The following is a 144,179-nucleotide window of genomic DNA, read 5'->3' as shown; positions in this document are numbered from 1 at the left end:
CAAGTGAAGAGCCGAGCCAGTGTATTGATGAGTACTGAGGGCAAGTTCTTCAGGTGTTCAGTGCTGACCTTGTCTGGGCCGGGTGCTGTTTGTTTCTTTACCGACGAAATGGCGTGTTGGATTTCAGAAGGGAGAAAGTTGGGAACGACATATCCATCCTGTGGAATTTGGTATAATATAAAATTGATATAATATAAATTTGTTGGTACAAATATTTAGAATCACCTATAGTTGTATTATTTACAATTATACAAGATGGAGTTAGAGTTACGTAGGGATCTTACTGGGATCCGTTGTGGTGGGAAATGGGTACTGGTGGAGGGATGGGTATTTGATCATTGTATAATTGAAACCCAAGCACAAAATTTTTAAGTCTACAACTGTACCTCATGGTGTCTCACTAATAAAAATTTAAAAAAAAAGAATTTATGTAGAACTTGATACCATGCCTAAAACTGCATGAGTAGTTTAGACTTTAAATGGAAAACTAAGCACTCAAGTTCACATAATTTATCACTTTCCTCCAGATTTGGGTATATCTAGAATTCCACAAGAAAAGATTAGGTGCCATATTTCAGCACTAAAACAATCTTAGATCCTTTATCTTTTAGATGTTCAGTATCACTGACAAAGATAACTTCCCAAATCAGACGCTTATACCTTTAGTATACTAAGAAAAGCAAGTTGATAAGCACTGAGTTAAGAACAAGCTTGGATCCTGAGAGATAGTAGGTGAATATGGGTGTTGCATACAGCTTATAATAGTTTTATCCCCAGCACTCATATCCTCCTCCAAGCCTTACTATAAGTGACCCATAGCACAGAACCAAGAGTAAGTTCTGTATACCCTGGGTATAGCCCTGAAACTGACCCTTAAAAAAATAATTATCACAGTTTTGAGCTCAAAATTATGCAGATTTTCTACAAAATGTGCTCTTTTTTTTAAAAAAAAGGAATAAAATAATTTTAAGATGGAAAAGATCTTAACTCACACTTAGAGAGTTCAAAAATGAAGTTAGAGTAGGTGAAGCTTTAGAGAATCAGGTATTTTATTCAGAGGAAAGTTCTCTAATGTTGATAATTATTATGACTTTAAACCTTTTAAATGACGATTTTAAGCCTGGCAAGCTACCCATGACACATTCGATATGCCAAACACAGTAACAACAAGTCTCACAATGATGGAGACGTTACTGGGCCTGCTCTGGCAAATCAAAGAACAATGGCAAGAGAGTGCTACAGTGCTACCTTCATATATTGAAAAATTGGGTCAAAGGTATTCTATGAAGTGGCAGTTTATGATGTTCCCATTCAGTGTCATTACACTGTAGCAATGTAGCACTGTCCTCCCGTTGTTCAATTTGCTCGAGCAGGCAAGAGTAACGTCTCACAACAAATTGTGATATATGTTGTTACTGTTTTTGGCATATCACATACTTCACGGGGAGCTTGCCAGGCTTTGCCGTGTGGGAGAGATACTCTCAGTAGCTTGCTGGACTTTCTGAGAGGGGCAGAGGAATCAAACTCGGATTGGCTGCATGCAAGGCATATGCCCTACCCACTGTGCTATTACCCCAGCCCATTGCATGAAACAAAAATAAATCTTTTAACTTTTTTATTTTTAGATAGTAAGAGATAATAACATTTAACTTTATTAAAATAAATCATCTTGTAGAAGATTGTATAGTTTATTCACAGAGTTGGCTTACTCCCCTATTAAATAATGTATATCCTGATATAGTGGACCTATCATTTCCTCTGTTTGGAAAGACTTAAAATTTCCCCCAAAAATCTGTAGTCTGATAGGGAATCTATTAGTCTAAAAGTACTATAGAATAACACAGCCCGATAGTACAGTTCTATAGGATGACACTGCTTTGTCCTTTTAGCCTTGCCACAGAGAGCTTAGGTTTATTGGGCTACTTCCATCACAGTGTTCCCATTCCTCTGTGTTTATTTGTAGACTCTTTATTTGTGCTCTGTTAACTTGTAAATATTGTTTTTCTCTTCTCCTTAAGTCCTTCTCATAGCTAATTCAGAGCAATGTCCTTTTTTTGTATAGATACAGGAAGACAGTTAATGCTATGCTTTTGTAACAGGGTTAATTGACCCTGAATTATATTTACCACTGAGCATCTGTTCTCTCGGCTTACACCTCAGTTTCCTTTACTTCCTAGCACCCCCAAAACAGGATCCTGACAAGGGACTGGATGGGCCAGGGTAAGCTGTGAGCTACCCTGGCATAGAAATGGGCCTGGCCAAAGTCGCCATAATACATAACTATAAGTTAAGAGCATGGTCATGGACAACTTCTGTCATTCTTCAAAATGTAATAACTAGATTTGGACCCTGATGGGGTTAGAAATGATTAATGATTAATCTGGCCTGACCATTGTAGTCTGAATCTGTGGCAAGATGTACCCACAAGGTCCTACAAGCCTCAATGTATCTCTTACTGTGACCATACAAAATAAGTAATATTAGGAAGTAGAATTAAGTTGTTAATTAAGATGTCAATTAAGTTATTGGACTAAGGAAAGGAGAAAAACACCTTAAATTATAATTTGCTCCTGAGCAAAGGAAGGGCTTTCTTATGTTGATTTTGCTACTTGAAGGGGTATGGTGTCTATCCCCAATGTGGGAAAATTGGGGAGAGAGGAGAGAGAGACCAGGGCAGCAGGATGAAGTGGAGAGACTAGCAAGGTGGACAGAGGGAGAAGAATGTAGGGGAAGGTTTGTGGAGGGAACGAGAGACCAGGCTGTGAGGGGGAGCATGGAGAAATGAGCGGGAGAGACAGGAAGAGACAGAAATGAAGGGCAGAGTGAAACTAGAATGGGGGGCTTAGTGAGACTGGAACAGGCACTTGGGGAGAATAGAATAAACCACAAATGATCACTAATAAACCAGCTTGGCTCTTGTTTCCTCCTTTGTCTGCCCATGGCATTCGCCAACTGAGCAGGATATTGGCCCAAGACCACCGAACCCAGGCAGTGAGAGAGAACCGGGGGGCTTTCCCAAGCCACCCAGGAGTTTGCACATAGATTTGTGGTAGAGTCTTTTCCTTCTATTTGTCAACCCCAGATTGTAGCACTGAAAAATAAAATAGAAGAAGAAAGAGGAGGAGAAGGAGAAGGAGGAGGAAAAGAAGAACATGACAGAAAATGTTACAGAGCTCTTTTAGTCAGGAGCATCTGCAAAGAAACATAGGAAAATAGATAAAAGTAAACAACCTGGACTCAGGAAACCTGTACAATAACTCTATCTTCACTGCATTTGATTATATCTGCATTTGAGGATCAGTAGCTAATTCATGGAAAGTGCTTAGAGCAGTGTCTCTTATGTTGTAAGTGCTCAACAAAGTACTTCCAATGGGGGTTGAGAAAGAAAAATTCTCACCAGTAGTTTTTAACTTGAAAAACCAAGACTCTCTTTCCTCTCTGGCTAGAATGTGCAAGATTTCTCAAGTATTATCCAAATTCAAGTGCCGTAAGTTTATCATGAAATAATACTGGACTAAAATATTTCTAACTATGCTACAGTTCTGAGGAGTTGGATCTCTGAACTGTGTGATAGTAAAAATTATATTCAACAAATTATTAATAATAATAACTGATGATCTGGATGCCCCCACACATATATTTTGTTTCAGAAGTAGGTAAAATAGGTCTACCAAATGAATTGTAATTTGTTTTTTTTTAAATTTCTCCTTTCCAATTATTGAAAAGTCATGTACCTTTATAATACTCATAAGTGAAGTGACAGAACTTCAAATCCTAATGTCAACCTTACTTTACTGCTTAAAGCTATTATCTTGTAAAGATTCTCAATGTGTTTTTCACATGATTGTATTTCTAAATATTGCTGTCAATTCCAAACATTTTATGAAACTCAAAATTTTTTAACTGCCTTCAAACTAGTAGTCCCTTCTAAACAATCTGAACAATCATTCTTTTATATATTATTACATACTTATATAGTTTTACTTAAAATACAGTTCTTCGTTTTGATTTGTAAGAACAAAATTTGAATGATATTATGCTCTCTTCTTCTTGTTGAAAACTGCAGTTTCTCTTTAACTAATCTATAATTTTCTGGACCAAGACAGTTCAACAGAATTTTCTTTGAAGACATGGTAGTCATTATTTAAGTGTGACTTCTAAGCATTTGAAATGTAGCAACTACAACTAAAAAGGTTTTATTTTTCAAGAGGCATTATATTACAATGTGTAGTTAGTATACTAGAAACCATAACTCAAGACTAAGATTCTCACTTCAAAGTGTTTGATCTATTCTCAACAGTTAATAACCACTGATCTTTTCCCACTTGCATCTTTGAAATCTCCTCTTACTGGCCATAAACAATTCCTGCTACAGGTGATGTCAGCTATAATGCTGCTGCATTCCTAATATTTCATTTGTTTCTGTATTCCTTATATATCAATATAACTATTTCCATGATCCATTTTGAACTACTCTTCAATTTGTTAGTTCCTTTCTTTTCATTCCCACCTTCCTAATGTCAGTTTTCTTTGTTTTTTTTCCGGGCTGCTAGGACAGTTTTTCAATAGTTTTCTACTTATAAATCAGTTTAGAGGGAAATGAACACTTGCCTTGCATGCTGTTGGCCAGGTTTGATCCCGTATGTATGGTCCTCCAACCACCGCCAAGAGTAATTCCTGAGTGCAGCTGAGTGCAGAGCTGAAAGTAACCCCTGAGCATCTCAGGTTGTGACAAACGCCCTCCCCATCAAAAAAATTAGGTCCCTTGATGGAAATCTTTAAACGCTTCCGTGTAGATTGAGCAAAATCCAACTTAAAAAAAAATCCAAACTGATATTTGTGACTATTTTCTTCCTTTGTGTTCCTATTGTATGACTTGCAGATCTCCATTATCATAAACAATTTGTTTATTACATTTCACAGCTCTATTTTTTGCACTATGTTGAAATTGCCTAAAGAACAGACAGTGAGAAAATATATCAGCATGCTGCTAGTTACAAAGCAGGCTTTCAATCCTACTACAAGAAACAAGTATGTCGTTAATTTTAAGAAATTAATAGATCACGACTTAAACTCACTTTAATGTTTAATCCACTACATCTTTGCAGATAAGTGGAAAACCATATAGAAACAATATCTAAAATTGTAGTGCATATGAATAATAAAATATTGCATAATTGAGATGTCATATTTAATTCATAATTCATCTTAAAGCATACCATACAATTATTGTTATTATTTTGTCTTATTTGGGGGGTGTACCCATCAGTGTTCAGAGCTCATTTCTGGTGGAGAAGGGGGCACATGTTTGGTGCCAGAGATTTAAAATGGAGTCCACTGCATACAAAATCAAAATTTACATTTTGTTCTATTCTTCCAGCCTCCATAATATTATTTTTATAAAATATTTCTTAGTATCACTAACCTTATAACAGTATCAATGTACTTGTGAAAAATCTAAACGGATAGTTACAATGTAGATGAACTTGTCTTTAAGAGATGTATTCTGCATTAGTATTATATCACACTCTATCAGGTAACTGATTCTAAAGAGTAAGTGGCAACAGAAATTGCTGAACTGGAGCTTCTGAAACTGAGAACGATTTCTTCACCATTGGATAAAGAAAAGAACAGGAGAGAAAATATTTTAATACAAAAATAGTAGATATTTTGGGGAGGAACTTAATAAGAAGCTAATATAAATGTAAAAACAAACAATTTGAATCTGTTTTTGAAAATATTTTGGAAGCACAAAAGTTATAAAATATCCCAGTATATACTTAGATAAATAATTATACCCCTTTTGAAGAGGGTGGAGGAATCGAACCTGGCTTGGCCAGGTTGGCCGCGTGCAAGGCAAACGCCCTACCACTGTGCTATCGCCTCGGTAGGGCGTTTTCCTTACAAGCGGCCAACATGGCCGACCCGAGTTCGATTCCTCGCCCCTCTCGGAGAGCCTGGCAAGCTATCGAGAGTATTCGATATGCCAAACACAGTAACAACAAAGTCTCCAATGGAGACGTTACTGGGCCCGCTCGAGCAAATCGATGATCAACGGGAGGGCCTTTACTTTACTTTACTTACTTACCCCTTTTGAAATGATACATATCTGAAAAAATAAATATAATGTAGATAAAGTGATTGATAAATTTATATTTTTTGGACCACACCTGTCAGTGCTGAAGGCTTTCATCTTGATCTAAACTCAGGGATCATTCCTGGTGGGGGTCAGGGGACAAGACGGGGAGGTCAGAAATCTAACCTGGATTGGCTGCATGCACCATGGCCACTCTACCTGCTGTACAATCCCTCTGGATTGATAAAATAATTTGTTCGTTACTAAAGAAAATATTTTTCTAATTATCCAATATTTCTAAGACAAGAAAATAATAAATATCATATAATAAATATGTTTTTAGTATATTGCAGTGCTCATAAATATACATTTTTGGTAACTGAATAATTTTTTCCCTCCTAATAATACACATAAACATAGCTATAATTTAACAAATTCTTTACTATGCAAAAATTTTTGTTTGTTTTTTTTAAGCCATACCCAGCAGTGCTGAACTCCTATCTCTGAACTCAGGGATAAACCTGGTAGCCTTGAGGTAACCATATGAAATGCTGGGGATTGAACCTTGTATGGCCACATGCAAGGCAACTGTCTTACTCGCTGTACTATCGCTATAACCCCTTGTCTCAAAATTTATAATATAATCAAGAAAAAACATTCATAAAACAGTAATGTATTTAATAGGACATGATGCACACAAAACTAGTAAAAATGTTTTATGTATCACATATATATATGTACAAATACATATATGTATACATATAAATAACAAATCACTTGATCACTTGATCACTTGACATCCCATTACTCATCGATTTGCTCGAGCGGGCACCACTAATGTCTCCATTTGTCCCTGTCATGTGCTAGTGTAGCCCAAAGGCATCTGCTTGCTCCAGGAACATGAAGAACCTCAAACCATTCACTCAGGGTCTTTTTTTAAAATTTCTTTATTGAATCACCATGAGAACAGTTACAAAGCTTTCAGGTTTAAATCTTGGTCATAAAATGATCAAACACCCATCCCTTCACCAGTGTATATTATCTACCACCAAGAACCCAACATACACCCCATTCCACCCTCCCCATGGCTGTGAGGCAAATGATTTCCACTTAACTCTCTCTCTACTTTGATTACATTCATTATTTCAAGAAAAAATGCACCATTATTATTTGGAATTTTTGCCCAAAAATCAAACCTGCTGAAAGGCATCATGAAATCATTTGTTTTCTATTGCTGGTTATGAAGACCATATGACGTCGTGTGACCACGATTTTGGATTTCTGATATTTGACTAATTAAGTCTGGAGGTATTTCTGCCAAAAGCCACATAGTTCTGAGATTGGTTTGTGTGCCTCTGGGTTCATGGCCGTGCTGGAGAGCTGCTCGTGAGGTCAACTCGTGGTCTCGGTGTGGTGGGAAAGACGTGCTGGTTCCGTGCCCCATCCCATGAGGCCGCAGTTGCCCCATTACTTATGGCTCATACCTCGCTGTCCAATAAGCTTGGAGGCAGCAGCCACCGTGCCGCCAAGGAGAGTGGGTAAGTGGAAGAGACAGACACCCTTTCCCTTCCCGGGGGGCACTGCATTGTAGCTTAATTCGTGGTCCATTCACATTTCTGCCAAAAGTTGCTGGGTTCCGAATTAGGTCCATGTGCCTCTGAGGCCATGGCCACGCAGGAGAGCCGCTTGTGGGGAGCAACTTGTGGTCTTGGTGGGGCAGGAAGGATGTGTCATTTAGGTTCTTGAAGAAGAAGTCTGACCATCTCGTAGGTGGGTGGCCATGCGATCTTTTGATGTCTTGTGGAATCCAGTTGGTAATGGCTCTAGTCCAGCACTCATCTCCAAATCATATTACGTGTTTAGCCCATCTGATTTTCGATGCCTTGGCAAAGAAGACAGTGTCCCTGATTCTCGATCATCAATGGAGGTCAGAACTCCAGATTCCCTTCTCTCATTTGAGTGAAGCGAGATACTTCAAGCATAGCTCTTTCCATTCCTCTTTGGGAGAACCGAATAGCATTTTGTCCTGTTTTCGTAGGGCCCAGGTACCTAAGGTGTAATGTTATTGCAGGGAGAATGGTGGAGTCAAAGACATGTGCCCGGAGCTGGAAGTTCTTCATCCTCTTAGCTATTTTTTTTAATGCTCTTGAAGGCGTTAGATGCTTTTCTCTTCCTCCTGAGCAGTTCAAGTTCCAGGTCGATCGTCATATTGAGGAAATAAATATATCTAGATCATGTTTGTCATTGGCTAGTGTGCATTTATTTGAATTTAATTCATCTTTTTATTACTTTGAAATATATTTTCTGAACAGATGTGAATTTATCAAGAATACACTTATTTTGATACTAGGAGAAGCTGAAGAAGTAGCACAATTTTGCCTATATCGTTTCCTCCAAAGAAATTGCACAAGATTTAAAATTTCATCAAATACAAAGAAGAAGAACACATTTCTTAGGGACCTTCAAACTTCAAATTAAGATATATATCAAAAAAGGATTTGAGAGCGTATTGTAAGTTTTTCACTTTGCTGCCTCTACATTTTAAGGTATAGGTGCCTCCGCTTTCCCTTCTTCAGAGACATGAAAGAAGGAAAAGAAACTATTACAGTTGAAGAGAAAAGAAAGAATTCAAACGTTATCATTCATTTCCCTCCTCTATACTGTCTTCTCCTGGTCTATCCTTTGCTCCTTCCACTTATAGTAAATACATTTTACACCACAACAGTGTGGAGAACTAAGGCAAACCCTAATGTTATAAACTTGTATAATTTCCAGGTAGAGGGAAGTATACAAGTTATATATTGCCGTTTAATACAATTTATTAATGGAAGTACTGAGTTGATTTTAACCAGTGGCTCTGGGAATGGGAGGTCGGAGGATGGGGGGGCAGGGTGGGCAGAGGGGGATGTGAGCAGTTTTACAGATGTAATCTGATTATTTTCCACTTGGCTTTGAATTCAGTCAAAATAGAGTTTGTTTTGGGTAATCTAATAGAATGATATTCAAACCCTTTTGTTCTTAAAAAAAATGTTCTTAAACATTACAGGGGGTAATTCACTTACTTTACATGCTGCTAATCATATACCTGGCATCTTATATGGTTTCCTCAAGCACTGCAAGGAGTGATCTCTGAGCATAAGCAGGAATAAGAACTGCTACATGTACAACCAAAACCAATTAAACAGAGCAAAATAAATTTTAAAAAGTGACTCAGTTCTCGTCTCAACTCTAGGTAGAGAGTCAAAGTAACATGTTATTTATTTATTTTTCTGTCTTGATGAAGTCCAGTTGTAGATATCTAGGGCCACAGGAAATCTTTTTATGACCTCACGAAATTTTCTAATCCTTCCGAAACAAGCCTCTACAAAAGGCTGCAGCAAGATGACAGCTGGAGTTGTCTGTGAGATGATGAGTACAGAACTCAGCTTAGTCAACACGGACTTTACACCGTTTGAGATAATGCATGAGTATTGTTTGAGCTTACTGTGACATAAGTGATTTGTTGCACAGCAGAGAAAATTATTACACCATTGAATTCATTGTATATAAATCATTTAAATAAGGTTTGTAAACCATGATAACGTTTTCACTGTATAAATACCTTAAAGGCAATTTCCATGTATTTAGTGCATTGCAAATCTCCAGTTATGATGTAGTTTGCGTCTGGGTCTTTTTGTATGTGTGTTGTTTTCTTTATTTTTTTTATTTGAGACTGTTGTTCATTGATGTTCAGTGGGTTCAAATGACTCCAGAAAAGAGTCTCCTTATTTTCAAGTCTATCCCTTGCTCCTTTGCCTAGAACCAAAGTTCTTTTATCGATCATTATAAGAGATTTTTAATACCACAGGGTCTGATGTAAATGCATCTGAAGATAAAATTTAAAATGGTTTCTTTAAATTTGTCTCTGTTTTTATTTTATGTATTTCTGTGTTAGCGCCATTGTGCATTTTGGAAAGTTCTAACTAGATTGCAAGGTAATAAGTTCATAGTTGCGGAATGTTACTGATCTAAATGTTTTGGGAACAAAAAAGACAAATAATATTTTGAGTCTAGTTTATCAGACAATGATGCTTGTGTTTAAGCTGGTAGTATGCCTTTGCAGAAACCTGAATTTCTAAGAATAGTGCATAACTAGGGCACTGCTCAAAATATAGTACAGTCAAAATATTCCATTAGTTATCTCAAGTGGAATCACTATTTCTAATGATAAGAAGAGATCAGTTGAGATGACCTAAATAAATTCTCCGAGAAAAGGTCTGTGCCTTAACTGCGCTACTGTGATGAATGGCTCTTGCTTTATTCCAACATAGTGCTCTCTTTTAAGAGTGGAAAAGAGGCACTTTAGAATTATGTAGATAAAAAATTGGATGCAGTTTGTTGTTCATCACTTTTGAAAGTTGGAATGTAACTATTCAAGTCACATACCTCTTAAAAAATAAAATAGGGATAATGGGTGTCTTATGAAAGACCAATATATCCACAAACCATTTGTTATTCTTCCTGGGGACATCTGCTAAGAAGAAAAGGAAACAAATTGAGGTGGAGGCATTACTAACCATACACCAGGTGAAACAGATTTGTTCTTAGATTACCTTAGCAAATTGTGTCAGGACAAAATAATGACCAAACTGGGTATATATCTGCTGTTTTCCAAACTTTTAATTACAAGTAACATTGCACAATTAAAACTACTTAAATCACGTAAAGCTCAATATAAATACAAGGAGTTATTATTATCAAATTAGACACAGCATACTGCTCTCTTTCCCCAGGTTTACAATTATACAGATGACTTATGTTTTTGCTTATGGTAACTTCCTAGAGGATATTATAAGTATTGTATACCTATTCTCCCCCACAAAACTGGTTTCATTAAAATCCTACATTCATAAAAGTATCATTTATATATCCCGATAGCTGCTTGTTTATTTTATAATATGTAGCTAATATCTCCACTTAGAAATCATAGAAAATTGGGGCATTGAAAACTTAATTTTTTAGAAAAAAAAGACAAAGCTTCCAATTTAAGGTTATGATTCAGGAGGAACTAAATAAATGAAACTAGTAATTCCCTCAAAATGAGTCTAATAGTCGCAAGATGAAAGTGTATTAGCAAGAATAGGTAATGAAAAATTTTAAGTATAGAAGCCTATTTGATTTTTACAAAAGTGATTTAATTGTGGGAGCTATTCAAATTTGTGATTACATCCATTTTGCAATCTCAAAACAATAAAGAGAAAATTATTTTCTTTCCATAATTAGAATAAATAAGCATTACATGTGAATATGTGATACATACTGACAATAACCATATATATACAAATATATTTCCAAGTATAAACTAGGTTGCTTAGTCCTTCTGTCCTAATAATGCATGATATCAGATTATCCCCATTAATTTTAATATTTTAATCTACTAAAAAAGATAACTAAATATTTTTTTTAAACATGACCCAAGACATTTTTAACTAGCTTCATCTGTCTCTTCATACATCTTCTGTAACCTTTGTGCAATTGACCTATTGATTCCATCATTTATATTGAGTAGAACAAATTTTAATGTCTTTTTCCATGCTCAGCATTCTATCTTCCTTTGGATCAAGACCTTCACCTTTTAACCTTTATTTCTATTTCATTCCATAAAATCAGACAGGCACTATTTAGATCTTTTTGCATTTTATCCCTTCCCACTTATACTCCCCATGCTACATTCAAGTCTCATACACTGTGTCTTTGTTTATTTTTCAAGTTTAATTTTGCCTCTTTTGATCTCAATTCTTCAATTACTTTCCTTCCAATATCCAAGGTTTTCCTGAAGCTCTTTTATTCTTACAGAATAGTAAAGATCATATTGTAATCTCTTATATTTAAACATAAATTGTGTAAAGTATACAATATATAAAATATATAATTTAAAATATATAATTTAAAGTGATTTTGAATAGGTTCCATATATATCCGCTTTAACAAAATTCAAATAGTATAATTATGTAAACTAAAGCTACTTGCCCATCTATAAGCTTCTCAGATCTGATGGTATTTCCCCATCCAGTGACATAAGCTATTCAGTAAACCCTCAACTTTAATGGTTTACATATGCTTCAACCTATAAACAAACCTTCTGCTGACATGATGGAGAGATTTTACATGGACCAAATACTTTCTGTGTCTTCTTAAAAGATCGGAAGAATATTACCAAGAGAAGGAATGTAATCTATGCTTACAGAACTGGGTTATCTTACTGTATGACAATGTCTTTTTATATTTCTCAAAATTTGTCTTAAATTTCAGATAGTAACTAGTGATTCTAAAATGTAATTCAATCCCTACATGTAGCTATCTTTTGAGAATCACATATAGTATACAATGGAAAATTATAGTATATAGTGTAGTACAATTCCAATCTATGATTGAGAGTGATTGTGAATATAGTCCCACCCAATATATAATTAAGAGAGACTGTGGAGTCAGATCTCACATTAGAAGACATGATTCCCACTAAAATAGAAATTCAAATGATTACTGTCTAAAATATAAATAGCGCTGTAGCGCTGTAGCGCTGTCCTCCTGTTCTTAGATTTGCTCAAGCAGGCACCAGTGATGTCTCTACTGTGAGACTTGTTGTCACTGTCCTTGGCATATAGAATATGCCACAGAGAGCTTTCCAGGCTTTGCTGTGCGGGTGAGATACTTTCAGTAGCTTGCTGGGCTCTCTGAGAGGGGCGGAGGAATCAAACCCAGGCAAATGCCCTACCTGCGGTGCTATTGCTCCAGCCCAAAATATAAGTATATATCAAAAAAGATCAATAATAATGCCAGAACTTAATACTTAGAATACAATATTTATCACGTTGTTCTATGACTGTAAATTTCTTAAATTCAATATTTAGTAAGCACTGGACATTGGAATCTTGGAAAATTGCCCAAAAAGACTTCAGCCTAATATTTTGTTTAATTATAGTCCTCTATTTTTTAAAGTCTATTCTCCTATTTCCCCCCTAGAAATATGTTAAGTTAAACAATCATTTGAAACTTCCAAATGTGTAAACCTGATATACCACTACCATTTTCTATATTTCACAGTGAAATTTAGGGTTATTTTTTAAAGGGAAAATGGATACCAATATTACCTACCTAAAAGTCATACACACACTAAATAAAAACTATTTACATATGGGTATGCCAAAGAAGAGAAACTCTTACTCACATAACAGTTGTTATGTAAACACTAAGTAAAGATTACTTACCCATCTGTTGACATGACTATATTTGTAAGATTTGCTGACTGTCATTAAAAATCATAGAAATCACTAATCAATCCAAGTCTTTAGAAGAGTGAATTTTCAAGTGAAAAAAGAGGAACTTGCATATATTCAAACTTTAATGGTTTTGTGTTGAAGAAAATGTAAATGACCTTTACATAACGTTTGTCTGAACTGTGCTGATTGATCCTCCCATAGATAGATATTTTCCAGTAAACGCAGTTGGTATTCCATAACCACAATTAATTAAATCCTGATGTTAGTTGGTTGAATCAGAAGATGTACAATCTAGCAAAGTCAAAGTTGGGAAAAGAAACTTGAGAGTCTGAGTATTTGAGTTTGGAATGGGAAAAAGTGTTCAAAATCTAAGCCATGTACATACCAAAAGATAAATGTTACAAAGTTTAGCAGGAGTCAAAATTGAGGGAAAGAGGGGGACTGTGCATCAAAGGATTAAAATAATGGAGAATTGGTACGGCATTTTTCAGATACCAACTAGCACTAAAAGGCCATCTAACTTAAGTCATAATTTATGAATTTTTAATATATTTCCCAGACCAGAAAATGTAAAAAATGTGAAATGAAAATATTCTCACACATGTACAATAAAACACCTCTTTAAAATGGATGGTCTAATGGAGAGTATCATGCTAAGTGAAATGAGTTAGAAAGAGATGGACAGACATAGAAGGACTGCACTCACTTATTTGTGGAGTATAAAACAGACACCTAAGGACAGTAGATACATGAGACAGATAGATTGCTCCATAGCTGGAAGCCTTCCTCATGAGCAAAGGAGAGAAGGCAGCTGATATAGAGAAGGAATCACTAAGAAAAAGATGGCTGAAGAAATCATTCGGGATGGGAGATGTATGCAGAAAGTAAATAAAGGACCAAACATGATAACCTCTCAGGGTCTGTATTACGAACCATAATGCCCAAAAGTCGAGAGAGAGAGAGAGAGAGAGAGAGAGAGAGAGAGAGAGAGAGAGAGAGGAGTATGAGGAATATTGTCTGCCATGGAAATAAGGGGAGGGTGGGAAAGGGGGATATACCGGGGAGATTGGTGGTGGGGAATGTGCACTGGTGGAGAGATGGGTGTGTGATCATTGTGTGATTGTAACCCAAACATGAAATCTTGTAATTATCTCACTGTGATTCAATAAAAAAAAAGTATGGTCTAGATTTGTGTTGAAGACAGCACTGTAAAATGGGTATTAAAATATATTGAGATAGATCAAAGATAAATATTGGTATAGCACTGTGAAAAAATTGAAATGAACCATAGTGCTGGGATTTGGGCATTTTGGTGATGGACATGGTGAGGTAATATTTTATACCCAACACATATAAACAGTTATAAACAGTTATAAACAACACATATAAACATTTGGGGGAGCTAGGGAGATAATAAAATGGACAAGGCTATTTTTCTTATATGTGGCCAACTCAGATTAGATCTCCAGAATTCCAAATGATTGCCCCGATCACAGGCAAGAGTGATCCCTGAGAACAGAGCCAGGAATAAACTCTGAGAACCACTGGGTGTGGAATGAAGAGCAAGAGCAAACGAAGAGTTACAGTCTTAGAAAATAATACTAACCTATAAATTTAGTTATATTTAATTATATATGTTTTTTATAATTAAACACATATTTAACTTATAAATATAAATTAAGACAAGCAAAAATAAAAAATAAAATGTTTTTATCGTTTAAAAATCCCCCAAAACAGACCAATAAAATATATACTGAAATATTGTTCTGTATAGGATAATTAGAAATAAAAATACAAAAATATACTGAAAAGGCAAGAGGATTATTCAAAAAAAAAATCAGAAGACTATTCAAAAGTGACCAGGAACTAACTATTAATGTAGTTTGAAAGTATAAATTAAAGTCCTTATTTTTAAATAGCTAATCCGCAAAAAGAATAAAGCTTCTATTTGCTGTGGTTAAATTGGCTTCCTGGTCATGAGTTCTCACCTCAGAAACAAACACACTTGACTTCAAAATAAAACTAGGAACAGAATGGTAATTCTGTAGAGAAAGAGAATTTAAAACTGTGTGTGAGTTGAACAGCTTATGAGTAAAGGTGCATTTATCTGCCCAAATCTCAGTGTTGTGTTAAATCCCTAACATTCAGCACTGGGGATCTCTGGAGACTGTTGTAGACTTTAATCAAAAGAACATTTTGCAGTTTGGTTTAAAAGGTCAAACTTGCTAACTTATCCTTATGCAATGGTAGTTTAGTAATGGTCTAGTGACTTGGCTGCTAGATTGTCATGACCCAGATCATTTTATAGTAATAAGAAATTGATGTGAAGACTTTCAGCCTTACTCAACCATTAAAAAGAGCATTAGCTGTGCTTTTGTATCAAAAAGAGCACAGCTACACACAGAAAGAAAGTCTGAGAAGTTGCAAATAAAACAAAGTCAATAACATGAAAGTTTTTGCCTTTGCAAAAACAATTGAATATAGCACAACATACATACATCAGTTTTATTGAAACAAAAAAAAAAACATGACTATAATTCTCAGTATCTGTTTGGCTACAGTGAGCTTTAGTCCTAAATATTTCCTCCAAAATGGACAATAAAGAAAAGTGGTGTCTCATGTAATCTCTGCATTTCTAGAAAGAGAGTAACTTGAGGTTTCCATCAAAAAGAATGAAGAACATGATGCCAATTATGCAGATAATATGAGTTTTAGTACAACAAAAATAGGAAAAATTAACTGTAAATTTCAAAAACAATGATTCTTCAAAAAATTGAGGTTTAAAAGAAGAAGTCATGGATCATTTTGAATAATACTGTACACTGGAAGATAATAATCATAACATCTGAGTTAGGTATATGGCTCAAGATGGCCTAATTTTTGTTATCCAAAATTTCCAAATTTTGTTGGAAAATGTGAGTACCTCAGTCAGCACAAGAGCTGTTACACAATCCAGATTTTGCACATACTCACATATGTATAATATATATATATATACACACATTTATAGTACACATACATATACATATATATGATTTTTTTTGGATCAATACTGGTAGTCATGGTTGAATCTTGGTCTCTTAGTTAAAGGTCACACCTGCATTATTTGGAGGACCAAAGTACAATGCCTGTGATCAATTGGGGTCTACTGCTTTCGAGGCAAGTGCCATGGTCCTGCCTTATCTCTCCTGTGTAAAAGCAAAGAATTTATAGGAACTGTGCAGATTTTATTTGCTTTTTATAAATACTTCCTTTTATAAATACATAGAAGAAAAATGGACATAGTCATCAGAAAAATTTACTGTGGTGACCTTAAGATGTAGCCCAAGTACTTCCATGTGTGTCTCCATGAAGCAAAACTTAATTCCCGTGTGGTTAAGTGCAGGATAGTTTTAGTGATTCATTCCTAGATAATACAGTGATAAAAAGCAATAGAGGGCTATTTCTGAATTGGATTCTGAAAAGAGAGCAGCTTCACGTCTGTCATCTTTCTGTCATCATTTCTCTGCCTCTCTCTTGCTGCCTTCCATTGTTTTCTCCTCTCTTCCCTTTCTACCCCCACATTTGTTCTCTCTCTTTTTTTTTTATTTCCCTCTCATTTTGAATCTCTTGCTCCAGAGAAGGTTTGCAGCCTTGTTATGAGTCTGCTTTGAGATCTAGTGGAGAATCCTCATGACAAGGAATTGAGGCCTGTCAGAATTTCTCTGACAAAGGAAGTAGGTCCTTGCTCAGTCAAGTCATGAAATGATTGAAACTTAGGTTAATAGCTTACAGCAAGCCCAGAAGAAAATGGGAAAGAGTTTCCCAACAAAGTTGCTTTTGAATTCCTGATTTAAGGAAACTCGAGATCATAAGCGTTTGCTGTCTAAAATCATAGTTTTGAGGGACACAATTAAGCAGGAGAAGGTAACTTATACTAAATGCAGTTAGGTAAAAACATAATGAAATTATATATAAATATTTTTATAATTTCCACAGCTGGAGCGATAGCACAAAGGTAGGATATTTGCCTTGCGCAAAGCCAGCCCAGCCGAGCCAGGTTCGATTCCTCCGCCCCTCTCAGAGAGCCCAGCAAGCTACTGAGAGTATCTCACCCTCATGGCAAAGCCTGGCAAGCTACCCATGACATATTCAATATACCAAATACAGTAACAACAAGTCTCAAAATGGACACGTTACTAGGCCTGCTTGAGCAAATTGGATAAACAACGGGAGGACAGTGATAATTTCCACAGACTATACCTTTAGAAATGAAGGAAAAACATAGTCAGGAAAATGCTCAACTATTTCTATTTTCCGTATATCCAGGAATGTACCACATTTTTATCAAGACAATTTAGAGAGAGATTTGTTGTTTCTTTCTATTTTAGTCACAGTGATTGAAAATACTGTGAATCAGTGTTTTATATATATACAATGTCCATTTTCCCTCCATCTGTGACTCAGTGTCCCATTGTCAAACACTCCTCCACCTCCATCTTCCCACTATGGTAAACTCAATCCTGTAAACAAATTTAGAGATTCTGTTCCTTTAGAATATTTGGTATTACCCTCCTTTGCTTCTTTCTTTCCCACATAGGAGAAAGACCATTCTGTATCTGTCCCTTAGAGAGAGCTTTAGACTTTAAATGGACATTTCAAATAACTGACTGTAGAAAGATAATCAACTTTTAAGTGTAAGAAAAATTATGAGAGTGTGATTAAACAATGTGGATAGTTTGCTTTGGTTTTATTGTTTTTATATTTTTCTTTTGATTGTATTTATTGAATTACTCTCATCGCTAGAAGTCCAATGTGCTATCCATTGCGCCACAGAGCCACCTTATCTTATTATCTCATTCTTATTTTGGACTACCTGGCAGGCTACCGAATGTATCCTGCCCAGACGGCAGAGTCTGGCAAACTCCCCATGGCGTACTCAATATGCCAAATACCAGTAACAATGATGGGTCTCATTCTCCTAACCCTGAAAGAGCCTTGAATATGGCACTTTTTAAAATCTCAGGGCTAGGGCGAAGGAGACGTTACTTGTGTCTGGGCGAGGCAATTGACGAACAACAGGATGATTGTGATCATGATATTTATTGAAAATGACAAGCAGAGTTAAAGAATTTGAATACCCTCCAAAATAGAAAATAATACATAGCTTTTCAATTATGTTAAGGTGTGCTGTGCTGTTGTTATATCACAGTAACTACTGCAGATACTGTTGTCCAGATAGGTTTTTTTTACTGTTTATTTCACATAATCTTACAACAATGAAAGATTCATATGGTGGATCAATTACCTATTGCAATATCCAGTGTAAAATAATTCAATTTGATTAATATATTGTCATGAAGTAATCTGGTCTACTCACCAATCTGCCAAGAAACACTATGAGACAAAAGATTCCTTCCTTCCTTCCTTCCTTCCTTCCTTCCTTCCTTCCTTCCTTCCTTCCTTCCTTTCTCCCTTCCTTGTTTTCTTCCTTCCCTTCCTTCCTCCCTTCCTTCCTTGTTTCCTTCCCTAAAAGAGACAAGAAAATAAGAAAAAATGAATCCTGCAAAGTAGTAATAGTAGTAGTAGTAGTATAGCAGTAGTAGTAGTAGTAGTAGTAGGAGGAGGAGGAGGAGGAGGAGGAGAGAGAGAGACAGAGAGAGAGAGAGAGAGAGAGACAGAGAGAGAGAGAGCAGGAGTCTATGTACAAATCAACTACTTGACATAGAAATGATTTCTATGATTTCTTTCTCTTCACCAGCCCTACATGAAATTCCTCAAAGATTCCAAACCTCTGTACTATCTCCCTGGCCGCTTAAGCTCAGTTTTATAAAATAAAATCTTCAGTTCCAATGGCCTGCTATCTGTTCTTCCCTTACTATATTTATTTATATCACACATATGACTGATCTTTTTCAAAATGAATTTATTAATATGGTGGCACCTCTCTTCCTCTCTCCCTCCCTCTCTCTTTCCCTCTCTTCCTTCCTTCCTTCCTTCCTTCCTTCCTTCCTTCCTTCCTTCCTTCCTTCCTTCCTCTCTTCCTTCCTTCCTTCCTTCCTCTCTTCCTTCCTTCCTTCCTTCCTTCCTTCCTTCCTTCCTTCCTTCCTTCCTTCCTTCCTTCCTTCCTTCTTTCCTCTCTTCCTTCCTTCCTTCCTTCCTTCCTTCCTTCCTTCCTTCCTTCCTTCTTTCCTTTCTTTCTTCCTTCTTTCCTGCCTTCCTTCCTTCCTTTCTTATCTTACCCCTTTCTTTCAAGAAGGAAATATAACTATTTCATAATGAAAATTATTCTCACATAATTTAGGAATGCAGATCATCATTTAATCTCTATGACAAAAATAGATACATATGAATGAATGGAAATAGAAATCCTTCAACAGGTATTAAGAAGTAATTATGATTACGTGGGCTGGAGAGATAGCACAGTGGGTATGGTGTTTGCCTTGCATACGGCCCATGCAGCTGACCCGAGTTCGGTTCCTCCACCCCTCTCGGAAAGCCCAGCAAGCTACTGAGAGTATCTTACCCTCATGGCAGAACTTGGCAAGCTTCCTCTGACATATTCGATATGCCAAACAAAGTAACAACAAGTCTCACGATGGAGATGTTACTGGGCCCCCTCGAGCAATTCAATGAACAACGGGAGGACAGTGCTATAGTGCTATGATTACTTACAAAATAAGTAATTAACTATAAATCATAATTACTTTATAAAATAAGCAAGTTTGAGAGAAAATAGACCCATTTATAATGTTCTTATATATCTGAGTTTCAAGCATATATTAATTATCTCAATACCTCATGTTTTATTCAATCCATCTAGCCTATTTTTTATTACCAAAAATTTTAATTATTTTAATTCTTTCTGCCATAACAGTTTTCTCACGTACCTTAGAATACCTGAGTAAACTGGTCTCTAGAGCAATCTCATTTCATAATTAAAATGCTTCTATCAGATTAAAGTTACTATATTTTTTTTAGAAGAGCCTACATTCAATGAATAGACTAATGTGCATAGCCAAGTGACTGAACAGTGATTTTACAAGATTCTCAAACAGAATAGAGAGAAAGTGCAGATTCTTGAATATGAAAATGTAGCTTCATTTGTTACTCAGCTGTTAGGTAACATGATGGTTTCATGTAAGTCATTGCACAAAGGACTGGACATTACGCTTTTCCCTGAAGTGTTGTATTCATTCTTAACAGAAGAAAAAAGGATTATGCAAATATGGAATTATCTGTCAATATTAGAAACCATTGCTTTCCATCACTATGTAACTGATCTCTTCTTTTTTTATTTTGAAGACTATTGAAAGATTTAAGTACATTAAATCCAACATTCTCCTATCAGGTTAACACTTCCCTTTATAAAGTCATATATAGATAATTACTTTCATATATTAACAAGCAATTTTCAATTTTTTCACAATATGCACTTTAGAAGGGATTCATACTTATAAAACGTTGATAAAATTTGATTATATCATTTTAATAAAATGTTTTGATTATATATTTACCTTTGCTTTTATCTTAATAATTGTCATTATCAGATTTTGTTTAGATACATGATTTAGCTTAAGATATATAATATATATACTTATATACATATGTAAGCATGTATCATATATATTTGATATATTTTTCTGTTTTAATACTGGTTTAATATATACAATTTATTTTAAGATGAATTGTGGGTTTATATAGAAGAATTTTATCCTCCCCATTATGATTAAATTATAAGCAATACAATTTAAAAGTTGCTTACACTAACAGTAGTTAACAATATTAACAAACAATAATTATGTCAGATAATAAATCATACTAAAAGAAGCACAGGTCAATTACGTCTGTTATTTTTAAATATACAATAAATTCATATATTATATGACTGAATTATTTTTTATTTTTCAAACAAATTGTCTAAACTCAGATTGTGATAATAACCTCAGTTATCTGTTAAGTTAAAACACACAACATACACACACACACACATACAAAACTTACATTTCTGTTTCCAAAATACATATTTTAAATTAATTAAGGCAAAAACAAGTAAAAGCAGTTACCTGGCAGGGTACAATCAAAACAGCTGGCTGACTGATTACATTTTTTTCAATTGTAGTTAGCTATTGTATATGTATAGCTTCAAAATTAAAATGCTAAAAGAATTTGAAACAGATGCAAATGGTTTTATTGAGAAACCAACTTTAATTTCATGCTTTTTTGTTACACTGTTTTGGAAGTACTTTGAAGAAACGTGGATTATAAAATAAAATGTTCTTTTCTGTCTGTTGTTTTAGCTATGTGGATATTGCATGTAATAAAATTTAAATAAGCATAAAAGTCATTGCTATGTTCTGATTTATTAGAAAATTACTTTCTTGCATAATTGTCCTCCACAAACTGCATCTCTGATTTTATAGTATGAAACAACCAACAAATTATATCCCAATTGAAAAAAAAATCCACCTTTACATCAGAAAATAGCTTAGACTTCTGAACCAAATGTTTACTGCTTTAATAGTTTTAAATTAAAACATTTTATTGATATCAATTCAAGAAAGAATACAGATTTATCATTCATGGTCACTCTCAGCAAACTTTAACATCTTTGTTAGTTTTCCTTGCAATCTTTGAAGTGATAGATATAGGCTGTATTTATCCTGAAGCATCTGTCTGTGGATAAGTATTTTATAAGAAGTTTTGGAGAATCAGAAGTAAATCTCAAGTAGATACTGTACCAAAAGTACCAGCATAAGGATGCTTTCTCCTCAAAGCCCTCCTGCAGGGGAGAGAAGCTTACTGTGACCTCCTAGAGGAAAATAGTGTTTTGGCCTGAGGCACTTCTTTCATCTGAACAGCACCATACTAAAGATAAATTCTCCATCTGTCTCTTGGGAAATAATTGACCATTATTCCACTAGTTTTTGCTGTTGATATAAAGAACCCACTATCGCTCCTAAAACTGAAGTCTATTTTCTTAAACAGAAAAATAGTATCAACTATTCACAATGATGCAAAGCTTTTCTCAGAGCACAGATTCTAGAATTATAGGCAACAGCTTAGTTTGGGTGTCTGGAATACTAAACTACAGAGCTCTATCGGTTTGCTTACTCTAACAAACCTGTCCTAAGCCTAAGGCATTCCCACCCCAAGGTCACTGCACAGATGAAGCATCATTTAATTAAACATCAAATATTGATAAAAATATTTGATACCTAATAAATGTTTGTGTGACAATTTGCCTTGGATAGTATTAATAATGATAATTATTATTATTTGGGGCAGCTCCATTTTGTTAACAAAATCCTATGACTTTCTCCACCCTCTGGTAATTAAGCAAACCTGCCAATGTAGCTGGCATCTTTGTTTGTGGTTCTTGTTTTGGGTCATATCCATCAGTGCTCATGCAGACCATGAGCTGCTAAAAATGGAACCTGTAACCATGAGTACTTGGGAATTAATCTGGGCCTCTTCATTGCAGAACCTGTTGAACCATCTCTTAAATTCTGATTTCTTTAGCTTCTCACATTTTACTTCCCAAATAAGTGCTTACATTGTTGCATTGTTTCCTTACTATTTGAATAATTGCCTTTCTTTGCTCTTTGGAACTATAAAATGGAAAAAAAACTATCTAGTATCAAATTGAATGCATACCATGTTTGCCATAATTGTTGTGGGAAAAAAACAAAACAAACAAAAAAACACACCACTTTACAATGCTGCTGCTCAATAGTTGCTACTTAACCATTTCAGAAAAACAACCAGCAAAAAATGATTAGAGAATAAAAATCCAAATCTTATAAGTGTGTAAGTATTCCTTTGGTCATTAGACCCAAGTACATGGATTATTCCTACGCAACTCCTTTGGGTAATTTGCATAAGTATTCAGACCTTCCTAAATTGAGAAGCAGAAATTGGTTGATTGGTTCTTCATAGCAACATTCATTTGAACTGATTACATCATGATAAGATATAGACAGAGATAAGTTATAGACAGACACTCTTTCTAGGAAAACTGTATTTTATGCCTAATGCTTTCTAATATGACTAAAATACCAATTTGGATGCAACAATATTGACCATATTCTTTTGTGGATAGATGTGAAGTTACCTCTGGAAGACTTCATATGCTTCTTATATTCCTCAAATATAAACAGGAATTTTCTCCAGTATTAAAATGTAGAAACACTCCTAGTATTTGTGAAAATATTTGCTTTGAATTTTAATCATGTTTCCTTGTCTTTTGGATTGGGGACACATCTGGAATATTCAGGGTTTAATTCCAGCACAGTACCCTGTGCCACTCCTGATGTGCCACTCCTCCTGAAGTTCTGGAACCCAAACCTGGGACTCTCTCATGCAAAGCATGTGCTCCAGCCCACTGAGCTATCTTCCTAGTCCACATATTAATATTTCCAAAAGTGAATTCTGGAACTCATGAAGAATGAATTTATTAGGTATCAATTTTATTCTAAAGAATTTTCATTATTGATTTAATTCATAGCATAAAAACTGTCTACGGCAGCACTATTCCTGATCAATAACCGTGTGCTATTATAAACATGTAAAGAGTAAGTAAGAGTAAAGGCCCTCCCGTTGATCAACGATTTGCTCGAGCGGGCCCAGTAACGTCTCCATTGGAGACTTTGTTGTTACTATGTCTGGCATATCGAATACTCTCGGTAGCTTGCCGGGCTCTCTGAGAGGAGCCGAGGAATCGAACTCGGGTCGGCCATGTTGGCTGAGTGCAAGGCAAACGCCCTACCGCTGTGCTATCGTATTATAAACATGTACACAAATAAAATCTAAATCAAACAATATATTTGTTTTTCTGTCTTCGTTATTGGTTAGCTCTATTTTACAAATGGAAATATGCATCATTGGCACATAAAATGTAATATGAAAAATCAAAATCGTGATTGAAAATTCTATATATGTTCAGCCATATATGCATATATCTGTATATCAATATTCACAGAGGTGTCAGAAATTTATCCACTATAACTTATCTTAGTTTGGTGAAAGCTATGCTTACTTTATCCCTATGCTATATATCTTTTTTTTATGTAGGAGTATTGCTACTTACTCAGCCACTGACTAGCTGATTGAATTGGGCATGAACTCCACATTACTTTATTTTTTATCATTTTTTAGAATTTTATTTATTGAATCACCATGAGAGCAGTCACAAAGCTTTCAGGTTTAAGTCTTGGTCATACAATGAAACACCTGTAACTTCATGAGTATCCATTCTCCACCCCCAAAAACCCAAGCATACCTTCATTCCACAACCTCCCCCTACCTGTGGGGCAGATGATTTCTACATTACTCTTTCTCTACTTTGATTACATTCAATATTTTGACATCAGACCCACTATTATTATTTGGAATTTTACCCCAAGACTCAGATCTGCTGAAAAGGGAACAGTAGACAATTTGTTTTCTATTGCTGGTTAAGAATAACATATGATGTTGCATGGCTGAAGTAGTAGCCGCGCAATTTTGAAATTCCAAAATTTTAACACTTAAATCTGGAGGGATTTCTGCCAAAATCTGCTGGGTTCCGAGATTTGCTCCTGAGTCTTTGGGATCATACTATTAAGCAGCTTGATCAGGAACCAGAAAGGTCGTTCATGGGCAGTGACTCAAGGTCTCAGGATGGGGGGGGGGGGGGGGAAGGCAGTCTCCACCCCCATCCCATGAGGCCCTGTGTGTCTCATCACCAAGGGCCCAAACTTGACTGTCCAGTGGCCTCTGAAGGATGGTGGCCACTGAGCCACCTAGGGGGAGCAGGAGGAGGGACAACACCTTTTCCCCCCTGGGGTAGCCCGAGGACAGTAACCTACTGTGGGTCTGGACGCATTTCTGCCAAAAGGCGTTGGGTTCTGAGATTCGTTTCTGAGTCTATGGGATCATGGTCGTTAAGCAGCTTGATCAGGAGCCAGAGAGGCCATTTGTGGGCGGCAATTTCTCACTCGGATGGGGAAGAAAAGGGCAGATCAACCCCATATTGTGAGATCCGCGTGTCTTGTCACTGCAGGCCCAAACCTCATTGTCCAGTGGCCTCTGGTGGATGGCAGCCACCAAGTCACCAAGGGGGAGCAGGCGGAGGGACAGCACCCTTTCTCCCCTGGGCTGGCCCAGCGACAGTAACCTATTGCGCGGTCCAAATGCATTTCTTCCAAAACCCTCTGGGTTTCAAGATTTGTTTCTCAGTCTCTGGGATCATGGCCATTAAGCAGTTCTATCAGGAACCAGAGAGGCCATGCCTCCAATTATCTAGCTGAGCCGGAGGTGGTTTGTGTGTATGTCTCCCACATATCTAACTTTTGGACATTTACTTTCTCGGTTAACTTTGCCCCAAGTTTTTGAGATCTGGCCAAAGGCACAGCAGCAATTTTGGGGTATCTAGAAGGCTCCATCAGGCTGCTGATGCATTCACCTCACAGGTACAGATTGACCTGCTGGCGGCACCATATCCCCTGTTATATATCTTTAAATGATTAACTTGGTACATTTAAAAAGATATTGTGATAATGGATGGAATAAAATTATCCTTACATGGGAAATTTAGAAATTTAGAAGATTCATTCTTGTCTTTGATGTTTTGAAAAGTGTAATGTACTTCTGAGTACATAATTGGAAAAACAGAAATATAAATGACATAAAATTAAGTTTATGAAAGAGGCGGTTGTATAAAACCTAAAATGACTCTGTGATGATTCATTTGACAATATGCAATTCTATCCCAAGAATAAAGCGTAGTAAGGGCAAGGAGTTTGGAATTGGTAACTGCAAGGGATAAGGTGAACAAGGAACAGTCCTGAACACATTATGTTGCATAATATATCCTCACATTGATATTTAAATAGTTTTAAGGGAAAGCCACTCTATTACATCCTTGGGTGTGCAGGAAGGACAATTGTCTTCGTTATTTTCAAGGTATCTTTCCACTTAGTAATATTGAAATTTTAATTCTCAAGAACAAAAAGATATGAAAAATTCTTCAAAGAACTGTTTACTGTCCTCCTTTTATACACACACACATACACACACACAATCACTTACACAAAACACGACACCAGGATCCCAAACTCTATTTTAAAATTTTCTATTTTAGGGGCTGGAACAATAGTACAGCAGGTACAGCATTTGCTGCCTTGCACTTGGTTGATCCGAGTTCGATTCCCAGCATCCCATATGGTCCCCCAAGCACCATGAGGAGTGATTCCTGAGTACATGAGCCAGGAGTGACCCCTGTGCATCACCAGGTGTGACCTAAAAAGAAAAAAAAAACTTCAATTTTATTATTTCTGTGAATTAATAAGCAATGAACATTGGTCACATAATGACACATAACTTTCATTATGCATGTAAAATGAAATTTAGAAAAGTATTATGTATTCTCTCATAATCTTTAATGGAATTGGACTGATAGAGTAGTTATAGTATAAAAGAATAAATAATTACAGAAATCTTGTATGCAGCAAGCAAATGGGGTATAGAAAAAAGATAATGCACATTTTTTATTGTTTTTCAAGTTATGTATAATTTTATTTTCTCTAAATTTGCAGTCTCTGATTAGTCTATTTATTTCTAGATGGCATAATTATGCTTCCAAATTTCTAAGATTCTGCTGTTATGGTTTAACTCGTTTTATTTATATCGGAACAGCTGACTTTAACAGCTGTTTTTTCCTGAAATAGTTTTCAGTCAATAATTTTCCATTTCTATCATTTCAGATTATCTCATTTACTATGGTAGAATAATTCAATGGGACATTTTAGGATTTCTACTTGAAATAAACATTTGATATTCTACTTGCAAGTTGATTATGCACTATTCTTTTGAAACTTTCTAATGGAAAAAACATGTATAATATAATCACTATTATCAGCTATTGATTAATAATAACTAGATCCCATTATCTTCCAGAAAGAAGCTTGATATCAACTTTTCATCATTGATGCTCTAGAAGAGAATGCAGCTGAGCCAACACCTGGAGGAAGACAAATGTCTGATGATCTCACTCATATGTGGTAAATAAAACAGCAGTAACAAAGAAAAGAAATAGGAAACGTTAAATAGAACAAAACTATTAGAGTTTGATAACTGAAATGTAGTTAATATGGTTGGAGAGTAGAAGGAAAGATTTTTATGGACAGTGATGTAAGACTATCATTACTTAGGTGGGTGTGATATCATCACACCCCTAAATCTCACATACACACATAAATTTAAATATTTACAAAACTTGCATGTACTTTTTTTATGGCCTTTTGGTTCACACCCAGCAATGCTCAGGGGTTACTCCTGGCTCTGTACTTAGAAATTATCCTGAAGGTGCTCAGAGGACTATAAATAGGATGCCAAGGATTGAACCCTGGTGGGCCACAAGCAGGGCAAACGCCCTGCCCACTGTGCTATCACTCTCGCCCCACTTATATACTTGTGAACCAATGTTACCTCAATAAAAAATAAATAAAGGAAAAATCTATCTCAGTCCAAAAAAAAAAGAGAAAAAGAGAAAAGGAGTAAGAAGAAGAGAAGAATTTGTTGAATCTGACGCTAGCTCTTGTTCACACTAATTTATAACAATATATATTTATTCATAACATACTAGGTCTTATTCATACCAAATTATAACAATTAAATGAGCAGACTTGCTATTCTATTACTTTTTATTTTTTTTACTTGTACTCAGCTAAATATTTCTTGGTTACGAGTTTGTTCATGTCTTCTGCTAGTGCCAAATATTGCCAGAAATTTACTCTTGTAAAAATACACCTGGAAGAGACATTTATAATATAATTGACTGTTCCCTACATTGAAAAGGGTATGCACATAATGAAAAATGACTCCACTTACAAAGATATGAAAATTTGAAAATTGATCTAGTTTGTAGGACCTATAACAGATATATGTTAACAAATATTGTGTATAATAGGTTTCTTCTTCCTGTTGCTGCCATAATTACAACAAGCCTTATTTAAATTAACACCACCTTATTATTTTATAATTGGCATGGATAACAAGTATGGTATGGATCTCACTGCACTATAATCGACTTATCGGCAGAGCTGTGTTATGTTCTTTTTACAAGATCTAGAGAAACTTCATTGCTGGGTTCATATATGCAGACAGAATTGTTTCCTGGGGTGGCAGTGAGAGAGGAGGAAGTTAGGGCCACACCCAGTGGTGCTTAAAAACTACTCTGACTTAGCCCAGGGATTTTACCTGGTGGTGCTGAGGAGCTATGTGGTCCTAGACAAGAAACCAAGACTGACTCATGGAAAGCAAGTCCCTTAACCCTAATAATATTTTTTCAACCAAAAAACTAGGATTTACTGTAGTCAAAGAACTTAGGTACCCATTTTCAGCTGTCAGCTAGAATCCATACTTAAAATGCTTTCTCCTATTCATCGACAAAGGTGCTACAGCGTAGAACCAAGGGCAGGAAAGCACGTGATTCTCTTATCCCTCTGAACTTATTTAATCATATCTTCCTGTGACTAGCATGTTTCATAGTAAACAACTCTCATGACAACTGTTGTTTACCTTTAAAGATTCCTAAGACTAGACGAGGCTCATACATGATTATGTCTTTATCTTAATCTCTGACCTTGGTCATGTTGGCAATGTTGCCTTAAAATGCCCAAGTAAAATATTCATGAGTTCAGAATTAATATCTGAAATTTTCGGTGGATAATATTTTATGAAACCCCAGAAGGTGTCAGTGACATAGATAAATGTTATATGTGTGCACAGGTGGCTTCCATGCAGTATGACTAATTGCAATTTTGGTTTGTTATTCAATATTCTTTGAGATCAGTAACATGTTTATAATTGCCATCAGACTGAATTAAGTAATTTCTAGCTTCTCTTTTTCAACTATGGCTAGCATGCTAAAAAATTCAACCAGATATGTGTTTTAGACCCAGCAACTAAAAGACAAAATAGAAGGTAGAGATCAATGACAAGGAGATAGGGCTGGGAGACCGTGGCTAAAGGAAGGACATACTTTAGTGGCAGATATGGTGTTGGAATGTTGTATACATAAAATCCTGTCATTAACAGTATTCTGTATCACAGTAACTAAGATAACATTTGAAGAACAAGATTATGCTACAAGAGTCAACAGCAAGTAAAATTAAGCATTTACTTTAATATAGTCACACATATATTGACTTTTATAATTTACCCAATTTGTAGAAACTATATTTGAGGCTTTTACTATAGCATGAACACACATGTAATATCAGAAATCAATAGACTTAAAAATAACTTTATGAGGGTCCAGAGAGATAGTATAGTGATTAATAATAACATACACTGCATCCAAGACAAGCACTGGATGCAGTGCATGCAGTGGACCTGGGTTTGATCTCTTGCGTCTCATTTGGTTCTGTGAGCACCATCAGGTGTGATCCTTGAGTACAAAGCCAAGGGTAATCCCTGAGTTCTGCCAGGTGTGGACAGAAAACAAATACTTTAGTAGCAGAAAAGAAAGAAAAAAACCGAACATATACTAATTGCTCTCCCCCAAGAGTAAAATTTCAGGAACATTTTAGGTAATTAATTTTAAGAAAAGGGGGGTGACTGAAAAAAATAAGCTGACAACTGCTAAATGACCTGCATAATCCCTGAATAATGTCAAAATCGAGCATATATATTCCCCTAGATTGGCAAACCTCTAATAAGATGAGTATACAGCCTTCTTTCTTAAGACTTGGATACTATGTATCTGCATTATCATTGGCTTTATTTCTTTTTATGGGATTACAGTACACAATATAAATTAGAATAATATATGAAAGCATATGAAAACTTTCATATACCTGCATTTCCACACACTTATATAAAAGAAATAAATTTCACTTCAACTATTTTCAGCATTTCTACTAGTCACTCTGTACACCAGAGGCTGAGAATATTTTTATTGCCATATTGACATATAATTTGCATTCAGAACAACGGCAAGTATTGGAGATTTGCTCAACTGTCAAAGCAACTGAAAACGAATCTCCTCAAATCTAAAACCTCCTCAAATCTAAAATTACTATTTGTGGATCATCTGCTTTCTTTGACATAAGGAATACATTTTAATAAAAGCATTTCCCTGTTAGATAGAATTACCAAGATAGTTACTTATAATATCACACATTACCTTCCAAGGCATATACTCTTTAATAAACATATTTTTCTATGAATTCCTTTTTATTTTTCCCAAGCATAAGATATTATTATAAAAATATCCATGAGCATTGCTGGGTGTGACCCAAAAAGGCAAAAAAAATAAAAAATAAATAAAAATAAATAAAAATAATACAAAAATTACGTTTCCTAAACTACTACCTTTAATTTTCTGTTTATTTTTGTTTTGATGTTGTTGTTGTTTGTTTTGTTTTGGGGCAGTGCCTGGCAGTTCTTGGAGCTTATGCCTCACTTTGCACTCAGGAATTACTCCTAATGGTACTCAGAGACCACATGGGATGCCAGAATCAAACTCAGAAGAACTGTGTGCAAGGCTAATACATCCCACCCTCATACTATACCTTCTGTACTATCACTCCAGGCCCTACTGCCTTCAATCTTTGTAATGACCTCATTGAATTTTAAAACTCAGGTGTGCTTTAGTGATATCTAAATTACTTGTGAAAATTATTAAATTACCCAGATGTTTTTATTTTGAAATTTAGTCTTATTGAATATTTAAAATTCAAGTATATTTAATAATGCCCCATATTATATAATATAAGAAATTTTTCTGAATTCAAAGAATTAGGAATTGACCCATCAAAATGCACACACTTTCTTCTTCTTCTTCTTACATATATATGTATATAATAGATATATAAGTATTATTTGAAAACTTCACTGCATGTGTTTGAAAATAAGAACAAAAGAGAATAAAAATATATGGAATGTAATAGTGTTATCTTTATCTTCACTTACTTATTCTGTGAGTCCAGGAATTTTTTTTAAACACAAAGTTATTCCAGAATAGCAAAGATGTATTCAATAGTAGCTAAAAGAGTTTCTTTCCTTGATATTTCTTTACTATGCAGGTTCTTTATAGTGCTAAGTGAGAAAAGGAGGAACAGTCCTGTGTATTACTAAAATACAGAGAAGGATTACACTAATTGATGATGGATCACCTGATATTCCTAACTGCAAACATAAATGACAAACCAGCTCAGTGACATCAACTAAACCAGTCATAGTTTAGAACTGCATTCTTTAAACACTGCTCTGAAGTTGAGGGTAGAAAGATGGAAAGACTACTGGTCTACCACATTACTCATAACTGCAGATCAACGGGCCAATATGCAAAACAAATGCCTGTTGATAGGTGTAACAAAATTGAAGAGTGTCGGTTTAGAATAAAGTGGGGATTCTGTGTAGAACAGTGAAAGTTTAAAGAAAAAGGTGTTGATCTAAGAAAACATAAAAGGGATTTTAGGAACCCATTTAAAGAAGGCTCTGTGTATACTGAAGAAACCCAGGAATGTAAAGAAAAGCAGTGTTTGAACTATGTCCTGGCCTCTGAGTGGTCAAGATCAACTATGAATTATAATGGGTGCTTTTTGCTAATGGCCTATCTGCATCCGTGTGCCCTGCCAAATGCCATGAGCATAATGGAAAGGTTATGTTTTTGTGCACTATGGCCCAGAGCTGTTGAACTGTGGTGCAATAATCATCAGCCTCACTTGAAAGCTTGCCATCAAATTGAGCCAAGCACACTACACCACTATATCCAATTGCTAATGGAGGGGTGCCAGACAGCATGAGTCGATCCAGAAAACACTGTTATGGTTTCCCAAGTATGTACTCAAGAGAATAGAGCGATATGGATCACTGCATGGTATATGATTTTATGCTAAATGTATCAATGAGAAATAAGAATAATATGTGAAATGTCCATACTTACAGAAATCTAAAATTAATGATCACTCTGTCTTTTCTTGTTAGTAAAACAGTTGTTAAGTAAAACAATTTTAAGAGAAGATTCCTTGAGAGTTAGTTTTACAAGCTTCCACTATTCTTTTTATAGCTAAATCACTGTGCATTACTGTCATGTCAGTTGTCACCTTGCAAAAGCTAAGCTAGGTTGGAGAAATAGTACCTAGATTGGAGAAATTCTAGATATTCAAAAAATCTTCATGACTATTCATTGGAGATAATTTCTGAACTTTTAGAATACCAGGGGCTGGAGTGATAGTTCAACTGAAGGGCACTTGCCTTGCAGAGCCAATCCGGGTTTAATTGTTAATACAACAAATAGACCTTGAGACTTCCAGGAATGATTCTTAAGCACATAGCCTGGAGCACCACCAGGTATGGTTCCAAGTCCTAAAAATTAAAAATTTATTAAATAAAATAAAATAAAGTATTTTTTTGTTTTAGATATTTTGAACAGAATTGAAGACTATATGCTGACTATGTTAGTGGTTAATGAATTATTTATTTTCATTTTATTTTAGTTTTACTTTATTTTTAATTTGTGGCCACATTTGACAGTTCTCTGAATTTACTCTTAAATTACCCTGATGGTGTTCAGGGCGTCATATGTAGTCAGAATTTAACTGGGCCCAGCCACATGCATGGCAAGTGCTTGCCCCATTATCATCTCTCTGCACACTGAATAAATTTTCAAACCCTTTCAGTTTTGTTCATGGTATAAAAATTTGATCTCCGGGTTGGGGTGAAATTATGTTCCTGAGTATGAGAGTCTGAAGTCAGTCTTGAGGGATCCCATACTTAAGTGACTGGTATTAAATTTTTCCTTGAAATCTAAATTCAGGTAAGCTTTCATAAAAGAATACAAGAGTTGATGTTTATGGACACCTGAAATCTTGCAACTCATGTTTCTTGAACTCCACTAAGCACTTAATTTTTCTTTCCTGATTTTAGGGCCGGAGCGATACCACAGCGGGTAGGGCGTTTGCCTTGCACGCAGCCAATATGGCCGACCCGAGTTCTATTCCTCTGCCCCTCTCAGAGAGCCCGGCAAGCTACCGAGAGTATCTCGTCCACACGGCAGAGCCTGGCAAGCTACCCGTGACATATTCAGTATGCTAAACACAGTAACAACAAGGCTCATGAAGGAGATGTTACTGGACCTGCTCGAGCAAATCGATGAACAATGGGAGGACCGTAACTGTGACCGTGACTGACCATGATTTTAGTTATAATTATTCACTTAATATACTGTAACTATTAATTTGATAGTTTTTTAAAACCCTCCCAGAAAACCATGCACTCTGACAGGACTCCTCCGGAAATTGACATAAATCTTTTCAGAATGAGACTGAGTGTATAAAATCAAGACCCTTCAAGAACAACTCATGGAGGAAGTCATAATGGTTGAAAGAGTCACTGAACTCTGAATCACCTGCATTTGAGTAGCCTCCATCTGCAAAATATGCTCCCTGATTTCTGAGACCATCCTGGCTTAGAAAAGGTAATGAGTTTTCTAGACTGGAGTGTGTTGTAGAAATCTGCAACCAAGTGTTTAAGCAGGAGTTCCACTCCCCTCTTCCACTATCCCGGAGGACTATTGTCTACTCCTCATTATTATAGTAATCTTCAAGTTCTCAGTTTCTCTTGCCTTGGGGCATGTTATCATCTGATTCTATTTCTTCATATCTTGTATATGAGAGAGAGATCATCTGTATCTGGACTTATCCTTCTGACTGGATTTACTCTAAAACTAGATCCATGTGGCAGGCCTCTACTAGATTATGAAAGGTATGTTTATGCCTACCTTGTTAAGGGTCTTTATACATTTTCAATAACGAATCGACATCTAATTTATATCAAATGTCCTATTTCTGATGATTTATTTAATATCCATAGAGATTTTTATTACAGGCTTTTATATACCAATAAATGCACTTTAGCAATATCTACAACATAATATTTCTTGATATAAAGTCAGTATTATTTTTCTTAGTATGAAGCACTTTATTTTTTATAGTCTTATTTCGATTTTTCTCTTTAAACTTTCATGATTCTCTTCACTCTAAATTTTCATTCATGGGTTGTACATTTCATATAAACTCTAAAATGCATTAGCTCATAATTATCCACAATATTAGTTATTTAAATTTACATGCTTCTAAAATTGTTTTGTTTCTGAAAAAACAATAGTATTTTATTAACTATCACTGATTTATAATTGTCGGAAATGGTCTCTCTGATGATGATAGGTCTGGTGTTGGAAGTTGAGGTCTTCAAAATAAATTGTGGTTAGCAGTATCATAAATCCCAGTAATTCAATAAAAAAGATTTAGAGAATATAATAATTAAAATAAAACAAAGGGATATTTTTCATTTGAAGCTTAGCTTTAGTACTATTCTTTTAATTGTTTCTGTAAAGGGATTGAGTACAGGGACAGAAAGGCTTACATTAGAAAGTAATAAAATCTAAGTTCATAATCTAACTCTTGCTAATTGTAAAGTCTAACTGCAATGCTGTCTAGGGTCAGTAATTGTCAGATCTCTGTTCAGCAGTTACTAATAATTGTAATGGCATGCATACATTAATAGAAACATATGGCTTTTAAACATACTTCTTCATTTATTGTTACTGAGATCACTTCCAGACCAATTTATAGAAGACTATTCTAGAGGGCAATAAACAATCAATAATGTCAAAAGTTCAATCCTCCTAACTTACAAATACCTGTTTCAAAAAAGACTTTCTTACTGCATGGGATGCAGCATATTATTACAAAATGGAACATATACTTAGATCCATTATCTCTTCATTTTAAAATAGAATTTAAAATTGCTGATAACTGGAAATGAATAATAATGTAACTTTACTTTAAATCATTTAGATTACAAATGCCCTGTTGAATTGTAATAAATTATTTTAAAAGCAGTAGTCTGAAATGTATTTTGGTAAACATGTTTACATAAATGGTGCTTTGATCAATTTTTAAGTTGTACTTTTTTATTCAACATTATTTAAGGAACAGAATAGGCTATATATCACATGAGTAGCATTTGGGTCTTTTACCAATTTCAGAGTGTTTTTTCTATTTCATACACTCCTTCACTCATTGCTTTCTCAATTATGGGCTAGGAGATTGCTTCCTATTCTTTATCAGTAGATAATATTATAATATACTATATTATTCATACATTTTTCACCACTAGGCAATGTTGAAATAAAAATTTGTTCTCTTGACTTATGTGGGTCTTGTCAGAAGACTCATTTCAGCTACTTCAGTGATAACAATAAGAAACTACAAAAGGAAAAAGAAATAAAATTCAAGTGAGAAGAACGGAAATAATAAGGATCTTGGTCAAAATCAGTAAACTATAAAATAGTGTAATAAATGAAACCAAGAACTGTTTCTTTTCGAACAGAACTGAAATTAACAAGTCTCTTGCCAGGAGAAAAAGAGAAGACAAAAAATAGATGTAGCAGGAATGAAAGACAATTCAGAAATGCCTTCTTCCAGGAGAAATTGAACTCCAGTGAATATCCTTATCCCAAGAAACATTTCTGGTTTCAATTATTTTGCTCGTAGAGTCAAGATAAAATTTAAGGAAAAGAGAGTGATTTCTAAAATCTCTTAGAAGAAAATGAGACAATGGGAATGTTCTCAAGTTGTTCTATTAGGATAGAACTATCTTAATATCCAAATAGGACAATGTTACTAAGGAAAAACAGGACAGATAATTATCGCTCAAGAACCACATGCAAAAATTCTAAACAAAAATTTAGTAAATTGTATCTATTAAAATTTTATCACGTATAAGTATCATTTATCACTGTGCTTTTATCAGTGTGATTTTGCTCGTGAATTAAAGTAGTTTCCTGTTTAAAACAATTTATTATATTTCATCAAAATAATAAAGTAAAATAATAAAATTAAAAATACCCAGATTTTAGGGAGATTTTATGATATTACAGTGGGATAAGTCTTTTGGCTTGTACTTGCCATCATCTTCCATCCCTAGCACAGTTTATGGTTACCTTTTCTGAAGTTATCCTGAGCAGAGACACTTCAGAGTCAGGAATAAGTACTGAGAAAGGGCAGAAACAATAGTACAATGGTAGGACAACTGCTTTGCATGCTGCAGACCTGGATTCCAGCCCTCTGATACTGTATATGATCTTAGAGCCACATGAAGAGTGATTCTTGAGTGCAGAGTCAGGAGTAAGCCCTAGATGTGGTTCAAAATTCTACCTACTTGTCTATCTATCTATCTATCTATCTATCTATCTATCTATCTGTCTGTCTGCCTGTCGATCTATCTATATATATACCTATCTATTTAACATCTACCTATCTATCTATGAATATATATATTCAGAATAAAAAGAAAAATACAATTGTCTTTATTTGCAAATAGCATAGACATTAGTCTATCAAATATGATCATTACTTTTTTAAAAAACTCACTAGAATTAGTAAATAAGTAGTATAGACAGTCATGATGTTGTAGGACAAAATAGCATGCACAACTTAATTCCATATTTTGTTTGTTTTTAGGCCATACCCAGCAATACTCAGAGGTTATTACTGGCCATGCTCAGGATCATTTGGGATTCCAGAGACAGAATGTAGGTAGGAAATGTGCAAAGCAAGCACCCTACTTGCTGTACTATCTTTCTGGCCCTTAATTACTTTTTATAGTCTAGCAATATCTATAGTTGGAATTTCAGACTAAAATATTCTTTACCAAAGCATCAACATACTCAACACTGAATGTTTTGAATGTGGTAGGAACCACAATGTGAAAAATGAGTGCATAAATAACAAAAACTTTTGGTGTGATTAATTCAGGATATTAATAAATGGAAAACAGTTAATATCCCTGAATCTATCATGTAAGTAATCTCTATTACAAACTTTACCTTGAATACAAAAAATCTATGTGTTGACTATTAACCCTTCTAACCAGGAACAAAAATTTGCATTCCCTGTACCCAGCTTAGAACTGTGAACTGCCTTGCGTGAAATGTAAAGTGTGTAGGAGTTTATATCAGTAAAAGAATACATTTTAAAAAGATTATTGATTTTCTCGTAAAATAAGAGCAAACTTTATAAGTTAGAACTTAGGGAAATGAGCACACAAAGAGATGTAAGTGATCTAAATATAATGAAGGAAACAGCATCCTTGCCGAAGAAGGGATTTTGTGACTGCTTTCATTTCTGCCTGAGTGTCTTAGCTCTGCATTCTCTTTAATGTTACATGTGAGTTTAGATAGTTTAACTGTGCTTTTCAAGTATACCTATTCCTAAAAATGTGTTGAATATTCCTTCTGTAACTTCTCCCATTACTTCTGCATTTTCAGATATAGAAGATAGGAGATAACCATAAAATCAATAGCTAAATAAAAGACTCCAAATATAAACACTCTGAATCTTAAATGTGGGTAATAAAAATGCTAGCTCTAGAGTTGACCTTGCACATTAAGTAGAATTTAAACTTCATTTTCACTGAAAGCATCAAATGGGTAACTTTGTTCTTACAGAAAGTTTACAATTCTCTTTTGAAATGCAAATCTAATGCTTAGGTACTCACAGAGGCTATGATTTAAGATGTATAGAACAAGGAGATACATGTTTCATAAATCCTAAAATAAAATGGTAATCAGTGAATCAGCAACCTTAATCTCTTGCATATTTCAAAAGCTGAGCAAACATTTTCTGGTAAAAGAAATCAATAGAAAAGGACAATACAATGTAAGAAAGAGAAACCAATGTGATTAAAGAACATATGTGAGTCCTAACTCTATTGTGCCATTAGGTAGCTTTGAATATTTCAGTTCAGCAGGACAGTAAATAAAAGACATATATTTACTGGTGCATGCAATTATAAAATGTCAAAAAGTCAGTATATTCATTAAAGCAGTCTCCATGCACTGAATTTAACCCACTTTAAAACCATTATTCATTTATTTTATATATGCATTTTAAATATATATGAGGTTTCTTTTACTGCCTAATCTAAGAGATTTGAAAATTAATGTACACCTTTAGAAAGATATAAAAGACCTTCCAGGTTCTAGGAAACTGATTATAATTTCATCTTGATTTATCTTGTTACTCTTGAGAAAGCTGATCAGCCAAAAGAAATCAATATGTTTAGAAAGATATAAGATATTAGCAAATTTGCCATACAAGAAGGTGAGACCAATGTGTGGAAGAACCAATTCATCTCGCTAATTCCTGCTGTATAAAGGGAGATTAAATAAGTCTTTATTTGAAAGAAATTTATGATACTTATTAGATATCATTCATAGTCTATGTAGCACAGTGACAGCACATATTAGAACCTCTTACATATATAAATAAAAAATAAACTAATAGTATTTATATCTAAGTTAAAATCATAATTTAAAAATACCTGAATTAATGAAATAATGATCTAAATAAGGAGTCTTTGATCTATAGTTTCTAATAGTCTTATAATAAATGGTTAAATATCTTAACTGAGAGTATTGATTTCTATAATTTACTAGTAGTATTAATTGTTTCAATAGATCTTTTAGGGTAGTCCTTGGGATGATTACATTTATTTTGAATTTTAACCGTTAGATAAAGATGTTAAAAATAAACTATTAAGTACTGTCTGTCTTAATTTCTAATACCAATTTTAATAAATAATTACATAATATATAGTATACACAACAAATAAGTGTATCATTTACAAGCTTAATTTTAACTGATTAGTGTATTTTCCATACTACTTTTATTTGGAATATTAAAAATTAATGTTGCTATTTTTGACAATGAAGTAGTTTCTTATCCTCAATGGTCAGTGATACCCAAGCAAAATTTTAGAAAGATTTGATGATTATGATAATTCAATAGTAATAATTGTTAAAATTAAACACTTCATTTACTAGGCATGGTACTAAGTAATTTATTTAACATTCTTCTAAATCATATATATCAGTAGGCATCTGTAATTTTTCCTCATCTGACATGATATTTAGAGAGGTTAGATAATATACTCAAAGGAGAAAAGACCAGCTTCACAGCAGTGGCAAGTGCAGAAATGAAGAACTGAAGTTTCTCGGGAGAGATCATTACATGGAATTTGAAAACAAACTTGAGTTCAGTAAAAGAACTTCTAGAACATGCTGTTTTTACCATCTATTATGGCACAAAGGTAGTTCAGCTCAGAGATTAGGGATCATGAGAAGCATCCTGTCTTTCTCCAATTGTATCAAATAGCTTGCATAGATCAAGCAGATGGCAAAAGGTTAATGTGATTAGATGAACCAGATGGATGATGATGAACTTGAAGTAGTTTGAGAATTAGGGCGATATGGATTTAAGTACAGACACCAAAGTATCCCCAGAGAACTTGAAGGGCAGCTGTAGCAAAATAAAAAAGGCAGGGGTGGAAATCTGTGAGAAAGAGAGAATATATAAGAATATTAGATATTCTTAAATCTGTGAGAAAAAGAAAATCTTTAATAAAATTATCTTATTGAAAGTTAAGATGAATAAGGAAACTGCCAGTCAAAAATTTATTAGAATTTATTAAAAGGTTTTAAAAGTAATATAACATACTAATAAATCTCATAAAAATGGTGAGATTTTTTATACAAACCACAACACCCAATAGGAGAGAGATAACAAAAGGGAATGCCCTGCCACAAAGACACGGTGGGATGGGGGGTGTGGAGGGATACTGGGATCTGTGGTGGTGGGAAATGGTCAGTGGTGGAGGGATGGGTATTCAAAATAAATAAATAAATTTTTTAAAAAATGGTGAGATTTTGAAGGAGTAAATTTATATTTATAATTAAAGAAAAACATTTTTAAGGCTTATAAGAGAATGTCTCTGTGGTTACCTCTACCATCTGTAGCACTGTAGCACTGTCCTCCCGTTGTTCATCAATTTGCTGAAGCCGGTACCAGCAACAACTCACAACAAATTGTGAGACTTGTTGTTACTGTTTTTGGCATACTGAATACATCACGGGGAGCTTGCCAGCCTTTGCCATGTGGGCGAGTTACTCTCGGTAGCTTGCCAGGCTCTCTGAGACGTGTTGAGGAATCAAACCCAGGTTGTCCATGTTGACCGCATGCAAGGCAAATGCCTCACCTGTTATCCTATTGATCCGGCCCTATCTACCATCTAATTAAAAATAATATTTTAATTATTAAAGTCAATGCAATTTTTAAAAATATGGGAAAACATGTAAGAGCAATTTATTGATAATATTAAAGATAAAACTTAATCAACTATGAGAGATCTTAAAATTACTATGAAGTTACTATAAATCTAGTGCTTATGTAAGTAATCTTATTATAGCCATATCGTTGCTATAATTCTAACCAAATTACTATAAATTTGCAACTAATCTTTAATTACTATAAAATTACTTCTTAAAATTACTATAAAGAATTTTGAAGTTTTTCAACTTTCAATGTGGTAAAATAAACTTTCTCGAAGAAGAAATTCATATGGCAAAAAAGCACATGAGAAAATGCTCTACATCATTAATCATCAGGGAGATGCAGATCAAAACCACAATGAGATACCATCTCACACCTGAGAGAGGGGCCCACATCCAAAAGAACAAAAGCAACAGATGCTGGCGTGGATGTGGCGAGAAAGGGACACTCCTTCACTGTTGGTGGGAATGTCCACTGGCTCAGCCCTTCTGGAAAACAGTATGGACGATTCTCAAAAAATTAGAAATTGAGCTCCCATTTGACCCAGCAATACCACTCTTGGGAATATATCCCAGAGAGGCAAAAATGTATAGTCGAAGTGACATCTGCACTTGTTTGTTCATTGCAGCACTCTTTACAATAGCCAGAAACTGGAAGAAACCTGAATGCCCAAGAACAGATGACTGGTTAAAGAAACTTTGGTACATCTACACAATGGAGTACTATGTAGCTGTTAGAAAAGATGAAATCATGAAATTTATATACAAGTGGTACTATGTGGAAAGTATCATGCTGAGCGAAATGAGTCAGAAAGAGAAGGATAACCATAAAAAGATCACATTCATCTAGGCGACATAATGTAACAAAATAGGAGATTAATACCCTAGAATAGCCAAGATCAGGATCAGGAGGATTACTCCATGGCTTAGAGGCCAGCCGGGCATTCTAGGGGAAAGGGCAGCTCAGATAGAGAAGGGAGCACTAAATAAAGGGTGTTTGGAGGATCCTCCCAGGAGGGCAGATGCATGTTGAAAGTAGACTATGGGCCGAACATGATTGCCACTCAATGCCTCTTTTGCAGACCACAACACCCAAAAGGAGAAAGAAAACAAAAGGAAATGCCCTGCCACAGAGGCGGGGGGGGTGGGGGTGGGAGGGATACTGGGATCCGTGGTGGTGGAAAATGGGCACTGGTGGAGGGATGGGTATTTTATTATTGTATAATCAAAACCCAAGCACAAAAATGTGTAGTCTACAACTGTACCTCATGGTGTTTCACTAATAAAAATATAAAAAAATTAAAAAAATAAAAAGTATGGCCACTAAAATCTAATAAATTATTTTTTGAGTTTATGACTAATTTACAACTATGAGAAAAACAAAATTAAGAGAAAATGTAATATTTGAAAGAGGTAAAAAACTTTTATGTCTCAGTAATATTAAGTGGCACATTAGGTAAAATCGTATAACAAGAAAACTCTAGGCAACAAATTTGGTATATTTTTTAGAGAAATTTTAGATAAGGGAAAAAAATTCTGACTATTGCCTTTTATTTAGAGGTCTCATTCCATCTGATATTCCAAATTCAGAGATTTAATTATCTTATGATGGTTGTATACCAGGCTCTCTGACCTTGAATGAATATTATGTCTTGACAGTTTAAGAAGACAAAATCATTTTGTATAGAATGTACACATAAGGATGTTTATAAGTCTCACTCTGTCAAAAAATAAATTTTAAGCCCACCCTAATCATTAGTGCTTTCTAAAAATCCTATATATTTTGGAACCATCCATACTTGGGTACACAAAGATGGATGAAGGAGGGAAGTCAGAGAGAAAGGGTCAATATCTGCTGATAAACACCTGGAAATAGCAGATCTCTTTATTATATGAACCTTCTTTTTCAATATGGAACTTATATTCAATAGAAATTAGAAGCAGCCCCCCAAAATTCTTTAAAATAGATAAATTCTAAAGCTTATATTCATATGAAGAAAAGCATTATGGAAATATACTTTATTCAGGTACAATTGTGATTAGAAAGTACAAAAGAAAAATATATCTGTCTTTACATCGGCATAGACTTCTGTCATAATAAATTGATTTTTAAATGAATTTTAATGTTTTATTTACATGCTAGTAGGAATAGTTTTTGTTGCAAATGTTTTGTACATTATAATGAATGAAAATTACATAAATCACAAAATATTTGTATAGTTTACTATATTTAATATAAGTATTATAATTAAATTAATAAATAGGTGTATTTACAACTGGAAGGATAGTACATTTTGTAAGACTCTTATATTATGTTAACCTGGTTCATTCTCTGGCTCTTCATACAGTTCCAATAATCAAAAAAACCTGCATGAGTTATTCCCGAGCACAAAACCAGAAATAAACTCTGAGCACCACTGAGTGTCTCCAAAATTAGCCAAACAAATCAAAGATGTGTATTTTTTAGTTTTTTCTCTTGATAGCAAATGTGAAAAAATAAGTTATATAAAATTATAAAAATAAATTAATCATAATTAAATGATTTATACAAACAAAAGTTTCTTAATTTTTAATAAACATCATAAGAAAAATACTAGTTCTCTGATATGTGTTAAAAAATGTATTAGTTTTTCTACTGCTATCTGGGAGATTTTAAGAAAGTGTGTTTCAAAAAATAGCAAAATAGACCTTTTTAAAGATAGAAATTTTAATATCAAGAACATGGATATGGACATGAATGGAAAAAGATATCCAGATAATTAACAATTATTTTATCAGAATAAAAAAAATTGCAAACAGATTAGAGAATGATATTTTTGAGAAAGAAGAAGGAGTATAGCTGAATTTGGAAGGGAGATGAAGTTTAAGTTTAAGAAAGTTAACAAAAGAAGTAAAAGATTATTTTTATTTTATCATAATTTAGTATTTAATTTACCTTTGCATCCTGTTCTGGACACTAGCACTGTCTAGCACTGTCCTCCCATTGTTCATCTATTTGCTCGAGCGGGTACCAGTAATGTCTCCATTGTGAGATTTGTTGCTACTGTGTTTGGCATATTGAATATGTCACGGGAAGCTTGTCAGGCTCTGCCGTGTGGGCGGAATACTCTCAGTAGCTTGTTGGGCCAGGCTTTCCAAGAGTGACGGAGGTATTGAACTCGGGTCAGCCACGAGGAGGTAAACGCCCTACCTGCTGTGCTATTGCTCCAGCCCAATTTACCTTTAAATTCATTTAAAAAGAGTTCACTGTATTAGTTTGTTAAGCTTGCAAAGAATAAGGATGACTAGAAGCATCATCTCCTGAACCCAAATAATATAATACTGCAATTCTCCATTGAAGAAATAAATTTTCAGGACAGTAAATTTATGGGCAACAAGTTGCTTACACTTTTCTTTACAGCCTAGAAGGGTTTTTTGTTTTGTTTTTTTATTGTTTTTATTAGTGAAACACCATGAGGTACAGTTATAGACTTATAAATTTTTGTTCTTGGGTTTAAGTTATACAATGATCAAGTACCCATCCCTCCACCAGTGCCCATCATCCACCACCACGAGTCCCAGCATCCCCCCACTCCCCATCCCCCCGTCCCACCCTGCCTCTGTGGCAGGGCATTCCCCCTTGTTCTCTCTCTCTTCTTTTGGGTACTGTGTTTTGCAACAGAGGCATTGAGTGGCAATCATGTTTGGTCTATAGACTACTTTTAGCGTGCTTCTTCCACCCTGGGAGGGTCCTCACAACACCCTTTATTTGGTGCTCTCTTCTCTATCTGAGCTTCCTTTTCACCTAGCACGTGTGGCTGGCCTTCAAGTCATGGAGCAAAATTCCTGGTACTAATCTCAGCCATTCCTGGGTGTTCGTCTCCCTTTTTGTTGCTTTATGTTACCCAGATGAATGCAATCTTTCTGTGTCTATCCTGCTCTTTTTGACTCATTTCACTTAACATGATACTTTCCATGTAGTACCACTTGTATGTAAATTTCATAACTGCATCTTTTCTAACAGCTACATAGTACTCCATTGTGTAAATGTACCAAAGTTTCTTTAACCAGTCATCTGTTCTTGGGCACTCAGGTTTTTTTCCAGATTCTGGCTATTGTACAGATTGCTGCAATGAACAAACAATTGCAGATATCACTTCGACTATACATTTTTTGCCTCTCTGGGATAGTTTCCCAGGAGTGCTATAGCTGGGTCAAATAGGAGATCAAATTCTAATTTTTTGAGAATCGTCCATACTGTTTTCCAAAAGGGTTGGACCAGCCGGCATTCCCACCAGCAGTGAAGGAGGGTCTCTTTCTCGCCACATCCGAGCCAGCATTGGTTGCTTTTGTTCTTGTGGATGTGGGCCAGTCTCTGTGGTGTGAAATTATATCTCATTGTTGTTTTGATCTGCATCTCTCTGATGATTAGTGATGTAGAGCATTTTCTCATGTGCCTTTTTGCCATTCGGATTTCTTCTTTGCGGAAGTTTCTGTTCATTTCCTCGCCCCATTTTTTGATGGGGTTGGGTGATTTCTTCTTGTGGAGTTCAACTAGTACCTTGTATATCCTTGATATCAACCCCTTGTCAGATGTGTATTTGGTGAATATTCTTTCCCATTCTGTAGGCTGTCTTTGTATTTTGGTCACTGTTTCTTTTGAGGTGCAGAAGCTTCTTAATTTAAGATAGTCCCATTTGTCTATCTCTGTTATCACTTGCTCGGCCAGTGGCGTGACATCTTTGAAGATACCATTAGCTTCAATATCATGGAGAGTTTTGCCAACTTTGTCTTCAGTAAACATTATGGATTCCGATCTGATGTTGAGGTCATAAATCCATTTCGATCTTACTTTTGTGCATGGCGTTAGGCAGAGTTCTGAGCCCACTTTTTTGCATGTAGCCGCCCAGTTTTGCCAGCACAGTTTATTAAAGAGACTTTCCCTGCTCCATTTCACTTTTCTTGCCCCCTTATCAAAATTAGATGATTATATGTTTGGGAGGAAATGTCGGTATATTCAACTCTGTTCCATTGGTCTGCAGCTCTGCCTTTGTTCCAGTACCATGCTGTTTTAATTATTACTGCCTTGTAGCAGAGTTTGAAGTTAGGGAGGTTGATTTCCCCCATTTTCTTTTTCCCAAGAATTGCTTTAGCTATTCGTGGGGGCTTATTGTCTAGAAGTTTTAATCTTCAGTTTCCAACCGAAAGAAAAAGTCAATTATAAATGCATAAGAGCAAAAATACTGTCCTCTATTTCATATTGTTTATAGCTGCAAGTCACTGGAACCTGCTGTCACACTAAGACAATATTAAGAAGTAGTAGTCAAAATGCTTTTAATTAATAATTTTCAGTCCTTTAATAAATATCTATAGATTAATTATATTAAAATCACTTCAAAATAATGGTATGTGCAAAAGTAGCATGTACTGTAAAAATTAAACATTTCTGAGATAAAAAAGTTAAATTTGCATGAAAACTGTGTTTTCTTTTATAATATATTGTGAAAAGTATTAAATAAATGCTTATTTAAATTTATCAAATCCTTGGCATATGCTATTAATAAACACAGAGGTACAGTAACAGAGGATCTAGCCAAAGAAGAAAGTGAAGCTGAATTTTCATTGATGTTCTGTCATAGAAAGTTTAGCCCACTAGTAACAGAGTATATAACAAAAGATTAAAGTGATGCTGAGTCTCCATTGATATATTTTCTGTCATAGGAAGTTTGGGCCATTGTTTTGCCAATACCTCATGTGGGAAAATAAATACCTCCTAGACAAATAAAATTTTTCTGTAGGCCAAGGTAATTTAGTGTCTGCTCTGGCAGATGACATATGCAATTTTTCATCCTCTCTGAGACCACCTGAACAGCTGTCCATGTGTCCTTAAATCGTTATTAAAATACCTCTTTGGAAGTGTTTACCTGAAGGCTATAGAAAAAAGTGGGATATCTTCTCAATTCCAAAGAAATTCAATTTAATAAAGTTGATTTTAAGCTCTAGTATGCCTCAACTCTATTTTCTTCATGGTTGTTGCAAATGGAAGGAATGAATGTCTCTGCTGGAAGTCAGATCTGTGGTGTCAAAAGTCAGTATTGGGATTCCTGTCATTACAACTGTGAGAAGAAATCTTGGGTTATCTGCACAGTCAGACTATAAAAGCAATAATACAGAGATTCTCTAGGAAGGGAAAATGAGATCAAAGGGCAAATGGATTCTTAATATTCTAATGAAGGTACTTTCTGTTCCTTTATGATGCTAGATACTATGCTTTTCTTCCTACCTGGGATAGTTCTCATTAGAAATTGGAGTAGATGATGAGCTTACCTCTTCAGGTCTGTTCTAACAACATTCACTTCATGAGACCAATTTTTTTACCTTGCTCCTCTGCCTGCACCCTTATTGCTTCTTATCACTTTTTTTTAATTTCCATGAAATATTTATCTCCTAGTAATAAGATAGATGATTCAATTGCACTTTTTTGGGTTTCTGTCCCTGTATGTATTGATGTGCATACATAAGGGCAGATGTGCACTAAAAATCTGTGTGATGAATGAGTAGCACTGTCCTCCCATTGTTCATCGATTTGCTTGAGTAGGCCCCAGTAACGTCTCCATTTTAAGACTTGTTACTGTGTTTGGCATATAGAATGTGTCTCGGGTAGCTTACAAGGCTTTGCTGTGTGGGCAGGACACTCTCGGTAGCTGGATGAGCTCTCCGAGAGGTGCAGAGGAATCGAACCCAGGTCAGCACACAATAAAATATAGCACTGTAGCACTGTCCTCCTGTTGTTCATTGATTTGCTCAAGCAGGCACCAGTAACATCTTCATTGTGAGACTTGTTGCTACTGTTTTTGGCATATAGAATATGCCATGGGGAACTTGCCAGGCTCTGCCATGTGGGCAAGATACTCTCAGTAGCTTACCAGGCTCTCTGTTAGAGGTGGAGGAATCACACCCAGGTTGGCTATGTGCAAGGCAAACATCCTACCTGCTGTGCTACCGCTCCAGCCCACAATAAAAAATATACACGTAAAATACATATGTAAAATAAAAACTTCTTTACATTTACACTATGTTTACATTTTATGTAATATAGTTTATAAAGGCTAGCACAGAAGTTTGAAAATGAAATAACTAGAATGATCAGTTGTAGCAGAATCCAAGGAAGGAGATATATATTTTAAAACATGGTTATTCTGTGAACTGTCAAATTACAAATCACTTAATCACTTAATCACTTAACTTCCCGTTAGTCGTCGATTTGCTCGAGCGGGCGCCAGTAACGTCTCCATTTGTCCCTGTCGCGTGCTAGTGTAGCCCAATGGCATCTGTTCGCTCCGGGAACATGAAGGGCCTCAGACCGATCGTTCATGATCTTGACGAAGAAATCTGACCATCTGGTAGGTGGGCGGCCACGTGATCTTTTGACATCCCGTGGAATCCAGTCAGTAACAGCTCTGGTCCAACGGTCATCTTTAAATCTCATTACGTGACCAGCCCATCTGATTTTCGACACCTTGGCAAATGAGACAGCGTCCCTGATCCTTGATCGTCGACGGATGTCAGAACTCCGGATTCTTTCTCTCATTTGAGTGAAACGTGATATTCCAAGCATAGCTCTTTCTATTCTTCTTTGGGAGACCTGAATGGCGTTCTCATCTTGTTTGCGTAGGGCCCAGGTCTCTGAGGCATATGTTAATGCAGGAAGAACAGTGGAATCAAAGAGATGTGCTCGGAGCCGGAGGTTCTTCATCCTCTTAGCTATTTCTTCGACGTTCTTGAAGGCGTTCCAAGCTGCTCTCTTCCTCCTGCACAGCTCGGGTGCCAGGTCATTTGTCATGTTGACCTCTCGACCTAGGTACACATAGCTGTTGCATTCGGAGATGGTCGTTCCATTGAGAGCGAATGGGGCGTCAGGAACAAGGCTGTTTCTCATAAACATTGTCTTCGTAAGATTCAGCTGTAGTCCTACCTTTCCACACTCATGGTCAAAGTCGGCCAGCATTTGTGCCGCTTGGCTGATGTTTGGTGTTATTAAAACAATGTCATCAGCAAAGCGGAGGTGGTGTAGCTGCCAACCATCTATCTTCACTCCCATTCCTTCCCATTCCAGTCGTCGCATGATGTTCTCGAGGGTGGCACTGAAGAGTTTCGGTGAAATGGTATCACCCTGCCGCACCCCTCTCTTGACATCAACAATCACTTCTTTGTAGAATGGTGAGATCCTGGTAGTGAATCCGCAATACAGCTCACGGAGGATCCTGATGTATTGGGCTTGAATGCCCTGATTGGCTAGGGCTTCAATGACCGCTTCCGTCTCTTTTTTTTTTTCGATATGCCAAAACCAGTAACTACTGGTCAAATTACAAATGTTGAAAAATATTAAAAAAATTGTCAGCTTTTACCTTGCTTCTTTCATTTTCATAGTTTTACATCTGCCTGTAACATAATTATATACATGCATATATGTACTATGTCACATGCATGTATTATCTTCTGTGTACAAGTGTTTCCTTCGTAATCCTCTGTATTATGTAAAAGCTCTAAAATATTATGTTAACCAAATATTGCTTTTATTATTAGAAAAAAATTCAAGAGTTATTTTTCCATAGGGGTTAAAAAAATGACATTAAAAAAAGTAGGGGTCAGTAAAAAAAATGCCAATACAAACCACACTAAGAGGGCAGGGGAGGAGTGAGAGAAGAGAGAGAGAGAGGGGTAAGGGAGGGAGAAAAGGAAAGAGGGAAGACAATGAATAGAAGTAAAGGAATGCATTATTAATAATTCAGTAGATTCTTAATGAGTATTAAATATGTACCAGATTCTATTGATAGTACTAGAGGTAGATACTTTGTGCTTCCTTTCATGCAGAAATCTTTTCAAGGAAGAGATAAAGCTAATGTATAATTTATTATGAAGGTAGTCAATAAAGATGAAGCCCTTCGAATGAGTATGAGACCAAATATCATAGCATCTGAACATTCCAAGTTCAGCTAAAAAATTCATCTAAAATTCAGTTCTGACTGGGCAGTGACAGGGCCTAAGAGGCTTAAGTAAAGCTTATTGTTTTCAAAAATTGTTTGAATAACCTTGTCTGTTCACCTAATATGATTTTCTCACTCTATTTCTCATTTTTTTTAAGTTCAAATTGTGACCATATTCTTTCGTGACCTCATATTCTTCCCAATTAAAGGGGCATCATTTTATTGAGTGAGATAGTTAAATGTATTTATGAATTACTATTAAAATGAGGAAAATTGACTTTACAATTACTAATTCAATATACAAGTAGAGGAAAGATAAGATTAGAATTAAAGCATCAGTTATGTTTCTACAATAAATTTATCAATAATTATTGATCAACCAAACTCTGTCAAATGTAACATAAAAATAGTTGTAAAATTTATCTGACATGAAAGGTCTTCACTCCTTTCCTCATAAGAATAAAATTCAGATATTCCCTGAACAGCAACAAGAAACAGGGGTAAGGAACAAAAATATGCTGTTGACTATATTTTTCCTCCTAGGCACTTTGTGCCTCATTATAGCCCTTACTTCCCAGGAAGGAAGGCCAGAAAAGCGACAATTATCTGCATCGTAGGGACAACCACTGGTAAACCTCCTGGATTGCCTTTGCTTATGATCAGGAGAAGGTCAAACACGGAGAGAGAGTGAGTTCTCAGGGCCAGTTCCTCTTTGACAATTCTCTCACTCGATATATTTTTTTTTACAAATATCAAACTAGCTTCCCTAACAAAATGCAGAAGAAAATATCTAAGTGTACAATTATGCAGCTAATATGCTAGCTGGAACTTTTCTCTGTAGGTTGTGGGGAAAAAAAAGAAGATTCTCATGTTTATGTCAGTATTTTATAACATTAAAGAATGAGAGAACAAAATGTGCAATCCTGCTATTTTTGATATTTGGGTCAGCTCAAAGCCAAAAGGATACAGAATTTTTTTCTCTCATTTTTTTGAAAACTCTCTCTAGCATTTTTATTTTTATAGCGAGGCAAAGTAAGGGGGGGTGGTCAAAGCTATCATTTCTGTTGAGAACATGCAGAAGTCTGTTGAATCCAGTAATTGGTTCTTTAAACTACTTCTTCTAGTCAGACATCCAATATTCTTCATAATAACAGATTAATCTTGATAAATCACCAAACATTTATTTAATTCTCAAAATCATAATTTTTAAAGGCACAATTCTATAGAATAACTATAGCTCTAATAATCTCATAATCTTTTAACAGCTGTTCTTTCATTTTTAAGCTTTTCTCTGCTCTATAATGAAGACGGGGAGGAATCAGTAAGTAAATGTGATTCCTTATATGCCACATGGGCATTTCCTTATTTCATTGAAACTCTGATGGGCTCAATTACTATATTTTATCTTACAAATAAATAATGACATATACCTTTGCAGCTAACACTCAAGCCAATGGTTACTCTGCCTCAGTTTGGCACTTTCTGTGGATCTGACTCTGGTTTGTGATTCCCTCCAGCTGCCTGTGAAGCAGCTGTGCCTTTCTCTTTCCACTGAGCAATTTCCAGGGACCCATATTTAAAGGAGAGTGAAATGCTGTCTCTAATTAGAACAGCAATCTGTTCTGCAGCACTTTTCACACTCTATTTACATTCCCTACTTTGTTTTTCCAACAGCTCCACCCTTCTTTTTCTCTAATTTTGATTTTAAACTTATTGAACTGCTGGCTAACAATCACATTCCAAACTACGATCCTTTTAGTACTTCTTTGAAATACAGATAATCATTTGCATTCTATTTAGGATCAAGTTTGAGTTATTTTTCCAAATCTGAAGAGTAAAGGAGGGGTGCTTTTGGAGTATTACTGAGTATAGTTATTGCCCGTGACTTCTGTATCTTCTGCCATCCTGCTGCCTTTGGAAGCTAAGGAGGTGAAGTTGAATGAAGAAAAACTCCAGTCAACTCTGTGAGGCCCTCTTGTGTGTTTCTCAAATCTTCCATGCGATGACTTTTTCAAAGACAACGAAAACACAAAATTAAAGTTAACACACAGCTACTTTATTTTTCATGTGTGGAAAATAAAGCTTTACAAACGTATATGTGCTTAATTTCTGAAAGACAACATAGTGATATAATTTCTTCTCTTTAATTTGGGGGGGGGGTGTATGTGTGTTTGAGCCACACCTACAGCTAATAAGGTATTGTCTCTGGCTGTAGGCTCCAGAGTGACTCCTGGAAGTATTCAGTAGACCCTAGTCATGATAGGAGTAAATCGGGGTCAGTCACCATCTGGTGGGACATTGAAGGACACAACTGCAGGAATGGGGTGTTGTGGTGGGCAACTAGAGGTGAGGATGGAGCTCATGAGACTTGGCCTGAATGGAGCCAGACATTAGCTGCCCCTCCCCCATAGCTTCCCCTTCTGATTCCTGGCAGTGGCCACTCCCACCTCTGGCAACCAGTTGTAACATCCAATCACCTGGGTGGTGCCAGGGGACAACTGAGCAAACAGCAAACAAACAGTGCCCCAAGCAAGAAGGAATGGCAAATGCAACATTCTACTAAGTCTTTGTGCAAGTGTGAGCTGGATAACCCCAGGAAAAGTTTGTTCACTCTATCTTGAGATATATAAACCTGACCCTGCTTGCAGTAAAATGAGTCTTCTCCATAAAGAGGCTCCTGGCATCTATGTCTTTTCTTGAAGTTCCACATACTCACTCTCCCTCATAGGGCTGTGCTCCTCCACTACCATGAGCAACTGGCTGAGTGAGGTTAGCTGCAACAATGGCTCCGGGGCTGGTCCTGTGACCCCAGCGTGTCAGAGTGACAACCATCAAACTGGCCACATGCAAAACGAGTGCCTTCCATACTGCCAATATCTCTGTGCCAATATACTGAAACAATTTTTGATTATTTTCAGTGGTGTGTGAACCTGGCTCTTAATTTAATGAGATACCTTATTATAGGACAGAGAAAAAAAACATATAAGTACTCTCTGAACACGATATTAAACAACTTTAGTTTCATATTAAAAGTCTGATGCAGTTAACATTTTATGCTAATACCATTTTCATGAATGCTCCAAATATAATGCTTTATCATCTCTCATTGTTTTGTTGTCAACCAGATTTTTATTTTAAAGAAATTAAGTGAATAATAGTTCTTAAATTATTGTCCTTTATATATTTTAGTATTAAATAATAAAAGAAATCAAATATGTTTTGCTTTCTAAGTATTCAGCTCAATTACCTTATCACTCTAATTTTTCTGATGTTTATTGGAAAACATTCATTTTCTACAAGCAAGTCAACGTATTTGGTCAATTTAAAAGAACCATGCCTTCAGTGACAAATTTCTTATTGGGTATGTAAAAGAAGAACAGTTTAATATTTCTTAGAGTATTTTGTAGAGATTGTATTGCTTATTGAAGTTTTATATTTTGTTCTAAAACAGTATTTACCTAGAGATAATCTTCACTGTAAAACCTCTTAAGTTTTAAATATTAATTTTTAACCTTACTCCCTGCCTCAAATTTAGAATTTGAGTAACTCTAAATCATATTTGAATTTTACAGTTTTGGGTGCCATAGTCATGTTAATTTAGACTAAAAAGCGTTAAGAATAAACACAGTCAATAAATTCAACTTTGTATTTACAAACCTATTTAGATTACTTTTTGTTTCTGCTTTTGTTTTCTTTGAAGCCACACCTGGCAAAGCTCAGGGCTTACTCCTGGATCTGCACTCTGGGATCACTCCTGGTAGTCTCAGAGGACAATATGTGGTACAGGGGATAGAACCTGTGTATGCTGCATGAAAACAAATAGTCATCCACTGCACTGTCTCTGTACCCACCTCTACCCCATCAATATATTCTCAAACCAGAAGAAAAAGCACTGGATCCCTTTACTATTATAGTTAATCACTGAAGAAGCATAGAAACATTCAATGGCCAATAAGAAAGAATTTATTGTCATCCTGAAAATATAGAAATATCTTCAATTAAAATTAGTTTATGTGGGGCTGGAGAGATAATACAGCAGATAAGGCATTTGCCTTGCCCACAGCTGTCTCATGTTCAATCCCAAGCACTCTTTGGGCCCCCAAATCTTGCAGGAGTCCCCCCCTGAGTGAAAGTCAGTAGTGATCTCTGATTGTAACAATAAAAAGTAGACTAGGGTCATTTGGTCTATACTTTTATATTACACAAGAGCTAGATTTTCTATCAAATGGTGTGCTTTTACCATACTCTTCTCCACAAATTTATGCTAAATAGATATGCAAAATACCTGTGAATGTTCTGGTATTGGACAGTGATGCTAATTATTTTCTTCCACACATAGAATCCAATTGAAATATAGAGAATAACAAGTTCAAAATCATGAGGATTTAACTCCTTTCTGTTTCCGCTCAATAAAAGGAATAGAATAAAGATAGAGTGCATGGCCATTCTATCCCTTGTTTGTATGTGTCTAAGCAATAAATTTTTTATATCAGGCACATACATGGCTCATTGTATATGAAACAATAGTCAGACTTGTCTCCCATAAACAGAAAGTCATAAAAATTCATCATATATAAATATTTTCCTGTTTATTCCTCCAAGAATATGAACAAAATTAAAATGTGAGCTGTTTATTAGGTATACTAATTTATATTCTTCAACAGAGTTTATTTAGTTATAATTCTTATCTGTCCTATGTTTATTAAAGTAAACATGAAGGTCTTATAATAGACACTTATGTTAAATATAGTTTCATTCTTCTTCCTATTAGTAAACAAGTGGATCCCTTGATTTTTTTTTATATGAAGCAGAAAAGCGTCACATCAACCTCTGTCTTTTACAAGATGTCTTTGGGTAGAAATAAATAAATCACATTAAGGAGGAATATTTCTTGTCATGGCACTTGTCTTCTGACAGTTATTCGGTGATGCATAGCTGAAAAGGGCTCTGTGCTTATGGTGAAAAATAATTCTCAGCACTTGACAAGGAAGAATGCATTCTCGGCAAGCCTAGGGCAGAAGTCTGCTGAGATAAACAGAAGAAAGATAGTTAGTGAACAAATTCATCAAGGCCAATATCATGTATTTCTCTTCCTGGCCTGATGGCTGATGTTAGACTCTTCCTGAGAGCAACAAAACTGTTTAAAACCTGTGTTGAAAAGTGAAGCACTTGTAAGTCAATGGGAGCACATTTTAACTCCACAAGAGATCCTGACAAATAGCAATAAACAGCCATCTGCCAGGAACACAGTTTGAGTTTTTGTTACACAATAGGTTCCATCCCGAGCGTCCAATCACATGCCTGTCAGTACTTCTCACATGTGACATCAGAATCATGGAATTTTAAACTACTAGAATTCAAAAAATTCTAAACCATATCCTGAGTTATGTTTTTCTATGCTATTAGTATTACTTGGTGATCAATTGAGGCCTGTCACTGTCACTGTCTTCCCGTTGTTCATCAATTTGCTCTAGCAGGCCCAGTAACGTCTCCCTTGTGACAATTGATACTTTATGTAGATACTTTGCAAAAGTTCTTTATATGTATTAGAGAATAGCTTTTTGATTTGAAATATCTTTGCTATCAACCTCTTATCAGACAGGTAGCACTGTAGCAACTGTCCTCCTATTGTTCATTCATTTGCTCGAGTGAGCAGCAGTAACATCTCACAACAAATTATGAGACTTGTTGTTACTGTGTTTGGCATATCGAATATATCACAGGTAGCTTGCCAGGCTTTGCTGTGTGGGCGAGATATTCTCGTTCGCTTGCTGGGCTCTCTGAGAGGGGCAGAGGAATCAAACTCAGGTCAGCCATGTTGGCCACTTGCAAGGCAAATGCCCTACCCACTGTGTGCTATCACTCCAACATGAATTGAGGCCATACTCATATTTTATTTGAGTCTCATGAGTGGATATTAATCAAATAGTGAGTGGTTCAAAGTCAATCAGTCACCTTGGAAAAGTGTTCAAAATTAAATTGAGTCTTCAAAATCAGATTGCGCTGGGGCTGAAGCAACACTACAACAGGTACGACATTTGCCTTGCACATAGCTGACCTGGGGTTGCTCCCCTGCACACCATATTGTCCCTGGAGCACTGCCAGGTGTGGCCAAAAATATAACTGAAAACAAACAAAATAAAAACTTACTGCTCTTTTTAAAAAGTGTTTTTTATTCATATTTTTAATTGTTTTAAGTAAAAGTAATAATCAAGTAAGAAAAGTTCTTTGAATTTATGCCATTTTGAAGGCTAGGTTGACACCAATTTAAAAAAAAAAAACAAAATAAAACAAAAAAAGTTTTCTTGGACCCACTGCTGAACAAAGAACAATAGTTTCAGTTTGAGTATTTGAGTCTTCTACAATTTTTGTGCTTAAAAAAATTTTGGACCAAATTTTCTTGCTAAAAATGTGAAGAAATCTTTGAGTTGTAAGTGCAAGGTTAGGAAAATGATCTGTAGCACTGTAATCAGAGTGATGGGTCCCTGGCACATATGGAGAAGGAGAACATGATGGTGGCCTCATTAGCACCGAGCACCAGGACTGCAGCTGAATGGCCAAGTGTGAAGGTGAACCGGGTGTGGAGAAGGTCTGGACACGTGAAAATGGACCTGTTTTGCTTCACAGCAGACTCTTTCCTGGATGTAATTAAAACTTGATCTTTTCCAGCTGTAGTGGCACAGATTTTTTTTAAGATAAACTCAATCTATAATTAGAAATCTCATTAATCATTGCCCAAATTATTTGTTGAATATAAAGTGGAACTGGAAATTATTCCTGCTGTGAAAAAGTTGGTGAATATATTAAAAGCCATGGCTACAATGGATGCTAATGGCAAAGAGACCTTTGTATTACTGTTTATAGTTTTTCAATTTTCACACCTCCCTCACTAAGAAAGCAACTGAATATTCAAGTATTCTTTCATATTTTTTTTTCTTAAATCACATTCAGCACTTTATTTTTGGAAGTAAAACAGATTTTATTTGGAGGTTTTTTGAAGATATGGAGGGAGAGAGAGAGAGGAGAGAGAGAGAGGGAAAAAGAGAGAGAAACACACTCAAGAGAGAACACAGGCTTCTCCAAAGGCAGAGAGAGTCCCTACACACATTCCAGCATTAGATATGAAAGTGTGAAAGTACACATCTTAAGAGGGGAGATGCAGTTGATGCATGTGCTCAGGCACCACATGTACTTGGCCAGACGGGCACAAGCAGCACATGGGCTAGGGCAGAATATTTATGCCACATTCAATATTTTTTAACCTTTCCTTGTTGCATCATAAGAACATTGGATGTCTTGATTCCAGTGGTAAGAAAAAGCATTTTATTTATTTTCTTAATTTTATTTATCTATTTATTTATTTTTATTATTTTATTTTTCTTTTTGGCTCATATCTGGCAATTCTAAGGGGTTACTCCTAGCTTTGAACTCTAAAATTTTTGCTGTCAGTACTCAAGGGACCATATAGGATGCCAATGACCGAACCCAGGTTGGCTATATGCAAGGTAAACACTGTACCCACTATGCTTGTGCTCCAGCCCCAAGGAAAAACGTTTTAAATGGAAAATTAAATTCAGAATTTCTTTTGTTTAATCAGTAACATAAGATAATTACACAGAAAGTTCATTCATATTTATTGACTCCCAAGATGACATACTTGAGTACCAGATGTATAAGAGGTCAAATCTGCTGAAGAAGTATAAAACCAGTTGATGTGTGAAGTATGTGAGAAGAAATACAAGAATTTAGAAATGCGTGCAAGAAAAATGTGTTAATATATCACTCCCTAAAATTACATTTTTAGTTAGGATATTTTGCCCATTATTTTCCACCTACAAAATTACATAACAGGAATACTCAGTATGCTAACATATAATAGGAAGATCTCCATAGGTGACAAAATGTACTTTCAATTTTTTTTTGTATTAAAGAAACCTGTGGATGGGAAATATTAAAATATATAAATATTTAATAATGATAGCTCTTATGATTTTATTTTTGTTTGTTTGTTTAGAGAATTGCATCAAGGGTCCAGAGAGATAGAAAAGAGTCAAGAGTTTCTCTTGCACATAGCTGACACTGATTTGATTCAAGTACCACATGCCATCCCTTGATTATACCAGGAGTGATTCTTGATTACAGAGATAAAAGTAAGTCCTGAGCACACTCTTTGTGCCTCCCTCCTCACAAGAACAAAAATAGCAATAAAGTAGAAATAGTAATACATCAATAAAGAGTTAAATTATTTCTGAAACATGAAAATATGAAAGTTTTTTCTTTTGCAATTATTTTGCTTTGAGAATGAAAACTTAATATATTTTAGGACCTTTAAAAGTATCAATCAAGCAATTAGTTAGCACATATTAAAATATATACATATATAATTTTTCCATGGGGGCCACTTTGGGCCATATCTGGCAGTCTCGGGGCCCTGAGATCAGTGACCTCTCCTTGAGAACTTGGGGGACCTTGTGAGGTACTGGGGGTTGATCCCAGGTCAACTACATGCAAGGTAAGAGCCTTATCTTAGTACTATGAATAGATCCTAATTTCTTGAATTACTGTGCCTCTGTTCCAAGGGTAACAATTCACATGTCAACTCTTGGACATCAAAATCCTATAAAGCAACTTGTTGATCTTGCCTTTCATGCATTTAATAATCGAGGTGAAACTAAGAAGCTGGGAGTTTAGACAGAGAAGATAAGTTTAAGTGACAAATTCTGTACAACATAATAGCAGTTGCTGTCAATAAAATCTGTAAGAGTGAGAATCCTAGAGGCAGACTGTTAGAGTCATTGCAGACAGAGTTGGGGAATGAAGAAAAACAAGGCAGAAGAGAAGGAACTTCCAGATCTGTGACCAGTATCTGGTTCCCCTTTTCCCAGTATCAATAAAGACCCCTAGAAGAGACATCACCACAACCTGTTGGAACTAAAGTCCACTTCTGCACTACAGGCCAGACTGTATGACTGACAATGCACAAGGTCACCTCTTGCTTTCTGATGCTGTCTGGTCATCCCAAAAGCTGAATCTCATGTTGACGTGGCAAGGAAAAATATTATTTATTTTCCCTGATAGGGGGACAATCAATTCTGTCCATAGTCAAGCTCTAGAATATCTCTCAAGACTTATCTCTGTAAATTCATGAAATTATGGGGATAGAAGCTAAATCCAAAAAAGAAAACAAATTCAAAAATTGCACTGCCATTATCAAACTTACTTTTACCCTCTCTTTCCTGGTTACACTGAAATTCCCAGCACTTTTACTAGGTAGAGATACAGTGAGCATCTTTGGAATTACTTTCTAAGTTTTCCCATCATAGTGGAAAAAAATATGTCTTTATGGGCATTCTGCCACTAATTCTCCCTCAGAAGTTTGAGATCTCCCTCTTGAGATTAAAGACACTATAAATCTGTAATATGGGACCAGGGAATACCTAGAATTTCTTTAAAAGCTGCTCCAGTAAGAATTAACTTTAAAAAAATATATAGTATGTCCCCAATGGTAACAATAGCCCATTAAGCCTGAACAAGAAAAGAAATACAGCCCCTAAGAGAGAAATTTCTAAAACAGTGGCTACTAGTGTCTTTCTGGTCACATTGAAATACTCCTGTCATTCCACGAAAAAAGCCAAACCATGAATGCAGGCTAGTGCAGAAGTTCCAAGCAGTTAATGAAGCAGCTGTTCACCCTCTCCTAAGACATAGTACATGTAACACTTCCGGGCTCATGGTACTGGATCTACTTCTTCTGATCAACTACTGCCTATGTGAATTATATCTTTTTTTGTGGGGGGGTCACACCCGGCGATGCACAGCAGTTACTCCTGGCTCATGCACTCAGGAATTACTCCTGGCAGTGCTCAGGGGACCATCTGGGATAATGAATGGTAACCAAACCTGGGTAGTCCGTGTGCAAGGCAAATGCCCTAGCCCTTGTGCTATCGCTCCAGCCCTGTGAATGAGATCTTACCAAGTCCTCCTAAATATTCTATTACAGCACTGCTACAAAACTTAGCAGAATTTTTGGTACATTTTACCAGATTAAAGTCAATTCTACACCTATCATCCAGTGATAAAGTGCTAAAAGAAAATGAGCCAACATATTCTTGTGAATGCTTGTGAATGCTAAACTCTTTTTTAAGGAAAAATAAAATTAAGCTTCTTTTAAAAGTTAGTGATATGTCTTTTATCCTGACATTGGTAAGAAAAAGGACACTGGCAGTGAGCCCACAATTATGCAGACAAAAATATTCCCACTGAATACTAGACATGTGGATTATGATCTTCTTAAATGTTCAGGATCGTCACGGTGGCATCACAGGTCTAAGGAATGAATTGGCTACCTCTATAAAATATGGAAACATAAAGGAAGTCATTTACAATTTCCTTTCCATGTTTATAGAAATGTATTAATTCATTATTTGGGAGAGAGTTAAAAATGGTCAGAATTATTCCTTTCTGACCTTGTTATTCTAGTAATAGCTATAACACTGCTATTTTAGTATCGTATTTTAATTATCTCTTATTATTCTAGGATGACTGTTTGATCAATCTGTAAACCACCATCTCCGTCTGAGGGAAGAAAAAACCTTTTATTTTTCTAGAGTATGAATATTGTCCCTTTTCAAATAATTCTTCTATGTCTGTCTGCTATTTTTCTTTCAGACTGTGATGACTTCAGAAGACAAACAAACCATTGCTATGGGTCCCATTACAAAAATCAATGAATACTCCATTTCCTTACAAAGGGTGTCTTTGTTTCTCACCTTTTCTAGATGCATTTGCTTTCTGTCACTGTTTTTTATTCTTTCATTTTTTTCCTTCTTGAGAATTTCTTTTCTGCAAAAGCAAACATGGCTGGTGGAGGTTGAGGTCAACCTTCAGAATGACCTTCAACCATATAACTCCTAAAGTCTTAAGCAGATGAAATAACTTGTTGGCGAATGAAGTGAGTAGGAAGGTAGGTAAGTAAGGTCCAGAAGTGCCAGGACCACTAGAACCACCACATAAGCACTTTAGGAGACCTTAAAGGCTACACCTGATAGAGCAAAGCTCTCATGTCTGGTGCTGGGGTTTTAACTTGGGTTTTCAGGACTCCTGGCTGCTAAACCATCTCCACTCTTGGTATACAAATATAGAAGTAGCATAAACTTCCTGGGATCTCAGCTCATTTTTAAAACAAGTTTTCCTGAGTCAAATTCATTAGAAATTTAATGTTTGCACAGCTTTTTGTGAGCTTAATTATTTTTCTGCACATGGATATTAAGAGCTGATTGAATAACCTCAATACATATTTGTTTTTCTAATACACCATTTTCATCATCAAGGTTTTTATGTAGATCTGGTCTCTATTAGCCACGACAACAGGGACAGCACAAGAAAGGCAATACAAACAAACAAACAACAAACAAAGAAACAAACAAACAGAGCTAAATCAGGATGGATCTTTGTAAGACATAACGTTTGTTATTTAGTCATTCATTTCTTTTTTATTCTCTGGCTTTTGCTTCTGCAGCGGACTGTTTAATTCCATACAGAGTTTTTAGCAGATACATATGAACTGTGTCAGTATTTTGAGCTGTCCCCATGTCCAAATTCTGATCTCTGTGTTAGTTTTGCCTCACTGCCTCAGCAGCCCAGAGGAGGTGTGTTGTGCTTTGTACCTGGTGGATTTTTAGTAGCAGTTTTTGGCTAAATGCTTCCTTTAATTGATCCTTTTGAAAATTATCAATTTTATGGCAATGGTGGTGGACAAAGGTGAATTAGTATGCCTTTATCATTGATCTGACCAAAGCATTCAAGTTTTTTGATGATCTTCTATTGTTAATACAGCTGAAGGCAATTAAATTTAGAAACAAGACAAGTTGTTAACATTGAACAGTTTGCAAGTCTCACATAGAAGTCTCTGAGTTTCATTGTAAAGTGTCAGATCTTTTCAATTAATTTTCTTTCAATTCGAAATTAGATCAGTATTTTAATTTGCATTTTCTCTATTTCACAAATCTATCTATTCTCCTAACTTTTAAAGTTCTCTGTCATTCTGTAGTTAAAACTGGAGAATCAAATGTAAAATGATGTGAATCTTAAATTTTTTGGCAGACTTTATAGTAATGCACGACCTTCTTGTTGCTTGATCACTGGAAACTTGACAAGGCTAAATAAGAATCAATTACAATGACAAAAATTGCTTACAAATATTAATTATTGCATTTAGTTATGTACAGTTTAAATTTGAAAAACTATTTCACTTGAACATGTTTTTGTTGGTTTAACATTTGAGAATATATAGTTCCAAGCAGCTGAATTTCTCTTCTATATTATATATCCAAGAGAAATGTGACATGAAACAAGAAAAAATTATTAGCCCATATTTTTTCCTGACTTTAGTTCAATATCCCCCATTTGCTTTCAATTGTAATCTACAAGCCTCCTTCTTATAACGAAATAGAATTTTCTGAGATTTGTAATAACCTAATATTCTTTGGATAGTATTTCAAGGTACTCAAAAAAAAGAAATATTGTTCCACAACGTTTCTCTCATAACCATAATTCCAATAGAGTTTTTGACAAATCAGAATTATACACTTTTATTAACTGCACAAATTTCTTAACTCTATTAAAATATAATATATCAATATCAAAATATTCTTTAAAACAAAATTTATTTTGAATGCTGTCCCCAGCACTTATAGTTAAGTATTATTTTATAAAGTAGAGATATAACTAATGCATTAAAATATATTCAACATATAAAAATGCATTATTTTATTAAATTAAGTTTAAAAAATTATTCAATGGCTTTTGTAGGAGAATGTATTCTCTTTATTCAATTTTCTTTATCTTGTGTCTACCCAAAGCATTCTTTCCAATTTTTTTTTTTACAAAAATATCTTTCTTTATTAAGAAGAGAAATTAGTTTCCTAATGACAGGGTGCATTTTTTTTTAATTAGTGAAACACCATTAGGTATAGTTGTAGATTTACAAACTTCCATGCTTAGGTTTCAGTTATACAATGATCAAATACCCATCCCTCCACCAGTGCCCATTCTCCACCACCAATGATTCCAGTAGCCCTCCTGCCCTCCCACCCCATCCCCCCTACCCCAGCCTGTCTTTATGGCAGTGCATTCTCTTTTGCTCTCTCTTTCTTTTAGGGTGTTGTGGTTTGCAATAGAAGTATTGAGTGGCCATCATGTTTGATCTATAGTCTACTTTCAGCACACATCTTGCATCCCAAGCAAATCCTCCAAACATCCTTTACTTGGTGTTCCCTTCTCTACCTGAGCTGCCTTTTTCCCCAGCATGTGCTGCCAGCTTCCAAGCCATGGAACAGACCTCCTGGTACTTATCTCAACTATTCTTGGGTGTTCGTCTCCCATTCTGTTACTTTACATTCCCAAGATGTGTGCAGTCTTTCTATGTCTGGCCCTCTCTTTCTGGCTCATTTTACTTAGCATTATACACCTTTATTATTTGGAATTTCCCCCTAACAATCAGACCTGCTGAAAAGGCATCATGAAATAATTTGTTTTCTATTGCTGGTTATGAAGAGCATATGATGTCTGATATTATTGGATTTCTGATATTTTACTAATTATGTCTGGAGGGATTTCTGCCAAAAGCTGCATAGTTCCAAGATTGGTTTGTGTGCCTCTGGGATCATAGCCATGCCAGAGAGCTGCTCATGGGGGCAACTTTTGGTCTCGGCATGGCAGGAAGGATGTGCTGGTTCTGTGCCCCATCCCATGAGGCCACAGTTGCCCCGTCACCGCTGGTTCATACCTAGCTGTCCAATAGGCTCTGAGGTGGCGTCCACCGTGCTTCCGCGGGGGGGTGGGGGGGGAGGAAGAAGAAGGGACAGGCACCCTTTTGTTCCTGGGGAGGGCATGGTGCCATAGCTTATCGCATAGTCCATTCACATTTCTGCCAAAATCTCCTGGGTTCCAGATTAGGTCCGTGTGCCTATGGGGCCATGGTCGTGCCAAAGAGCCGCTCATGAAGGGCAACTTGTGGTCTCTGCGGGGTGGGAAGGCTCTTTCCAATTCTTTATGAGAAAAAAAAATATCTATTCTTCTAGCAATTGATGTCATAGTGGCCTCACTGAGTTAATACAAGCGATAAATATGTAAGAAATTGTGTTTCTTGGGGCTGGATAGATAGTACAACAGGTATAGCATTTGTCTTTGTATGGTTCTCTGAGCACCCCCAGGAATGATCCTAAAGTTAGAGCCAAGAGTAAGCCCCAAACACCTCTGGGTTAGACTAAAAAGAAACAAAAAAATAACAAGAAAAAAAGAGATTTTGTCATTTGTCTAAGGGACTTAAGAAGTATTAAGGAGATTTTGGCCTATTAGTTAAAACACATAAAATAGTATAAATTTTTTAAAAAAAATCTTTGGTTTTTTTATGACAAAATTAAGTCAGTAAATGTTAAGTTTACTATGCTAAAAAGAAGCAACTTTTGAGGTACCACACCCAGTGTTTATCAGGGCATAATTCTGGTTCTGTGCTCAGGACCACTCCTACCAGGGCTAAGAGGATCATATGGAGTCCTGGGGTGCAAATCCAGGTCAGCCACATGCAAGACAAGCACCCTACCCACTGTCCTATCACTCAGTATTTTTCATAATTGTTTAATTTTAATATATTGCTTAATTTTATAAATACAATATAAAGATAAACAAAACAAAATTTATAATCTCATCAGCCAAAGTAATCAGTAATTGCTCTGATTATATAGACTCCTCTGATTATGTATACTCAGATGTTATATTTGATTTTAGTAACCAGAATTGCATGCTACATTCTGATTTATAACATAATATTTAAATGTCTTGATGACATATTTTAAAAGTAAAATATATTTTGTTACTGTGGAGTCTTTAATGTCATTACATATATATTTACTTAGCACAGCATCTACTAAGAAAATTAAAATAGTTTTCTATGTACATAAATATTTTAATTATAAACAATTGAATATACCACCAAATAGTATTAAAGCCAAAGCTAGTTAGATGCGGAGTAGGGCGTTTGCCTTGCATGCGGCTGACCCAGATGACCCAGGTTCGATTTCCAGCATCCCATATGTTCCCCCAAGCATCGCCAGGAGTGATTCCTGAGTGCAAAGCCAGGAGTAACCCCTGAGCATCGCTGGGTGTGACCCAAAAAAAGCAAACAAACAAACAAGCAAACAAAAAACCAAAACTAGTGAGATGCTTGATGTTTATTAACAAATTTCCTACAGCAAATGTAGTATAAAATTATTATGTCTTTAGAAATTTATTCAATGTCTTGTGTTATACACATTTTATAATATATCTTAAAAGCATTCTCAAATTTTACATGCAATGTTACATGCAGATATATCTCTATCTCATCATCAAAATTAGACCAGTATTGATTAAGTGCTCTTTGGATTGATATCAACATTTGTTTAGAATCAATGTTTTTTCTTGCTTTACGGAATCATTAACAAAACTTTTTAAAAAAATCATAGAATCAAAATAAAAATTATGAAACCATTACATAATTTGAATAATTTATTAATAACATATTTTAGTATTGTTCTTACTTAAATAATTCTTTAAGATAAGATAAAACAAACACATTGTTAAGCAGGTAGTCAATGATATAGGTCTTTTTAATAAAGTTTAGTGACCACAAAATACAGATTGTCATACAGTAGATATTTAAATTTTTCCATAATTTTCCTATAAGCTTGAAAGTGATCTCACACAGTGTATCTGATACTGCTAGAGTCTTCGCACCTCTCTTAAAAATGTGAAAAAATATGAGATTCTTCTCAGCATTACCAGCTCATCGTATATGTTTCCAGGACCATCTGGCCTGTTGGTCTATATAAGAGCAATTTCCCAGCAAAAGAACTGTTGAAGCAGATGGATGAATATACAAAGAGTGAAAAAGTAAAGTTGATAGGCTTAAAACATTATTTCTAGAATTTGTAAATTAGAAGAAAAAATTCATTATTATCTAGAATTTAACTGTTTTTGTGGAAGTTTGATGATTTTGTTAGTTTATTTGCTTCTTAACATGGAAGAAGCAACATTATATATATATATATATATATATACATATATATGTGATAAAGATGCACAGAGAAAAACACTTGATGTCTCTAAATAGAGATTTTATAGAGTAAAACACTTTCAGAAATTGTATCAAAGGATGGAGACAATGTACAAGTAGTACAGTGAACTTTATATGAGAAAGATGCAACAATTTCACTTAAACTGAAAGGAAAAAACAAAGACTAGACTATCAATACCTGGTGGAGATGTTAAGGGAATTCATCACTGATATTCTTGCTTGCTTCTCTATACAAGGAGGCAAGATTATCTTGTCAAGGAATATTTGAGAATTGAGAAGTGTATAAAGTTCAATCAACTCATATAATGAATAAAAAAATGAAACTGACTGGGGATATGGTTTCAAACTGTGTTCATAACCCAAACTGAAAGCATTACAGGAGTTTAAAAGAAAACAAACAAGCCAAGCACAGCAATTGTAAAGATGTTTGAGAACTATTGGGAAGCATTTGAGAGTTATTAAAATGACAGGGAAATACTTAATAAATGTCTATTTGAGGTAATTCAAAGAGGGTGATGGTTTTAAAACTGGAAAAGACTTCATGTAATAAACTTTATGAGTTGTAAAAATACACCTAGAAAGGAAATAAACAAAAAAAAATGAGAAAATTAATGCATTTGATAAAAATACTCTAGAAGTAGGATGTTAAATGATGCAGAGAAAGGAGAGATAATAAAAATGAAAATGGTAGAATTATAGTAAGATAAAAAAAATTGTTGAGTCTTGACCGATAGGAATATCATTAGAGTTCTGGGTAATGTAATTTAATGCAGAAGAACTGTATAAGCCTTGTAGATTAGTTGCTGTAGTGCTTGGCTGGAGTTGATAATGTGTCATAGACCCCTTAACTTCCTGTTTAAGACACATAGATGTAAAATAAAACATTTGTCATAAGCAGCCCAATTTTAGTGTGTTGCTCTAACAGTCCTAGGAAATAAATACAGATCTCAAGTTTATGAATTTGAGTACCTATAAAAACTAAAGGCAGAAATAGCCATCCCTTTTCCACTTCAGAAACAGACAATACACTTCTTACTCTGCCCATTGAATGGATCAAATCATCCTGCCATAAAGGAGCCCTATTCTGTAGTTTTTGAATCTAGCCAGCGCTAAAGTTTGCCTTCTCTTCCTATTTCTTAAATTCACTCACTTCCAACCTCTTAGGAGTTGTTTATTTCCCTCATCCCAATACAGCCAGTAAAAGGCATAATGGTAAATTTTCTGCAATAGAATTATTAGTGTCAAAATTATAATCAAAGGTTTATTAGGTGATTATTTAGAAATATATGTACATAAACATATGAATTATTTTTTTCTTTTGATAGAATGCATTGCTTAGCTCTTCCTCTTTCGGTGAAAACTGGCTTCTTTCACTTAGAATGATACTCTGGGGCAATGATGTGCAGGAGTTATTCTTTTTTCTTCATTCAGAGATCACTCCTGGAAGTACTCAGAAATCATATGTAGTGCTGGGGATTAAATCAGGATCAGCTACATACAATACCTGTCTCTCCACACCCTAAATCACTTAATCACTTAATCCCCGTTATTCATGGATTTACTTGAGCAGGTGCCAGTAACGTCTCCATTCATCCCGGTTGCTTGCTAGCGTAGCCCAATGGTATCTTTTCTTTCTAGGAACATGCAGAGCCTCAAACCGATCATTCGGGGTCTTGACGAAGAAGTCTGAACATCTTGTAGGTGGGCGTCCACGTGATCTTTTGATGTCCCGTGGAATCCAATCAGTAATGGCTCTAGTCCAGCGGTTGTTTGTAAACCTCATTACGTGTCCAGCCCATCTGATTTTTGATGTCTTGGCAAATGAGACAGCGTCCCTGATTCTTGAGCGTTGATGAAGATCAGAACTCTGGATTCTATCTCTCATTTGAGTGAATCGTGATATTCCAAGCATAGCTCTTTTGATTCCTCTTTGAGAGACCCGAATAGCGTTCTCATCCTGTTTTTATAAATACACCCTAAATACCATAATAATTTTATATTTATTCATAGCTTTCAATGCATTATAGATTCATTCCTTGTTATTGTTGAATAGTGTTCCATCAGTTAATGCATTTCATTATGCATTAACTTTTGAAGGACATTTGATTTTTTCTAATATTTAATAATAATGAATAAGGCTAACATAAATTCTCATACTGAGTTAATGATTAGGATGAACATAATTTGTTTTTGCTTGTTTACCAGGGATAAATGCCTATAATTGGGGTAATAGAGTCCTATAGAAAAACACTCTATGACCATAATGCAACAAATGTTTTTATAAATATTTGATAGTGAATAGCTTTCCAGAGTGGCTGTACTAACATTTATTACAATCAAAGGTGCAAATATTCTAATTATATTTTATTTTCATCAATGTTTTATTATTCATGCTTATTTTAATTTGAATATAAAGGTAACTTCATAAGAATTTTAATGCGTATTCAACTGAATATTCTTTAGAGGTTCAACTGCAACCAAACCGTAGTAGTAATATCATTCAATCAGTACAATTGAATGGCTTTCAACCATCAATACTGTCACCCTCACTCTGTTAATCTTATTCTGAGGTACAATTCTAAGTATTTGTGTAAATTTAGTTTTCTATTCCCTTGGTTTATTTTTCAATAATCCACATATGAGTTGATGATCCATCATTTGTTTGTGTGGTTTTACTTATTTTTTCCACTTGCTTTGACATTATTTTTGCTATTTTTAAAAATGAATCACAGTGTCCAAGAGGTTTACTTCAAGACTTGGAAGCCAGCCTCAAATGCTGGGGGAAAAGGCAGCTCAGACAGAGAAGGGAACACCAAGTAAATGGTGTTTAGAGGACCTGCTTAGGTTACGTTGGGAGATGAGTGCCAAATGTAGACTATAGATCAAACACAATGGCCACTCAGTGTCTCTATTGCAAACTACAACACCCAAAAGGAAAGAGATAACAAAAGGGAATGCCCTGCCACAGAGAAGCGGGATGGGGAGGGGAGGTTGGGGGGATGGTGGGAGTGATACTGGGATCATTGGTGGTAGAAAATGGGCACTGGTAGAGGGATGGGTACTTGGTCACTGTATGACTGAAAAGCAAACATGAAAGATTTTAAGTTTGTAACTGTACCTCAAGGTGATTAACTAATTTTAAAAAATGAATCACAGTGAAATACATGGTTACAAAATTGTTCATGATTGGGTTTCAGTCATATGGAGTGTTCCAACACCTGTCCTTTCACCCGCATATGATTTTCACCACCCGCGTCCCCAGTTTCTGTTTTCCATCTTCCTCTTCTTCCTCCCCCTCCCCCTCCCCTTCCCCCTCTCCCTACCTCTCCCCTTCTCCCTCTCCTTCACCTTCTCCTTCTCCTTCTCCTTCTCCTTCTCCTACTCCTCCTTCTTCTTCTTCTTCTTCTCCTTTTTCTTCCTCTTCCTCTTCCTCTTCCTCTTCTTCTTCCTCTTCTTCTTCTTCTTCTTCTTCTTCTTCTTCTTCTTCTTCTTCTTCTTCTTCTTCTTCTTCTTCTTCTTCTTCTCCTCCTCCTCTTCTTTCTTCTCCTTTTTATCCTCCTCCTCCTCTTCTTCCTTCTCCTCCTCCTTCTTCTTCCTTCCACAAATACTCTCTCTTCCCTTTTGGGCCTATGGCTTATAATACAAATACAGAAAGGTTATCAGTAATATCTTTTATAAACACTCAGTTCCTGTCGCAAATGATTATTTCCACTTATTATTGTCATACTGTTACTTTCTTATCCTAAATGCCCTTTGACATCTCCTTCCACCCCAATCCCCGTTTCCCCAATCCAGACACTCTTGTGGCGAGCTTCCAACAATTAACTAGTCATCTTGTCCCCCTTTTTAACTGGATTTAGATATTAATATTATAATAGATATATGTATTTATGGATGCATACATATACATATATATTTATCCTACAAATGAATATAGCCATTCTAAATCTGTGATTATCGAACATTTTTAAAATCTTTTCTCTAGCTTACTTAGTACAATATTCTCTAGTTTTATTCACATTGTTGCAAAACCTTTCTTATCACTGATTATTATTCCATGTATCTTTATTCACTTGTCTGTGGTCACTTGAGTTATTTCCCTATCTTGGCTATTTGTATTTCCACAAAATAACATGCAATTTGTTATGAAACAGCCAGCTGTTATGTCTCCTCTCAACCTCGTTTTATCATGGAATAGAATACTGTTTAGATATTGATAAATATCCTAAAAATTCAGTCTTTTCTCTGAAGGAATTAGCCATAGATTTATAATCGTATTTTTAAAGATTATCTCATTTTATGAGAAAAAAAAACTCTAAATGAGAGCTTTCTTAAATAAAAAAAAAGTTTGTCAACACAGCCATTTTTGTTCAACATGTATTCCTAGAACCAGAAAATCAGGGTGACTATTTTGCTTCCAGATGTTTATTTCCAATTATTTGACAATGTCAAAGCAATTTGATACTAACAGAATAAGGCTTTGTGTTTCTCATCAATCTGGAACAGCAAATTATTATATTGTTTATTATCAAAAATACTAAATTAAAACCTATGTTATTTCAAGATGAGCTTATGAAATCTTTTTTAACTGGTACTAATTTATATGACAAAAATGAATGACACCTTTCACAGCTCTTTCATTATTATGTAAAAACAGCCTATAAATGCATGCAAAAAGGCATTTTTAAGGTGAGGGGAGAAAATGGGATACAGCAGAATACCTACACAGTTATGAGCTGAAAGAATTACTTGACGGCAACACATGCCAGTGCAAAATTCTTTTCATCTGAAAAGAAAATCCTGAATTCCTGAAATTTTCATAATTTATTAGTTCGCCTGGGTTGGAGTGATAGCACAGCAAGTAGGGCGTTTGCCTTGCATGTAGGCGACCCAGGTTCGATTCCTCTGACCCTCTCGGAGAGTCCGGCAAGCTACCAAGAGTATCTCGCCCGCACGGCAGAGCCTGGCAAGCTACCTGTGATGTACTCGATATGCCAAACACAGTAACAATTCTCACAATGTAGACGTTACTGGGCCCGCTCGAGCCAATCGATGAACAACGGGAGGACCGTGACCGTGACTGACCCCTGATGTATTCAATATGCCAAAAACAGTAATAACAAGTCTCAAAATTTGTTGTGAGACATTACTGGTGCCTGCTTGAGCAACAAAATTTCTGTTTTAATTGTCTGATGAAAACACAGAGTTTTAATTTTAATTTTTTCATCACACAAAAGTACAATTTTCCTAATATTTTTAAATAGTTTCCTGTGGTGTTACTATGTAGAAAACTAATATGGCTTTACTATTATAAATTACAACATTAGAAAGTTGTTTTAAACAATAACATGCTCTTGAAAAATAGCTATAAGATACAGATTTCACAAGTACATCCTTTTTAAAATGTGAATTTTAGGTGCATGTAGGAGAAATAAATAAATAAAAACATGTTCTTTAGAGTTAGGTAGAATTTAACATCTACTTTATATTTATATGAGTAATTACGTATAACTGTGCATAGAACTTACTTTCCATACAGTTTCTTTTATATAGGGAAATTGATTAAATATTAAAGACAACAATATCTCTGAGAATTCTTATTAAAAGAAGTGACTTCAATGAAAAAATACAGCTTTTATATAAATAATATTTTCTCTGACATAATCCCTGATGTTACTTTAAAAAATTTTACAAAAAACAAAAATTCTATGTCTTCAAAGATGGGACAGGGGGTTAGATAATGGTTTTAGACATGGCAAGTCCCACTAGATAGTATAAAATACGATCACCCAAGCACCCATACACCCATATGAGTGTTCCCTGAGCATAGAGAGTGTAGTATGAGCAGAAAATAACAATAAAAATCTATGCACTACCTTGTCACTACATATTGTCCTAACAAAGGCTTACTACTTGAGTTCAGCACTTTTTTCCAGGCATATCTCAGGCATTTTCTCTTCATTTTCCTCAATTCTTCCCTTTATTTCCTGCACACATCTCTCCTGAAGACAATATCAATAAGCTTCAAAGATTAACTTGGGGGTCTCTTCTCTTTCCAAATTCCAAGGATAAATTAAAATGTCAGTGGCATTATACAATATTTGTATAAAATTAGTTTCATTATTTATTTATTTACTTATTTTAATAATTTATTTTTTGAATCACTGTGGGAAAAGTTACAAAGCTTTTAGGTTTAGGTCTCAGTCATGCAAATATCAAATACATTTCCCTTTACCAATACTTATTTTTTACCACAAAGAACCCCAATAAAGCCCCACCCTCCACCCCTCCCAATGCCTGCGAGGCAGATGAATTCTAGTTAACACTCTATCTGCTTTGATTAGATTCATTGTTTCTATAAAAGATGCACCACTATTATTTAGAGTTTACCTCCCCCCAAATCAGACATGCTGAAAAAGCATTATGAAATGATTTGCTTTCTACAGCTGGGTTCAAGAATTAAATGTTGGTTTTAGATTTCCGCTATTTTACTTATTATCCCTGGAAGTGTTTCTACTGAAAGTCAGATAATTAAGAAATTGGTTTCTGTGCTCTGGAGTCGTGGTGGTGCCAGAGAGTCGCTTGTGGGGGACAACTGGTGACCTCAGTAGGGCATGAAGGAGGAACCGGAACACCCCCCTTCCCATGAGGTTTTAGTCGCCCCCACGCCCCCAGCTTACACCTGTTGTCCACAAGGCTCCCATGCGGCCGCCATCTTTCTTTCCAGAGAGGAGGGGGTGAATGGGGCAACACCCTTTCCCCTCCGGGCAGACATGATGACCTGGATTAACGCATAGTCCGTTCACTTTTCTGCTCCAAGCTGCTGGGTTCTGCATTAAGGACTTGTGCTTCTGGATTGAGCACACAGCCGCAGAGAAGAAGGGCCACGTGGAGGGCTGGCTCCACAGCTCCCAGAGAAGACACCAGGTTCCAAAAAGAGCCGAGATCACCGGGAAGTCCCAGATGGGCTAGGTGCTGCATCCCGCCTCCCCCAGATGGAACCCCGGTGACCAGAAGCCTCTACAAGCATAGCTCGAGTATGCGGGAACTAGGACATTTCCTCCAAACTGTGCGGCCGCATAAGCAGCCTCGCGACATCTCCATATATACAAAGTGATCAATGGGAAGTAAATCACCCAACGTTTCTCCCTGAAAATCAGAGTTAAGCTTGGAGCAGAAAAGTGAACGAACTATGCGTTAATCCAGGCCATCATGTCTACCCCGAGGGGAAAGGGTGTTGCTCCTTTCGCCCTCCTCCCTCTGGAAAGAAAGATGGCGGCCGCATGGGAGCCTTGTGGAGAGCAAGTATGAGTCAGGGGTGTGGGTGCGACTAAAACCTCATGGGAAGGGGGGCGTTTGGTCTGTCCTTCACGCCCTACCAAGGTCACCAGTTGCTCCCCCATGAGCGGCTATCCAGCACGGCCACAGCCTCATTATTTATTTTACCCAAAACAATGAATCACTACTCTACTTTTTTGTTTTTGGCTTAGGGAAGACTGAGTTTAAGGGGAAGTCACTAAATTTCCTGGTTTTTGTTGTTGTTGTTGTTGTTGTTGTTGTTGTTTTTGATTTTTGACTATGTGATCCTAATTTCCTGTTTTTTTTTTTTGTTGTTGTTGTTTTTGATTTTTGACTATGTGATCCTAAGGATGAGTTATTCATTTATCTTAGATCCAGGAACTTCCAAATACCTTAGTGACTGAATACTATAAATAGAAATTCCAAATTCAGAGATGATTTCTTCTGCTATCCAGATACCTTGTATCTACATACGTTTTCTACTAAGATTAAATTGATTATGCAAGGCTCTCCAAACCAGGCATTGCTATTCAACACAAAACATCAATTATTTTCTCTGTTTTTGCAGTTACAAATTAATATAACACTCCATTAGTGAGATGAACTACAGGTTACTAATTAGTATAGCACCCCATTAGTGAATTCTATCTGCTTTGTAATTTAGCAAAATTTCATGTATTTTTAGAGATGTCCTAAATCTTTGACCTAGCGAGTTCTCTTGTTGTTCCCCCCCCTCTAATTTTTTCTTTTACCTCAAACTCTATTATGCCTCACTACTACCACCATCTTACCACATACACAAGACCTTTGCTTCCCCAATACATCCGAGATACCTGACTACCTCTGATCTAGGCACAGGAGGCTAGAGGTTTTAATGACATAATCCTCTTTCCTGGTATAAAGTTATTCTGTTCCTTTTTAAGAAGCAGGTGATGACAGAGCCAAAGAAATAGTTCCAACGGGAAAGGCGTTTGCTTTGCAAGCCGCCCCTCTTAATTCTATGCCACTAGCAACTCATATGGTACTCTGGCCTGGGAGGAGTAATGTTTGAGTGTAGAGCTAGAAACAATCCCTCTGCACCATCAGTTTTGACCCAAACTAACCTCCAAAAAAAGAGAAAGCATGCAATGACCTGCAATTGGGTGAATCTGTGAGAGAGAATCAGCACGCTAATTGTTGAAACCTGCTCAATCCATGCACTGATAGTGCAACCAGACATGAATTGATTAGAACCCCTCCATTATCAGATTATCTATCTCAACTGATAGCTAAGCATCTTTCTCCGCATTACATAAATGTTTTTTTTTTCCTAAAGAATTCTAATTTGAAATGGGCTTTCAAAAACTTTCAAGAACTCACTAGCGGATAGATACTGTCTGCTAGCAAGTATTGACTGGTTTCTCTTAAAGCCTTCTTATCAGGGTTTTTTCCCCCTAGACCACAAAACTTACGCAAATGCAAAAGGGTTCACTAGACAGTGGAGAGTACCACACACTTATTTCTCTGTACTAGTGTGTCCCCAGAGGTTGTAGGAGTTCCTCTAACTCTATTATTTCTATAATTTGCTGAGTTGTCAGTAAAACCTATTTTGTCTTTTTAAAAAAATGAGTTTTAATAGTGTATCCATTAAAGAGTAATTCTGTGCAAACATTGTGTGAAAATCACCAACTTCAATTTTATAATTTTTTGTAATTACTGCATTATGGTATATATGGAGTGATAGCACAGCAGGAAGAGCATTTGCCTTGCATGCAGCCGACCTGGGTTCAATTCCTCCATCCCTCTCAGAGCCTGGCAAGCTATTGAGAGTATTTTGCCCACACAGCAGAGCCTGACAAGCTCCCTGTGGTGTATCCAATATGCCCAAAATAGTAACAACAAATCTCACAATGTAAGCATTACTGGTGCTCGCTCTAGCAAATTGATGAACAATGGGAGGACAGTACTACAGTGTTTCTCTAGTATCATAAGATCACTTAAATGTATTTCTTCTTCAGCTCTAGGTTATATTCTTCATGTAGATATGTATCCTGAGGATTTTCTATAGACTTGTCATTAAGCAACTATGGCAGGCCAGATTGAGGTAGTACTTTCTCTATACTCACTTTTCTCCATCTTTCTTTTTAGAGTATTTAGGTATTTTAAATAAATAGATCTTTATAATTTAAACCTTTGCCTAGATTTGTGTAATAAATGTCAACATGTAGCAAGGCTGTGGGCTGGAGTTATAGTATGGTGGGTAGGGTGTTCTTACACGCAGCTGAACTGGGTTCAATTTCTGTCATCCTATATAGTTTCCCAGCAGCTCTAGGCTTGATTCCAGGAATGCAAAGCCAGAAACAACCCCTTAGTATCACAAAGTATGGCAAAAACCAAAAACAAAACCATGTCTCAAGACTTTGGAAATATCTCAAGGTATACTTTTCAAATGATAAAATAGTAGTAAGTATTTCATATCACAACTACGTTACAGAAGTTCTCAATGTTGCTGGTTTTCTAGCAAATTTTCCAGGATTGTCTAAAATTATAGAAATTATCCAAATAAGCTTATCTGTCCACTCAACTGCCTAGTTTAATTTGCCTGATTTATTAACAACTAGTGTGAAGTTGAAAATGGGGCACAGAGCTGTAGATAAAGGGATGACAGTCTCAATCATTAAATTTTAATGTGTTCTTATGAATTCATGACTTCAAATCCCACAATCATTTTTGATGTCCTGAAATAAATATCAGGCCTCATTTAATTTTTATCATATAGTGCACATTCTAAAACTTATCCATATTCCTTTTGCAAAAGAGATAAATATGATTCTTGGCTTACAATAGTAGGACTTGGAAACTAATTCTCAATTTGTTTTTGGTTTACAGAAATGAACACTGTCCAATTTTTAGTTGAAGGAATCAAAGGAGGATCCAGTAGACATAACCGCACAGTATTTGAGAGGGCCTGCAGCTTTTGCTTGATCTTCATTCTAACCCAAACATAACATGAATGAGAAAGCACACATGTCTGGTGTAGGCAAGCTGCTTGGAGAAGTTAGAAGCTGCTCTATTCTGAGGAATCCTGCAGATCTGAATACAGAAGTTATACTTACTCCCGATAGAACTAGCTTCTCTCCAGGCTTCCACCCCTTTTCAGAAAATATTTGTCTGGCCAAAACCAAATAATTTATGTTTATGGTAGCACATAAGCCACAAGGTAAAGCCACTTTGCAATACTATATAGTCTATGCATTTTTCTAGAACAATTTGAGCATGGCAGTACTATATAATACATTTTTTGGAATGACTTTTCTTCCAACTCCGTTACTTTTACCTCTATCTGCAACTCCACCCCAGAGTTGACAGTTTTATGGAGATCATAAACAGCTGGAGCATTGACCTAAAATAAAACTATTGTGGGAAGTGTCAAAAAGCCTCCAGTGCTATAAGCATATAGTCAATGCTTTCATCTCTATCATCTCTAAAATACTAAAGACTCTGCTTTGTGGTAGTCACGTTAAGTGGTTAATTCAATGCTTTTTGGGGTTACTTCTTGATTTTTCCTATTTTTATGTTCTTTTTTTTTTAACTCAGCATTGAGAAGTTTCAGTGAAAGCATTTATAATTCCAGTTCCCCCACCCATGGGGCCTTTAAGGCACTTAGCTTTTTATCTTCTCTCCCTTACTACCTACCAGAGGGTTATGAACTGCTCGCAGGCCTGCTCCAAGGTTAAGAGTCCCTCCTCCAAGGAGACAGCTAGTCTTTGCACACTGCCTCTCTGAGTAATCTAAACTATGATCATAAGAGAAGGCACTCAGCCAGGCAGTTTAATTTTAGAATGACACTTTCACTTAATAAATGAATGAGCTAGTTTGTCGTGGTTTCCTTTTTTTTTTTTTTTTTTTTGCTTTTCTGCTTTTTGGGTCACATCTGGCAATGCACAGGGGTTACTCCTGGCTCATGCACTCAGGAATTGCTCCTGGCGGTGCTCAGGGAACCATATGGGATGCTGGGAATCGATCCTGGGTCGGCTACGTGCAAGGCAAACGCCCTACCCGCTGTGCCATCGCTCCAGCCCTGGTTTCCTTTTTTGAGGCACAGGAAAGGAATGCAGGGAGGCGACTCCTGGCTTCATGCCTGGCAGTCTCTCACAGTGGGACTTTGGGATCCCCCTACAGCTGACACTGACCAGGCTGCAAAACAAGAACAAAACATGCGCATTGTTTGCCCTTGGAGCCATCTCCCTGCACTGTCACTTAATTCAAAGCATAGCCTGAAATTCCGTCAAACTTGCCTTTTTTTTCTGAAAGTAAACCCATGGGTCAAAGGCCTCGCCACCTAATTGTCAGTACTGATATGTATAGCTTCATTTCTCAACTTTCTGGCAGATATTTGTGTTTTATCCGGCCTTCCTATTCCCTAGCTCCTCTCTGCCAGTGATTATTTGGAGATTTTGTCTCAGTTTTTTAGAGTTATTTCCCTTCAGAACTCAAATGATCTCATGGGCTGGGCTGTTAAAAGCGCACCAGCAGCCGCTGTTATTGATCACACTTTGAAACTCGTCGTTCTGACTTCCGTTTGGTAACAGGCCCTCATCGTGAAGAAATCACATCTTTAGTATTAGTTCCACCATGCATGACACCATTTATCAGTTTACAAAGGCCTTTGTTTCTCACAGAGTATGCTCTGATATATGTTTAATGTGTGATTCAAAGGAAGACATTTTGCACTCAAATAGGTGCTTTATAAATAACACACACATTGAAACTCCATGTAAGTGTAAACCCCACAGTTTAAAGAAAACTATGTTAAAGTGTGGGATGTGTAGAGTATATCCTGTTCTTTTTAATATTTTCTAAATAAGTAATTATTAGAGAGCATTATACAGCAGAAATAAATGCCCAGTTTTCCAGTATGATGTTCTTTTTGTTCTACATTATAAAAGAATGTTTGCCTAAGCCGAGTTTGGTGAAATATCTAGCTTTAGAATGAGTTTTTTTTTCTTTTTTGTACTTTGGGTCACATCCGGAGTTGCTCAGGGGTTACTCCTGGCTCTGCACTCAGGAATTAATCCTGGCAATGCTCGGAGGACTATATGGGATGCTGGGGATTGAACCCTGGTAGGTCATGTGTAAGGCAAATGTCCTCCCCACTGTACTTTCACTCCAGCCTTAGAATGATTTTTAATGACTTTTAACTTACTGGAAATGCATGTTGACCTCACTATAAGTTTGTGAACCACCACGTTTACAAAAAAAAAAAATCACACTTGACCAAAATTAATTTATCTCTGTCAGATAAGTAGATGTGTATAACTGAGCCTTGGATAATAAGATAGAAAAAGAAGTATTTTGTGGAACTTCTTGGATGTCTTCTTAGAAACTAGACATATGTAAGCTTTTTCTTCCTTATTTCCACATACCAAGGTAGAGTACAGTTGTGCTGATTTGTATTTCAGATGCCATCTTGGATCGTGAGGAAACTTTAGGAGTGATACCATCTGTAAAAACTAAGCTGAACTATGCTAACTCAACAAGGAAAATAGAAAATGAAGAAAAATTTTTAAAGGATAGATAAGTTAGGGTTTGGGCATAAAACCAGTGGATAGAACACCTTATCTAGGATGAATTGGGTTGGGTGAGGGGAATGTAAAAGACTTACCATTGTGAGGCCCAATCTTGGACCCTGTTGCATTAAAATAAATCATATTTACATAGGGGCCAGAGCAATAGCACAGCGGGTAGGGCGTTTGCCATTAACGCAGCTGACCTAGGTAGGTTCAATTCCCAGCATCCCATATGGTCCCCTGAGTACCGCCAGGAGTAATTCCTGAGTGCATGAACCAGGAGTAACCCCTGTGCACCACTGGGTGTGACCCAAAAAGAAAAAAAATTATATTTACATATATAAATTTATTTCTGCAGGTTTGTGGCACTCTTGCTCAAAGTGTGATCTGATGGTCCACTCCATTGATATAATTTGTGAGCATCATAGAAATGTAGAGAAACTACAGAATTAAAATCTGTGTTGAATCAAGATTTATAGGTATCAAATGGAACACTCACTGGATTATGACATTTAACCCTTATTCTCATCATTTGTATGATCAAAAGTATGAAAACCTTTGATGCTAATTGTTTAAAAATATACAAATTAAAGCCCTCTTTTACCATAAACTAATAACTTGTTTATCTTCTGAGTTATCCTGTGTGTCTTATAAGACATGCTCATGAGAGTGTGCAATTTGACTATTGGTGACATGTGAAACGATATGGTTTTCAATTATCCCATAAATCAGTGAATAATAGAGAATTTCAGCTCTGAATTCACAATAGAAAGGGACTTTTATAGAAAATAAGGCTAGAATATGTGTGTATAAATGTAGTCTGAAGAACTATGAAATGAATTCTTTTCTAGGAAATGAACTTTGAGGGAAAGTTTCTATCATAGCTTAAAGCATTGTAAGAAATACAAAACAGTTGTGGTAAGATAGAGTGATGAAACCACATCTTCTCATGAAGTCTATGTTTTCTTTCAAAATAGTTGCTAGTGTTGTATGTGTTTTCTGCTAAAATTCAAGGAAGATAAAAGCATAACAGAGAACAGAATACATATATCCTTATTATGATTCACCCATGAAAAACTGACGCTTCTTTTTCTTGAATTAAGGCTCTGCCTCAGATAATGACATTCACTTTAAACTAAGTCTCAAAGATTTTGAGATATGTTGATAATTTATAAGATATCTTAAGAACACTGAAGAGAATTACACAGTTATACAATAAAAGTTTTGCATAGCTTGGGCCAGAGAGATATAAAACCGGCAGGGTGCTGCCTTGCATACAGCTAACACAGGTTCCATGGCACCCCGTTTGGTCACCCATCATACAAGGGATGATTCCAGAGTTCAGAGCCAGGAGTAAGACCTAAGCATTATAGCCCGTGGCCCCCAAACCAAACCAAACCAAACCAAAATTCTCCTATTTTCTTCTCGTTCTATTTCATCCAAAACTTTACACTTTCTCCCCAAATGTCCTTCAATATCCATGTAATTTGCAGTGCATATCTTCTTTTCTCTTTTTTTATTTGTATTATGTTTACAAGTATTTCCAGTGCTGCTCAAGGGCTATGTAGTAGCAGGGATTGATTTCAGGGCCTGACTCATGCTAGGCAAATATTTTTAAAACAATTTAGCTTTCTCAGAAAATTGTCTCTCTTTTACATTTTCTCTATTCTTTTTGGAAGTTCCAAGGAAAGTCATAAAAAGAAAGGGGAAAATAAGTGAAAACCTTGGGGTTGCTTTTAAAAACTGATAACACTTTCTTCTTCCTTTTTTTTTTGAAATAATAGTGTCCTAAAGAATTGCAGACACAATGAATCTTACCCTAACGGTAATTGTAAGATATATAGTGTACTTTATTAAGATTAATTACATATATAAAGTCAATTTCAAATGGAAACTTGTATTTGAAACTGCAACCAGTTATTTCATTTTAACAAAATAATACATTTGTTTCATCTTATGCTTAAGTGACTGAGTTAATGAGAAAAGTCTCAGCGTACTGCTAGTCAACTCTTCAAATCTTATGCTCAGGATCAGGTCCAGTGGTCAGACAGAAAACTAAACATACTTCAGTAAATTTAGAAACTATCATATCTGTGAAGAGCTAAATACCATATGATTTATTTAGGAGATACAAGGCACCAGACTAATTGCAGATCTTGAAACACACCTTTCTGATATGTACTGATCCTAAAAAGAATAAATTATACTATATGATCAATATATTAGAATCACAAATAATTCTAAGCTTTATATGCAAAAGTATCAATAAATTATCCACTGTCACTATTACTGTTCTCCCATTGTTCATCGATTTGCTTGAGCAGGCGCAATAACATCTCCATTGGAGACTTTGTTGTTACTGTGTTTGGCATATTAAATACATCACGGGTAGCTTGCCAGGCTCTGCCGTGGGGGCGAGATACTCTCGGTAGCTTGCCGGGCTCTCCGAGAGGGGAGGAGGAATTGAACTCAGGTCAGCCATGTTGGCTGCATGCAAGGCAAATGCCCTACCGTTGTGCTATCGCTCCAGAAGTCTAGGGTTATTTTTCTATAGCTGATTATGTGTCACATATGGATGAGGCTTGAGGTTTAATTCCTGACACTCCAATTATATAAGTAAATGAATAAATAAGCAAAGCTACTGAAATACTATTTGAAAGTTAGAGTTTCTGTAATAGTAGGGCAAGGCAACATCAGGAAACTCTCTACGAGTTATCATTTCACTGCTATACATTCAATTTTACTAATAATTTCTTTTGTACCATCTAACATTTTCTCATTGATAAATGCATTATTCATAATAAAATTTTAGATTAAGTAGTTTTATATATAATTCATATGGATACATAATTTGCATGTAATATGTATTATTTGCCTCTTGGCATTCCTGATAAATTTTTATGAACAGTTGGTCTTTTAAGTTTCATTGGTTGTTGCAGATATGTTTGAATACTATAAATCCTGCTTCTGATTCTTCTGGAACATGATTATATTTATAGTTATTTGATACTTTCAAGGTTTGCTTTCAACTTTTGCTACGACCACATGAGGCAACTTTAGTTTGGATCAAATCTTTTCCTACTTGCAAAGCAATGTCGCTTTAAGAATATAATGCTAGTAGATTTAGAGGGTTTTTTCACTTTGGCTTTTAAGAACAAGAGCTATGGCTGGTAACATAGAGCTATGTCACTCATGATTTCAAATTCTTTTGAGTTGTTCATATGTTGGTCTTGGTTAGTTTCCTCAAATATTATTTACTAATCAATACTTGTCTGAGATGCAACGGGAATATTTTGTTGTAGTTATTTTTCAAAAGTGAATTAGAAATGTCTAAATGTGTTTTCATTAGTGCATATATTTTATACATATATATTAGAAAACTTTGGAGTGTTTGTTTATCTACAAATGTCATATTTGATTCCACTTGTTCAGCCAAGCATGAATACAATAGTAGACTTCTAATTTACTTTTCCTCAAAGATCTGATATTTTTCTATATATTATGACATCCAGTATTATTGCTAAAATCTTGAAAGCTTAATATTTTATTAATATTTAAAAAACTCATGATATTAAAAACAGAAGTCCATAGAAAGAATACAAAATTAGGTTGCACACTACACAGTTTAAGATACAGTTCTTTCTTTTCCTATAATTCTCACATATATTATCTTTACTTGTATTAGTTGAAAAAAAAATTTTTACTTTTTTATTGTTATTTTTATTTTCTTTGAGAAAAATCACATTCTCAATGTTTGAAAATGAAAGCATTTCTTTCATAGTATACAAAAGAAATAGAATATGCCCCTTGGAAAAAGAGTTTGACTTTGTATTTCTTCACACACTATTAAATAAGTTCTTAAAATTGGATTAAAAACACACCTGATAAGACCTGTAACCTCCAAGTTGATTTACTATATTAGAAAGTTTAACATTCAGTCATTCATGGGTGATTACATTGCATCAATCTCTCAGTTGTAGATTATTTCAATTTAATAGTCAAACAGATTGCCTGGTAGAGCACTTCATTCACAACCTTGTCTCACTTAAGGAACACATCTTAATTTGTTCTCTGTAAATAAACGGTTCTTAAATAAGGATTTTAAGTAATGGCTTGCGACTTTATGAAGATAAAAAGAATTCATAATGTTCAGTCAAAGGAGAATTTTTTTACATAACTGTATCAAATCTTTGCTCTCACATTTTAATATTCCAACACACATGTATTGAGAGTATTACTGATATCAAAGGGTACCTTTCTTCTTTCTTTCCTTCCTTCCCTCATTTCCATATAAATTTGCATAATCCATTTTTGAATTGATGTTTTTCCATTTCTTTTTTTGATGCCCCATGCATGTGATTGTATAAGGATTTAATTCTTTTTAAATGTACAAGTAATGCTATTTATTCAGCCATTGATTTAGCTGATTGATTTGGGCATGATCTCCACTAAGGATTTAATTTTATGTCCTAAATTTTCAACAATAGCAAATACCATCTATTGTCCAGTTCCTGTAACAATACCTTTCAAAATCAGACTTTGCAAAACTAAATGTGAATTACTTACTCTTATTAGTCCACATTGAAGAAAATTAATAGAATGCAAAAATCTCTAATATAAAAAAACTCTATTTTTTTGTTTTAGAGAAAATAATTTTGTTTCCCCAAATAGTAAAATGTTTCTTCAAACTAAGTCACAATTCTGAACTATAAAATGTAATTAAATCAATTAGAATACTCTTTATATTTCTCTATTTCTCTATTTCTCTGTCCTTCTCTCTCTCACTGCTCTCTCTCTCTCTCTCTCTCTTACACACACACACACACACACACACACACATCCTTTTAGGTCAACCACAGTAGATAAAATGACAATTTCTCCCCTATTCCCAGTCATTATGTGATGGACTAACTCTCTGGGACAGAGATGTGGTATTTCACAGTACAGGTGATATTTGTGTTTTACTTTTCACTGTATCTTAGGAAAAATCAAAGGAACACAAAACCTTTCATTGGAACATTCTTTACAGTTGTTAAAATGTTAGAATGTTGTTATAAGAAATGTATAGTTTAATTTGATTTTTCTTTTCTAACCTATTGTATTTTAATCTCAACTTGACTAATATACTCTAAACTTGAGTTGAATTTATTTATGTATATAGCCATCAATAAACATTATTAGTAGGCATGTTGGATAGAGATAACTATGCCTTAACTACCATCTGATTTTCGATTTAGGGTAGGATTCAGCCCACACAATGCAATAGTGCTCAGGGTTAATCCTGTTCTTTGTGTTCAGAAGCACCTTCTGGTGCTGCTGGGGGTCTTAATGTGGTGCTGGGGTAGACCACATACAGGCACCCTGCTTCTGATTAAAAAAAGGTGTTTGCATTTTCCAAGCTGAAAATTAATAAATAAAAAAATGAGTGAAAAAAGAACAATCAACCGATACTTTCCTTAACATATATATATATCTGTGTGTTTGATTTATATTTTAAACAGTTCTAGGATAAAGTAGAGCAAAAAAGAAAAGAAAAGAAAATGACAGCATTGCTATGGCTGAGCATTTAAATTCCTTTTATTGTTGAAAAATACATTAGAAAAATTTTTTTATTTATTTCTTTATTATCTTCAGGTTGTTGAATTTGATAACTAACTAACCTAAAAATATGACTGAGTGCTTAACTTATTTTTATTGTAGAAAGTGAGAAAGGAGACTATTCTCCAAAGGATTAATCACTGTCACTGTCTTCCTGTTGTTCATCGATTTGCTCAAGTGGGCCCAGTAACATCTCCATTGTGACACTTGTTACTGTGTTTGGCATATCAAATATGTCACGGGTAACTAAAGAATTAACACTGTGGGAAATACATTGACTCTGTCTTTTATATATAACTTGATGCTGAGTTCACCTAAATTGTGGTAAGAGACTCATACTCATGGAATACTGTTTGATGTAATGAAAAATATGTCAGTAAAAATTTGAGTGAACACCTTGAACACATTACTATCAATAATTTTATCATTGTATTTGTAAAAATGCTAAGAATGAGATAAAAAACAGTTATATAGTATAACAATGGAAAACTAAAATTTAAAACATTCTAGTTTTAAAATTTTTAAATCTATACTGTTAAATCTTTATTTATCTTGAATACAATATATTGTTAGGATTAAAACAAAAAATAGGTTTAACAACTTAGCATTCTCTTTAACATACTGAAAGTAATAATAAAAAAATGTAATTATTCTTTTACCTAATTTGAGTCTTAAAAGAAAATACAATTTTAAAAATTGCAAGGAACCTTAAAGTATTACTCCACTTATAAATTACAGTAGCGATAGCACAGCGAGTAGGGCGTTCGCCTTACAAAGCGGCCAACATGACCAACCCGAGTTCGATTCCTCCGCCCCTCTCGGAGAGCCTGGCAAGCTACTGAGAGTATTCGATATGCCAGACACAGTAACAACAAAGTCTCCAATGGAGACGTTACTGGGCCCGCTCGAGAAAATCGACGATCAACGGGAGGGCCTTTACTCTTTTATAAATTACAGTGGCAGGGAGATAGGTGATGGAACATTGTATGACTGAAAAGAATTATGAACAATTTTATAATGCTCTCTTATAATGATTCAGTAAAAATTTTGAAAAAAGTATTATTCTACTTATATCACTCATATCATTAAAGAAAATCAAGGTAAAAACCATCATGTAGTGTGTTTAAACTTAAATGTCAATTATAAACTAGGCCAATGGGCAATTAAAACATACTTATTAAGTGCTTCTATTAAGATGAATTATCCTAATTCATCTCTTAAATTAGCTCAAAATTTACATAATAAGTAATACTTATAAATATGATTGGTCCTATCCACTGCTTCATCACCAACTTTTTTTTTGCATACAGTAACTGAGGTTAGGATGGCATATTCAAAAGAAAATAATCATAGCTATGTCTTCTTGGCAAACTAATTTATACTAAAAAGGTACAGACACAATCTGCTTTAAGAACAAATAATTCCTGTCTTTATTTCTCTAGTTTAGTATAAAACATTTCTTATAGAAAGTTTAGAAAATTCCCTAGGAAAGACTTCAGCAAGACAATTAACTTTCATTCAACAAATCTTCCACAAATCCCACATGTCACTCACAAAGGAGGAATCCAAGTTCTGCAGCACAACGTATTTTTCTTTAATTTGTGAAATAGACTTACAATAAATATCTATTCAATTTTCAATGAATGGTAACAAATAAATGTGAAAATATGTGTATCCTTTATATACATTCTTTTAGTATATTTTGGAACCACACACACAGCAGTGCCGAGGGTTGACTCCTGTCTCTTCACTCAAGAGATGACTCCTGAAGGGGTCAACTGGGAGACCATATATGGTACCTGGGATCTTTCATTCTTTTATATTGAATTCCAACTCAAATGGAAGAGAGGGAAGCATGTATAAGGAAGGGGGTAGAGAGGAAAAGGTAAAGAGACAGGAAACAAAGAGGCAAAGAGAAGAACACGCATCAAGGAACTGAACATTAGAGAGGAAAGCTTAGTAATTTCGTGACATCTCCTATTGAAACTGAACCCCCTCTTCCAAACTAAGAGCTGAGTTCAAATTTTAAAAGGAATAAACTGCCTGGGTAGAAGTTCCTGAAGATGTAAAGAATATTTCCAAATTTAACACACACACACACACACACACACACACACACACACACACACACACACGCGGAAAGGAAAGAAAACCCATAGACTGAGCCCATTAGCCTCAGATGACCAGCCTACAAGATAATTTACTGACCACTCTGGTACCCACCAAACCTTAAGTTGTTTTTTGCACACATCTTCTGTTTGTGAAATTTCAGGAAAGAGAGTTCTCTTGCATATAAATCTTCCATGCCACCTAGTTGCTAATAAAGTTCTTTTTCTGTCATCTTGTCTGTTATTTGTCCCCACTGAATGACAGTGGATTCAGACCTTAGCAGCTGCGCTGAGATTTTAAAAAAATGGTACTTTAATCCTTCTTTAAGTCAGGAGAGAGCCATTTTATATTGTCACATTCAGAATTTTATCAAGCTATGAGAAAAAATCAAGCTTATATGAGTATCATTGTTTAACTTGTAGGTAAAGGTAAAGGCCCTCCCGTTGATCGTCGATTTGCTCGAGCGGGCCCAGTAACGTCTCCATTGGAGACTTTGTTGTTACTGTGTCTGGCATATCGAATACTCTCGGTAGCTTGCCGGGCTCTCCGAGAGGGGCGGAGGAATCGAACTCGGGTCGGCCATGTTGGCCGCGTGGAAGGCGAACGCCCTACCCGCTGTGCTATCGCTCCAGCCCTAGGACTTCTAATAATAGAAATAAAATTCACATTTTTATTTACTATCACTTTTGTGGAAATTGTCTTGAAATCCAGGTGTCTGGATTTTTGGCTCTTCAAAAGAACCCCTGTGACAGCAAAGACAACAAAAAAGGGAATCAGAACAGATAAACAAGGAAGGGGCAAGGATTAAGGAGGATAGGATTTGGTCACCTAGAATAATTCTTCCCATATGCTTCCAGCCTTCAAAGTAAATGGGTAGACTAAATTTGTGGTTGACAGTAATTTTGCTTGAGAGAAACTAAAATATTTTAGAAAAACAGTGCCTACTTTTTGCAATTTCAGGGGCCCATCAAAAAGTCTAATCATGAGCTTAAATACTTGTAAAGCAAATAGCTCCTGACATAATACTTTAAGACACTTAAAAATTGAACTTTGTATTTTACATGTAATATATTATTTGATAAAAAATACATGATAAAGCACTTTAACAAATAATTTCATGATGTCTATTTTATTTGAGAGTTGTGTTACCAGTTCCTTGCAATAGATCTGTAAATAAAAATTTTTTATATTTATTAAGCAATCTACTTAAATGCAGTATTAATTGCTATCACAAAAAGTTAAAATTTCAAGAATGCTACTCTCAAAACTGATAGTATATTATTAATAAAAGATCATAAAACACTGAATTTTACCTATGGCTAATTTCTAAAAAGTTTTAATGACAGGAAAAGTATAATAATTACCAAAATGAGATCCAAAGGAAAAAATAAAATTTAATGTAATCTATTTCAAAATCCAAAATTAAAAACTTATTTAGATGAATGAGAATAAGCATTCTATCTTATTAAATATTTGAATTTCTTTAGATAGATAGGTAAAATCATATAGAAATCTGCCATCACAAATTGACTTTTATTGATTTAGTTCTAATAATTCCATTTCCCATTCCTTTAAGTTTTTTGGAGCAAGCAATATAAAATAAATTCCTTATGTGCCTGCCAAGGAATCAGTCTGGGAAGTGCAAGGGATCCTGGGGACATTGGTAGAGAGAAGGGTGGCTGTTGGAAGAAATTATTTCAGGACATTGGAGGCCTGAAACAAGTCTGCTATAAACAACTGTAAGTCATGCTACTCTGGTAAAAAGAAATGCTTAAAATAAATTTGTTCTGCATTTATTAGACTTTGCTCGAGCGGGCCCAGTAACGTCTCCATTGGAGATTTTGTTGTTACTGTGTTTGGCATATCGAATACATCACGGGTGGCTTGCCAGGCTCTGCCGTGTGGGCGAGATACTCTCGGTAGCTTGCCGGGCTCTCCGAGCGGGGCGAAGGAATCGAACTCGGGTCGGCCATGTTGGCTGCGTGCAAGGCAAACGCCCTACAGGGCGTTTGCCTTGCACGCAGCCAACATATTAGACTTTATCCTTATTTATTTATTTAATTGTAGGGGAAAGAAGGGGACCCTCCCAAATAGTGCTCAAGTGATCAGAGATATACTAGTGACAGCCAGCTGGACCATACAGTTCATGATGGTGTAGTGATGCTTAATCCCAGAGTACATTGGAGGGCCACTACAGCCAAACCCAGTTCTGCCCAGGGACTTTCAATGTTATGTCTAATGGTACCTAGAGGGAATGCTGCTCCTGGCATAGAATTCAGGTATTTGTGCCCAAAACGCATGTGCCTTCTCTCATCACCCTCCACCCTTTTTACAGTCCCTTGAAAGAATACTGCTTTTGAGGCTAAAGAGATAGATGGATCCCTCAGCCCTGGAAGGAGCAAGCCCTGAGTAGAGTTAGGTGTAGTCCCAAACTTAATTTTAAAACAAAATATTCTACAGATGTTTCTCCCTTGGAGAGAATTTTTCTTTAGACTAAAAGTACTTCTATTATTTTAGACATTCAGCATCTTCAATCTCCCCACCCCCCCACACCAATTTTATTAAAGCACTATTATTTGCAAGTATTCATAGATGAGTTTCAGACATACAATATTGCGGTACCAATCCCACCACCAGTGTAAACTTCATCCACAAATAATCCCAGGTTCCTTCCATATCCCATCTCCCCTCTAGTCTGCCCTCTTGACAAGCACCGTTCTAAGTTTGATTGTTAAAATTGAGATTGCTTGATCTCAGTGTTGTTAACTGTGGTTTGGATATTTGACTCTATCTTCCTTAACACCACCTTTGTACATCAATCCCCTGACCTATTCCCCATTGCTCCTTATCTGCCTCTTCTCCCCATACACTCCATACTTCCCGTTCCTTCTCCTCTCTGTATTTTGTGGTCAAGCATGATCTGGGTTCTCACCCTTTAAAATATTGCATTCTCTCATCCAGTTATTCTAAATTCCATATATAAATGTTGTCATACCATGTTTATCCGTCTTCTTCTAGTTTATTTTATATAACATGATGTCTTCCAGATCCATCCATTTTGCCATGAATCTCATAATTTCCTCATTCCTTCTAGTTCTGTAGTATTCCATTGTTAACATATATATGTGTGTGTGTATATATATATATATACACATCATTTTCATGATTTAATGTTGTTGGACATTTGGGTTGATTCCAAATTTTAGATATTGTACTGAGTGTGCAATGAATAATGGTGTGCACATGTTCTTTTGAATGAATGCTTTTCACTCCTAGAGATAGATACCCAGAAGTAGAATTGCTGGGCCATATGGGAGTTAAATTCTGAATTTACTGAGTACCCTCCATACTGTAGAGGTTGGACCAGACAACATTGTCACCAGAAGTGAATGAGGATTCCTTTCCCACCACATCTGTGCCGACAGAGCTTGTTCCCACCACATTAGATAAGTGCCACTACCACTGGTGTAAGATGATTTCCCGTTATCATCTTTATTGGATTTTCCTGATAATAAGGGATGAGTATTTTTTCATGTGCCTGTTTGCTACCTTTTGTTCTTTGTCAAAAAGTGTCTGTTCATTTCCTCTGTCTATTTTTTGATGGGGCTTTTAGATTTTTTTTTGTTTTTGATCTTTGTGTGTGTTTGTATAGATCCTGGATATCAACCTTTAATCTGATGTACTAATACACATTTAGAGAATGTATTTTTAATTAAGAGTATATTTTTATGATTACTTTAGTGCTGCAACTTTTAGTTAGTTAATATAAAAAATACCTTTCATACAAATTGCTTGCCAAGCCCAACCTCTTTACATAATCAAGCAACCCAATTAATATTGGTTTTTATTATGAAGTACTAAAGTTCATTTTATAACTTAATTCAAAGTAGATTTGCAACTTGAATATAAGATCTAAAACCATAAAATATATATATAAAATGGTAATATCTTTACCGTCAGCCTTTGTGTTTTAGTTTTGTGTCTGTGTATGTGTAAATTCCATCTCAGTAACACTGGAAACAAACACAAAAATAAATTAACGAGACAGCATAAAAATAAAATGTTTCAGTGAAGTAAAAGACTAAAACAAAAAGACTGAGCAGACATAATACTTGTAAATTATATTCTAAAAATCATTTATATTCAAAGAATAACAGCACAACAAAACAAAAGAATCATTTTTTTAAAATAAGCATTGCCCTAAGTGGACATTTTACCTAAAAGATATATAGATAAAAGTTGTCCTTCATCACTTTCATATTTGTTTTGGGGTGCTTGTGGGTTGTTTAAAACTAAGAATGAGTAACAATGTGACATTGGGGATCAAACCTGGAATTCCAGCATGTTCCAGCTTATGTTCCAGTCCTTTGAGTCCTTTGAGCTAGTTCTTCGACCCCCCAGTTATTTTTTTGAAAGTAACTTTTAAGATATGTAAAACAAGATAATAAAGAGGAGACAGGGTGATAGTACAGTGAATAGAGCATTTGCTGGGTTCAATCCCTGGCATTCCATATGGTCCTCTGAGCAGCAGCAGGAGTAATTCCTGAATGCAGAGCCAGGGCTAACCCCTGAACATAGCCAGTTGTGATACAAAAAGCCAAATAAAAAGTCCACAAAAAACCCAAGATAATAATAAGCCATCACCTCACATATTCACATTTGTAAAAATCTCTTGCCTATAAATTATCTTACATATTTTTTCAAGAACGTGGCTCTGATTGGAAAAATAGAAACATGTTTTGAGAATGTAGAGATCTGGATAACTGGCATAATGTTGGAAAAAAGTAAATGGAGGCAAACACTATGGAAAATGGTATGGAAATCTCTCAAAAGAATTTAAGGAAATTTTTATGAACAATTTCTGGGTACCTCTCAAAATATTCAAATAATTATTTAGAAAGATATTAGTATTCTTTTATTTATAAGGATATTCACAGCATTCACAGTACCTAAATATGGAAAAAAACAAAATGCTCATCACTGAATGAGAAAGATGTGTCACTGTCACTGTCACTGTCCTCCTGTTGTTCATCGATTTGCTTGAGCAGGCCCAGTAACATTGTGAGACTTGTTACTGTGTTTGTCATATCATATATGTCACAGGTAGCTTGCCAGGCTTTGCTGTGCAGGCGAGATACTCTTGGTAGCTTGCCGGGCTCTCAGAGAGGGGCAGAGGAATTGAATTCGGGTCAGCTGTGTTGACCTCATGCAAGGCAAACACCCTACCACTGTGCTATCACTATAAACATAATGGACTACCATTCACTATAAAATAAATGATAAATTATTGTCATTTGTAGTAACATGGATGAAATTTAGGAGACTTATGCTAAGTCAGGTACATTGGAAGGAGAAGGTGGATAAAATATGCTTCAAAAATTAATGTGCAAAGTTAAACAAAAATAAAACATTAATATAATAATATATTGGTTATTACTAGAGAGCAAAAGGTAGAAAATTTAAAGAAGGTAGAACAGTTAAAGGTGGGTATTTGTTTGATGTGAGATATAGACCAACATTTTGGTGGTGATAATGAGGTAAGATGACAATAGTATGGCAGAGGATGGATTATGAATTATAAAGTAGCATATAAAGATGTCAAACTATAAAACATATGAAAACTATGTATTGTAATAATCAAAAAAACTGATACTTGCTGAAATAGTATAAAATTTGCCACCATAAAAATTTGATAGGAGGTTTTAATATAATTAAAATTTTTCTATAACTACAATCTCTCTCTAGTCCCTATGAGAGAAGAGTGAGAGAGAGAAAAACACTTTCTCTCATAAAAAGACTGTAAGTTTTACTAACATTAAACATATTTGAAATTGCTTCTACATTAAGTGCCTCAAATATTTTCACACATATGAAACAGCCTAATAGTCTCAGAGGAGAAAGAGAGTTCACAATAATTAGAAAGTGTGAAGTAGGAGAGAGAACCACTGAGAAGCAAATGATTTAGGAGTTAGCCACCAACTGTACCAACTGTACCCTTGGAAAACCTCATCTACAAGCCCTGGTTAGACGTACTTAAGACCAAATTCAATTGGAAAGCAAACATGCTTAGCATAGTTTCCAAAATATATTATAAATATTATAAATTTCCAATAAGCAGCAGGATTAAAGAAAGGCATCTCATTTAGGCACAGTGGGGGAATTTAAAAGCCCTAAAACAAAATAAAATGACCTAAAATTGGTGGGATAAAGAAGAGAATGTTCTTGAGTTATGTGGAAGAAAAGAAAGTTTCTTAATGACATGTCTTGCTTTGATATCTTCATATTCTGGAAAGTAGCATGAAGTGAAATGAGTTATCTTGTTCTCGCATTTTAACTATGAGTTCTCTTTGTGCTTTTCAGAAACATAATCACATTCAGAGTGAAAGAACACTGTAGTCTATTGTATATTTATGATTTCACTGAAGCCTAATACTTGCTGGAAAACTATGAAATATGCCGTCATGAAAATTTTAAGGTAAATTGTTATACTGATTATTTTTCCCTCAAGCAAGATTATTTGTGAGAGAATTAGGCTTTCAAAATGCTGATATGAATTCATATCAAAGGGTGATTTTGCTCTTTCAGCAGTAGTCTTTTGACTCCAAGATAAAGAGTGTTCAATGACCTCTGACATACAAATGTTCATGTTCATCTAAAAGGGGTTTATTAACTCCACCATATAATTTAGTATCTAGATTGGATAAAATCCGAGAGCTATGAATAGATAATTGTGAGCTTGGAAAATTAATTTGATTAAAAGATAGAAAGAGGAAAACATAAAATATCTCAAATTAAATAGGGTTTTGTAATAATAGTACATGACTTTATACAAATTGTTCTTTGAAGGAGTGGTATTAGTTTATTATGTCTTAATAGACCAGGGATATAAAGAAATATAACTAAACCACCCATCACTGACAGAAAAGGAGTTCACAGATTAATGTACAACCTGTGGAACCGTCAAGCAACTAGAATCACTTTGTTTTGCTCAAACATTATATTTACAATTTTAATCATCTTATAAAAATATGTTAACATTTAATGTCAAATTGGATAGTATATACTGTCATCCAAAGAAAATCAGAATAACAAACTTAATGATATAAAGGAACATACTGGATACAATAATAACATTTTACCAACTTCAGTAATAATAACTTATCAAATAATTTCCATTTAGAAATTATTAGTAATTTCTGTGGGAATTTGACCCCCTAGCACAAAAACCCAAGATTGGGATGTTCCTGAACTAAATCTATAGTTTAGATTTTTAGAAGACAAGGGTTTTGCAAATGCTCACCCAGGACAAAATTCAATAATAGATAAGGGCAAACAAAAAGGTAGCTAACAAAGAATAGTATATAAACAGTTTAGGGTCTTTTAAATGGCGGCTGATAGGCTCTGTGAAATGCACCAGCCTCTGCTCTTTATGTACCTGTTGTATGTTTAATATTTACTAACTGTTCTTAATGTCTCTGTTAACTAAAATAATGGCTCGACTGTAAGGTATCTGGGTGGGAAAGCAATACTTCTAATAATTATCTGCCTCTGATAACACTGATGACTTCGCAGCTGACCCTAAAGTTTGAATATTCTATGTGTTTCCCTCTCGGAGAGCCCGGCAAGCTACCGAGAGTATCTCACCCACACAGCAAAGCCTGGCAAGCTCCCCGTGACGTATTCGATATGCCAAACACAGTAACAAGAAGTTTCACAATGGAGACGTTACTGGGCCCGCTCAAGCAAATCGATGAACAATGGGAGGACAGTGCTACAGTGCTACAGGATTTCTCTCTCCTTATGTGATTTTTTGTCTTATCTATGTGATAGGTCCCTACTGAGCAAAAATTGAAGTATCATGCTAATTGACTTTAGAAAGATTTCAGTACAATATAGTATGAAAAGAATCCCACTACTTTGATGCTTTCTGAAATTATTAGAACGTGAATGATATGGAATAAAAGTATCAAAATTTGTATTTATTTTTTCATAACTAAATTTTTATTAGAATAATTTGTGTATTCAAATGTTTTATTTTGTTTATGGCTGTGTATTCAGAGGCAGAATAGAGTAGATGAGATACAGATGAGCAATGTTGAATAGTAGAGACAGAGATCTCCTGGCCTGTAAAAGCTGAAATGTTTCTTACCCATCATCTCATAAATCAATATTTATTTTAGAAATAAAGCAATTTTGAGTAAGAAACTTGTACATACTTGATTGTTAGGAATAATCTAAATTTAAATTGTCCTTTAGCAACACTCCTAAATTCTTTAGAGTTCTAGAAAAGTATAAAAACTATTTTACATGCACTAAGACTTTTTGGTAATAATAATCTTATATCAAACCATCCAGTCTTTAATCAATACATGAAGAAAACTAGCCAAGTAACATTATAATTCTTTTTTTTTGTCTTCTACTATACAGTACCAAAGTTTTATATTAATTTTCACTAATTAGGCATAACCTATAAAAGAATCTATGAAAAAATGATTAATAAGAAACTGAAGTTGTATGTTAATTATGATCCATTGAAACATTTTATATCACAACCATAAGCTTTTTATATTATCTTCAACTTGCAAAGCTAATGTTAATTACTGTATGGATTAATAGCTGTCAAGTGTGTCCTACTTTCAGTATAAATGAATATAAATTAGCTTCATATTTTGGCAATAAATAGAGTACATCACTTTTGGAATTCTTTTAACTCTTATACACACATACTCTCATAGAATTTAGAGTAGCAGTGACATATTTCTCTGAAAATAAGGTTGTTCTTATTTCTTTAACAAGAAGCAATAACCTTGGTTTTGCTTCCCTGTAATTGAGACTGTTGATTGACTAGACAGCAGGCCATCAAGCCACCCATGAGAACAAACCATGGAGAATGAACCAGGCCCAAGGCAATGACCCTGAGCTGCCACCATCAAAAATATTTTATGCAATTTTCATCCAGTACGGTTTTGCTCATTAAAAATGAATATAGATTAAAGTGTTTTATATTTCTATTACATAGTCAAGGTTTAAAAACTTTGTTAATCTGTTTTAGAAAAAAAGCAAACCTATGTTTGTTTTTTTTTCCCTTCATACACTGAATATAGTTCATGTGTCCTTCAGAGCTTGCTTTTATGTTCTTTAGAAATAAAATAACTTGCAGTATTTTCTCTTTGCTGCTTTTACATGATTGCTCTTTCTCTTTCTATTTCTTCTTATTATCTAGAAGTCTTGCTACTGTAATTTGTGTACTAGTTACATATGTTGATTCTAGTATCCATCTACTCTGAATTATACTTTGATATACAGTGAGATAATTTTTTTAAATTTTGTTATTTAATGCTAACTTCTTTCTTATATACTGAGTATTATACATAGATAAACAAATAAGGTCTGTGAAAGGTAAAAAGATACCTAGAGATGGTTATCTCCACATATTTGAAGGTTCACTCCAACCATGATATATTTCTAATATCAGATCAATGAGTTGCATAGACCTTGCCTCATACGTTTCAGCTTTTGCTCCTACCAATATGTCTAATTTTTCAGTTTTGTATCCTGCCTTCCCCACAAACACACACATTAAGAATTTATGACCAACTTAAAGAAATAAGAAAGCTGCCAGTTGGAAGAAGTCCCTAGTTAAAGACTTTAAGAAGAAAAATATTTCAAGAAGATGATAAAATGAGAGAGCAGGAGCATAAACCTACACATTTTTTATAAGTAAGTAAGTAAAGGCCCTCCCGTTGATCATCGATTTGCTCAAGCGGGCCCAGTAACGTCTCCATTGGAGACTTTGTTGTTACTGTGTCTAGCATATTGAATACTCTCGGTAGCTTGCTGGGCTCTCCGAGAGGAGCAGAGGAATCGAACTCGGGTCGGCCATGTTGGCTGCGTGCAAGGCAGACGCCCTACCCGTTGAAATTATAAATAATAGTCAAAAACAGTTGGATCGGATTGTCTGGCTATTTCCTCTCGCTCTATATTAGTTTTCTGTAACTTCCATAATAAAAGACTACATAGCAGTTGGCTACAAAGTTGACTGCAAAGTAGGTAATTTTAATAATCAAAATACATTTTCAGAGCATGGTAGATTAAATACCTGCAATCAAAATGTTATTAGGGTCATGCTCGATCTACAGTCCCAAGGGGGAACATCTTTCAGCATTATCCTAGGCTATGGTAGCCCTAAGTGCTTTTTGGATTATAGACATCAGACTTGGTTTTTATCATCATAAGATATTCCTCCTGTCTGGGTCCAAATAACCCTTTACTTATGATAATATCAGTCAGATTAAATTATCATCCTTGCCATAAGGTACAAGTTATATGAAATTAATTCCATTATATATGCATATATATAATGACCCTTTTTTAAATAAAGTTTTATGTGTCATAAACCAAACTTCTAAAGCAGAGTCCTCTGCTATGTGTTCAAACTAGATCATAATAGGCATCCTGTAATCTCATGTAATTTTTATCACTTCCTCAACTACTTTGAAAAAATAAGTAATCACAAAATGGGACTTTTATCAAAAATAAACCTTCTACTTAGCAAAACAAATCTATATGGAAGGAGAAACTTGTACACACAGAAAATCTTCTTTTTTTGACATGGGCATATACTTGTCATGTGTGTTGATGCTCATTTATTCATGAGACCCTAGGCCCTTTCTCTAATTAGGTATATGCACCTATATTGCTCTTTTGGCTTTAGAATCAAATCCATGAAGTTTCTCTTTATAGAAGAATACACTTTTTTTCTCTTTTCTTATTAATCAGCTAGGTTGCCCCACCAGTCCAAAGAAAATCCAGATAGATAAGGAAATATTCTTCTTGTCCCTTTCAAAATTGTTTAAAATATCTCCTTGGGAGGTGAAAATGAAATTTATAGAGACAATACATTTTGAAAACAGTTTTTATGAAAATAATTCCTAGCTTATAGAGATAAATGTTTTTATGTGATAAATTATAAAATATAACCACTGGAATGAGCTCTTTGTGTGTTATAAAAAGGTCACTTAAATCTTATATACTCTTCATTCATAATGTATGTATATATGTTCATAACACAATTTATATGTTTTAAATTTTTTCCATTATACTTTAGGGAAACCAACGATGAAGAATAAAAATCTGAGAGAATAGTAGAGAATAATGGCAAACCTTTGAAAAAGAATTTAACTAATAATGAGGGACCTTGAAAGCACTTTATCAGCAAAAAAGAAAAAAAAATTGAGGAATTAAGGTGGTAAGAAATTCATTGGGTAACTGTATATGAACACAAAGATTTAGTGTGTATGTGATTTGGAAAGGGATTAGAGCTTTTTTATTTTCACATCCGTAAGAAGCAGAAATAGCACAAAGGGGTCAGGGGTGTGAAAGACAAATTTCGTTAGCACAAGAATGATGTATTTTATGATATAAATACTCAAAATCAAACACATGTGACAGTAATCTTATTTGAAATTTTCAGAGGAGAATAATCCCTTCTATGATTCTCAAAGAAACATTTAAAAAACATGAACTTTGTAGCAGAATTTAGGGAAGTGACCGAAACGTATCCAAGGATTTAAGTTCTGCAGAACTATAGGGGTTGGATTGTGCTAGACTGGTACCCTAAAAATTCCTATCACCTCAAGGTTTTTTTTTATCTCTAGGATTGCAGACATTAAAAAATCTTTACCACAAACTCTTCAAAGATAACTGTACATTATTGAATTTGTAGTCTATTTAATAAACACATGCCTTACTATAAAATACATAGTATAGTGCAGGGGATTTCTTACTATGCACGAAGGTATATTCTGACTAGACATACTCACTTTCAGTTAAGGAACAGTGACTTTTTTTTTTCACCACCATATCTTAAGCATCATTGAGCATCCTAATGAGGATACAATATTGTGAACTGTCAAATACTCTGTCTCCCCATGTGGCCTAAAGGAAAGAATGCATATGAACACATTGGATAATAAGGGATGGACTAATTATTTCTAACTTAATTACAAAAAAGAATATTCTTGTACCGCTTATGTTGGCATCAATTTAACTCTGAAAAAAATATGTAAATAGAATGCAAATCACAATAATCAGTAAGCTAAATTGTTTGTAATAAATGTGGATATTTTACATTTTCTCTTGGCTCATCAGGAATGATTGGAGAATATAAACTATCTCATTGGAATTAATGCAGGTTCTCTACTGCCATTAGTATTTTCAAGTATTCACTTTTTTTTAAATCTGAAGTCATCAAGCATTAAAATGGAAAAACAGTATTCTTTCAAGATGTAATTATCCACTGTAACACATTAACACTTTGAAGCTTCAGATTTATAATTAAAGACCAAGAGAACCACCTAAGGCTTCCAAAACCACCTGCCAATATGGCCTCATTGTTGAAGGATACCAATAAAGTGAGTCTTAGTTCATTTTGTTCTTGTTCAAAGCATTGTTTAGTACAATTTATTAATTTCTAGCTAGACTGAAAAATAAAAATGTGGGAAGATAACCAGATTAGAATACTTACAATACTTAGATTTTATTTATATGTGATACACAGAAAAAAGTCATATAAATTACAAAAATAAACTTTAGACTATATGATAAATTTGTTTTATAAAAAGTGATATAGAGACATGGGTGGGTAAATCATGTGGAATGGGACATTGGATGATAAATAATAGAACTACGCTTTTAGAGGTAAGCTTATTGTTGTATCTACCCATGTGGATGCTCAATGACGAATAAGCAAAATGTATAATGTATTAAAATATAAACTATCTTTATGTAAAAGTGTGAGATGATTTATACAAGTATTTTATGTCTGAAAATGAAAATTATGTTCCATTGTTTGAAAGATGTAGAATATTGCAAACAAGTTATATTGATATTTGACAAATTGGAAAAACTAGAAAAACAACTTGACATATGCAAACTATTAAATACTTAATATTAAAACAATAATAAGTCTATATAAAAAAATTTCATTCACAGGTAAATACTGTCAATCAAAGAGAACTCCAGGAATCTTTAGTGTTAACTTATAGAAAAGAAAGAAGAAATAATACTACTTCTACATAAACTACTTAAGAATATGAAAACTAATGAATGTTCCCCAGTTTGCTTTATAAGACCAGAATCAATTTGACATCTACATAGACAAAGCATAAGAAAACTACACTCCAACTTATGAATTAACAAGTGAAAACTTCAAAATATTAACAATTGAATGTAATCAATTCATGAAAGTTATATATTTATATACATTTGTCAAAATCAAGTAAAAGTAAAGTAAAGTAAAGGCCCTCCCGTTGTTCACTGATTTGCTCGAGCGGGTCCAGTAACGTCTCCATTGGAGATTTTGTTGTTACTGTGTTTGGCATAAGGAATACATCACGGGTGGCTTGCCAGGCTGTGCCGTGTGGGTGAGATACTCTCGGTAGCTTGCCGGGCTCTCCGAGAGGGGCGGAGTCAAACTCAAGATTTTTTCAAAAATTATAACCAATTTTTGTTTAAAATCCTTGACAGTAATTTAGAATAGCCACAGTGCAAGAGTGTTGGGATATATTTGACAGTATCATATGAGGAGTTTATCCTAGGAACCTTGAAGTGTCATTTATCTGGTACATGAACAAAGTATTTACTCTTATAAATATACATTCTTTGAATATACTGATAAAAATTTTCCAAATTGACCTCATGTTGAAGCTCAAAGTAAATTTTAACAAAAGTGAAAGAATTTGTTGTGTATACTGGAGACTCTTATACCCATCATAAAACTCACTTATTCTCAATAATGTTATAGATAAATAACTATATATAGATATATAGATATTTAGATATAGATATACATATATGTGTAACTACATAACTCAATTCTGTAGCACTGTAGCACTGTCTTCCCATTGTTCATCGATTTGCTCGAGTGGGCATAAGTAATGTATCCATTGTGAGACTTGTCGTTACTGTTTTTGGCATATTGAATACATCATGGGTAACTTGCCAGGCTTTGCCATGCGGGCAGGATACTCTCGGTAGCTTGCCAGGCTCTCCGAGAGGGATGGAGGAATCAAACCCGGGTTGGCTGTGTGCAAGGTAAATGCTCTACCTGCTGTGCTATCACTTCAGCCCTAACTTAATTCAAATACATTTTATTGCTGGACCACAAATTCAATTACAATTGAAATAAGAAAACATTTAGTATTTAACAATTGAGATATTAATCTCAAAACTGGGGGATAAAGATCAGCAAGATTTATAGTGTTCTAAAATAAAACACTTACATGTGTAAATTGAACAATGATTTAAAATTTGTGAACTAATATTTAAAGAGAAGAAGTGAAATAATGGCAAAAGAATATAATGACAGAGATAATAAAATCAAAATAATAAATTAATGAATGAGACACACAGACAGCAACCTAGAATAAAATTCAGAGAAACAAAACCAAATGTTTTGGAAAATCAAGAGAATATGTTTACTTTAAACTTGACACACTAAAATCATGATTTAATCTTCTGTGTGAAACTTCACTAACATTGTAACAAAAAATAAAGAGACACATCACCATGTACAAAAGTCATATCAAAATGGATTAAAGACCTCAACATCAGATGAGAATCCATAAGGTACATTGAAGACAAGGTTGGCAAAACCCTCCACGACATTGAAGCTAATGGTATCTTCAAAGATGACGCTCTACTAGCCAAGCAAGTGAAAACAGAGGTATCAAGAGTTTCCATATAACACAGCAGACAGGAGAATGCAACATAATTTTGAATTAGATGAATAAACAGCAAATGAAGAAGCTTGAAAGAAAGAAAGTAGACACTGTTCTTAGAATGGAACCCATGTAATTGGCCAACTTTATCAAAATCTTGGCAAGGTCTTAGAGTGAGGCCAACTACAACTTCCTTACACAGTGACCTGCCCTTGACTATATCTATCATGTGGTAGGTTTTACCATATATATGTATATAAATGAGGAATGCTAGAACTGACCAATCACCAACCAAATTGTGTATATAAGAACCCAATTTAAGGCCTAGATCCTGCCTGCATTGTACCCTGCCCCCTTGCCTAACAACACAGTATGGCTTTTTTCTTACTTTTACCTAATAATTTCACTTTTAATTCCCTCACTTTTTGGCCATACTCATTGCTTACTCCTAGCTGGGTTCAGAGTATTCCCGGTGATGCTCAAAGCAGTGACTATATTGAGCTCTGGTGATCACACATGAGTCAGCTAGGTCCGAGCAAGTTTCTTACATGCTGGACTATGACTCTGGCCCCAGAAAGGCAATTTTTCCTCTCATTTATTTAAATACTACTGAGTTACTTTATGTGTTAAATTGCAATATTTTTTTAATTCAATGGCATGCTTTTCAAAACTTTAACTTTATATTCTATAAGTAGATGGTCAAGTGCTATGCATAGATGCCCTTTATCATGCCAAGATGTCAGTCCCAAAACTGCTAAGATATGAAATACTCTTGAGAATTACAGCTGCAACTTTTCCCTAATAAATTACCTTTGGCTGAAGACAGCTATTTGATCTGAAAAAGAAATAGAGCTGCCACTACTCAGAGCAAAATAAATGCCCCAGTAAAACCACACTCTGAACTATCAAACCCTTTCGTGAAGAAATAGATTGTTCTGGGATAGGTTTTGTAAGTCGGTGTCATCCCTTTGGGTCATGCCAAAGTTTTCCTCCTTTCCTGATCCACTTCATTTGCTCTATATAGACTTTTCCTGAAGAACATTCTTGAATTAATCAACTGCACCCGAATCCCATTTTCTAGGGAATCTAAGATGCAAACCTATTTTATACAAATACATAAAGTCTGTTTCTTCATACAAAGCTTTCATATAATTAGCTTGAAGCTTCTAGAAAAAAAGGAAGTCTCTCTCTTTAAATCTAAATTGCTTTTACTTTTTTTCTGTTGTTACATTTGTTTCTAGCAGTGTTAGCTAACTGTATGGAACAGGCAAAGAGATTCTGACCAATTCATTCTGCAATAATATTGCTTTCAACACACATAGACACATTATATCTAATTTTATTCTTAGCTCTTCTGGATAATACGATTATATTTGTCTTCCGAAGTTCAAGCATTCTGTAAATTTGGATTAAAAATATTCCCTTTATGTGTAAGCCTCCTGACACTTTAGTCTCAATCTCAGAAGTTGGAGAGGGGTTCTTTGACCATTTAAAGAGCACTTCTGATTGATACAAGGACACAGAGAAAGAGGCATAATTACCTCCAATTACCTCCATACTGGGAATGAAAATTAGCACACTTTTATTGGAAAGCAATTTGGCACTGTGCAAAATTAGATATCAAAAATATTCACACAATTTGAATCAATTCTAATTCTTTTCTAAGAAAATATTTTAAGAATAAAACAACTGGAATGGAAGAACATGTATAAAATGATAGTCATATTTAGTATTATTATGGAAAGCAATTGAAATAAACTAAATGTTACCCAATAGATAAGCATAGAATTAATATAAAACTACATAGCTGAACACAAAGCAAACAGGGCTCTTTTGAGTAATTTGTCAAATTTAAACAGATCTCTGAGTATATACTCTGTGCCTTGCATTCAGACACATAACATCCAAGTGTTCTTGTAATCAATCTGATAAAACCAAATTGAACACATAACATTATAGTTGAATAGGCCAAAACAACTTGAGTAAGAGGCTTTGATTGATCTGTGCTATAAAAGCATCCTTGGAATTGAACTTTCAGGCACAATAAATGAACCAAAGAAAGGAAACTCATCATCACTAGTGCTTACATTTTATGGAATTAAATATTAAAGTTAAAAGATAAAATACAGTGGAGATGAATATTAAAATCAGTTTTTGGTATTAGATTAGACCAAAGTTGTGACTCTAGTTTGACATAAAGTTAAGTTACTTAGTTGAATTTTTATTTGGGTCCAATAGCTTTCTTTCTGTCCCCATTCTGTACTTGGCCTTTATTGTTACATCTTTTAGTGTTTTTCATCCTTCTGCTAATTCTTTAAGGTCTAAAACAATGGTAATTTAATCCTAGCTATAATATCCTGGCAAAATTCCCTTTTCTGCCACTTTGTAACACTATTGTAACTTGTCTAATTGTATAGCATGAATAATTATAAAACAACATATGTATAAATGTATATGTATATATAGATTTGCTCCAAACACCAGGGTTTAAAGCAAGCAATGTCTTTGTATGCCCAGAAAAGTAGTAGATAATGAGAGCTGAGTTAGAAGACTGAATTCAATTATATAATTGAATTTTACTTCACCAAGTTTTCATTCGCGTTTTCTTTGTTGCCATGCATTTATTACACATTCTTTAACAGAAACACAGTTACAGCTGCTTGGGAGAATGTATGTTGTTGAGAAATAGGCAGGATTTCAATGCTTTAAAAATACTATTTATCAAATCTGCTTGTTTAATAGTACTCTCTTCTTTGGAGACACTGCTATCTTTTATTCCAATCATGGGATTGTAGATAAATTAACCATTTCTCTTACCTATATTATAGAAAAAAATAAAATATCCTAGAAATCACAGGACTCAATTTCATTAGTAAATTTTTGACAACATGGGTAATGTGCATGTAAGAATTTTTTTGCCCATTTCCAATAACACTCTGCAACTTAATAATTTAAATGTCAAGATTTCACCCCTGACTGTATATATGCATTTTTTCCTAGATAATTTACATGTACTGATAAATCATCTAGAAGTTGATTAGTGTCACTTGCATATTATAAAACTTACTTGGTTTCTCATTTATTTGAAGGAGTGAGGGAGATGTTTTTCTTATTGTTTCCCTCGGTCAATGAAAGAACATGATGCTGGGGATGAAAGTTTGGAGGGCTTGCTTGGGATGGTAGGTGAATTCTGAAAGTTAACTTTATACCAAACATGATGGCCACTTACTACCTGTATTACAAACCATAACACCCAAAAGGAGAGAGAATAAAATGTGCCTGTCACAGAGGTAGGTGCGTGGGTAATGCAAGGGCGTGGGGGTGGGGTGGCAAAAGGGACACTGAGAACATTAATGGTGGAGAATGGGCACTGGTGGAGTGATAGGTACTCGATCATTGTATGACTGAAATGTAATCAGGAAAGTTTGTAAGTCTGTAACTGTATCTCATGGAGATTCATATATATATATATATATATCACTGTCACCAATCCTCTCGTTCATCGATTTGCTGGAGCAGACCCAGTAAAGTCTTCATTGTGACAATTGTTACTGTGTTCGGCATATCGAATACGTCACAGGTAGCTTGCCAGACTTTGTCGTGCAGGTGAAATACTCCCGGTAGCTTGCCAGGCTCTCCAAGAGGCGTGGAGGAATCAAAGTCGAGTTGGCCATGTTGGACACTTGCAAGGAAAATGCCCTACCTGCTGCGCTATCACTCCAGCCCCTATAAAGAATATAATGATCTTTTAGAAAAAATATTACTAGAATTTTTTAAGATTTCAATTTAAAATATTTCAAAGTATATTAGGTGTTAATGCTTCTTAGTTAATTAAATTCTTTATTAATTTTTTTATGCTGATCCTTTAAAACAGATAGTACAGTCAACAATAAGAAAAAGAGACAGTCACGAAATGTGGCTGAACTACAAGATATCATTTTGTGTAATGTTAATCAGGAAAGAAGGACTGATACGGAATGATTTTTCTTATATGTGGGATATAAAGAAACCAACTGAAGGAGCAACAAATGGACAAAGGCAACAGTTCTGGATAGTTGATCTATAAAACGAAGCTTAGCTGGATATAATGTTGGAATGATGTATGCCTGAATCTATCATCTGTAATTCATTTTAAATTTACTATAAATGAGTTCTTGTAAACCATACACTACCTTCATAAAAATAGGAAAAACAAATAGCGTATATAATTGTTCTAAGCAATAGAAAAAATAAGAATAGATAAAATATTGGTATGATTCTCGGAGAGCCCGGCAAGCTACCGAGAGTATTCAATATGCCAAACACAGTAACAACAAAGTCTCCAAAGGAGACGTTACTGGGCCTGCTCGATCAAATCGACGATCAACGGGAGGGCCTTTACCTTTACCTTTACCTTATGATTCTTGTTACTGTTGACCAACAATAAAATGAAATTTACCATGTACTAACAAACAGATATAAATTGCCACCGTTTTTTATTTATTTATTTATTTATTTGCTTTTTGGTTCACACCCAGTGATGCACAGGGGTTACTCCTGGCTAGTGCAATCAGGAATTACTCCTGGCTGTGCTCAGGGGACCATATGGGATCTGGGAATCAAACCTGGGTCAGCTGCGTGCAAGGAAAACACCCTACCCGCTGTACTATTGCTCCAGCACCGCCTCCATTTTTTAAACTGAAGAAATATGTATAACTTTTTCTGACAAGATCAAATAATGATTAATATTTAGAAAATATAGGAAATAGGTATTTATGCTCCTAGAAATATTTTTAGAATCAAATAATTTTTGACCATTTTGTATATATGCATAGCAAATAATTTTCTGATTGAAAATGAACTGTTGCCTCAAAATATGGTAAGCTATAGCATATTTTAGCTTGTTTCAATATCTGCCAAGATTTATGAAAATAGACATGTCATTTAGCATGTATTCTTGGCTATAGCAATTGTTAGGAACAAATAGGGAAGGCACTTTTTAAAAAGCTTTTTATTTTACAAGTGACAATATGCATTGATGGTACTGAGTAAGACAAAAAGAAGCACAGATATTTTGAAAAGACCAAGAAGGATTGATCTTAAATAACTATTGGCTAAAAAATATGTAAAAGGAGCATTTTTGAAAATTAAATTGAAGTTAGAACTGTAATTCTGGAAGTGTGTGTCTCTGAAAGTCTAAAATGCTCTAATAAGAAATGGAAAAATCAATAAGTGGAAATGTTTAGAAACATTCGTTATTGATTTTTTTGTTTTATTTGAAAAATATTGTAGGCATGACCTTAGGGAATGAATCGAAAGGGAGGCAAACTAGAGTATTGACTAATCTAGAAGACTTCTGCTTTGTCAGCACTTTGTTTCCTTTGTAACACTTTCTTTCACACAGAAAATGGATCTAAAATTAAGAGATAACGGGAAAAAGTTCTGAAGCTAGAGATAAGGTAAACTATTATAAAGCTCTTCTTGCTATTGTAATGTTCTTTTCATGAAACTCTATAGGAAATGGTAAAGATATAAAAATTAACCTTAATGCCAAGTCAATGCAGTGATAATCAGCCACAGATTTATATTGGTTCTGAATCAAGGTATATCTGAAGAAAGATCTTACTAGCTTTTAAAGTTTGTTCTGTAGCCCCCATTAAGCTAAAAAAAGTTCATTTTATATATATACATATATATATATAAAGTCTCAATGAAGAAATTAACCCACTAAAATTTTCACAGTGTGAACACATTTTTTCTGAGACTAATTTATAAAATTTTGATTAAATAATTCAGATATCAAGAGATATTATCAAGATCTTATAACTTCAAAGGACAAGTATTTGTAATAGATGGGTAACGTATATTAAACAATTATAAGTGTCTATCTTTTTGACTTATTAGTTCTATAATAAATGCTTTATTTTAAGGATATAAAATGTATACCTAACAAATAGGTCAGAGAGAGAGAGTACAGGATGAGTGCAGCCAGGTCATGTTAATCATGGGCACTGCATATAATCACCCAAGAAACCCCATGAGTGATTCCTAAGCACAGAGCCATGAATAAAACCTGAGTACTTCTCTCTATGACCCCCAAACAAAAGCTAACACAGAAACAAAAGGCTCATACTAGCAATTCTAGTTAAAAGATTTTATGGATTTGGCACAAGCAATAGTACAGCATGGAAGGCATTTGCCTTGCACACAGAAGACCTGGTCCGATTCCCAGCATCCCATATGGTCCCCCAAGTCCCCCTAGGAGTAATTCCTGAGTAGAGAGGGAGAAGTAACTTCTGGTCATTGCTGGGTATAACCCAAAAAGCAAAAAAAAAAGTTTTTATGGATTTTCTAAGAATAACAATTTAAAGTTAGTATATTAGAGCTTACACAAATAATAAGCAGTCATTAAATACTGTTTTCTAAAAAAAATTATAAAAATGTTTTCTTGCCTTATTTTGGAAAACCATCAATAAAAAATGTTCTTTTGTAACTAAGCTCATTAATGCAGATGATTTGTATCTCTTTACAAGTACTTTATTTGTTTTGCATTCATATTTATCTGTGTTATATGGAAACTCTTGATACCTCGTGGTACTTATGTGACTGGTGTTATTGATGAATAAGAATTGCAGAAGCCATGAGCTGATCAGAAAAATCTTGGCCCCTTTAGAAGCTGAATGTTAATGGGACTGAAGAGGGGAATGTAATCTAGACCAAGACTTCTAAAAACTGTTGTTTTTCTTTTAAAATTTTTGCTCTTGAGAACACACATGATGATGCTCAGAGCTTACTCCTTGCTCTATGTTTAGAGAAGACTAACTAAGGGGGTTCTGGGGACCACATGGGTTGTCGGGGTCCAACCCAGGTCTGCAGCCAGCAAGGTGAGCACCCTATGTGTTGCATCATTGCTCTGGCCTCAAACTTTTTCTACTTATTTCTTGAGCCCATATTTAGAAAACTTGTGAAACTAAGTTGTGAAAAAGTGGCATTATACACATGATAAGAGAAGAAGAAAAAAGAGACAGGAATAGCCCTGTATGCTCTGTTGCTCTGTATAAGTGCAGAATAAGGTATTACATAAACATAGAAAAGAACAGGCAAGTTCATGAAAACTTAGAACTGAAGGGTTTCCATGGGCACTGGCATATAAAAGTTAGGTAAAGTGGAATTTAAGGATGGATTCAAGGATAATAAGGAGAAAGTTTATGTCCATCTAATGGGGTGAGGGAAGCCTGATTTTTGGCATTTTTTTTTGTTCGTTTGTTTGGTTGTTGATTTTGTTTAATTTTGCCACACCTGGTGATGTTCAGAGTTTAAGCCTGGCTTTGCACTGGGGAATTTTATAACTCCTAGTGGTGCAAAGGGAACCATAAGGGATCCTGGGAACTGTACCCAGTTGGATGAATGCAAGGTAAAAGCCCTACCTGATGGCTATGGCTCTGGCCCCCAAGAAAAGGCTGATTTCTAATAGACAGATAAAAAAAATAGATCTTGAAAATAGGCTTTTAAAACATAAAAGGTGAAGCCATAAACCAAATAGAAAAGCTAAGAACATATGCCACTCTGGAGGTAAAAAATATCTTTAAAAACATAAACATTATATAGAATCACTGAATATAATAGATTAAAAGATTTTCAATGTTTCAATGCTTTAATTTTTATTTAAATATGTGATATAGAGAAAATATTTTTATATCTTAAGATAATATGTTAATATTCAAAATATTATTTACATAGGATCAGGGAATTAGAGGTCCTCAGGGTCACCAAGTCATCCAGAACCAAAGACAGTGTGAATTTATCAGGGCTACATCAATAATAGAACATGAAACAGAAGCTTTAAATAAGGCAGACATACAAATCTACACTTAAGTACTTAAAATACCCATTAAAAATTATAAGCTATACTTAGTCTCAGTAGCATATTTGGAAGGAGATATGTCTACTTACTCATATGAAACAGTGTAAAACAACTAAATCCTTTGACAGGGAAGCAGATGAGGTTTGTTGAAAGCAAAATCATTACCTGATTATAAAAAGTCTAACCAGGAACCTAAGCATGATATAAAAGGGATAAGAGGGGCTGAAGACATAGTACAGTAGGTAGGGAGCTTGCTTTACATGTGGCTGACCCCAGTTACATCCCTGGGGCCCATATGTGTCCCCAAGAATGTTAGAAGTAATTCCTGAGTCACTCAGATTCTGCACTACAAGAATCTTCCAAGCATCACCAGGTATGGCCCACAAACCTGAAAGAAAATATAAAACAGACAAGAAAATTAACTACAGTGCGACTGGGGTCATAGAACAGAGGGTAGGCCTTTGAGATACACGTCAATATGGGTACCCCATGTGGTCCCCTGAAAACCACCAGGAATGATTAGCACAGAGCTAGGATCAATCCCTGAGCATCTCTGGGCGTGGCCCCAAAACAAAACAAAAAAGAAAAAGAAAAGGAATAGAAAAAAAATTAAAAAGAAAATTCATTGCAGAAACAGTTATAACTAGGGAAACGCAGCATTTGCATTTGTCTGTACCTCCTGAAAGGCAGTAAAAGATTAAGAAACTGCTTTTTTCTTCATAGAAACCCAGGTAAAAGAAACTTACTTTTCTTCATAGTTACATTTGTAAATTTTTTGTAAATACCTCATAACAAAGGGATAACCAGATAAATTAAGCTATTTACTAGTATATTATGACATAAATACTAATACTTTCTGAGTCAGATATTCATGTATTACTTTGCTTGTTGTATCTTATTCAATTAGCCTAATGAACTTCTAAAATCATATCATTTATTTGTCACCGTCACTGTCACTGTCCCTGTCAATCCTGTTGTTCATCGATTTGCTCAACCAGGCACCAGTAACTTTTCCATTGTGAGACTTGTTACTCTTTTTGGCATAACAAATATGACACGGTAGCTTGCCAGGCTTTGCCATGTAGGCCGGGTACTCTTAATAGCTTGCCAGGCTCTCCGAGAGGGACGGAGAAGTCGAAGCCAGGTCAGCCGCATGCAAGGCAAATGCCCTCCCCACTGTGCTATCATTCCAGCCCAGCCTGATATCATTTATATGAATAAGACCTATAGAAAAATGTAAAAGTGCTATCACCAGTAAAATGACAGTGTTAGTATTCGATCAGGACTGTCTTTAAACTGACACTGTGAAAGAAATCTCAAGGTTGACTTTATTTGATTGATACTGGCATAGGATTTTAATATTTGGTTGATATAGAATCATATAACTCTTGTAAGGTTTCCCTACCACAATATATAATGATACTGTAATTCTCACTAATGTTATAACTAATATATTAGTGGACACGTCCTCACATATTTAGATTGTAAGTAGAAATATATGGTGCGTAATCTTACTGAGTAGAATTTTGAATTTTAGTAAAATGACACACTACCAAAAATTCTGTTGCCACTAGTGGTTATGGTGCTCAGGCTTATGTATATGATGGTGCTAAGACCTTCATTGTGCCAAGATATACATATATAAAGTCACAGGTGAGAAAATGGCTACACAAAATCATCCCAGCAATATTACAAAGTAAGTTATTTTCATGTTAGGGCTAGAGCAATAACACAACGGGTAGGAAGTTTGCCTTGCACGCGACTGACCCAGGTTCGATTCCCAGCATCCCATATGGTCCCCTGAGCACCACCAGGGGTAATTCCTGAGTGAAGAGCCAGGAGTAACCCCTGTGCATCACCAGGTGTGACCCAAAAGGCAAAAAATAACTAATTAACTAACTAAATAAATATTCCATATTATAGCTCTCTTTCCATTTTACAGTAGAAAGGAATGAATTCTGATGTACTGTTTGTACGAAGCAAAGTGTTCAATGTAAATACGTTGATCTTCATTAATGGTTTTGTATTGGCTATGATGAACAGGGCAACTGACATTCTGTTGTATCTGTATGAAGTGTGTGTGGACAAGTGCACCCCTTTGCAAAAATATTTTGTAGATTTAGAAAAGAGAGAGATATGTGATTATCAGCATTCACAAGTTAGGATATAATTTGTTGTACTGATATTCTATTCATTTTTGTCAGGAAATTTTGACACCTACTTAGGTCATCAGCTAGTTGATTAAAGGCTGTGTAAATAAAAAATATACAAAAGAAAAAAGGTGATACTCAAACCCTTCCAGTTGGCCCCAGATCATTACTGAGTTTGACACTAGCTAAAATGTGCATAATTGTAGGATGACATTGGTTTGTCCTTTCCCCCTTGCCAGAAGAAGCTTAGGGTTTTTTTTTTTTTTTGAAAATATGGGGATCTGCTCCTTCCTCTAGGTCTTGCTCACTGACTAACCTAATAGGTTTAAAGACAGAAGTCATTCAGAGATCTTCTGTATGCACTGGGGCATTGTCTATTTCCTTCCTCTTTTTTTTTTAAGCCTTTTTTTTTCTTTTTTTTTATTAGTGAAAAACCATGAGGTACAGTTATAGGCTTACAAATTTAGTGCTTGGGTTTCAGTTATACAATGATCAAGTCCCCATACCTCCACCAGTGCCCGTCATCCATCCCCATGGGTCCCAGCATCCCCCCCACCCTCATCCCCCCCCCTCCCATCCTGCCTCTGTGGCAGGGTATTCTCCCTTGTTCTCTCTCTCTTCTTTTGGGTACTGTGTTTTGCAAGAGAGGCTTTGAGTGGCAATCATGTTTGGTCTATCGACTACTTTTAGCATGCTTCTCCCACCCTGGGAGGGCCCTCACAACACCCTTCATTTGGTACTCTCTTCTCTATCTGAGCTTCCTTTTCACCTAGAGCCTGTGGCTGGCCTTCCATTCATGGAGCAAAATTCCTGGTACTAATCTCAGCCATTCCTGTGTGTCACTCTCCCTTTTTGTTGCTTTATGTTCCCCAGATGAATGCAATCTTTCTGTGTCTATCCCGCTCTTTCTGACTCATTTCGCTTAACATGATACTTTCCATGTAGTACCACTTGTATGTAAATTTTATAACTTCATCTTTTCTAACAGCTACATAGTACTCCATTGTGTAAATGTACCAAAGTTTCTTTAACCAGTCATCTGTTCTTGGGCACTCAGGTTTTTTCCAGATTCTGGCTATTGTAAAGAGTGCTTCAATGAACAAACAATTGCAGATGTCACTTCGACTATACCTTTTTGCCCCTCTGGGATATATTCCCAGGAGTGCTATAGCTGGGTCAAATGGCAGATCAAATTCTAATTTTTTGAGAGTCGTCCATACTGTTTTCCAAAAGGGTTGGACCAGCCGGCATTCCCACCAGCAGTGAAGGAGGGTCCCTTTCTCGCCACATCCACGCCAGCACCGGTTGCTTTTGTTCTTGTGGATGTGGGCCAGTCTCTGTGGTGTGAAATGATATCTCATTGTGGTTTTGATCTGCATCTCTCTGATGATTAGTGATGTAGAGCATTTTCTCATGTGCCTTTTTGCCATTCGAATTTCTTCTTTGCGAAAGTTTCTGTTCATTTCCTCACCCCATTTTTTGATGGGGTTGGGTGATTTCTTCTTGTGGAGTTTAACCAGTACCTTGTATATCCTTGATATCAACCCCTTGTCGGATGTGTACTTGGTGAATATCCTTTCCCATTCTGTAGGCTGTCTTTGTATTTTGGTCACTGTTTCTTTGGAGGTGCAGAAGCTTCTTAGTTTAAGATAGTCCCATTTGTCTATCTCTGTTTTCACTTGCTCGGCCAGTGGCGTGACATCTTTGAAGATACCATTAGCTTCAATATCATGGAGAGTTTTGCCGACTTTGTCTTCAATAAACATTATGGATTCTGGTCTGATGTTGAGGTCATAAATCCATTTTGATCTTACTTTTGTGCATGGTGTTAGGCAGAGATCTGAGCCCACTTTTTTGCATGTAGCCGTCCAATTTTGCCAGCACAGTTTGTTGAAGAGGCTTTCCCTGCTCCATTTCACTTTTCTTGCCCCCTTATCAAAAATTAGATGATTATATGTTTGGGAGGAAATGTCAGTATATTCAACTCTGTTCCATTGGTCTGCAGCTCTGCTTTTGTTCCAGTACCATGCTGTTTTAATTATTACTGCCTTGTAGTAGAGTTTGAAGTTAGGGAGGTTGATTCCTCCCATTTTCTTTTTCCCAAGAATTGCTTTAGCTATTCGTGGGGGCTTATTGTTCCATATAAATTTCAGGAGTGTTTGCTCCATTTCTTTGAAGAATGTCATGGGTATCCTTATAGGGATTGCATTGAATTTGTACAGTGCTTTGGGAAGTATTGCCATTTTGATGATGTTGATTCTCCCCATCCATGAACAGGGGATATTTTTCCATTTCCTCGTGTCCTCTTTTATTTCCTGAAGTAGCGTTTTGTAGTTTTCCTTGTACAGGTCCTTTACTTCCTTAGTTAAGCTGATTCCTAGATACTTGATTTTCTGGGGCACAATTGTGAATGGGATTGTTTTCTTGATGTCACTTGCTTCTCTTTCACTATTTGCGTATAGGAATGCCATGGATTTTTGGGTATTGATTTTATAGCCTGCCACTTTACTATACAAGCCTATTGTTTCTAGGAGTTTCTTAGTAGAGGTTTTAGGGTTCTCTAAGTATAGTATCATGTCATCTGCGAATAGTGAGAGCTTAATTTCTTCTTTCCCTATCTGGATGCCCTTAATATCTTTTTCTTGCCTAATCGCTATTGCAAGTACTTCCAGTACTATATTGAACAGTAGTGGAGAGAGTGGGCATCCTTGTCTCGTCCCTGACCTTAGGGGGAAGGGTCTCAGTTTTTCCCCATTGAGAATGATGTTTGCTGTAGGTTTGTGGTAGATGGCTTTAACTATATTGAGGAAAGTCCCCTCTATCCCCATTTTGGCAAGGGTTTTCATCATGAATGGGTGCTGGATCTTGTCAAAAGCTTTCTCTGCGTCTATTGATATGATCATATGATTTTTACCTTTTCTTTTGTTGATATGATGGATTATGTTGATTGATTTCCGAATGTTGAACCATCCTTGCATCCCTGGGATGAATCCCACTTGGTCATGATGTATGATCTTTTTGATGAGTTGTTGTATTCTATTGGCTAGTATTTTGTTGAGAATCTTCGCATCCGTGTTCATCAGGGATATTGGCCTGTAGTTTTCTTTTCTTGTGGTGTCTTTGTTTCCTTTTGGTATTAGACAGATATGGGCTTCATAGAAGCTGTTTGGGAGAGTTTCTGTTTTTTCAATTTCCTGGAAAAGCTTGAGAAGAATTGGCAATAGGTCCTCTTTAAATGTTTGGAAAAATTCGCTAGTAAATCCGTCTGGGCCTGGGCTTTTGTTTTTGGGAAGACTTTTGATTACAGTTTCAATTTCCTTGATGTGAATGGGTCTATTCAGGTACTCTATATCTTCTTGATTCAGCTTTGGGAGATGGTAGAGATCCAGGAATTTATCCATTTCTTCTAGGTTCTCGTGTTTCGTGGCATAGAGACTTTCAAAGTAGTCTCTGATGATCTCTTGAATTTCTTTAGTTTCTGTTGTGATATCCCCATTCTTATTTCTGATTCGATTTATTAGAAGCTTTGGTTTATTTGGTTACTCCCAATAACAGTGCTCCCATTCCTCTGTGTTTATTTGTAACCTCTTTCTTTGTGCTCTGTTAACTTGTAAATATTGCTATTTCTTCTCCCAAAGTCCTTTCATAGTTAATTCAGAGCAATGTCCTTTGTGTATAGACACAGGGAGACAATTAATGCTATGCTTTTGTAACTTGGAGTTAATTGGCTCCAAATGATATTCACCCCTGAGCATCTGTTCTCTCGACTTAAGCCTAAGTTGCCCTTACTTCCTAGCATCCCAAAAGCAGGGTCCCGACGAGGGACTGGATGGACCCAGGGCAAGCTATGAGCATCAAAATGGGCCTTGTCAAAGTGCCATAATACTTAACTATAAGTTAAAAGCATAGTCATGGAGTAGGACCCTGCTAGGGTTAAGAAAGATTAATCTGGCCTGAGCACTGTAGTCTGAGATCTCTAGTGAGATGTCCCCAGGAGAGCCACCCAACAAGCTCAATGTATCTTTTATTGTATCCATACAAAATAACTAATATTAAGAAGTAGAAATAAGATTTTAATTAAGTTGTTAATTAAGCTATTGGACTAAGGAGAGGAGAAACACCCCTAGTTGGTATTTCCGCCCTTGAGCCTGATGGGCAATCAGGAAAGTTCTGTGATTTTTCATTGTACTACTAGACGGAGTGTGGGGCTATCCCCACTGCTAGGGAGGTGGTGAAAGACTAGACATACCAGGGCAGCAAGATGGAGTGCGGAGAGACTAACAAGGGGGACAGAGGTAGAAGACTGTAGGGGAAGAATGCAGGAGCAGGTGCGTGGAGAGACAAGAGATATGGCTGCATGAGGGAGCTTGGACAGATGAGCAGAAGAGACAGTAGGACACGGGAATGAGGGACAGTATGAAACTAGAATGGGGGGCTGAAAGAGATTGGATAAGGAGCGTGGGGAGAATGGAATAAACGGCAACTGATCATCAACCAGCCTGGTGACCTCTTTCCTTCTTAGTTTGTCTATGGCATTGGCCACTCTAGAGTGAAGGAGAGGCTTAAAACCACCAAACACAGGTGGCAAGAGAGTCACCAGGAATTTTCCTTGCCGCCTGGAAAATTATACACACATTTTTCTCCCATCTTCCTCTTGGGTTGCCTTTTAGATATTTTACTTCTTTCAATATCTGGTTGGGCTAATTACAGAAAAATATTTTCAAGCTGGGAAAAAACTACTTTTGTTATCATTTTCTCCATCTGAATGACAATTATTTTCTTTATCTTCCTTGTATGAATTAGAAGGTAGAACTTCACTTGCTAAGCAGTAACCAATCCACCAAGGTGGTCTGAGATTGGTTCTAATGAGGCCAGGGTCATGTAGCCAAGCTGCATATATACATACCAATTAATTTCATAGGTAGAAAATATTCCTTGACTGCCCACTGGGTCTCTACTGGGCCCAAACTCATAAGATAGAATGTATTATTTAAGTTAATGACTCAGCAGAAACCTACTATTAGTGAAGACAAGGGGGACTCAAGTTCATGTCCTTTGCACACTGGTAAATTAGGTCTTTATCTAAGTAAAGGGAGAGTTTGAAGAGGTCAGGTGGTTTCATTGCGAATTGAAGAATTTAAAATGAAAGAGCTAAATTACTTCATAAAATGCAGTATAATTCTTCCTTTCTCGCAACCATGAAATCTCAGTATTACTTTACAAACAGTATGTGGTCCTTGCATAGCACATGCTTAGAGTGAAAAATAAAAACTAAAAAAATTTCAAATATGATACTTGGGAACTGTAGCTTCTATCACCCAGATATGTATTCAGTCTATAAAGTGAACCACTGTGACAGGTTATTTTAGAGGAAAGCATTGTACAAAAGTACATTCAAAAAATTCCTTTTATTCTTTATTACAAATAACTTTGTGCTTCAAAGCATTCAGGCATAGGAGATCCTTTCTAAATCATTGTTAAAGAATTAATTTTTATAAGCTAACATATGGAATGAAATACTAGATCAAATCAGTGTTCTTCAGTATCACTTGATAAATTCATTTAGTCAGTCCTCAAGAATGAACTTAGCACCATAGTTACTTTTAACTTAGTGCAAATATTCACATTGAATTTTTAATGATTTAATGTTAATTTTTTTATTTTAGTAAAGTCATATTATTATTTTTGCAATACTTAGCATCCTCAATTCTTTCCATTTCTTGTCACTGTGCCCCCAAAGTTCAAACATTTGTATAGCATAAATCCCAGCTAAGTGCATTGAGTAATAGAAATGATGCTCAAATTTATCTCAAACAGCAATACCTGGTCTGAGATATGGCTCAGTTGGGTCTCTGTGATTTCACTCCTATCTATAATTTTGACTCAAAATGGAGTATCTTTATATCATCAAGCTTTGAATCCTCTTTATTTGTCCTTCTGTAAACATTCAAGAAAATCAAATATTCATAAATGAAATCATTTCAAATTTTATTTTATTGTGTATAATATCGTATTCCTCGTCAATGTTGTCAACAATGGCATCTTCCCATGTTGCCGCAACAGTACCAAAGAGTTCCCAGTTGGTGGTCGTTCTGGGAGTTCTCTTTTTGAACTTTGCAGCCCTTTCTCCCCGCTCTGTGAAGTAGAATTTTGCACGAAGGAGACGGTGGTCCGATCCCGTTCGAAATTTTGGGACAACAGCGACATCAGTCAGGCAAAACCGTCGATTGAATATGATGTGGTCTATTTCGTTGTGGAATCGTCCACCAGGAGACTCCCATGTCCATCGTTTAGATTCTGCCTTCTGGAACTGTGAGTTACCATGAATGGTCTTGGTCGACATGATAAACTCAGACAGTCTCTCACCCTGTTCGTTCCATTCTAGGCCATGGGTTCCGATGTGAAGTTCTTCAGCTGATCTTCTCGGTCCTATCTTGGCATTAAAATCACCCACAATGATCTTGTAGAAGGTGTGGTCTTCTTTATAGAACTTCTCTAGCTCCATGTAGAACTTCTCGATTTCTCTTTCATCATAATGAGATGTTGGTGCGTAGACAACGAAGATAGAAACTGCAGGCAGTGAGCCACATCTATTCAAATGTAAACGTCCGATTCCGGTTGTTAGGCATTCGAATGAATCAATGCTCTTGGCCAAGTTTGTGTTGACAAGGACACCAACGCCTCCAACACCTCTTTTATCGCATGTTCCGAGGAACAATTCTTCTCCAGTGTCGAAAACGGCATGGTGAGATTCGTGCCTTCTTGTCTCGGTCAGACCAATGATGTCGTACTTGATCATTCGCGCTTGTACCATCAGGTCCTCGATGGATGCATCTGATGCTAGCGTACGTGCATTGAAAGTACAGACGATCATTTTTGTCTTCCTTCGTTGTGGCAGCCTAGGTCGGCCTTGAGATTTTGTCGGCCTCTCCTTTCTCATCCTTCTCAGTGCTGCCATGTCGGTGAAGCCTTCAGGGTCAGGTGAATGAGACCAGTTGTAGTTACTGGTTTTGGCATATCGAATACACAGCGGATAGCTTGCCAGGCTCTTCCGTGCGGGCGGAATACTCTCGGTAGCTTGCCAGTCTTTCCGAGAGGTATAGAGGCTTTTGGGGTGACCTCTAATCCCCCTTGTAGGTGTTACCATATTTGAACCCTATCAAATATGGTACGACAATTCCAGAAGACAGGTATTTAGTGTCTTATGATGTGTCGCGCGGCCGCAAGTGGAAAGCGTCCTGGAGTGTGGCGACGGCTGGGTAGTGGAAGTAGTGTCGAGAGTGGAAGTCTGCCAGTGGGGTATTTATCTGGGTAGGGTGGGTCTCCTGTGCACAATTCGATCCCTGGGTGGTTGATGGAAGCAGACAGGGCAGGGTAGGGTGGGGCTCCTGATTAGAATCCCTTTGTCACCTGTGGTGGTGGGAGCAAGCAGAGAAGCTCTGTCCCTGGGTCCGGCGAGCCTGGAGTCCAAGGTCTCAGAGAGTTCCGCTTACCTTGTTCTGTGGGTCTTCAGTTGTGCGTGGGTCTCGGCCGGAGCGGCCGCGCGGGTCCGGAAAGCGTCCTGGAGTGTGGCGACGGCTGGGTAGTGGAAGTAGTGTCCATGGTGGTTCAGCACCTCCATGAATGTGCGAGGAACGCCAAGAGAGAGATAGCCACAAAAAGTCGCCTATCTTCGAAAACTCTTGAGCTAATTCGCCAGCGTGGTTTGGCGCATGCCTCAGGCAACCGCAAGCTAACGTCCGAGCTCGCAAAGCAGTGCAGAGATGCGATCAAGGAAGACCTCAAAGAGAGAAGAGCAGAAGTACTGGTAGATGCGGCAGAAGCCGGGAAAAGTATTCGTAACGCCCGCCTGTCCTTCGCCAACTATAAGACCAAGATGACTGCCCTCCGACGTCCTGATGGATCCATCACATCCTCCAGAACGGCAATGGAGAAGATTATCCATGACTTCTACTCAAATCTCTTCGATAGCCATGTCCACTTGCCGACATACCAAATTCCACAGGATGGGTATGTCGTTCCCAACGTTCTCCCTTCCGAAATCCGACACGCCATTTCGTCAGTAAAGAAGCAAACAGCACCCGGCCCAGACAAGGTCAGACCTGAACACCTGAAGAACCTGCCGTCAGTACTCATCAATACACTGGCTCGGCTCTTCACTCGCTACCTGTCTGAATGCAAGGTTCCATCTCAATGGAAAACCAGCAGGACCGTACTACTGTTCAAGAAGGGAGACATCCATGACATTGGCAACTATCGCCTGATCTGCCTATTGTCTGTCATCTACAAGTTGTTCACTCGAGTCATCCTGAATAGGATTGGCAGAACACTAGATGAAGGACAACCATGTGAGCAAGCAGGGCTCCGCAAAGGATTCAGCACCATCGACCATATCCACACGATAACCAAGCTCATTGAGGTTTCTCGGGAGTTCAACATGCCGCTCTGCTTAACGGTTCATTGATTTAAAGAAGGTCTTTGATTCTGTTGAGACGGAAGCGGTCATTGAAGCCCTAGCCAATCAGGGCATTCAAACCCAATACATCAGGATCCTCCGTGAGCTGTATTGCGGATTCACTACCAGGATCTCACCATTCTACAAAGAAGTGATCGTTGATGTCAAGAGAGGGGTGCGGCAGGGTGATACCATTTCACCAAAACTCTTCAGTGCCACCCTCGAGAACATCATGCGACGACTGGAATGGGAAGGAATGGGAGTGAAGATAGATGGTCGGCAACTACACCACCTCCGCTTTGCTGATGTCATTGTTTTAATAACACCAAACATCAGCCAAGCGGCACAAATGCTGGCCGACTTTGACCGTGAGTGTGGACTACAGCTGAATCTTACGAAGACAATGTTTATGAGAAACAGCCTTGTTCCTGACGCCCCATTCGCTCTCAATGGAACGACCATCTCCGAATGCAACAGCTATGTGTACCTAGGTCGAGAGGTCAACATGACAAATGACCTGGCACCAGAGCTGCGCAGGAGGAAGAGAGCGGCTTGGAACGCCTTCAAGAACGTGGAAGAAATAGCTAAGAGGACGAAGAACCTCCGGCTCCGGGCACATCTCTTTGATTCCACTGTTCTTCCTGCATTAACATATGCCTCAGAGACCTGGGCCCTACGCAAACAAGATGAGAACGCCATTCAGGTCTCCCAAAGAAGAATAGAAAGAGCTATGCTTGGAATATCACGTTTCACTCAAATGAGAGAACGAATCCGGAGTTCTGACATCCGTCGACAATCAAGGATCAGGGACGCTGTCTCATTTGCCAAGGTGTCGAAAATCAGATGGGCTGGTCACGTAATGAGATTTAAAGACGACCGTTGGACTAGAGCTGTTACTGATTGGATTCCATGGGATGTCAAGAGACCGCGTGGCCGCCCACCTACCAGATGGTCAGACTTCTTTGTCAAGATCATGAACGATCGGTTTGAGGCCCTCCATGTTCCCGGAGCGAAGAGATGCCATTGGGCTACACTAGCACGCGACAGGGACAAATGGAGACGTTACTGGCGCCCGCTCGAGCAAATCGACGACTAACGGGAAGTTAAGTGATTAAGTGATTAAGTGTATAATAATCGTATGTTATAATAAAATATCTTTAAATTACAATCTATTTTGCGATCTTATAGTTTGTATTACATTATTGTGTTCTCTACGAATCTTATTCAAGAACATGCCTTCTTCAAAGTATCTGCCAAACCTGTCAGGAATTAATCAAGCAGAACACTAAGCCACTAAACACAGTTGAGCAGGTTGTGTGTTAAAAAAAAAAATATATATATATATATATTAAACCAAGAGTACTTTCTAGACTAAAGCTCAAGTCTAATTTAGTTTTCATATTATTTTCCTGTGTACACAGCTGGATGCTTTTGGGGAAAGAAATATTTGTATTGGTATTTATTTTTAATAAACAATATTCCACAATATTGTGTCATTTTAGAGGAATATTGCCATGAATTTTTAATAATAGGGAAACATATTTTGCAATTCTTCCAGTCAAAAATAAAGTACATTTCGCTCACTTTGACTTGGTGGACACTTGGTGGACTATGACATTTTTGTAAGTTTTAGAATGAATTGACTTTTTAGGTGTTTTTTTTCCCTGCCCTCTAGGATTTGCCTTAGGGTCACTGAATAAATAAAACAGTCTAGAATGGAATAAATGAGACTAGAAGAAGTTGTAGTTACTGCAAACAATATATAGTACTAATTTAACAAACCATTGTGAGAAACCATCTGCTTCCCACCCTAGCTGGTGCTCTAGTAAAGTTCATTCTCAGGAAGGAGAGGTAAACAAGATGTGAAATTTCTCATCTAACTCCAGAATAAGGAAAAAATTAATTGAAGTTGTTTAATCATACATTTGTGAGGGATTTAATAGCACTAATTAATTGATACATGATTACTCTACTAAAACTTTGGTCATATCCGTCATTCAAGGACAAAAAGATATGAGACTCTCCAGTTCTTTGAAAGTCACTGTAGATGATAGTACTAATACTGTAAATAGAAACAGTGCCTCCAAAGTTCAAATATATTTGTATACCGCAAATCCCAGCATTGAAGGAATTACATCTTGAGTGATTTCTTTAGTAGCTCGTTCTGAAGGGGAAGGGAGAAAGATGTTCTTTTACATTTGTAAAGATGTATTAATCCTAATTATTTGATTGCCAAATAAAAGTTAAAGAATTACAAAATTATTAATTCACTACAAGGAATTTTGGAGAGTCCAAAATTGAATAACAGTGGCATTGAATAACATAAAAGATGCTCAAATCTGAGACAAGACTCACTGATATCTCTGTGATTTGGCTCCTGCCTATAATTTTGACTCAGAAAGGGATATCTTTATACTCTTTGTTTCTATAATGCCATGAACCTCCAGTTAAAAATCAGCTTTTTTGACAGTCAAAAAAAGCCACATATTTTTAAATATAAATATCATGACTGTTCAACAAGAAATTCATGGAAATTTAGTACATTTATTACAGCAATAAATTGGTCAGTAAGTGGTACAGCTAATATATGTGGGATCATAGAAGTTACACTTCTCTTACCATTTCTTGGGCTTTAACATTTTAAAAACAGTATTATCCTGTCATTTGACCTTGCATCTGCCTGCAACAGAATGCCTCTAATTCTGAAACATTTATTAGTAAGTTGTATAGTTATAATTTCTGATCATTGAGTGTGGTTTAAGAATTTTATATAACATCCTCCACCCAGATCCTCCATATTCCAGTAGGCAGGGGTCACACCCACCAACTGGCCCCCTGGCGCCATGTAATCCCATCAATGGCCAAGACCCAGAGACTATAAAATCCAGCTCCCGGAAGAGAGCAGCACAGAGTCTCCTGCCCCCGTGCCTGGCTGTCCTCGCCGGGGCCCCTTGGAGGGGAGCGGGTTGAGTTTCCCTCCCTGCCCCAACCAGGGCTCCAGCAGCCAAAGACCTCAGAACCAGTCACCACCATACTGAGACCACTCTCCACACGCATGAAGGTACCAGCAGAGGAACAAAGGCATGCGGGTCCCGAGGCTGAGATGTCCAAGCCTGCTTGGATCGGGGCTGAGCATCCTCCACCCAGATCCTCCATATTCCAGTAGGCAGGGATTACACCCACCAACTGGCCCCCTGGCACCGTGTAATCCCATCAACAGCCAAGACTCAGAGACTATAAAACCCAGCTCCTGGAAGCGACATTGTATTATCTCATTCTTGCTTTGGACAAGCTGGCAGGCTACTGAATGTAACCTGCCCATATGGCAGAGTTTGGCAAACTCCCCGTGGCGTACCCAATATGCCAAATACCAGTAACAATGATGGGGCTCATTCTCTTAACCCTGAAAGAGCCTAGAATATGGCACTTTTTAAAACAAATCTCAGAGCTAGGACGAAGGTGACGTTACTGGGGCCTGCTCGAGGCAATCGACGAACAACAGGATGGTCATGACCGTGATATAACTTGAAGATAACTATAACTATCATTAGTGTTTCTTAAATAATTGCTTACTGTGGGAAAATAATAATCAATAACATGCAAAGGAAGTCTTGATGAATTATGAATGCATGAAAATTAAAGGGCACCTTTATGGACACTAAAAGGATAAATAAAATGGTTGTAAAACATTAAGAAATTGAGATACAACAAAGTAGATACTTTCATATAATTTTTAAAAATTAAAAGAAACTCTTTTACTGAAGACTTCTGATAATATTTCACCACAATGCTAATTAGAAACCTTGAATTATTTGCTCCTTTTGGATTACAGCAGATAAAAGTGACATGAAAAGATCTTGATGCATTAGTTTCTAAAAACAAATATAAGCTTATCATGTAATACAAGAAGATTAAAGAAATGTAAGAGATCTTTTTGAAAAAAATTCAAAATAATGATATGCTAAAATAATAACCACATAGAGTAGCATCCATATAAGCATATTTAGTCTTAATTTAAGGAAAATTATCTGACTGTTGTTGGTAATAATGCTCAATTACCAAAGATACAGAGCATAGTTGTATAGTTTGTACATGCCTTATATATTAACTTTGATAGAAAATAATATTCTGAATCCAATTTTTGAAATAATTTTTAAAATAATATGAAGTAGGTAAGATTGGATTATAGCATACATGTTCCAGGTGTGCATTATTAAAGCTTGGCATCTGTATATATTATGTCTTAACAGAAAGTATTAATTAGATTGAAAGAATGATTTTCTTGATCAGACACATTTAATGCTACATTTGGAAATTTGGAGTTACTTTATTGTGTTTGATGTAACATATTCAAGAATGTTAGGGTTAAATTTAACAAAAAATATATAGGGGCTAGTTGGTCCCTTCTGATGTAAAACAACCCATATCAGTACCTAATAAAGCTTCATTGACTTTTTTTCAATGCTTTGTCTTTTTTTTTTATCCTCACTAGGGCATGTTTTTTTAACATATAGGAAGTCAACTGCAATTGATTCCTAACCTTGTTTTATTTGCAGAGAATTCTGAGCAAAGCATGACTAATAAATAAATAAGTTCCCCAGGCTTTTCTTCAATTAATGCTTAATCGATAATATTCCCCCAGTGTTTTAGAATTGTTTCTTTTCAATATAATTTATTTAAGGCCATTAATTATAAATTAGGAAATATAGTTATTATAGCATTACAATTTATGATATTAAAGATAAGTTACTATACCTACCACCAGATTTCCAAAGCCACTCTATTAATTTCCATATGTCACCTCTAGCCCACTTCTTCATTTCCCGTAGGACTCCCTTGTGAATTTGAGTTCTTATAATCCAAGGCATACAGTTTGCCATAATTTAATACTGCCTATTCTCTTGTACAGTCTCTTTCAATATGGCAGAAGAGTGAGATCATTGATATTCTTCCTGTGACCATAATACACTCCAGTTCTTTCCACATTGCAGACTATTACAATATTTCATCTCTATTATAGATGAATGCCATTACAACATATACATGTATATATTTATATATGTATCAGAACTTCTTTATTCACTCCTCTGTCATTGAACATTTGGGCTATTTCCATATGCTCAATATTGTATTAATATTATTATACATATGATATTAATATTACAATACATGTGGGGTCATATGGTAAATGATTAAGTGGGATATAGTAACTCTTATGTAATATCATAAATGGTAATGCAATAATAACTATATTACCTAATATATTTCCATCTGCTGACTTATTGTATTAAACACTTCAATGAATATAGTTACACAGATATCTATTTTAACTAAAGATTTTTGTGTTTTGTTGGGTAGGTGCCAAGAAGTGGAATTGCAGGTTATATAGGAACTTTTTTTTCACTTTTTATAAAAGAAATTTTTATACTGTTTTCTATAGAGATTAAACTAGACAATAATTTTATTCTACTTCTTAGTCTCAAGATATGATTTTCCTATGACTTGCCTTTGAACTTTAGTATCTATCACCCTGTATTTCATACTGTTCTTGCTAACCTGTATATTTGAAAATATCTATTTTCTCCCTATAAAAATACAATGGAGACATTACTGGGCCCGCTCAAGCAAATTGATGAACAACGGGAGGACCGTGACCGTGACCAAAAAATAATATGACTCATTATCAAAACTAGAAAAACCATTATACTTACTAAAATTAAAGCCATTTTATTTACTGAAATTAAAAATTAATCCAATATATGCATCATAGTTCTATATACAATTTTGACATATTTTTTCACTATTGCTCATATTTTATTTCATAGATGGTGTGATGATTCATTTTGCATGTCAAATTTATTAGACTAAAAAATTCCCATGAGTTGGTAAAACATTTTGCGGTATTTCTGTAAGAGATTATTATCATTTGAATTATGATTAATTGCAGGTGAACAATACTGGTGAATGGCATTCAATCCATGAAAGTCTCCATAGAGTCTACGAAGTCTCAGGAAAGGCAAAATTTGTTCTCAACTTGAACTGGGAATTTCATCATCTCCTTCCTTCAAGGCCTGCCTTTGTTGTGGGGCTTTTATGCATTCAGGCTGGAACATTTGTCACTGACGTTTCTGATTCTCCATCTTACAGACAGATTGTGAGACTTCTCACTACTCATCCTGAACTGACTCCTATAATAAATTGATTTCTAGATCTCTGACTCATCTTGACTAATACAAATAGAGAAAGAACATAAAAACAGACTCACTGATATTGATTGAACACAATGCAAGTAAAATTCTGGAGTTCTGACTGATGTAGGTTATATATGACACTAAGATAAATTTTGGTTAATTGAAATATTAAAATTGGTAACATGTATTGCTCGTAGCTACATATGAAAGTTATTGTTTTGTGTTAGTAAAGTAAAATTTATTGAAAAGATTGTACTGAGAGAGATGTGAGGGGAAAGAGAGGAATGTGTGTTTAAAAGAAAACAGGTTTATCCAGAGGGGAAAAAGCCAACACAGGATATTTTTCAAGGCTTATTAAAATTATCCTTCTATTTAAAAGTTATATGTATTTTATTTATGTAGGTTTGAAATACATAGATTTTAAGATATATAGTCAATATATTTTATGAAACCAGCCCACTTATCTAGGAGTCTGGAGCAACATGAACCTTGTCATTTTCATCTAAACATATGAGACGTGTGAAAATTTAGGGTGATTAGAAATGTTTTGAGAGTCCAGCAAAAGGGCAGCCTCGTGAGCTGATGCTGAGCCAATGCCAATAAAGGTGACGCTGAGGCACTTTATTAGAACCTGTCTCAATATTCAATTCCGAGACAATATTGTATAGGAACCAGAACTGGAGCAAATCTTGCTTCCACCCTTATGTGTTTCTATTTTTTTCCTGCTAAAAATAATTTTAAGGTACAGATGTTAACAAACTGAGTATAATTATTAAGTGAAATAAAATAACAATTCCAAATTTCTTCTATTCCAAAGAATTTTAGAGGAAATTGTTGTTAAAGTCCAAACTCATAAATTTGTAATGCCATTCCTACAGTAGTTTCTATGGCTAAGTTAACAGGAAAACATAAAGAACACATGCCATTTATTTGTTATTTTGAGTTACAATACCCACAGACTAATTCCAGGTGTATAACAAAATAGCACAAAATATTATGTATAGCCAAACAATCACCAAGAGTTGGCTCAATATTTGTCAGTCGCCAAACCTAATTGCAAACTTTTTTCTTATCATGAGAACTTTAAAGAGTTACTCTTTTCCGAACTCTCATAAATGCAAAAGAATGTTAATTATGTCACTGTGCTGGAGAGTTTCAAGGCTAATTTATAACAAACTTCTTACTTTGTTTCTCTTTACCCATTTTATTTCAAACTATTCCTAGCTTCTAACATCACTGATATGTTCTTTGTGATAAAGTCATATTTTTATTAGATTCCACATGGAAGGATATAATATAGTATTTTTATTTTTCTGACTAGTTTCACTTAGAATAAAACCCTCAAGTTATATTCTGTGATAATAGCAAGGCTTTGTTTCTGTGGCTGAAATAGAGTCCCTGTATCTATGTGTAATCAAACACATTTATTTATAAATTTGCTATCAGTGGCTGCTTCAAATACTTTCACATTTTTGCCATTGCAAATAATGCTGTGGTGATCATGGGGGTGCCTTATGTCTTTTTTCAGCTTTTCTTTCCTTCTGATAAAACCCTAAAAGTATAAATGTTGCATAGTGTTATTTCAAATCTTATTTTTTTAGCAACCTCCACTCATTTGCCCGTACTAGTAACACAAATGCATGTTCCCATAGACAGTGCACAAAAGCTACCTTTTCTAAACATGGTATTTATTTTTTAAATATCTATTTTAATCCATGTGAGGTGATAACTCTGTAATGTCAATCGCCATTCATTCTACAAATAATTTAAAATGCAGAGCACACTTTCCTGAATCTTTTGATCAGCTGCATTTCTTCTTTGGAGAAATGTCTACTCAGATGAATGTTTTGCCCATTGTTTAATCAATTTTAGTTTTTTAATTTTTGATATTAATCTGATATTAATTTATTTTTAGATTTTCGGATTCTAACATCTTATCAGATATATAATTTATAAATAATATATAATGTATAAATGTCACCTGTCTATTTTGTTGGTTTTTTTATCTTTGGTTTGGTTTTTCTTTACAGTGTAGAAATTCCTTAATTAATATAGCACCAAGATGCAAGATGCTTGCGTTTTCTTTTTTCCTTTATTGCCTTAGCTTTTGCTGTCAAAACATCAAAGTCAAATTTGAAGTCAAGGAGATAAGTACCTATACTTACTTGTCATAAGTTAATACTTTTATAAATGATGGTCAGGAATTTTTTTTATGGTATAGGTATTGTAGTCTTCAGTTCTGGGTGATGGGTTTGAGTTAAAATTCACTTCAACAAATTTGGAATTAAACTTCCTGTCCAACTCCCCTGTGTTTGGTCTCAGCAGCTCTCATTGAGTTTGGCCAAACTCACGTGTAACATTAGACTAGAGCAGCTACTTAATGTTAATTATGAGCAAAACGTATAATGTGCAAGCAATACATAATGGGCAGGGTCAATCAAACTGATAGTGCAATTTTGTTGAAATGTTTAGTTTACAACATATAGAAATAAATCTGAAATCCACAGCCAGATGTTAAAAGGAAAGTATGAGCTATGAAGAACGTGTCCTTAAAGAGCATGCTTCCATACATAGATCCTAAAAGGTACCTCTGCTGGAACTTATTTCCCTAAATGATGGATGCACATCAATAAGCCTTTTGGGGATTTCAGAAAAAGAAACTTACATATAAATAGCCTGAATTGAAGTCCAGAAGAGCACATTCTGAGTCCTCAGGCTTATTGTAAAGATAATATTGGTCAGAGAGAAGTCCTTCCTGACTTGAGTCAGTATGCCCTATTTTCTGCCCTGGTAGGGCCTGTTTAATATAACTTGAGACTTGAGAATCAATACACACACACACACACACACACACACACACACACACACACACACACACACACACCATAGAACACAAGAAAAAAGAGACCCAATTGCTAAACACATATATCGAAAACATCAACAAGAATTTTAATAAGACAGAACACAGCGAAACAATGCACAGTAGAGTCAGTTACAAAATCCGGACATCAAGAAAACGTAAGATGCAAGACAACTACTGGACTGGCAGCATGAAGGATTCCAGAAACTCCCAGGCAAATAAAGAGTAAATACCGAGTATGAGAAAGTTCAAGCCTAAGGAAGCTAGTGAAAAGATGAAGGACCAGAAAGATAGTACAGGAATAAGCATAGGTGGACCAATACCCAAATATCACCCGGGGTCACTTATTGCACACAGTGCCAGGGATAACCTGTGCAGTCTGGATGTGTGTGTATATATATATATATATATATATATATATATATATATATATATATATAGTTGATCACCAGCAATTGACATATAAATATTGGAGGTGGAGGTTAGCAATTAGACAAAACTGGACTTTCTATAAAAGCACCAAACTAAACTGTAGAGAAACTAAACTAAGAGTGAATTTTGGAAAGAGACTATGAGCCCTCCTGGAGTCCTGCAAGCTTCAAAGGCTGGTTTCAAAGATTACCAGTACAAAGGGGCCTGAGTTTAATTGGATCAGACTAAGTTTCAATTTACACCCAAAGGCATTTGTAAAAACAATAGAGCAATCAGCCATTCCAGGTCCCTGGTCTCATTCTCTTCCTTGAAAAATTTGTTTTGATGTGGTAGATCTTTTGAGGCTGTACTTTTATCTATGCAGCTCTGCCACTGTGAAAATTATATCCTGGCCATATCTTGACCATGGCTCAAAATACAACTGTAGGAGCTCAGAATCTCTTTAAAAATCACCACAGCCGACCACAGTGTGCTCTGAATTGCCATGTGTCCATCATTCCTTTGTAAAATGCCACTATTAGGGAGTAATCTACTCCAAAGCTGTTATAATTGGCATTGACCCATGCACAGTTGGGTTCTAGTCTCATTATTAATGTGTCTTGCACATGAATTGTTTTGCCCAAGTTAAAGATGGTTGTCTTTTTCTTGAGATCTAATTTTACAACGTATCATCAGCTTCAGGTATATAGCATGACTCAGTGCTTGTGTATATATATGCAAAGTGTTCATCTCAATAAGTTTCATTCTCACAGTTACAAGTTTAATTCTTTGAGAGACAGAAATATAAATTCTACATCTGAAAATTTAAATATGCAATACAATATTAGTGATAGGCATCAAATTGGCAATTTACAACTGGAAATTTTGACCACCTTCACTCTTTCACCTGCCTTCCATATTGCACTTCTGTTGACCAACCGATTCTTTTTGAGTTTGGGATTCTTTTGTTTCAGATTTCACATATGTGATCATAATCTTTTTATATTTATTTCATAGATTTCACTCAGTATAATGTCCTGAATGTCCATTCGTTTTGCAAAACAAAACATTTATTTTTTATGTTGAGAATATTCCAGTTTTTATACAGCTAAGCAGTTTTGTCCTGATATACATATATATACATACATGTGTGTATTGTTATATATATATAGAAGCACGAAGAAAGAAAACTATATATATATAAACTATATATATATAGTTTATATATATAAACTATATTTATATATATAAATATGTATAAACTATATTTATATATATATAAACTATATAGTTTATATATATAGTATATATATATAGTTTTCTTTCTTCGTGCTTCAATTCATAAAAATATATGTTGTTTCCATATCTTGACTATTGGAAATAATGTTGCAAGAAATATTGAGACCTATTTACCTTTTTATGTAGTATTTATTTCTTCAGATAAATACTCAGATGTAGAGTTGCTGGGTTATATGGTAATTCTATTACTTTTCTTTTCAGCTATCTCCATACTTTCCAGTTACTCATTAAAGGATTATTATTATGTTTTTATACTAGTAGTTATTTATCAACACTATCTAGTTATGGTTTTATTTGCATTTCCCTGGTGATCAGTAATATAAAAATTGATTGTATATACATTTAAATCATTTGTATGATTAGTTTTCTTTTTAAGAAAGCTATATGGCATCTGTGTGATCTTTGGTTTGATTGTTTTCCTACTAAATTATGTAATTTCTTTATATATTTTGGATATTGAATTCTTATCAGATAAATGATTTTTGGGGGTAAGTTAGTAATTTTTTACTATTTTTCTTTATTTTGCTGGTGCCTTTTTGTTCAATGAAATTGTACTGTTGTTTTCCAATTGTGTGTGTGTATATATATATATATATATATATATATATATATGCTCCTCCCATTGTTCATCGATTTGCTCGAGCCGGCCCAGTAACGTCTCCAACATGAGACTTGTTGTTACTGTGTTTGGCATATCGAGTACGTCACGGGTAGCTTGCCAGGCTCTGCCATGCGGGCGAGATACTCTCAGTAGCTTGCCGGACTCTCTGAAAGGGGCGGAGGAATCGAACTCGGGTAGGCCATGTTGGCTGCATGCAAGGCAACCGCCCTACCCACTGTGCTATCGCTCCAGCCCATATATAAATATGTATATATTTATATGTATAGTATATATATATATATATATATTCCTGTGTGGGCATCATATCTCAGTTATCATCGTCTATGTCCATATATCTTCTTTCAAAAAAAAATTTTAGTTTTCATACTGACATTTGTTTAAATATAACATATTTTAGATGAAATTTTGTGAGTGTTATAGTATGGTGGTCTTTTATTTTTCCACAAAATTATTTCTCCCTGTACAATTATTGGAGACACTACTTTTCCTTTAACCAGTGTTTTTGAGTTTTTGGTGTCATATTAGTTGATGGTACATATATGAATTTGTATCTCAGTTGTTGGTACCATTCCACTGCTCTTTTTTCAGGTCTGTATTAAGTCAATAGCATTCTATGTTAGTTACTGCAATTTTATTAAATAGCCTAAAATCAGGAATCTCAAGCTTCTTATTCCTTATTCCGCCTTCTCAGATATGCTCTGGGATCTTTCCTGGTTCCTCATCCAAAGATAGTTCATACATAGGAATTATTCAAGAGGCCACCACGTTTAAAAGTTCTTCTCTTTGACTACACTGCAATAATGACCCTTTTCCAGGGTGAAACTGCTTGACTTACCCAATGTAACCAGATCAATTTTGTGAACTTCATCCTATGCTTGCTCACATCCTTACACTGGAAATGAAATATTTTCCTATTACTTTGTGACGTGAGACTTTGGAGTTTCTTGTGGCTTTCTTTAGGATGTATAATCCCCTTTTTTTAAGGGAATTTCTCATATAATAAGAGAAGTCTGAGTTCTGAGTCCTTTCTTAAATGTTCTGAAATGTAACATATCATCTATGAATAACAATATTCTGCTTCTCCCTCAGTATTCTAAAAATCTGTGATGATTTCTGGAAATACCTGGAATGAAAATGAAAGTTGGGACTGCCTTTTTCTTTTTCTACTTAAATCATAAATTTTTATCAGTTTAAGAATCATGGATCCCTCAAAAGGCAGATGGCACAAAGCAGCCCTCATGACCTGCAGATTAACTGTGTTTCGGTTCTCCTTGATTACTGCATCCGTGAAGTTGGCAGAGCCTCCAAGTCACATCATGCTGGAGCTCATGCAGTCTTTACTAGCTCTGACCCTCTTGAGCATATACATCAGAAGCAACATTATAATAGAGTTAACTTTATTTCTCCTTTTATATTCCAAGGTCATATTACTTTTTCTGTCTTGATTATTTTGGTCTCCTGTATAGATCACAGAGAAGTCAGTGAAAATCAACACCCCTATTCTTGCTAGTGGTCTTAGAAGCATAGCTTTCAGCTATTCACTATAGAGTATGATGTTAACTGTAGGCTTGTCATAAATAATTTTTTTATGTCAAGGTATGTTCCTTCAGTACCTAATTTGTTAAGGGTTTTTATTATGAACAGATGTTGCATCTTATCTAATGCAATTTCTGTTAAGTTGTTAAGCATCTGTTAAGATGATCATTATTTCTTTCATCCTACTAATGTGATGCATCACATTGATTTGCATATGCTAAAACTGCTTTCTATCTCAGAGAAAAGTTCCACTTGAAAATTGTAAGTAGCAATGCTATATATTGCTGAATTTGGATTGATATTATTTTATGGAAAATGTGTTTCTGTAGGTGTGTGTATGTGTGTGTATGTATGTATGTAAACACCTTAGAACATTGGTCCATAGATAGTTTGGGTGTTCTTGTTTGATTTTGTTATCATGCAATGTTAGCCTAATAAAGAGAATTTTGGAGTGTTTCCTCTACTCTTATATTTCAGTAAGTTTGAAATAGATTAATCAGTTAATTAGCTGCCAATTAGTAGTCCAGGGTTTGCATATATTATTATTTGAGGATCTGAAACAGCAAAGTATGAACAATTCTCTGCCCATATGGACTCACTTTATTTGTTTTTCAGATAGAAAAACTCACAGGCAATGGTGTCTGTTGAAGCTGTTCTATATACAGGAATACATACATCTTGTGTGTTAGCTTTTCTGGTTGCATGGGCTAAATATTATTTTTGGTGTTAGGAACACTGGCCCAGGTGCGGATGAAAAAACATCTCTAAGCTTAAAGATTCTTCCTTTATAGTCTTCGCTTAAGCCCACACATCCTCCAAGTTCAATGACTAAATAGAAGAATTATCTCTGAAACTCATCAGCTCTGCTTTAAGTCTCTCTGCTTGAGTAATGCTGGGTGTAAATTTTTCCAGATTTGCACTTTCTGCCCAGGTGGGACTGGCAGCTTCATGCTGCAGTGTCCTTTTAGGCTCAGCTCCTCTGACCAGATTGCGTAGGGGGACTAACTCCAACAAGTCTTCCATATTCTCCTCAGAAGGCTTTCTGGTTGGCATATGCAGGAGCTACAAGACCCTGCAATTATGGCGATGAATAAATGGAAAAGAGCAGGACAAGCTTCAATATCTGGCATTGAATTTGTCCTGTTGGTCATCAATTCGCTGCTGAAGCATTGCTGGTCTAAACAGCATCCAAATTCTCTCAAAAGTCCTCCTGCTCAGTTAGAGCAGGAGCAAGAGGCAAGGGTATCTATCTCTCTATAGGATAAGCAATGGCTTTCCATTGTAGAAGGGCAAAGTCTAGGCTACAAAGTTTTCTATCTATCTACACAACATGTCCTGATCAGGCTGCAACATCCTGCAAATGAGCAAAGTCTCTGTGTGAAAGTTCTCATTTGGTCTTACAGATAGGAACACACTCTCACTTGGTCAAGATCCAAATTTGGTGGAAGAGGGTCCTCCTTTGTTGTTATAATGATCACAACCCCGTGCTTCCAGTGGAAAACTCAGGGCCTTATGCAAATACTGGGCTTCCCCTGCAGCCCTCATATGGTGAGAGGCCAGAATAAAGAAGCATCCAAGCAAGATGCAAAGGTGGAATGTTAACCCTGAATTATTTTCTCTCTGGAGAAACTATAGGTCAAGAAAGGTCTGACATGTGTTTTGTGTTGTATGGTATTGTTTTGCACAGTGTTGTATACTTTTGAGTTGCAATAACCTGGAATAGAGGTAAGTGGTCAGCTAGTGTGGACACCTCTAGCTGATAGCTGATATCTAGCTGATATCTAGCAGATAGAGTCAAAGAAGCTTTTTACACTTGATTTAAGTTCAGGTTCAAGCACTCCATGTCTCCATCATGCATTTCACATTTTTCCCATCAGAGTGAAAATGCCCTTTGTATCCTCAGAAATGGAATACATTCCTTTATTATGTATGTTTATTCAATTTAAAACATAATATGTGGATTAATATTTATATGATATGCATAGCAATGTAGCAATGTAGCACTCTCCTCCCATTGTTCATCAATTTGTTTGAGCAATGTATTCTATATGCCAGGCACAGTAACAACAAATCTCACAATGGAGATGTTACTGGGTTCACTCAAAAAAATGATATACATATTAGTCTCCAAATTCTCTAGACTATATAATGTATCCTAAATTATCTACTACTTTTTTTATGATAAATCAACTTATATGCAATAACGTCACTTATTACTTGTCACTTTTCATCCCGTTATTTATTAATTTGCTCCAGCAGGTGAAAATAGGGTCTCATTTCATCCCTGTTGCATGCTAGTGTAGTCCAATGGCATCTGCTCGCTCCAGGAACATGAAGAGCATCAAATTGTTCGTTCAGGATCTTAACAAAGATGTTCGACCATCTCGTGGGTGAGTGACCAGGTGTTCTTTTGACATCCCGTGGAATCCAGTCACTAATGGCTCTAGTCCAGCAGTCATCTCCCAATTTCATTACATGCCCAGCCCATCTGATTTTTTGACACCTTGGCAAAAGAGGCAGCATCCCTGATCTTTGATCATCGACGGAGGTCAGAACAACAGATTCCTTCTCTTACTTGAGTGAAGTGTGATGCTCTAAACATAGCTCTTTCGATTCCTCTTTGGATGACCTGAATAGCATTCTCATCCTGTTTTCATAGAGCCCAGGTCTCTGAAGCGTATGTTAGTGCAGGAAGAATGGTGGAGTCTAAAAGATGTGTCCAGAGCCAGAGGTTATTCATCCTCTTACCCAATTCTTCGATATTCTTGAAGGCATTCCATGCCACTCTCTTCCTCTTGTGCACCTTAGGTGCCAGGTCATTTGTCATGTTGTGTTCTCAACCTAGGCACACATAGCTGCTGCATTTGGAGATGTTCATTCTGTTGAGAGCAAATGGAACATCAGGGACTAGTCCACTTCTCATGAACATTGTCTTTGTGAGATTCAGCTGCAGACCAAACTTTCCACACTCTAGACCAAGTCGGCCAGTATTCATGCCACTTGGCTGATATTTGGTGTTATTAGAACAATGTCATCAGCAAATTGGAGGTGGTGTAATTGCCAACCATCTAACTTTACTCCCATTTCTTTCCATTCCAGTCATTGCATGATGTTCTCGAGGGTGGCACTGAAGAGTTTTGATGAAATGGTATCACCCTGTTGAACCCTCTCTTTTTGTTGATGATGACTTATATATAGAATGGCGAGATTCTGGTGAATCTGTAATACAGTTTGCGGAGTATCCTGATGTTCTGAGTTTGAATGACCTGTTTGGCTAGGGCTTTGATGACCACTTTGGTCTCAACGGAATCAATGGCCTTCTTTAAATCAATGAACGTTAGACAGAGTAGCATCTTGAACTCATGAAACCTTATTGAACTTGGTCACCATGTGGATATGGTTGATCATGCTGAATCCTTTTCGGAACCTGGATTGCTCCATGGTTGTACTTCATCTAGTATTCTGCCTATTCTATTCAAGATGACTGGAGTGAACAACTTGTAAATGACAGAAAACAGGCAGATCAGGTGACAGCTGCCCAATGTCTCCCTTCTTGTACAACAGAACAGATCTGCTGGTTTTCAACTGGGATGGAAACTTACATTCAGACAGGTAGTATGTAAAGAGTTGAGCCAGTGTATTGATGAGTACTGGCAGTAGATTCTTCAGGTGTTCAGATCTGACTTTGTGTGGATCAGGTGTTGTACAGTTCTTTACCTATGAAATGGCTTGTCAGATTTCAGAAGGAAGAATGTTGGGAACGACATATCCAACCTGCAGAATTTGGTATGTGGCAAGTGGACAGGTCTATCAAAGAGATCCGTAGAAGTCATGGATAATCTTCTCCACTGCCCTTTTGGAAGATGTGATATATCCATCAGGACGTCAAAGGGCAGTCATCTTGGTTTAATAGTTGGTGAAGGATAGGCGGGCATTAGGAATACTTTTCCCAGCTTCTGCCTCATCAGCCAACACTGCTGCTGCACTCTCTTTGAGGTCTTCCTTCATTGCTTCTCTGTACAGCTTTGTGAGCATGGATGTTAGCTTGTGATTGCCTGAGGCTCATGCCAAACCACATTGGCAAATGAGCTTGAGAGATTTCAAAGACAGGCATTTGTTTCTTGCTTTCTCACTTTCGGCATTCTTTGCACAGTCATGGAGGTGTTGAACCAGTCGAACCGTATTCCTCGTCAATATTGTCAATGGAGACATCTTCTCATATTGCTGCAATAGTGCCAAAGAGCTCCCAGGTGGTGGTGATTCTGGGAGTTCTCTTCTGAAATTTTGCAGCCCTTTCTCTCTGCTCTGTGAAGTAGAATTTTGAACGAAGGAGACGGTGGTCTGATCCCCTTTGGAATTTTGAGACAACAGCAACACTGGTCAGGCAAAACAATCCATTGAATATGATGTGATCAATTTCATTGTGGAACTGTCCACCGGGAGACTTTCATGTCCAACGGTTTAGATTTGGCCTTCTGGAACTGCGAGTAACCATGGATGGTCTTGGTTAACATGATGAACTTAGACAGTCTCTCACTCTGTTCATTCCATTCTAGGCCATGGGTCACAATGTGGAGTTCTTTGGGCAACCTTCTGGGTCCTATCCTGGCGTTAAAATCACTGACAATGACCTTGTAGAACATGTGGTCTTCTTTATAGAACTTCTCCAACTCTGTGTAGAACTTCTCAATTTCTTCTTTATTGTACTTGGATGTTGATGCATAGATGAGAAAAATAGAAACTGCCAGCAATTAGTAACATCTATTCCAGTGTAAGCATTTGATTCGGGTTGTTAGGCATTCGAATGAATCAATACTCAAGACCAAGTTTGTGTTATCGAGGACACCGACACCACCAATTCCTCTGTTGTTGCATGTTCCAAGGAACAGTTCTTCTCCGAAGTCGAAAGTGGCATAATGCGATCCATCTCTTCTCTTCTCAGTCAGACCAGTGACATCGTACTTGATCTGCGTTTGCAACATCAGGTTCTTGATGGATGCTTCCGAAGCCAGTGTATGTGTATTGAATGTACAGACAGTCATTTTAATTCTTCTTTGTTTTGGCAGCCTAGGTTGGCCCTGAGATTTTGTCAGCCTCCCCTTGCTTGTTCTTCTTAGTGCTGCCATATTGGGGGCCTTTCAGGGTCAGGAGAAAGAGGCCCATTGTTTTTACTGGTTTGGGCATATTGAATATGTTACATGTAGCTTGCCAGATTCTGCCATGTGGATGGGATATTCTCGGTAGCTTTCTGGACTCTCTGAGAGGGATGAAGGTTTTTAGGGTGGCCTCTAATCACCCTAGCAGGTGCTCCAAGTTTACCGAATGCAAGCTTTTGGTCAACTGGCATGTTGTAACAAAATGCAGCACCTGTTGGTTCACTCCTCGCAGGTTGACACCATTGCCATCGCCTGCTACAATGAGGCAGTGACCCATATGGCTCACACCATATTTGAACCCCATCAAATATGGTGTGACAATTACAGAAAATGTTTAGGAAGTGTCTTATGATGTGTTGTGTGGCCGCTTTGTGGCTGCACGGTCCAGAAAGTAGCCTTGAGCTTGGTGGTGTTTGGGTGGTGGAGGTCGGCCAATGAGGAGATTATCTGGCAATAACTTACACAGTATATATTTAGTTAATGCTAAAATGCAGTGAAAAAATTCTTAATGATTCATACCTCTCTAATTTAATATTTTATTAGCTATCACAGGTTATTGCTATGTTAAGATTATTTATCAGTTGCCATGCATATCTATTAGTGGCTATTACTAGTACTTCTCATCCTAGTTATGAGGATACCTCCTTTTATATTCCATTTTTCCAGGTATGATATTGTTTTTGATAATGTACAAGGTTGATTACAATAAAACGGTAACATTTATAAAAATAATGAAACAATACAAGCTTCATGTGAGATACTATTATATGAATATATTTCATGTCTTACTATAAGCACTTTACTTATTTGTTTTTACTCTTTTCAAAAAAACTTTCAAATATGTGTTACTAACCATACTTTTAAAGATGAGCATTGGACTGGAGTGATAGCACAGGAGGTATGGCTTTGTCTTGCACACAGCCAACCCGGGTTCAATTCCCAGCATCCCATATGGTTTCCTGAGCATGCCAGGGTTAATTCCTGAGTGTAAAACCAGGAAAATCTGCTGTGCATTGTCGGGTGTGACCCAAAAATCAAATAAATATAAAAAATAAGCATTAGGGAAACTTTCCCAAGGTCAAATAATAAGTTAGTGGTTTGATCAAGATTCAAATGCTTTTAGAGGATTGTGAATACCTGAAGAATTCATATCTGTATATACAGTGCTAGAGAAAAAGTAAAAATAATCTTTATTTTGTACTCAAACAATGCAAGAACAGGAAAGAAGACACTCTCTGCTATCTTTTGGTACTTAATAAATGTGATTTACTTAATAATGTCAACTTTCAAAACCCTATGAGCCTAGTTTAAAGCTCCCCATGATGTATTTGATATGCCAGAAATAGTAACAACAAGTCTCACAATGGTGCCCACTCGAGCAAATCAATGAACAATGGGAGGACAGTGCTACAGCACAGTGCAATTGGTCTCTCCAAAACTGACCAAAGGCAAACCTGGAGGTGAGGGGAAAATCCTGAGAAAGAGGTAGAGAAAATCAGAACCTGTGATGGTGGGTCTGGTGTTGGAATGCTTAGGCATAAATCCCAATTATTGAGAGTACTGTAAATATGTAAATTGTAGTCAATAAAATATAAACAAATAATTAAAGATGCAGCTACATATATGAATTATGTAAATTCAAAAGCATATATGAATTATGGAAAGTTTTGAGGAGATTCAGTTGTTCCAAGGTCTTATTTTTGACAGTTCATAGGTTAACAGGCTGTGTTTTCCATAAAACTTACTGACCATAAAATTTTCATTTGTTTACCCTATATTTTTGGTAATGTAACTCATAGCTTACTCTTGTTTCTGTTCTTAGGGATTTCTGTTGGTGCTGTTTAGGAGATCAATGTGGTGCTAGGGATCAAACCAAGGTCAGCTTCACTGCTGTACTCCCTCATAACCATTAAATTTTATTTGACATGTATATATTTCAAGCAAACTTTAGTCAAACTTAAGTAGACTAACTAGGTTCTCTCCACCATATAGATAACTCAATGATGGTATTAATAGTTGGACAGTCCCCCTGTCCAATATTATTAGCACTGATTTTGATGTTGAAGCTATGCATTTTGCCCTTTCAATGTCAATCAGTTAAAGTGATGTGTCCTTTACATAGATATCAAAAATAATTTTAAGTATTTCAATATGAATATGAAAATAGAATCAATTTGATTTCACCCTCTTGCTTTCTCTTTACATATAAATATAAGCCATTCCTGAAGATAATTGATATTGTACCGTAACTGCAAGTAATTTGATTCATTTTTTAAATATTAGCAATCACAGTTTTTCTTCTATCCATTTCTATGATGTATTTATCTATATATATTACATTACTGTTACAAATCTTATCAGCATGTTTATGAAACTGTGAACAAAGAAATCACAGTTTGTCAACAGCTAATGGAACTCAGGAAATATTGTTTCAAAATTATCAATTCAAGTTGATCAAATATAAAGTTCATTATCTTTGTCTTCTGGCTAAAATAAAAATGAATGGGAATAAAATATCCAATGACAATATATTTAGTTTTTAGTTTTTATCAACTCAAAATAAAATATGTGATTTGGAAATGAGGTGGCATCATAGAGAAGAAATGCATCATAATTATCCACAATCAAAGCAATATGTGTCACTTCTGATTTTACAAGGGACATTTCACTTTACTTACTCAAAACATCTATATTCTCATTGAAATATTATATTTCAAACATTAATTTTTCTAACACACTTCCTTAATACTCCTGCTTTATTTTAACTAATGACATTGATAACCAAATGTTTTTAAAGTATATCTGGACCCCAAATTTCAGGTTGATATCAACTCCTGCAACAACATGCTCACATTAGTTTAAAGGATGAATTTATTATTTTATCAATAGGAACATCACAAATTATTTTAATTTTATCTAGAATATTACTTTTTCAGCTAATTTACCACCTATTGAAAAATACTAAAATAGGGGCTGGAGAGATAGCACAGCAGGTAGGGCATTTGCCTTGCACGCGGCCGACCCGGGTTCAATTCCCAGCATCCCATATGATCCCCCGAGCACCGCCAGGAGTAATTCCTGAGTGCATGAGCCAGGAGCAACCCCTGTGCATCGCCGGGTGTGACCCAAAAAGCAAAAAATAAATACTAAAATATTTTATATTCAACATGTTTCTTTTTTTTCTTTTTTTTTCTTTTATCAAGTACCCATCCCTTCACCAGTGTTCATTGGGGGGATGGGGGGTGGGAGGGATACTGGGACCTGTGGTGGTATATTCAACATGTTTAAAAGCAAAATGGTAAACATATAATGTCCACAATATATAGGTATATAAGTGCATTATTTTGGTGATAAATAAATATATTTTTAAATACTACACTAACGTCCATTTTAAATTTCTCATCCCTGCAGGTACATGTGAAAATCCAATGCATATTTGTGATATATAATAGGAACCCAGTTTCTCATAATTATTTGCATAATGTTAAGAATATATTCTGTTTTAATAATTTCGGTTAGCAGACAAATATTTTATAAGTACATAGCAAGAGGTTCTGTTTCTAGCCATTGTTCTAGATGTTTAAGCTTAAAAATAGATTAGGCAGTTTGGAAGCAGACAGATATTGTTTTTCCATTCAATTCTAGCTAACCTACTTAATCTGTGTTTTAGTTAATTGTTAAGATAAAGACAATGCTACCAGTCTCAAAAGGCAGCTGTGAGAATTGGGTAAATACATATTAACGTTAATCTTATAAAGCCACCCCTCTAAAATATTGGTGCTCTAAACAAGTAAGTATTTTCAACTTTCCTTAACAGCAATTCTGTCTACAAAAATAAGTCTCCATTAATGGTTTTAGTCTTTGCTGGAACTATGTGACAAGAGAATGGAGATCAACACAAGAGACCCTGAAGCTGCACATGGGCAGAACCCCACCACCCTAGAATCCTTCCTTCCTTCCTTCCTTCCTTCCTTCCTTCCTTCCTTCCTTCCTTCCTTCCTAACTCCCTCCCTCCCTTCTTTCCTTCTTCCTCCCTCCCTTCCTTTCTCCCTTCCTTCCTGCATTCCTCCCTCCCTCCCTTCCTTCCTCGCTTCCTTCCTGCATTTCTACCTTCTTCCCTTCCTCCCTACCTCTCCTCCTTCGTTCCTCCTTCCCCTCCTTCCTTCCTCCCTCCTTCCCCTCCTTCCTTCCTCCCTCCCTCCCTTCTTTCCTCCCTCCCTCCCTCCCTTCTTTCCTCCCTCCCTCCCCTTCCTTCCTCTCCTCCTTCCTTTCTCCCTCCCTCCCCTACTTCCTCCCTTCCTCCCTCCCTCCCTTCCTTCCTCCCTCTCTCCCTCCCTCCCTTTTTTCCTCCCTCCCTCCCCTTCCTTCCTTCCTTCCTTCCTTCCTTCCTTCCTTCCTTCCTTCCTTCCTTCCTTCCTTCCTACACTTTTATAAGGTGTTTGGCCTAAATAGATCTGAACTCATAAATTGACCTGTGGATGTTAATGAATGAATTTAAAAATAAAACAGTGAATTTGGGGACTGATCCTTTCATTGTGACTTTCTGACATCCTCAAGATCCCAAGATAGACACTTTAAACTGACGATAATTCAGCACCCCATCACATGGGGCCATAGCTTGGCTCAGAATTGAACCCAAAACTCAAATTCAACACTTAGTTTTACATTAGTGTTGGTAAACTTTAGACCAGCATATTTCTGGGGAACTCAAAGAGCTTTTTATTGGATTTTTCTTGGGGTCTTCCTCAGGGGAACTCTTGGTTATAGTCAGGCACCAAATGCTGTGCCAGGGATACAAGGATTACCCACATGCAATTCCAGGGGCCTCAGCACACACTTCCTATCTTTCCCTCTATTGTGTTCTTCAGTGGGTAAGGCCTTGCAAGCGGCCAACATGGCCGACACGAGTTCGATTTCTCCACCCCTCTTGGAGAGCCCGGCATGCTACCAAGAGTGTCTTGCCCACAGGCAAAGCCTGGCAAGCTACCCCTGACTTATTCAATATGCCAAAAACAGTAACAAGAAGTCTCACAACGGAGATATTACTGGGTTCGATCGAGCAAATCGATGAACAACGGGAGGACAGTGCTATGGTGCTACAGTTCTTCAGTTGATGGTTCATTCATGGTTTAGTAACTTAGAAAACAACACTTAATCATCTGGATCATCCAAATATATTTCTTTACGAATCACTCCATTAGTTTCTTGCTCTTGCAATATACAAGTGTCCACTTAAGGATATGGATATGTACAACCATGAGAAATGTATATGAATGATTATATGAAGAAATGAAGAAATTATATGCAAAGGATGCTTGAGCAATTTATTTAAAAATAAAGATCATGCTTTTTTTTAAGATCATGCTATTTTACTTTCAAATTACTCCTTGATATCAGTGAGTAAAAGGAGCTGCATCAAGGAGCCTAGTGATTGCCTTGCTAACTAAAGATGTAAGAGCTAGACAATTATAAGATGTCAGTGATTTGCTACTGTTTTCCTGCTGTTAATAAGGAAGGAATGGTGTCTCCTGGCACATGCTACTCATTATGTGGAAGAAGCTAAGAATATCCAGTGTGTGACCAGCTAACCAAAAGTAATGCAAGGCTGCCCCTGTCAGTCCACTGGGGTAACTCTTAAGGTATATGCTAATATTTTACTGTCAAATGACATCATTGGAAGAAGAGAAGGCAGAAGCTACAATATCAAAACCAAGCAGCAAGGTTAAAGGCTAAGGAGGAAGGAATTTTAATAGAAATGGTTCTTTGAGAGAAATTAAAGTAAAACTAAGACCTGGAAGAGGCTGTCTAATCCTAGCTGTCTAGTCTTTGCACTGCTGTATCTTAAGCTGCTCTAAAACCTACAGACACTCATTTTGAGAGCCACAGGGTTCTTTCTCTGTGCTCCCCAAAAGGAGACTCCACAAACTACCTAGGTGAGAAAAACTGTCTCAAACTGAAGAATGTACATGTAGACAAGATAATATCTGCCGTTAAAGTTCTAGAAATCAAAACCTATCCAGAGTTTGGAGAAAATTGGATAAGAATTGCAAGTAAAGGTCAGTGGCTCTGAAGTTGAGGAAATCCTTCACATGTTCACTAACAAATGTCTTAAGTACCCAGTCTAAGGCTTGTTGAGAGGCATATTTAGCCTCATCTTCTACGGTGTTGGAGCAATAGTAGACTGAATAAGGCGCTTTCCTTAAGTGCAGCTGAATTAGACCCCCAGCGGCCCGTATGTGAACCATAAGTGCAGAGCCAGGAGAAAACCAGCTGTGACCCCAAACAATCAATCAATAAATAACAAAAATAAACAAAAATAAAATAAAACCTAATCTTCATGTATTGCGTTCTAGCTACAGTGACTTTATATGTACACTACAAGACAAAACTGTTCTCATGGTAGCCCTTTCAGGGATGCTCACCAGAGTAACTTCATCCTGCTGCACTCCATTTCTTATTTCAGCAAGCCTGCTGTCACAGTGCAAGAGGACACGAGACCTAGGACAGTGCAGTGCAATCAGAAAAAAACAGATGACTTCAGTCACAATACAGTGTCTTTATTACAAATTATCAGTGGTTATGTACTTTTCATAATCAAAAAATAAAAAAATAAAACAATTTCCTATTACTAATAAAGACAATTTTCTTATTAGAGTAAATCGTATAACAAACACAGTTACTCCTTTATCATCAATTACATACAATCCCTTACTGGTTAACCTGTTAACTACCATAATGCATCAAGGTGCCAATTTAGAGACACAAGACTGGGTCTGTTCCCAAGTCACAGAGGCCCAAGGCATTCCCTGTGCTCAGTGACTGTG

At 35.9% G+C, this 144,179-nt stretch overlaps 1 protein-coding gene across 1 annotated transcript; it reads right to left on the bottom strand.

Annotated features, from left to right (window-relative positions):
- Positions 1 to 47,708: 47,708 nt before the first annotated feature.
- On the bottom strand, positions 47,709 to 117,699 carry LOC130019375 (craniofacial development protein 2-like). The gene is made up of 2 exons (XM_056110009.1): positions 116,988 to 117,699; positions 47,709 to 48,289 (listed from the first exon to the last, which is right to left on the bottom strand). Exons 1-2 carry the CDS (start codon positions 117,697 to 117,699, stop codon positions 47,709 to 47,711), a joined length of 1,293 nt encoding a protein of 430 aa, XP_055965984.1.
- Positions 117,700 to 144,179: the final 26,480 nt, after the last annotated feature.

The sequence above is a fragment of the Sorex fumeus genome, unplaced genomic scaffold, assembly GCF_029834395.1.
Source record: "Sorex fumeus unplaced genomic scaffold, SorFum_2.1 ptg000008l, whole genome shotgun sequence".
In the NCBI taxonomy this organism is placed as follows: domain Eukaryota; kingdom Metazoa; phylum Chordata; class Mammalia; order Eulipotyphla; family Soricidae; genus Sorex; species Sorex fumeus.
Note: the sequence above shows the minus strand (reverse complement) of the source record. Positions and strands in the feature narration are given on the sequence as shown.

Bases quoted from the DNA above. Each gene is read 5' to 3' on its own strand.
- LOC130019375 (XM_056110009.1), bottom strand. From the start codon at position 117,699: ATGATCGTCTGTACTTTCAATGCACGTACGCTAGCATCAGATGCATCC. The intron at 48,290-116,987 runs TCCTTCGTGCAA...ACATGACAAATG, and splicing joins AACGGGATCGGACCACCGTC to ACCTGGCACCCGAGCTGTGC.